At 54.2% G+C, this 141,988-nt stretch overlaps 1 protein-coding gene across 1 annotated transcript; it reads right to left on the reverse strand.

The window, feature by feature from the left end:
* Positions 1–48,774: 48,774 nt before the first annotated feature.
* LOC135329404 (scavenger receptor cysteine-rich type 1 protein M130-like) lies at positions 48,775–115,371 on the reverse strand. Its single transcript, XM_064517727.1, is given in 17 exon segments — positions 48,775–48,819; positions 48,907–49,141; positions 53,393–53,645; positions 53,813–53,965; positions 54,347–54,430; positions 54,871–54,966; positions 55,704–55,841; positions 56,131–56,156; positions 56,517–56,821; positions 56,824–57,242; positions 57,655–57,969; positions 58,052–58,369; positions 59,404–59,717; positions 59,955–60,264; positions 61,686–62,003; positions 113,535–113,591; positions 115,257–115,371. Coding segments are annotated over 17 exon segments (3,501 nt in total).
* Positions 115,372–141,988: the final 26,617 nt, after the last annotated feature.

A 141,988-nucleotide genomic window follows, 5' to 3' on the forward strand; every position in this document is an offset into this window, starting at 1 on the left:
CACAATACTGGAAAAGCCCTGCCCAAACCTCAAAATCTATTCGCTAGTAGACATGAGGGAAAAAGGCCCACAAAGTCCTTCAAAATCAAGATGCCAAGCAAGAAGTATCGTTTGAATCCAATTCACTCTAGCTGGCTATTCTGCAGATGAATAATGAGTTCACTGCCAACTTGCTGCTCTTCATGCTTTGGACACAGCAAACAGGAAAGAAGAAAAGGTTGGGGGGGGGAAGGGGGAGAAAGGAAAGAAGACAGGGAGTAGAAATGGGCATTTTGGGCTGATATTGTTAGGATACCAGAGAGTTATCAACAAGAAAATAGGCTGGGCTGTCACATTAAACATGGCTTTTGACAGCTGAGAAACAGTAGGGCCTGGATGCAGAATCAATTCCTGCCACAGACTTTTCTTCTCAGGAAGTCCTTGTCCATTCCTGCTTAACACAAGACCTGGGCACAACTCAGCCCCTTAAAGAGGCTGTAAACTGGAGCTGAAAAGTGCCCGACTCACCTTATTGTGCCAGTCTTGCTCAACCCCCTCCTAACACTTCACTTAGATGTGTGGCACTGCAGTACGTGATCATGACAATTCAGATTCCCAGAACACCTAGCTGGAGCAGGAGAGACTTCTAGTCTCTACTCTAGCATTTCTCACTGCTGAGGGCTTGCCTTTGCAACCTTGAGATTGTTTGTATTTCAAGAAATTGTATTTTAAACTGCCAAAAGTCCTTCTAAGCAAGTAACGCATAGCACGGGAGCTGTCAGGACACATCAGCTCCTTAGTCCCACTGAGCTTCCTTTCACCTGCTTGAACTACAAGAACTAACTGCAGCAACACATTATTCTTTTTTAGAAAAACCTACAGTGCAACCACCTCATGTATTTTCCCAGTGTATTTCCCAGTACCTTATAGGCAGCAGAGAGATGCTGAAGCTGGAGAATAAGGAGCTGGCTCCAGGTTTGCAGAGTGTTCTCTGGCAGTTCTCCCTCTCTCTGCTGCTGGACTCCTCAGCCCTTCTCCTCTTGGCAGAAGCTCAACCGCTTGCCCATCTCCAATAGACTTTTTTGTGCTCTTGCAGTAAAAAGGAACTCACTAGAACAGCAGAAGGTGGCACATCAACAAGAACAGCTCTACACCTCCCTACTTCCCAGCTGTTGGCTCTGAAGCAGGAAAACATCAGAATTGCTCTGCTTAACAGAGGCAAGGACAGTTCCCCCTGCCCCCACCAAATGGTTCTTCTCCCTTATCATCCAAAACAGCTGAATCCTTTAGACTGCCTCCTTCCCAGAAAAGATCTGCCCAAAATATAAGCAACTAAACCTTGTATCCAGCAACTGCTGAAGATCAAATTCAGCTATAGGCACCTGGTGCCACCAAAAGATTAAAGAACATCATAATCATAGGATGTTGCAGGAAGAGCCTCTTGAAAGGGATCTTAAACTCATGGCTGTAACTTCTCTTCCACTTTTCTGAAGCTGTCTCATGGGTCTATGTTACCACAGTCCAAAATAAGTTGTCCACAGTCCAAAAGGGGGTCCAAAAGTTGTCCAAAGTCACCACAGTCCAAAAGCCCTCCCCATTCTGCCTGAAAGTCGTTCAGAAAAGCTCAGATCCCCTCTTTCAGCCTTATTCATATGCTGTTAAGAGCATCAGCTTGTAGAAATTCTTATGCTAATGTCAGAAACTGTCAGCAGCCATGTTATGCTGAGTACCTGCCCTCTTACCTGAGCAGTTATTAGGTTTCATCTGTATCAACAAGACATAACAGTGTAGCATGCAGCTGATGGAACACTATTTCAGAAAATTTATTTAATTTTCCTCTCCTATTTCCTGCATGCTGTTGCCAATAATTCTGAAACCACGTCCTCCACAAACATCTCTTCAAATACAAGGTGGTTGCTTACAAAGTGCTTCCCAACATATTTCAGAGCAAATGAACCTCCAGAAGACAGCCAGCCACACTCCGCAAGACAGCCTGGGATGCTCTCATGCTCAGCTGAAATCTTCTCCCACATCCCGACGATCTTTGCTACAATCCAAGTACACATGCCAGCACAGACACAGCCTTCATAAACGCAGCTCTCTCCTGCCTGCCACAGCCACTCACACAAAAAGCCTCCATGGCCTGGGCAGCTTTTCCACTTGGGGGAGACACCCAAGAGTACCCGCTCCTACAGCACCTCCTTTATCCCGGCAGCACTACGACCTCTCACTGCCCTTCAAATCCAACACTCCCAAAAAGAACGACAGCTGCACCAACAGGAAAAACACGATCCCCAGGTTTCCCCAAACTAACACCTCCTGCCACCTACCTGGGAGCTGCTGCCTGAGCTCGACCAGTCCATCGGCTGGGGTGACCTGGCTGATGCCAGCCCAGCTGTCTTCACCGCCTGCAAAGCAAAAGGAGGCATTTTGAGGCAAAGGCCTGTGGAAAAAAACACCAAGAGCCACTGCCTCTTCTCTCCCGGGTCCTGCCACATGACAAGGACAGCAAACAAATTCCCAGGTCCCCCTGCAACAACGTCTCTTGCATTATGCCCCATTTGGGGCACAACCAAATGCACGCAAGGCACACATTTGTGCCCCACTGTGTGCACCACCAAAGGCACACAAGCATGGACTCACAAGAGGCTACCAAGCTCTCAATTCCAAGCCCATCTGGCAATGGCGTCTCTCTGCTCAGCGGCACACACCCTTGCCAAGTCACCCTCCCCACCTCTCCCCTAAATAACTCCTGCCACCACCTACCTGGGAGCTGCTGCCTGAGCTCGACCAGTCCATCGGCTGGGGTGACCTGGCCGATGCCAGCCCAGCTGTCTTCACCGCCTGCAAAGCAAAAGGAGGCATTTTTAGGCAAGGGCACACAGAAAGAACCATCAAGAGCCACTGCCTCTTCTCTCCCGGGTCCTGCCACATGCCAAGGACAGCAAACACATGCCCAGGCGCCCCCGCAACAACGTCTCTTGTATTATGCCCCATTTTGTGCACAACCAAAGGCACACAAGCGTGGATGCAAAACAGGCTTCCAAATTCACGCTTCCAAGACCATCTTGCAGTGGTGCCTCTCTGTGCAGCGGCACACACCCTTGCCAAGCCACCCTCCCCACCTCTCCCCAAACTAACTCCTGCCGCCACCTACCTGGGAGCTGCTGCCTGAGCTCGACCAGTCCATCGCCTGGGGTGACCCGGCTGATGCCTCCCAAGCTGTTTTCACCACCTGCAAAGCAAAAGGAGGCATTTTGAGGGAGAGGCACACTGAGAGAACCACCAAGAGCCACTGCCTCTTCTCTCCCGGGTCCTGCCACATTACAAACCCAGCAAACACATGCCCAGGTCCCCAGCAACAACGTCTCTTGCATTATGCCCCATTTTGTGCACCTCCAAAGGCACACAAGCATGGATGCACAACAGGCTTCCAAGCCCATGCTTCCAAGCCCATCTGGCAATGGTGCCTCTCTGCCCAGTGGAACACACCCTTGCCAAGCCACCCTCTCCAACTCTGCCCAAACTAACACCTCCTGCCACCCACCTGGGAGCTGCTGCCTGAGCTCGACCAGTCCATCGGCTGGGGTGACCTGGCTGATGCCAGACCAGCTGTCTTCACCGCCTGCAAAGCAAAAGGAGGCATTTTAAGGCAAAGGCCTGCGGAAAGAACCACCAAGAGCCACTGCCTCTTCTCTGTTGGGTCCTGCCACATGCCAAGGACAGCAAACGCACTTCCTGGCCAACTCGCAACAAAGTCCCCTCTACTCTAGCCCAATCTGTGCCCAAGCAAAGGCACACAAGGCACACATTAGTGTGCCCCATTTTGTGCACAACCAAAGGCACACAAGCATGGATGCACAACAGGCTTCCAAATTCACGCTTCCAAGACCATCTTGCAGTGGTGCCTCTCTGCTCAGCGGCACACACCCTTGCCAAGCCACCCTCCCCACCTCTCCCCAAAATAACTCCTGCCGCCACCTACCTGGGAGCTGCTGCCTGAGCTCGACCAGTCCATCGGCTGGGGTGACCCGGCTGATGCCTCCCAAGCTGTTTTCACCACCTGCAAAGCAAAAGGAGGCATTTTGAGGGAGAGGCACACTGAGAGAACCACCAAGAGCCACTGCCTCTTCTCTCCCGGGTCCTGCCACATTACAAACCCAGCAAACACATGCCCAGGTCCCCAGCAACAACGTCTCTTGCATTATGCCCCATTTTGTGCACCTCCAAAGGCACACAAGCATGGATGCACAACAGGCTTCCAAGCCCATGCTTCCAAGCCCATCTGGCAATGGTGCCTCTCTGCCCAGTGGAACACACCCTTGCCAAGCCACCCTCTCCAACTCTGCCCAAACTAACACCTCCTGCCACCCACCTGGGAGCTGCTGCCTGAGCTCGACCAGTCCATCGGCTGGGGTGACCTGGCTGATGCCAGCGCAGCTGTCTTCACCACCTGAAAAGCAAAAGGAGGCATTCAGACGGAGAGGCACACAGAAAGAACCACCAAGAGCCACTGCCTCTTCTCTCCTGGGTCCTGCCACATGCCAAGGACAGCAAACGCACTTCCTGGCCAACTTGCAACAAAGTCCCCTCTACTTTAGCCCAATCTTTGACCAAGCAAAGGCACACAAAGCACACATTCGTGTGCCCCATTTGGTGCACAACCAAAGGCACACAAACATGGATCTAAAACGCTTCCAAGCCCATCTCGCAGTGGCACCTACCTGGGAGCTGCTGCCTGAGCTCGACCAGTCCATGGGCTGGGGTGACCTGGCTGATGCCACCCCAGCTGTTTTAACCAGCTGCAAAGCAAAAGGAAGCATTTTGAGATAAAGGCACACAGAAAGAGCCACTGCCTCTCCTCTGTCGGGTCCTGCCACATGACAAGGACAGCAAACAAATTCCCAGGTCCCCCCGCAATACAGCTCTTGCATTATGCCCCATTTTGGGCACAACCAAAGGCAGACAAGGTACACATTTGTGCCCCACTGTGTGACAACCAAAAGCACACAAGCATGGATGCAAAACAGGCTTCCAAGCTCACGCTTCCAAGCCCATCTTGCAATGGGGCCTCTCTGCTCAGCGGCACACACCCTTGCCAAGCCAGCCTCCCCACCTCTCCCCAAACTAACTCCTGCCGCCACCTACCTGGGAGCTGCTGCCTGAGCTCGACCAGTCCATTGGCTGGGCTGACCTGGCTGTTGCCTGCCCAGCTGTCTTCACCGCCTGCAAAGCAAAAGGAAGCATTTTGAGGGAGAGGCACACTGACAGAACCACCAAGAGCCACTGCCTCTTCTCTCCTGGGTCCTGCCACATGCCAAGGAAAGGAAACCACCAAAGGCACACAAGCATGGACTCACAAGAGGCTACCAAGCTCGAACTTCCAAGCCCATCTTGCAGTGGTGCCTCTCTGCTCAGCGGCACACACCCTTGCCAAGCCACCCTCCCCACCTCTCCCCTAAATAACTCCTGCCGCCACCTACCTGGGAGCTGCTGCCTGAGCTCGACCAGTCCATCGGCTGGGGTGACCTGGCCGATGCCAGCCCAGCTGTCTTCACTGCCTGCAAAGCAAAAGGAGGCATTTTTAGGCAAGGGCACACAGAAAGAACCACCAAGAGATACTGCCTCTTCTCTCCTGGGTCCTGCCACATGCCAAGGACAGCAAACACATGCCCAGGCGCCCCCGCAACAACGTCTCTTGTATTATGCCCCATTTTGTGCACAACCAAAAGCACACAAGCATGCATGTAAAACAGGCTTCCAAATTCACGCTTCCAAGACCATCTTGCAATGGCGCCTCTCTGCGCACCGGCACACACCCTTGCCAAGCCACACTCCCCACCTCTCCCCTAAATAACTCCTGCCACCACCTACCTGGGAGCTGCTGCCTGAGCTCGACCAGTCCATGGGCTGGGGTGACCTGGCTGATGCCACCCCAGCTGTCTTCACCACCTGCAAAGCAAAAGGAGGCATTTTGAGGCTAAGGCCTGCGGAAAGAACCACCAAGAGCCACTGCCTCTTCTCTCCCGGGTCCTGCCACATGACAAGGACAGCAAACACATGCCCACGTCCCCCCGCAACAACGTCTCTTGCGTTATGCCCCATTTTGGGCACAACCAAATGCACGCAAGGCACACATTGGTGCCCCATTTTGTGCACAACCAAAGGCACACAAGCATGCATGCAAAACAGGCTTCCAAGCTCCCACTTCCAAGACCATCTTGCAATGGCGTCTCTCTGCTCAGCGGCACACACCCTTGCCAAGCCAGCCTCCCCACCTCTCCCCAAACTAACACCTGCCGCCACCTACCTGGGAGCTGCTGCCTGAGCTCGACCAGTCCATCGGCTGGGGTGACCTGGCCGATGCCAGCCTAGATTTTTTCACCACCTGCAATGCAAAAGGACACATTTTGAGGCTAAGGCACACAGAAAGAGTCACTGCCTCTTCTCTGTCAGGTCCTGCCACACGCCAAGGACAGCAAACACATTCCCATGCCTGCCCCACCAGGGTCTCTTCTACTGGCATCCCGTTTGCTCTTACTGACCGCCTTCAAGAATGGATACACAACACGTTTTCCAGCCTCATCTTGCAAGGTTAAGCATCGGGCTTAACCTGAGAAATTTTATGAGCCCTAGGCTATTCCCTAGCTCTCCCCATAAGCTCATTTTTAGTGCATATCAGCAAGATTCAATAGGGAAGCAGAAAAGCATGGTACTGCCTCTTACTTATCGCAATGCCACTAGCTATTTGTTGCGGATTATGAGATTTTCACGTATTCCCCATCTCCCTCTCAGTGCAATGGGATGCTCAGAGACATCTGTTGTCAGAATTGCTTTTCATCTGGGAATCTCCACTGTAGCGTTGGCAATGGAGAGAGGTCACCAAGCTGCTCTCACCACATGTTCAGTTATGACCTGTGTCCTCAGGTGGGCCTTCCCCTTCTGTGACTACCCTCTTGCTTTTGCTGCATTGAAATAACTTCTGTACTAGTAGCCGGAGACCCTTCTGCAAAGCTCATCCCAAGCTCTCTTTAAGGCCTCTTCTTTTCCTTATCCTGTCTGATCTTACAGACTTCCCTGCTCTCCTGACCTCTGACAAACTATCTAGGACTCCAAGGACAACTTTCCCCTTCTCTACACAGTACTCCTTGCTTTCATAGTAAACCATACAGGGGGGTTTACTGGGACCCTTAGTCTTTCACTCTTGATTGTAAGAAACAGGCTGCTCATGCTCTTCATGCAGAATTTTAGCAGCCTGCAGGCTCCTGCGGCTTTTTCCTGGGCAGTCTTCTGTAGTATTTTACTAATTGCCTCTTCCTTATGTCGCTCCCTTTCTTGAAATGATCTGTGTACATCCTGGCTCTGGTTGGCTTGCACTCTGCTATTCTCATGTTAAGCCCAGCTGCACTTCACCACCCCAGAGTGACTCTCTCCAGTACCTCCCAGACTAAATCCTGCACAAACTAAATCCAGACCAAGTCCACCACAGTGTCTTTTCTCACTGCTTCACAGACCACCTGGTGTAGGAAGCAGCCCTTTACAAGCAGGAGACACTTCAGGTCTGAAGGCATCGTCTCCTGACAGGGCCTCTGGCCTTCTAGCCAAGCATCACAAGACGTCAGTGCTGCCTCTGTGCCTCTTCCCATCTTCCCCTTTGTGTGAGGCAGCCCAGCTGGAACCTCAGCCAGCCCTTCCAGGCCTTTGGCAGGCTCTCCCCCTCCTCCTCAGCGCAGGAGGAAGGCCAGGGCACAAAAGCCTGGAGCCTGCCCTGTCTGATGGAAAAGGGCAGAGAGGCATGCCTGCCTCTGCTTCGCCCAGCACCTACCGCTGTGTCACTGTTGAGCCATGCACAAATACTCCCCTGTGTCTCTCCCCACGTAGGTGTCACTTCCCCCTTGGGGGCTTTGGACCAAGGGCAGGGCTGTTCTCTTCAGTCTTTCAAAGCACTTTGTGTTCATGTCAGCCATGGTTGTCAGCCCAGAGGCTTTGTGTCCCTTGGCCAGGGCAGTTGCAAGGAGTTCAGGATCTAATGACAAGGCTGCTTTTCCTGTAACTCCAAGAGCCCCTGCCCTAAGGACCCTCTGCCAAATGCCTGCAGACCAGGTGATCATCTGAGGCTGCAGCCTCCCTCCAAACCCCCTCTCCCAGAACATCAGGTGATGTTTCATCCTCAGGAATTTAAACGCCCACAGGCATTTCCAACAACTCCAGGGCCTCACCCAGGGACATCCACCCCGCCAGGGCTGGAGGCTCCCAGGGGCCAAGACCAGCTCCCCAGCATCAGCAGCCCCTGACTGCTCCCATCCCCTGGGGTCCAGTCGAGACTGCCCATGCCAGGCCAAGTCCTCCCTCACCTCCGCCACACACTCCCTGGGTGCGGCTCCCCAAGGCCAAGGGGAAAGTGGAACGGTTCATGGATAAATGAGCGGCCCAACCTCATCTCTTCCCCATTACCTCCATCACACCCTGCCCCGCCAGCCCCATCTCGTGGGCCTGCCTCCCCTCTCACCCACCCCGCAGGCCTCCCCCACGCCAGCACCAGACATACCTGCCCAAGCTGGCAGGCCCTGCTGCGCACTCGGCCTCTTCTCCCCAGGCCGACACGGCGAAGGCCACAGGCGACCTCCTTCCCTCCTGTGCACATGGGCATCATGAGCAGCAACACACCAACAGCCACCGACCACGGGGAGAACCGCTCTGGCACAGAAACCCCACGGCCGGAGCCCTGAGTGCATCCGTGTTCCCATGGCGATAACGGCCACTCAGAATGGAAGCAGAAGGGGGCCAGGAGGGGGCTGGGGGAGACGGCCCTGTAGCACTCGCCTCAGCACTGCCCACCACGGCTGCAGAGACCAAACCTGGGAGCAGCCAGCACTTGCTGCTTTGGACTGCGTCCCCCACTTGATGCCCAGCTGCTTTCCCAATCATGGTTTCTTCTGGGTGCAGAGGTTTGGGCCCGCCACTTGCAGCAGGACAAGAGCGCCCCAGCACTGTGCTGATGCTCAGAGAGGAGGATGTTATGCTACGATGCGACCCATCGTTCTCTGTCCCCACCAAAGCCCTCAGGCTGAGACCCCATCTGGGCATGTGCTGACACTCCCAAACCAGCCTGGATAACCAGTACTGCACACTGAACCCCAGAGGTTTAGGAGCACTGTGCAAGGGAGCTGGGCGTGTGGTGCTGCACATGCAGCACAGCCCCTCTGCGCTGCTCCCACTTTGCCTGCTGGGGAGCAGCACTGAGTCCAAGCCCAGATGTCACAAAACAAGACAGAGCCCCCAGCGCGGAGCCTGGGCTGAGCTGGCACCTCCCCTCAACCCTGGTCCTCAGGGTGTGCAGCAGCTCAGGGCTGAGCCCCAGGGTCCTGCAGGGGCTGGGGATCCCCCTGCCGTGGGCCAGGCCCAGGGTGGTGGAGCCAGCACGTGACCAGAGCTGGTCGGTGCCTCCTGGCTGGCAGACAGGGTCCCAGGGCCAGCGCAGCCATAGCCAAGGCCGAGCGAGCTCAGGAGCCCCACGCTGACTCTGGCTGGGCTGCGCAGGGAGGGACTGGGGTATGGCATGGCCCTGCACCACTGCTCCCAGCACCGGCGGCCCAGAGCTGGGCTCCCCTTGCTGCCCCGCACGGCCCCCAGGGCAGCCAGGAGCCCCGCAGCGCTCCTGCGGCAGAGCCCAGCCCCTGCGGGGCAGCGGCCGGGCCCCGGGGCCCTGCACTGCCCAGGCACATGATGCCAGGCTGCCCCGAGGCCCCACCATGCCCCGCCCTGCCGCCCACAAGGTGGTGCCTGGGCCGGGGAGGGCCGCCCACCGGGTCACGTGGCACTAAGGTTGCTATGGCATCGTCCCCCCCATGCGGCCCTCCTGTTGGCTGGCAAGAGGATGAGGGTGGGGATCCCTTGGACTGACAGTTCTGCCAGCCAATCGGAGTCTAGCATTCAGAGTCTGCAGGAGGGGAGGAAGTTGTGGGGCCTCATCTGGAGGAGAGAAGAGAGAGGAGAGAAAGAGAGAGCGAGGGGGGGAGAGAGAGAGAAAAAGAGAGAGGGAAGTGAAAGAGAAGAGGGAGAAAAGAAGGGGAGACGAGCATGGAGGAGCGAGAGAGCAGCGGGAAAGCAAGAGAGCAGGGCAGAGCTGTGCTGGCAGTGACCGCTGCTCCCTCGCCTCTCCCTGTCACACTGAGGTTACCTCTGCCTTCCCCACAGCCTCCTGCCCTCCCTGCAGAAATGCTTTCTCCCCAGCTTTGGCCAGCCAAAAGCCCTCCCGGCCTCACTGAGAAGCACGGGGCCCTGACAGCAAAACTGCCCCAACCCTGTGGGGGCTGCAGGGCCAGCGCAGACACCTGCTCTCACCAGGACCTTTAGCAAAGGGGGCCATTTGTCAAGCAATCTGGGTGGGGGGAAATGGCCAAGACTAGGCATTTCCCCCAGGGCTGGCCTACCCTGGAGCTCAGATTTAACTCTGCTCCTGCTTCTCTGAGCCTGGTGTCCTTTCCCATGGCAAGAGCATGCTCCAGCTGCTGCCTCTGCAGTGCAGCGCCTGTGCCCATTGCACAGCCCCGGAAGAAGTCCCCCACCAACCACCTTGGCCATGGGGGCCTTGCAGATGCTCCTGAGATCACTGTGCCTCCAGCAGGTTGCAAGGTATCCCCTCTGGGCCCTCCCACCCAGACACACCGGGGAAAACCCACCCTTTGGGAACAGGGGTCACAAAGCCACCTCAGGGACTAGCTTTGGTCACTCGCTGCTTTGGGGCACTTACCCAACATCTCCTGCCGTGCACGCATCCTCCCTCCCTCCCTGTATACTGGCAGGACAGTGCTCCCTGCCAGGGGCTTCTGACACTTCCTTGCAAACAGCATCACCTGTGCTGAGAAAAAAAGCCCCTCGTGGGTAAATGAGAGCAGAACTGGGACAAGACCAACATGTGTCTCTCCGGCACCCCAGGTCCCAGGTCAGGCTCCTGCCCAGAAAACTCCAGCCTAAGAAACGCTGGCTGAGGACTGGCTGCCTGCTGTGAAGAAGCCAGAGATCCTAGCTGCTCCCCAAAATGACCTGCCTGGCAGCACCCAGGAGGCAACAGCTGCAGATGCAACCAATATTTAGCACTACCCCAAGAGCACTAACAAACAGAGCCACTGTTGTGCCCCACACACAGTGTTGCCCCCCTTCCCCCCAAAAAATCCCAGGGTAGCAGCGGGTTGTCAGGGAGCCCCAGCGATGGGCACAGCAGGCCCCAGGCCCAGACATTTCTGCATATCCATGGACAAGCGCTAAAAGCTCCTTCACAGCTCCCCCCACCACAGGAGGAGAAGGCAGAAGAGCAGTCAGCACCACAACCTGGTGTAGCAGAAGCCAAAATATCCCCCCTCGTCATGGCAGGGCAGGACCGGACCCCAGCTGGACACCACTCCCTGAGCCCTTCATGGCAGAGACCTCGCTGTAGCCGTGCTACCAACAGCGGCTCTGACCCATTGCAAACAAAGAGCTGCCATCACTGGGGATTTATGGGCCACACGGAGCATCAGGGGGATGCTTGAGCCTCTTCCCAGGGAGAGGGCAGCGAGGGGCATATATAAAAATATGTGCACACAAAAACACACACAAATCACCGCACACCCTACAAATCACCGAGACCTCTACTTTTCAGATGAGCCTTTGTTACCTGATTATTTCCCTATTTCAGTTATCTTTTCACTTCAAGTATCAAGTATCTTCAAGTATTTATCCATTCCTGCAAGTATCATTGTTGCAATTGGCATTTCTCCCACAGGAAAACCCACAGGCCAGGACTGGGGAGGGCTGAGATTAGCCCCAGTCCCCTTAGCAGCTGCTTCAAGGAGAGATTTCAACTCTGGCCCAGGAAGAGGTCTGGACCCATCCTTCCAGAAGCTTCATCCCCAATAACCCCTCCAGGGACTTGGGGACTCCTGTTCCAAACCTCAATACATCCGCTGCTCGCCTCGGGACCCCCAGCAAGGGCACAGAGCACCCAAGGGGCAGGGGGGCTTTCTCCAAACGCTGCCAGCGACTCCTGCCCCACGACAGGCTGTAACACAAGAGCCCCAAAACCTCTGCTTCCCTTAGTGCTTACTCAGCCCAGAGTTGAAAACACAATTTGAGCAGGTTTGCTTTTAGACTGCCTGGAAACCTCAACACACTTTCCTTCCCCTGCGCTCCTCCTGAGCGGGCTGCTCGCACCTCCTTTCCTCTCTGTCTGCCCTGGCTGGGGAAAAGTGCCCAGGAAGTCTGCCTGCAGTGCTTCTAGTTGGGCTCTTCTCATTGCTTGTCCAAATGTGCCACAGAGCCTAGGAAGGGGATTTTCCTGCTCCAAAGATGCACAACGTGCCTGTCCTGCATGGCAGGAGCAGGGTACAAATCCAAGTGAGGAATCAGAAGGGAGCTCCATGGGCCCTCCCAGCCCTTGCTGGCTCCCTCAGGAGACTCCTTTCCTCTGAGATACCAAGGCCTTGCCTCCAGGGATCAAGACACTGAGCTTGCTAAAAGGAGCTGAGTGCCTTCATGGCAAAATTCCTGTTATCCAAGAAGAGTTGGGGTCATTTCCATGCAGGAGGTGCTGCCTCCATCATGTCAAAAACCAGATGCTCAAACGCAGAAGGAGGCACAACAGGCTCCATGGCACCCAGTCTGTCTGCTGGACCCTGCTGCTTCATTTCAGGCACCACTTTGCAAAAGGAAGGAAAATCCATGCCCCCTCCTCAACTCTTTCTCTGTCTGGCCCTGTTGCCTGCCAGGAGCCCCCAGCCAGCTCCTGCCAGGTGCAACCAAGCGGCTGCTGCCGCCCACCCCAGCTGCATCCTGCCCTCTCCCTCAGCAGTGCCACTGCTTCCTCCCTCTGACCACTCCCAGCCTTTGGGCACTTTCTGCTTCTGGGGTTTGGGAAAATGCAGCAGGCTCAGAGCAAAGCAGAACCACCGCAATTCAAACCCCAGGGAGGGGAGGTAGAGCAAGGCCATTCTTGCACAGCCCCAGGGCAGCCAGGGACCCCTGGGCAGAAGGATGGGATGGGGCAGCCCCAGGATGGACCAGAGCATGACCAGGAGCAATAAAAAATCTCCGCTCACCCTCTGGTATCCTGCTCCCCTCCAGCTCCCTCATGCCTGCGCTCTCCCCAGGCTCGTTGAGGGCAGGCAGGGGGACTACAGACCCCACACCCATCCCAGGGAGCCCAGCTGCCTCACTGACCCCAGCCCAGCTCTGGCCACGAGGCCCCACTGCCTTCCCACCACCAGAAGAGCTCAGCTCTCCAGCTCTGCCCACGCTCTGTCCCCGGACCCTCCTGCCCTCCCACTGCTCGAGAACCCCCGGTACCTGGGGGCCAGGGGGAGGCTCCCACAACCATCAATGCCCTGAGCATTGCCAGGTCCCTGCTGCATGCTGGAACCTTGGGCCGGGCCGGGCCAGGAGGGGGCTGATGTGCTGGAGCCGCCCTGGCTGGCCCTGCTCTGGCAGCACTGCTGGGACCATGCTGGAAGTACTGGGAGCAGTTCTGGACTCCAGGACAAGACAGACATGGTCGTGCTGGAGCAAGTCCAGCAATGGGCCACACGGATCATTGGGGGACTGGAGTATCTGCCACCCGAAGCGTGGCTGAGGGAGCTGGGACAGTTTAGCATAGAGGAGGGGAGACTCAGGGGGACCTTTTCAATGGGTAGAGAAAGAAATACATGATGTGGGAGGGAGAGGTTACAGAAGATGGAGCCAGACTCTTCTCAGTGGTCCACAGGGACAGGACAAGAGGCAATGGGCACACAAGGAAAGACAGAAATTCCATTTAACCATAAGAAAAGCCCATTTCACTGTGAGGGTGACTGAGTCCTTTCCTTTCCAGGGGCTCATTGTGCTGCCCTTTGGCATGGTGTGCTAGCAATGCCTGCACTCAGAATGGCTGTGGGACCTCCACCAGGATCGGCCCCTTGCTCTGCACCTTTCCCTTGAGTCATCCCGGCTCTCCTGGAGTCCTGCATGGTGACAGCGCTCAGTCCTCCCCGAGAAGACCTACACTTCACCTTGGGAGCCAGGAACTCACCTGTCAGTGTGAGCCCTGCTCCTGCGCCTCCTCCACCAAGCTGAGGACGCATAGTGCGCTGTGCCCAGGACTCCCCAGCGGAGCTGGTCGCCTCGGGGGGACCTGCTGCCGGGCCTCTCTTGGTCAGAGGAAGGCTCCCTGTGCCTGCTGCACCACCTCAGGGGCTCCTGCCATTCTTTGCCACACGCCGATGGCAGGGCATGCGCTGTGGGGGCAGAGTTGGCTGGGGCCCTGTCAGAGCTCCCTGAGGTTTCCCCAGGAGAAGCTTTGGCTGCAGGAGCCCACACAGAGCTGGTGCAGGAGGGCCCCACACCTTCCTCCTCCCCAGGGGCCTGGCCGGGCTCAGACACCTCCTCCTAGCTGGGGAGTCTCTGGCCCCGCATGTGCTGCAGCCACCTGCGGCCATCATGGTTCTGCCTCGGGCACCTGCTTCGGGCCCTCTCTGGGGCCCCAGCATGGCCACTGTCGCTGCCACGGGAGCTCCTGTGCTAGAGGGCTGCAGAATGATGCCGCCTGCTCATCGTGGAGTGGGAACAAAATCTCCCTCCTCGATGGCTGGCCGAAGAGGAGCTCTCGGAGTGCCCAGTGTGGTACTGCTGGAAGTCGTCATCCACTCGCACCGTGTGGAGGACAGAGTGAAAAGGGTGCTGGCAGAGTGGTCACTCACCTCTGGTTTCTGACCACTGCCAGATACAGGCAAAGCAGAAGCTGTGCAAGCAGAAGGCAGTGTAGTCAGTGTTGTCAAGTGTGTCCAGGCAGAAGGGGCACAGCCCATCTGGAGAGGCGTCCGGCAGCATTGCCTACTGCAGCTGGCTCATGCTGGCACCAGGGGAAGTGCCACCATCCTCTGAGAAGTTCTCCTGATGATGCCACGTCCTATGAACAAAAGAGATGTAGAGTTCATGAGCTGTCCTCGAGACTAAAAGAGGAGAAAGCAGAAAAGCTGTGGCAGTCAGGATCAAGAGAGACAACCACCAGGAGACCATCTCAGGGGACACAAGGGGCACCTTCGTCAGCTCCTCCTCAGCAGGGAAGCGTGGGCACTGACTTCCCAACACATGTGCACAGGTGTTGCAAAGGCCAGAAGGCGGTTCCCAAATTCTGGGCAATGGCAGCCCCAGCCTGGGAGTGGGGCAGGGTGGAAGCAGAGCATCCCAAGCCCTGCCAGCCTCCCCATCTGGCAGAGCCCACCCACACTCTCGCCAGACAGCCAGCAGCATGGGCGGGGGGGGAGGGAGCCTTCTCCTCCTTGACCCCCCACAGAGTGTTTGATGGAGGCACTGGCGGGGGTGGGGGAGAGCTGGCGGTCCCCAACAGGCTCCCAATGCCACACTGCCGGCCACAGTGCCTGCCTGCCTTGGATCAGCACAGCTCACCTGCGCACGTCTGTCCCTGCACAGCAGGGAACACCCCATATGCCTGAAGAGCTTCCCAGCACCCTGGCACCTCTGGGCACCCCCGGCCACGGGACACCAGCCCTGCGGGGTCCACAGCCCCCACGTCTGCCAGGCAGAGCTGCTGCTGGCCGTGGAGCAAAGCCCAAATGTGAAGCGACCCTGCTGGGCACCGGGCATCTCGCGTGCTGCCCAGCGGGGAGCCTGGGGCAAAGTGAGCAGGGCCCGACTCTGCAGCTGTCTGAAAGCAGTGATGTCATGGGAGTCCCAGGAACTCTGCAGTGACATCACCGGGGTCTCGGGGCTGCACCCAGGAGACCCCCCCAGCTTCAGACACATCCTCAGTGCTTGCAAAGTCCATTGGACAGCCCTCTTCACCCCTCTGTCTTTGCCTGGGTTTTTCCTAAGTGGGCCTATGGTGGCTTCAGACTATGTCAGAGTTTGCATTGGCTTGAATGACAGTCTAGGGCGGGATTTTGGCAGAAATCTCAGACTCGCTGAGCTTTTTTCCCTTTTCTCCTCTGTCAGCAGACTTCAAGCTGAGTGCTGCCAACCAGCAGAGTGGCCAAATTCAGCCAGAGCCATGCTTGTGAACTGGGCAATGTCTTTTGCCAAGCAGAAAAGCAACCTCTTCCCTCTGCTCCCCACCTTCCCTGGGCCATGACAACGCATGCCCTGCATGGAGGGGTTGGGTCCTTTCTGAAAAAAGCCCAACTGGACAAGAGCTTGGGAATGTATTTGACACAAGAGGCAACAAGCAAAAGCCTCCCCAGGCAATGTCAGAAGCGCCCAGGCAGAGAGGGCAGATTAGAGCTCAGATGGTGCCAGCGGCATTGCCGGGTGCAGCTGGCTTGTGCTGGCTCCAGGGAAAAAGGCGCCATCATCCGAAATTCCTCCCTCCTCTGCTGACATCACAGACTAGAAAAGAAAGAGACACTCAGCCGGTGACAGCAGCGTGGAGTGAGCCAACAGCTGGGCTGCATTGCAGGCGATCCACACCAACCTCCCATCTGCCCTGCAGGCAGCCCCGCTCCGGCCCTGGGCTCAGCGCAGATCTTGTGGGAGGGCACCGTCCCACAGCCCTGCTCCGACAAGGCGAGCGGGCAGGCCTTCGCCTGGCCCAGGCTGCCTCTCTCAGCCTCTCTTCCTATGACAGATGCTGCGGTCCCTTCATCATCTTTGTGGCCCTTCACTGCACTTGCTCTGGTAGCTCCATGTCCCTTTTGTCCTGGGGAGCCCAGGACCACACGCAGCACTCCAAGTGTAGGGGGGAGTCCGTGAAGGCTGTGTACAGAAGATGCCTGGCCTCATCTGGGGATAAATAGCACTAACCAAGCATTGGACTGACAGCAGGGCAGGGCCCATCCCCGTGGGCAGTGTGGGCAAAGAGCCTGGGTGGGCAGGGGTGAGTTGCGCCATGGGCACAGGAGCGGAGCTGGGCTGCCCCAGGGGCTCCCTGTGTGTGCCGAGCCCATGAGATGCCCTTGGCTGGGGCCAGGGCAGAGCCCAGGTGCCCTCGGCTCTTGGGAGCAGAGCGCAAAGGCAAGGCCAGAGGCCAGCTGGCCGTCCTGCGGGACGTGGTCCAGGGCCCGTGTCCCCTGCCCCTGCCCTCCGTGTGCTCCTTGGCTGCCTCAGCCCCATCTGTCCTCTGCTCCCACCTGCCCCGCACAGCTTTGGGTGCTCTGGGTCTGCCCTTCCTCACAGCCCCTGCTGTGGCCGAGTGCCCCCCAGCCCCCCAGCCATCCCCGCTGCCAGGCGCTTCTGATGCGCTCGATGGCCTCACAGCTCTGTGGCGGCAGCAACCTCACTGTCCCAGCCCTGTCCCATCCCACGGGGGCAGCAGCCACAGAGGGCTGTGTGGGGAGGCCAGGGCAGCTCCAAAGGCTGCATCCACTCCCAAGCCCTCGGCCCCAGCCCCGCCATGCTGGACGCCATGGGGCTGGCTCAGCACAGCTGGCTCTCCCTGCTCTGGGGCAGTGGCAGCCTCCTCTGCCTCTGCCCGGCTTCCTTCTGCTCCTGGCTGCCTGGGCCGCCCTGCGCAGCCAGCGCAGCATCTCTGGCCAACACTGCCAGGTAGGAAGGAGGCTCCGGGCAGCCCTTCCTGGGGAGCCTGGCCAGCCTGGCCCCATGGCGAGCGACTCCTGCCCTGCAGGAGGCCCCGGCTGGTGGGACCCACACGCACCATGGGTCGGGGCCTGGGTCCTGCGGGTTCAGCCGAGGCCACGGTCACAGTGCGGGTGATCCTGTGCCTGCAGGTCTCTCCCTGGAACTGGTGCGGGGGGAGGCACTCAGAAGACCAGGACCCAGGCGAGGCTGCACCACCCCAGTGCCGGCTCCTGCTGGGGATGGCGTGCCCACCTGGCTGGGCTCATGGCCCCAGCATGGAGCTGGGCTCCAGGAGCTGAGTTCACACCGCACACGTTGGGAGGGAGGCTGTTCCCAGGGGGCTTGCCATGGGACAAGCCCTGCTCTGGGATGCTGGGACGTGGGGGTGTCTTGTCCATCTCTGCCCTGCTGATTTGTGTGTCCCTGCTGGGGGCTCCCAGCCCTCCCCTACCTCCCGCCATCCTGGGGTCCCAGCAGCTGCCCCAGGCTGGAGTGCATCCATGCTGGGAGGAACCAGGTCCCAGGACACAGGGCTGTTTGGGGCAGACCCACTCGGCCCTGCTCAAGGTGCTGTGTCCTCCTGCTGTGTTGCAGGTGATGTGCAGCGGATGTCCAGCTGCAGGGGCTGGCTCCTCGCTGCCCACGGCAGGTTCCTGGGCCAGTTCCTCTGCTACGACCTCAGCTGCGGGCCCTGCAGCGAGGCTGCCTGGGAGAGGCAGCGAGGGCTGCGTGCAGCGCGACAAAGCCCCTGGGCCTCTAGCAGTCCAGGGTTGCCTTCCTCAGTGGGCTCCAGCCTTGGGTGGGGTGCAGTGTGTGGAGGAGACTCCTTCCCCAGCACGGGGCCTGCTCAGTCCTGCCCCAGCCCCTGACCTCGGGCTTCACAGCTGGGCCAAGGAGCTGGAAGACGCAACTCGATCACTGCCCAAGAGAGACGTCAGCTGCGAGGCTGGCTTGCCTGCCACCCCAGGGTCGTGCTCGGTGGATGGTGGTAGCAGCCAGCCTGCTGGTGCTGACCCTCACCCCATGTTGAGGCTGGAGCTGGAACAGGGTTGTGGGAAGAGGTTGCGGATGCACACCATAAGGAAGTGCGTAGAGACCCATCTGGGAAGCTTCCCCGCTGTGGTGCAGAGATCCCACGAGGTGTCCATCTGTGGGCTGGTGCCCCCCACGTCCCTTGCCCTGCTGCACTCCGGCACAGTGCCTGTCTGCTTCCACATGACGGAGGCCCTGTTCCTGCTGGAGGAGGCCCGGGAGGCCCTGGAGCTTCATGTCCGGGCAAAGAGGCTGCACCACCAATGGGACTTGTCCAGGAAGTCCCTGGGAGCGCATGCGCCCCAGGCACTGGTGTCAGCCCTCTGACAGCACTGCGCAGACACCCACATCCAGCACCTCCCTCGACATCCACCGTGCCATTCCCAGGCCACCCAGCACCACATGGAGCCACAGCCTGACCGCTTCCCTCTGGAGAAGGACCAGATCAGCAGCTGCAAAAGAAAGACATACCACGAGGTCTGGCTTGGCATGCCTCCTGGCCTGGTGCAAGAGTCCCAGAGAGCAGAGCCCAGCATGTAATCACCCACATCCCGTCCACATTCTTACTAAATCCTATTTCTAGCTCTTTTTTGCATGGCCGCATTCCCTCTTCTGCACAGCATGTGTGAGCTGCTGGCAACCCTCAAGCTGATCGAGGTAGCGAGGAGGCTGGGGTGGCTGCAGGAGGGTTTTGCTCCAGTATCACCCCACAGAGCTGGGATCAGGCTCCTGTGCTGTGGGTGTTTCTCTGGGGCACACATGGCTCTGGGGGTAAAGAAAGGCCAACAGCATCTCTGGGTTGAGTGGAAATGCCTACTGAGGCTCTGGGCTCACCATGGACTGGCGGAGCGATGCTGAGCAACTCAAGAGGCTCACAGAGGGCCTGGGGTCCTGGGGGGCCAATGCAGGACCCTGGGGGCACCAGGACTCACCCACGGCATGTGTTGTGGCATGCGGAGAACAAAGGGTCTCTCTGCAGTGGGGCACAGCCATGAACCTCCTCTCCCAGCAACTTTCCCAGTGCTAGTTACGGCCCGAATTTGTGTCCTGATTGTGCCAAGCCTCAGCTTGGATTCACAGCTGATCTGTTCACATATACCGCGGCTTCTCCACAGCTCAATTTCACCTCACTGAGTCTTGGGATGGAGCATCCTCATGACCGAGTGGCTTCCCATTGCCTCACCCCACAGATGTGACATGGAGGGATACAGGGGAGGGGGACAGAGGCAGTGGGGTGGTACCCAAGGGACCACAAGGGGCCTGAGACAGGGAGCAGGAAGCTCTCACCCCATGGGGTCCTTCCTCCCCACCCGTGCTGAGCCTGACCTGTGCTGGAGCCAGGAAGGACAAAATAAACATCAGCATCACCTAAACTGCCCTCCTGAGAGTGTAAAATCGGGAGTAAGGCAGAGGGGCCTTAATAATGTCATCCCAATCATGTGGTGGGCAAACCCACCACCATCCTCCTCCTACTGATGAAGAAACTGGCACCTTCAGCCAACTCTTACCTGCCCCACCCCAGCCTGGGCAGACTGGGGCTGAGAAGAGGTAGCCCCTGCACAAGACATGTAGGTATATTAACGAGACTTTGCCTTTAATAAGACTCTTTATTTGAGTTTTTCCACACTAATTTGAGATGGACTAATTATAATGCTCTAATTGGATGGTTACTCATGTGATGACAGCAACAGCAACTCCTTGGCTTGGCCCCTAAAGGGTGCTCCCTTGGGGTACAAGCATGTTTCCTCCTGCCCATCACAAGCCTTTGAGCATGATCAGTCAGTGCAGGATGTGGGCAGCCCCTGTTTGGGATCCTGGGGTGTTTCAGGGTCCTGTCAGCATCTGCCTTAGCAACCCCAGGTGAGATCTCCCCCCTTTCCTGAGGGCTGAGAATTCCCCTCCATCCCTTCTGCCCCTCGGCATCCCCCACACCTCTCCATCCCTGCCTGCCTGCCGGTCCCTGCCTCCAGCTCTCAGTCAAGCTCTTCTTCATCTCTCTCTCTCCCCATGTGTTCATCCCTTCCCTCTCCATCACCCACCTCCATGCCTCTTCACCTTCCTCCATCCTGCTGTCTGTGCATCCTTCCTGTCTGCCTCCATCCCTCTTTTCCTCTCTTCCACTCTCCATCGTCTGGCCCTCTATCCATCTCTTGGGCGTTCCATACGTCTGTATCTCTTTCACACCCTCTGTCCAGCTCCCCCTCCTCTATTCCTCTCTCTGTTTTTCTGTCCACACTTACATCCCTCTTTTCTACCCTTCTGCTCCCCATTTCTCTGCCCAGCCCTCTGGCCCTCTCTTTCTGACCCTCTGTCCTCCTCTCAGTCTTTCACCTTTTGCAGCCATCTCTCTGCTTCTCCATGCCTCTCTTTCCTCTTTTCTCTCTCTGTCCAACTCCCCCTCCCTCTTGTCCTCTCTCTGTTCCTCTGTCCACCTCTACATCCCTCTTTTCCTCTCTTCTGCTCCCCATTCTCTGCCCAGTCCTCCATCCCTCCTTCTGTCCCTCTGCTCAGCTCCCCATCTTTTTGTCTGGGTCTCCATCCTTCCCTTTCTTTCTCCATCTCTCCTTCCAGCTCTCTATCCCTATCTCTCTCTCCCCATCCCTCTGTCTGGCTCTGGCAGTCCCTGGCACCACGGAGCAGAGATCCTGGGGAGGGGCAGGGGGTGCTGGCTTACAGCTGGGCTGCTGATGTGTTGGAGCTGATCCTGGGGCACTTGCCCACCTGGGCGGGGTTGGAGGAAGAGTCTGGGCAGGATGATTGGGGCCAGATTGCTCTTCATCACCCACAAAGATATACCACGGCTCTTTCTTTCTCTTCCTCTTGTAAAGCAAAGAGCCAGATGTCTAATTTGGAGTAACGTTACATGAATAACACACAATCAACCTGCGCCTGTAACCAAGCAGTACCTGAGATGTCCTGCTCTAGGGCATTATTTTCAATGACATATTTACATGGTAATTTAAAACATTCAGCAGAACTACAAGTACATTTTAGAAAAGAAAGTCTCAAGTAAAATAATTTTTTTTAACTTTGTTTCACAGGAAAATCTTGAACAAAAATCTGAAGAACCACTTTTGACTGGTTTTGATGGTAATTTTAATGCTTGGATAATATATTTTGAATTTTAATGGTTAGAATTGTTTTGATGATGTTTATCTGTTGGTTTTGATGCTAAGTTGCGGGGTTTGATGGTAAGTTTAGTCTGAGCATTGAAGGCTTCTGTCGGTAAGCTCTGCATCTGAAAGACAGAGAGGAAGCGATGTCATTCCCTGTCATGATACTCAGCATAAAACTATCTGGCTGAGGGTTTGATTTCTAAACAGCAAAGGCTTGAACCTCCAAACAGCTTGATCTGCTCTGAGGCTACAGGAACAAACTCGCTCAAGAGGGAGGCTTCCAAAACCCTTACGTGAAAACTGACTGTATTCCAGTTTTCTGCTAAGAGTGGTGTACTGTACAGAGGATTAGGATAAAACTACCTGCTTTAATAGCACATGGTAGACCTTAGCTAAGTGAAATCTGGTGGAAGTCTCACCTAGAGGTTTAGCATGATGGTACCCTTGTTTTACCAGTGATTTTCCAGTCAAGCTGAAGAAAAGGAAAGACATGAGAAACACCCAATCATCATGGAAAAACTGCTGATTATGCTGTAATCCTTGCTTATTTGTAATCCTTCTCTCAATGTTTATCTTTGGACTTCTTTTCCTTCTTGGCTTTATTTTTTTTCATTTTTGATCACCTGAAAGCTCTTTCTCTATCTCTCTGTGCTTTTTTTTCTATTTTGGCTTCACTCCCCTCTGCACAGGTATGCTTTCTTTTTCTGTTTCTTTGTCAGTCATTTTTCTGGGAACAGCCCTCAGAGTTTGAATGAACCCACACAGGTGGAAGTACCTGGCTTTCATGAGAAGATTTTTCAGATTGCTGCTGAGGCACTGAACAACGATGTGAGGCTGCTCTGCGGCTGCTGGAGTGGTGCACATCCTCTCTAGAGAGTGGATGGTGAAGCCCTCTGCTTTTGTAAGAATCCTTACAAGACCCGTTGCTGTAAGTGTGACTTGATTTGTCAAAGTCCTTATCACAATCAGACAACTCTCTGCCACCTGTCATTGCAGAAGAGGAATGGTAATCACTGTAGCATCTGCACTGTTCCCATCTCCATGGTTCACCTTGACAGGATCTTTCTCTGCTCCAAGCTCACTCTCTTTTGGAATGAGTACAGCAATTCCTGTCTTGTTCTGTTCTTCTTCTCTTTCAGGATCTGAAAACAGGACATTTTCCAAAGCTTCTGCCATTATCAGGGATGTTTCTTTCGTTATCAGAAGAGCTATACATGCTTTCATTTCAATAAACCTGCTCATGGCAATTTTGCTGCTTTGTTTCCACCACGCAAGAGCACCCCTCCTGTGAGAACGACCATCTGTTCTGCTTCCATTTTGCTTGTCCTGCTCTCCAGAGACAGTGTTCTCTCTTCCTTCTGTAGTGCTCTTTGTGAGTTTTTCTACAGTGTTTTTTCTTATCTGTATAGTTATTTTGTAATTATCTACTTCTCAGATAACTAGATAGATAACTAGATAATTGAGGACTATTATGTACTTCTTATCTACGTAGCTATTAGAAATGTCCTTTGTATCTTGGCATGTATCATCTGTGGTATCCAGAGACACAAGATTTTTAGAAGTATGTTCAATGTCATAGAGGAAGTTTGCCCTAATATCTCTTCAGTCTCTGATGTACAAAAGGTTTTCTTTCAAAATAAGTCCAGGTTCTTCTGATCTTCTAGGTTTGCCTTTGTCCCCACTGCCTTCAAACTCACACTGCCCAAGCAATTCATCCTCAGTGTCCAAGGATCATTTCCTGACCTTGTGCTGACCATTGGTATCGGGATGCACGTTACCAGCTTTTATTGTAAGACTTTCAGCAACTTCTTTGTTGGTGGAAATTGTTTCAGAATCTGACTGGATAAAAAGACTCTCAAGATCACAGCTCAAGGTGGTAGGAACTCTTCTGGATTCTTCACAGACAAGCAGTGCTTCCATCACTACAGTTTCCATAAGAGCATCAGTCTCAGAATATTTTTGCGGTCCAGAGAAAATGCACAAAACAAAAATGCCTTCACATTCAGTGAAGTGAAAAAGAGGAAAGAAGAATGCAGAAAGTATAGACAGGATGACAAAATGAAGAGAAAAAAAATCTATGTAGAAGCCCAAGTTTTCAGTGAGGCATCAGCCACATGTTTTTAATATCCAATTAATACGTTGCAGTGCTGATCGCTAGTTCTGTTCATAACACTATGTGCAGTGTGGAATTCTCTCAACTGATTTAAATCTTCCCATTAAATACTGTCAGTAGAGAGATAAACCTGTGCTAACCTCATATAAAATCTTACTTTAATCAAAGCATACTTATTTTACCTTACCTTTCCTTGGACAAGCTGTTAAATAGGCTGCCTGTGAGGGATTATAAAATTCTCTCTTGAGTGACTGGAGGCAAAGGTACAGGCATCTGTAGTTAAATTATACAAGTTAACAGGTAGGAAGGTATTGTTGGGAGTAGAAAACCACTGTTTGCAAAATTTCTACATTAGGTGTTAAATACAGAAATTTACACTCCCCCTTCCCCAAACAGAGTTCATGAAGATCTCATGTATTATTATCTCAGCTAAGCTTTTCTAAAGTTGACAAGGTCTAATATATTAGCTGTGTTCTGTAAATTCTAAGTGGTTAATGACACAAAGAGCTACAGTGAAATGTGTGCTGTGTATTTTCTCAGTACTTCGCCTGGATTAGGAACATGATAATAATCCTGCATACTGAATACATCATTGGTGAGAAATTTTAGATGCAACCAACACAACTCCCTCTTCCCAGCAATCCATTTGTTTTAGAAAAGAAAATCTCAGAAGCTTTAGAAGGTTGGATGTGGCAAGTGGAATCATGAAGTTTTACTCCATTTTTTTTTTTAGATTCATTATCTAAGCTAATAGCACCATGGAGTGACTCGGTTTTGGGCTACTCAGGCTGGCATCTTTCTTCTTCAGAACTCTGACAGGAAGAGTGGGAAATCTTCAACACATGGACTACCTTCCAAATCACAATTCCATTTGAAGGTATTGCATTGCAGTTCCTTTCTGCTGAGCTCTTTGAGTCCTTCTCATTTTTTTCTGAAGATTCTGCACCATAAGGGACCATATTATAAGAAAGGAGTTTGGGATTTCCAGCCACTGCTGGCTCAACAAGAATTTCACCAGCAGCTTCTTGTTTGGAGATGTTAGTAGCAATTGACATGGTGGATGCATCTGAGCTAGACTCTGCTGCAGAAGAGTTTACAACTGTGTGTCACAGCCCAAAAGCAGTCGTTTAGGACGACTTCCCTCTCCTTGGGACCAACGACCAAGTTCGTGATGCTCTTGGACTGAACTAAGGTGAAATGATGCCAGCCAACCAATCAGTTTTATGATTTATTAATACAAAAGACAAGGCATGTGGCTAAATATGATAACTCAATGACGACTACTTTAACTAAATAAACAAGTCCCGTGCCGCACGATTTGAACAGATCTTATAAACTTTCATGAAAAGAGAGGAAGGAGAGAGACAGAAAGAAAGAGAGAAAGAAAGAGAGATCACCACCCGTGGATCCAGCAGTGTCTCGTTGGTCCTCTTCACCCTGGGTGTCTTGGAAAAGTTCAGGGCCAAATCAAGGCAAATTAAATAAATAAATTGTAATGACGCGCATGCAGTAATTGCAGCTCGAGCTGGGTGCCTCCGAAGAGGGACCACAAATAAAGAAATCCCTGGGCAATTATAACTTTCCAGTCTAAGCTCTCCACCCCTCACGCGGTAATTCAGACCAATAGTAATATTCAGGTCTGGGGTCTCCTGCTCCCTACTGGGTCTCATCACTGTCCCTAGGCAGGCTGTTTATCTTTCCTGTTGCGGTTTCTCCTGACAGATGTGTCTTCATTCCTTTGATCCCACCCTTGTCTCTCAAGGTCCTGACCACCGGGAGATAGTAATTCCAGCAATTAACACTGCCCCAGCAGTGACAGTAGGTGTTATCTCCCAAGGTCCTGATGAGGGGGAGATAGTCCAGACCCCCCCCACCCCCAGTTAACACTGTTTCAGCAGTGAGGGGAGGCTTTGTTTCCCAGGGTCCTGGCGCCCAAGCAGGCCTTATTTCAAAGCCTTGACATCCTCCCTCCCAGAGTGTGAAGCATGGGAATGCAGACTGCTTGTAACTCCCTTATCTTTCCAGCCTGCACCAGCTCTGGGGCCCTTTCTCACTGAACTAGGCGTGCGGCCTGAGGCTTCAGCAAATTTAGCTGCTCATGCTAAGCAAGTTTTATGGAAGTTGTGCTAAGCAGCAGTAATTTACACTCCAGGTCCAAAAGTCTCTGCCTGATCGTGGTCTGGTTTTTCGCAGGCTCGGTGTGTCCTGAGTGGTCGCAGGGAGACCATTTTGGGGGTTGCAGCAGCTCCGTCCTGTTTCCGCTGGGAACAGATGGCTTGTTCAGGGTTATGGTTTCCTGCAAAATCTGCAATGTGCGCAGCAAGGCTTGCACCTTATGCACCAAGAAATGTTTAAGGCAAAAATTCACTCATCTGTCCGCCACACTGTGGATGAAGGAACAGGCTTGTTTAGATCCTCATCCACCACAGCACTGCTAAAACAGTCAGGTTGAGACAGTTTGATGTGCAGGCAGTTTGTTATGAAGTGATCTTTTGTTTTTCTGAGGGATCAGCAAATAAAGGCCTGGTAATTGCCTAGTTTTGAACACAAGCTGTTGGTGGAGCCGAAGAAGGCCTTTCTAGGGTGACAGCAATGGTATTTGGATCTTCTTTTAGGGGTTCATTTCCATTTAAATGACTTGATTTCTGCATTTAAAAAGAAGAGATTGCAGGATGGATATATGCAAACACACAGCCTTTAAAATCCCCAAACAGAACACTCTCCTACTAGATATCTCTACAAACTGCCTCGACACCTAGATAGAAAAAAGCCACCCTGCTTTAATTATATATGCAAGTCCAACAAGTGTGGTTAATTTCTACATTGAGGTTTCTGCATATTGGTATCAAATGAGGACCATTCTTGAAACCCTACCCAAACAGCTCAACATGGATTAAAGCTATTCCAAAATATATATGTTTTTCTCCATTAAACATTCCCTGAAAACCCTGGAATAACTGTTCTTATGCTCAGGAAGGAGACAGTTTGGTTTCACTGTCTCAGCTAAAGTGAAACTACTAAAACTAAAACAAATAATCTTTTTTTTTAACGTTTTAAGCTTTGGTAACATCCACTTAAAATGTATCAAGAGGATATTTATCAGAGCTGTAGGAAGCTGAGCTGGAAGTATAAAATAATGGAAGTAGCACTGTTGCAAAATTTAGCATTAGCTACTATTTGAATGATTCTGGTTGCAGCATAAGGGCTGTGAAGAAAGCTGTGGTGAGGGAGAGAAAATAAAACTCAGGTGCTAAAAAAAAAATCCACTACTAATTTGGTATCATTATCTGCTGCTTTGCCCCCAAATCACCTTAACCATACAAGGAGGAAGCCATGGTCATGTAAATCTGGCCTGCTTACTACTGGCCCCCTGCTGACCAAAGAATGAATGGGGATAAGACAGTGCTGCTGATAACTAAAAAGCACATTCTCCAAGTGTGAAATCATAATGTCTTGGTAAACAATCGCGCTCTTAGCTTAGAATTGTTCTTTCAGCCCACTCTGGAGTTAAATCCCATTCAAGATAATGGTCTTACTACTATACCTATCCCCTTCAGAGCAATAACTCGCCTTTATACTATCTATGGTATTAATTGCTCCTCCTTCCTAAATTAGCCAACGACAGAGAGTAGATATGCAGCAATTCACACAAGTGTAGCAGTTGAAAGCCAAGCGATTAAAGATAATGACATGGGGAATTTCAGATAAGACAAATGAATTATTCAAATAGTAATTTTCTCCTTGGACAGGAAGAAAAATACTTAAGAGGAGGAGAAGAAGAAGAAGAAGAAGAAGAAGGAGAAGGAGAAGGAGAAGAAGAAAGTCAGTAGCAGGAAAGTAAATGTATTCTGAACACATTTTAATACTTGTTATTACCTGATATTAAAAAGTAAATAAGCTTGCTGACTGAGAACCATTTTGATTTCACAAAAGACTACAGAGGCATCATTCATCTCATATCAAAGTCTACCAGCAGCCTGCAAATAAAAGCAGCCATGTCTTCAGAGGAACTGCACACTTTCTAAATGAAAGCACAAAGAGAACTCTTCAGAACAGAGAATACACCAAAAAAGATCAAATTAAACATGAAATAAAACCTGTTTCCCTAAAAGCAGTGGTTACCAGTAAAGTTTTCATGCAAGTACCTCCTCACCAGCACAGAGCTCACCCCGTTAGAAATGAAATTGTTATTTACCTTTGTGTAGCAGAAATAACGTCCTGCATGACTACTGACACCTCTATATACCAGGACTGCATATAAGGCATAGAGGAGTGGTTCTCCAACGGATTGAGATACGTATGTTCGAAGATCCAGATACTTAGGATATTTCACATCCTAAAGAGAGACCAAGAAGACGCAACAATTATCCTGGAATACTTTATGAAATAGCCTGATAAAAACACATCAAAGAACACAGACTAGAAGTACTTAAATGTATTTACTGGTTCACTAAAAAGAGGTCCTCCCAATAAACAACATGGAGTAATTTCAGTTGCAGAGAACTGTTCTCTGCAAAATCAGCTTTCATAGCAGACTATATGTTTACCATCACATGAACTTTATTGTTGCCAGAAGAGAAAAAAGAAATACTTCTTGCAGTGATTTTCCTTTGATATCTTCAGTCTACAGTTATTGTCTGTAGATATTAACAACTTTTAGAAGACTATTCTGCTTTGGGAAATCTCCCATTCCAAGAAGACAAAGTTGCACTACAATTTTACATATATATATACACCTTGCTAATCTTCCCACCAGTGAAAGCTGCAAATCTTTTCAGAGATATTGTGAGATGTATTGTAAATCTCTTTGATGCAGGAACCATCTCTTTTACACCTTAGAAACAAGCACAACCAATTTTTTAAAGTATCTTTTTTTCCCCCAAAAAGAGTCAAACCAGTTTTGATGTCTCACACATGCCTATGCTATTTGAGTGATACTTACTTGCATTTTTCTTTTCATAAATCCATATGCTGCATTTCACATTTGCTAATTCAGAGAAGATGGCAGGATAGAACTACAAAACAAAGCATTGAGAACATTATCTTTTGACAGACCATCTATTTTTATTATGCCAGAAAGTAAGGCTTACCACCAACTCATAATGTAGCAGGAATCTCTCCCTAGAGCGGATGACCACAGTGTTACACAAGGCAGCACTTCCTGTGCTTTCAAAGAGGTGTCAAGAATGGAAGGCATGAATAGTGATGATAAAATGTGTTTTTCTCTAGGCAATAGAGCTGGATAAGTCTGTGTATTATAAGCAAATTCTGCATAATTCACAAATATCAAGGTATTGCTGAAGTCTTGACTCACAGGAATAGTTCCATGTTCTGGCCATTGCTCTTATCTGCAACAGAGGAGAAAGCTCTGGCTGACATAAGAACATCAAGAAGCATTCCAGAAAGAAAACAGCAGTAGAAATCCTGTTAATGAATTTCAGAGAAATAATTCTGAGAACTAAATAGCTCATGCAAATGATTAACACCCCCCCTCCCAAGCTAAACACACAAAGCACATTTTTCCATCAAAACTGTGTCTGTGTTACTCCCTTCTCCCAGGCTCACAGGAGCTGCAGGCAGCGGCGCGTTCAAGCCCTGGCCTGGAGAGATGCAGAAGGAGCTGTTTGGCCCCAGCTCAGAGAAATCTTGGGAAAGGAGAGCCAGAGAAGGCTTGACAACTGATTTCTTCCTGGTTTCTTCTGCCCTTCCAATAAATACTTGCTTGGATATAATTTTGGCAGCAATACTTGTGAGATTTTTCACCCATCATATTTACAACTCTCCCTCACCCTTCTCCCCACACACACACACCCCTCCCCCTCCATCAGGGATAGTCTCATCCTCTCACTTCATTTTTTTATGCACTTACAGAAGTTAATCATAAATGGATTACCAATTAACGTTGTAAGGTTGTTGATCAGTAGCTGCTTGTGTTGTGTCTTTTTGTTTGCCAGAGTGCATTGAAGTTGTGAAACAGTATGCTGGCTTATAAGTGCTCCTGATCTTTCAGTAAATCAGTGCATAACGAGATCTGAATTCCTTTGTTTGACTTTCCTTTTCCAGAACTACAGGCCAGGCAGCCTCACCTCAGTCCTTGGGAAGGTGATGGAACAGCTCATCCCGGATACCATTTCCAGGCTCATGAAGGATAAGAAGGTGATCAGTAGTAGTCAGCGTGGATTCACAAAGGGGAAATCATGCTTAACCAGCCTGAGAGCCTTCTGTGATGGGATGACTCGCTGGGTAGAGGAGGGGAGAGCAGTGGATGTTGTCTCCCTTGACTTCGACAAGGCTTTTGACACTGTCTCTCATAAGATCCTTATAGGCAAGCTGAGGAAGTGCAAGCTAGATGAGCAGACAGGGAGGTGGACTGAAAACTGGCTGAATGGCAAAGCTCAAAGGCTGTGCTCAGCAGTGCAAAGTCTAGTTGGAGGCCAGTAACTAGCGGTGTGCCCCGGGGTCAATGCTGGGTCCAATATTGTTCAACTTCTTCATCAGTGACCTGGATGAAGGGACAGAGTGCACCCTCAGCAAGTTTGCTGATGATACAAAACTGGGAGGAGTGGCTGATACACCAGAGGGCTGTGCTGCCATTCAGAGGGACCTGGACAGGCTGGAGAGATGGGCAGAGAGGAACCTCATGAAGTTCAACAAAGGCAAGTGCAGGGTCCTGCACCTAGGGAGGAATAACCTCATGTACCAGCACAGGCTGGGGGATGACCTTCTGGAAAGCAGCTCTGTGGAGAAGGTCCTGGGGGTCCTGGTGGACAAGAAGTTAACCATGAGCCAGCAATGTGCCCTTGTGGCCAAGAAGGCCAATGGTATCCCGGGGTGCATTAGGAAGAGCATTGCCGGCAGGTTGAGGGAGGTGATCCTCCCCCTCTACTCAGCCCTGGTGAGGCCGCATCCGGAGTACTGTGTCCAGTTCTGGGCCCCCCGATACAAGAGAGATATGGACGTACTGGAGCGAGTCCAGCAGAAGGCTACTAAGATGATGAAGGGACTGGAGCATCTCTCATATGTGGAAAGACTGAGAGAGTTGGGACTGTTCAGCCTGGAGTAGAGGAGGCTGAGGCGGGACCTTATCAATGTGTATAAATATCTGAAGGGAGGGTGTAGAGAGGATGGGGCCAGACTCTCTTCAGTGGTGCCCAGCGACAGGACAAGAGGCAATGGGCACAAACTGAAGCACGGGAAGTTCCATCTGAGTATGAAGAAAAACTTCTTTACCGTGAGGGTAACCAAGCACTGGAACAGGTTTTCTAGAGAGGTTGTGGAGTCTCCATCCTTGGAGATATTCAAAAGCTGTCTGGACATGATCCTGGGCAATATGCTCTAGGTGACCCTGCTTGAGCATGGGGGTTGGACTAAATGATCTCCAGAGGTCCCTTCCAACCTCAACCATTCTGTGATTCTGTGAAACACAAGAAAGCAGCTGAGGAATGAAGACAGGGACAGAAAAGGCCTCTTCTCCCACACAGGTTGCAGCCCTCGCAACACTGAGGTTTCAGCCAACCACAGCAGGCATTCTCCACACCAGGGCAGCTAAGACAGGAGCCTGAAAGGTCTTGAAGGTGGTGAGTTTCAAAGGGAACTTAGAGGACAACAAAAGGGGAAACTGAGAAGACCACACTGAACTCAGGCAATCAGAAGTCCATGCTGTGCATTTGACTAGTTGCAATATGGATGTTGGCATGCAAGTCTGCTTAAGGAATGAAAATAAGCCACGGGCCTGTTAGAATAAAATACTCTGATCGCTAATACCATCTCCTTCTTGGTTGAGGCGGGGTTAACAAAATACAAAAAACACTCTTTTTCCTCAGACTGTAGCATGACTCTGCAGGCTTTGGGAAGCCTTTGTTTTGCTAGCCCTTTCCAAGACAAATGCTACCAAGCAAGGACAGATTGTTTGACTAGCAGACAATGCAAAAAGTCTTGCTCAGGAATAAAAGTGCAAGAAGAATATTTTGTACACACAACCAGCCAACCAGCAAATTCCTCCCTTTCCAAACTCCCAACTTCCTTTTGAGGGATGGCTGCTTTCCAGCTGGGTACCCATGTGCTACCGCATCCACAGTTAAATAGAGGTAAGAAAGCCACAAAGCTGCTTTGCTTTCAACAAGCATTAAAAAGCTCAGCAAAGCTTACCTGTATAGCTCTCCAGTTGAGATTGAGACTAGTAATTCTCATTTCCATGGTTAAGCTCTTATTTCTCATCTCAGTCCTTATCACAGTTAAAAGTCAAAGAGATGCACCATGTATCTCACAAAACATGTAAGACAAGACTAAACAGATGTTTCAATTTTGTACTGTAAATCAGCTAAGCTTGTGCACTGTGGGCTTTCAAGTGTTACTCAACAGATAAGAGGGAAAGGTTTAAAACAGCATAGTGCAGAGTGCTCAGAATGGCACAGAAACAAAATAAGTGACAGCAGGAACCTCTGCAGAAGTGCTAACTGTTGAAGAATGCTGCCCCTGCCCATGCAAGAAACTACTGGTATGAGAGCATTCTTTCCTCAGCAGCATACGAGGACACGTGCAAATATTTATGGTTGAAAATACTCAGTCAACATCCCTGTAAAAGAATTAATACAAAACACATCTTACCTCTGCACTGGCTTGCTTCACTGGTTTGCCCTGGTCATGAGTGTTTTCTGCTGGTCTGTAGTGCCTGAGAGAAGAAGAGACAGAAATGGGCTCTTTCTGTGTCGTCATGTTCAGTGCTGATGAATCCACCTTCTGCTTAAGAAAGGCTTTTTGCAGAGCTGAATCTGGCTACAACCTCTGTTGCATGCATGAACAAGGGAAAACATCATGTCAGCTTCCAGCACTATTGTTTTGGAGCAAAAGAAGTGGGAGAGAAGGAAGATCCTTTCCCACTTTGTTCCGTCAAGATGTGGCAAAAGCCCTTTTCTTTCTCTGTATCAATTTCATTAGGCGGAAAACGGGGAAGCCACCAGCACCTCCTCTGTAAAGTGCTTGGTGATCTACTGAGGAATACTGCAAGTTAGGTGTTATGCTGCAAAGGAAAACATTAACATTTCCAACCATACTTGCATCCAAGCACAGTTAGTTCACTCAAACCAAAGACCAGCACACCAGTTACAAATGCACGCCTTAAAGATGTTCACATGCTTTTTAGAGGCTACTCAGGAGGGTGACTATCTGCTTTTGAAGAGAGTATCATTAAAACCACGCAGACTCTGAAGACCAAGCAAATACACAGACAGTGAACCTGTCTGTATATACATCCCTTTTCCTCCAAAAATGAGTATTTTCATTATCACTAAAGATACCTCTTTTCTGAGGGGGAGATCTACAACAGATCCTCATGGTATCCCACACTCATTGTGCTTTAAAGGCATTCAATCCAGTATGTACCTGATCAAATCATTTCTCTGAGTCCACTCTGGGCCCCAGGTATCACCACCCTTGATATCTGCACTGACAGATGGGAAAGTGTTAAGATAAAAACAACAAGTCAACTTTCAAGGATCATTAAATGTATGTGTGTCTCAGTTTAGGGGTGATAAGGCAGACAACTTCCTAATACTGACTGACTGAGTAGAAAGTCTGAACTCCGACAAACAGGCCTTTGGAATACTATGTGAAAGTTTATGAGAACTGAAGCAAGGCAGCTGCTAGGGGTTTAATTCTGAGGCTCCACATTAGACCAAATTAGACATTTTGCAAGAACAGATGCTGTTTCTGCCTCACAAGCAGAACTTCTCGTTTTGCACCACAAAGCAAGCTTTCCACAAATAAATTATAAGCAATGGAACTGGGTTCGTCCAGAACAGATGCAATTTGCTTACTTGGTTTGGAAGCTCTGCCATGATAAAAAAATGCAAACAAGCAAACAAGTTAGATAGGAATTATTTAAGAGTCTTGACTAAAGGGCACCTAAGGGTGCACGAGGAACTTACCATCCACCATTACTGCAAACAGCCAGACACTACAAAGGTCACCCCTATGAAAACACAGTTCAGCCTACACCTAAGAAAGTCACTGTCATGCTAAATGCACTCTCATGCATTTTTAACATACATTTTCCCTTTCATAAAAACTTTACAAAGCCACTGCAGCCAATAACTAGTCAGGAGGGCTTTTTCTCTATTCCCCCGTCCCCTTTTTTCCAGAGAGGGCTTGTTTTACTCTACAGCTTCCAACAGAAACTATACTAGCATAAACATTCTGGCTGATTTAGACTTCCTCGACCAAAAGATTTTAGACTTTCAGCTGAAGTGCTCTTGCTGCTGCCCATGTGTAGAGGCACACAACCAGAAGACAATGCCTGTTGGCCAAGTCTCTCTAATGTCTTGGGATCTCTCCTGCTGGCAGTAGAAATAGCATATCTTCTTATATTCATTCAGCACAGATAATAGCATACCTAGAGCTAGCCCCCACGACACCTCCTCAGACCCCTGGCCACACAGAGAGTCACAAAGGAAAAAGAATGGATGAAAAACCACACAACTTCAGTAACTGATTTAGGAGAAGAACCAGAGTTTTCCAAGGTACATGACACCTAAGAACAATAAGGCGTATTCATTACTTGAATAATGGCCAATGCCTGATTTTCTCTCCCTTGCTTGAGTCTTGTCAGGGTCCTCCACCTGTGGCTCAATGCTGAGGAAAAAACAGGCAGAACAGGGTTGAGCATCCACAGACAAGTCTCTCAGAGGCTGAGTTGCCTGCACAGAGTCCAGACTCCCAGTGCTACGATTGAGGTCCCAAAGTCCTCCCTTCCAAGCACCTCATGGACCATCTCCCACAGAAACATGGGAAGGTCTCTCAAGAGGCAGCTACTGCCACCACTGCAGCATCTCAGCAACACCGCACACAGCTCGCCCAGGCAACAGACTGCTCACACACAGATACTTCTCCATCCACAGTGTCTTTGAGCTCTTTCTCACAGGCCTTCTACTAACATCCCCATTGACCACCCAAGGTTTCTGCTGTTACTAGCAACAACATACTACCTCGGCCTAGATATAAAGCTTGCCTCCTTCCTCAAGGAAAGCAACACACTAAAGATCACTAAGCCATTTAAGGTCAGAAGCAAACATGCAAATCAAGACTTTCTGTAAGCTCCAGAAAAAGAAAAGTCCACATAGGAAAGGAAATAAAAAGCTCAAAGGCACCCGCCTAAATAACTTGCTGCTAAAGCAGGGCTCAGGACCTAGGTCTTTCAAAAATCCCCAGCTGCACACTTCCTCACCAGGAAGAAGGCAATAGTCAGGTGAAATATTTTGTCAGCTGATACAAAGATGGAGTTTTGCAAGTAGTCCTACTTCAGGAACAGAGACGGAAAACTGTTTCTAAATGTTTTTCTAGTTGCCTTCAAAAAGACTAGGCAATAATGTAAGGCTTCTGCAGTCTTTCTTCAACAAAATCTCTTCTTTTCAACTCGTTTGCTCCCAAGACCAGCTGGTATCACTGCAGGACTATATCCCTTTTGTGTCAGGTGCACAAAAACTTCCTACAACAGAACCAGTATCATTAACTGCATCTTTCACTGAACACAGGGAATATTTGCTAAAGTCAAAGCAAAAAAGTCACTAAAGTCAAGCAGAAAATATTGTGGGGTAGATGGTAAACGTAAATCAATTCCTATAAAGATAAATTTTCATTCAGCATGGTCTAGTATTTCAGAAGGTAAAACTCAAGAAAGCCAAACATTTCTGTGTCCTCCAGTTCAACTTTGGCAACACACAAGTTTCAGTCCAGCTGTTTTCTGTCACAACTTGCCAGCATCAGCTTTCCAGCAGACACAAAGTGCAATTCAAAGTTCTCAATGTGACATTCAGGGATAACTACAGTTTAAATCCCTGGCTATAGTAACTATACCTGCTCTTGAACAGAAGCACATCCTTCTCCAGTTTTAGAAGAGCACTCACCATCCTTGAGACTGTTGTTCTGTCCTTCTGTAGGAAACACTTGGGAGGTTACAAGTAGTTTGCTCACACAGGAAGATTCATTTTATCTTCACAATTCAGAAATGAATGGGGAAATCTTGGATTTGCTACCTCAGCCAGAGCTGGGGAACATGAAGGGACACAATGCAGAAGCAAGGAAAAATGACTCTACGCTTAGATACCTCTGTTTCCAACAGCAACTCACACCTCTGTCAGAGGGTTATGCTCTGTCTTTACAATTTAGGTTTAACCAAGGGCCTGGGAGAAAGGAATAAGGACCCTAGTGCTGAATAATGGAAACAAACTGAAAAAATGGGCCCTAGCCTGTAAATTGTTTGAAAATGCTCTCCATGCAAGGGGGTGTTCATGTCCTCCTCCCCGGTCTAGCAAGGACAGAGCCCATTTGTGGCCATCCTTTTACTTTCCTCCTTAGCAACTGCAGGAAAAAAAGGAAGCTATCAAAAAAGTGCTAGAACTCTACATATACTTACCTATGCTCAGGCTCTGTTCTTTTCGCAGCACTCTTTTCTCTCCATTCCTAGAAATGACATTTTGCCAAGGGTTGTAACTTAAAGCTGGAAGAAAAAAGTCAAATTTTCACAGGTTAATCAAGAAAATTGGATGCTGCACTTCCCTGGTACAGTACAGCAGCAGCTCATGCCTCTCTCCTTTCCCCACCAGTTTCCCCACCAGTTTCCCCACCCGCACCCAGAGCGCTTCATCTCCCCACTGGGGGAGAACAGCAAGGGGCAGCAGGAGCACAGAAAGCAGCTTCTCTGCTCCTCTCACTCCTCACCTGCTGCCTTGGTCTGACCAGCGATGGAGCTCTCACAGCGCAGGGCTTCTCTGCACCCACCAAGCTGCAGCGCTGGCTGAAAACACCCCTCGGTGTCCCCGGGATGCTCACGGGCAGCCCCTGCCCCAACCCGTGCAGAGGTTTCTCTCCCGTCCCCTCCGCACACTTGCCCAGGCCCCGGAGCAGAGCGGGGCCCTGCGGCAGCAGCGCCCGGCAGCAGCGTTTCCCCGCGGACGCTGCCCTGCAGCACAACTCCCGCAGCCCAGCCCCGGCCTGCCGCCACCACCCCCTCGCTTGCCTCCCTCGGCCCCGGCCAGCAGCAGCCGCCGCTGGCTCCAGGCGCACGAGCACACGCCAGGCCGCAGCGTCGCCCCGGTTCGCTGCGCAGCAGCCGCCAGCACCCACAGGCCACGGGCCAGGCAGAGCGAGTGGCTGTGCACGCAGGGCGGCCGGAGCCGCCACGGCCCGGCTGGGTGCGAGCAACTGCTGGGGAAGGCCCAGACGGCCGGGGCCGCCTCCACCCGCGCGGGAACCCCCGGCTCCTGCGTCCTTGTTCCTGGTGGCCCCGCGGCTTGGTGCCGGCTGCGGCGGCCATTTCTCAGCGCCATCCCGGCTGTTGGGCTTGTGGTGGCTCCAGGCCGAAGGTGACACCAGGCCTGATGGGGCCAGCAAAGTGCTGCTGCTGGTGCTGCCCATGGGCAGAGAGGGGTGACGGCACCATCTGAGCTTCCTCGCAGACCTGCTGGTCTCTGCGTGGGCTTTGGAGCCTGGGGCTCTTGTCCAGGCTTGGCAGCTCCTTTTCCTTCCCCCACCCCAGCAGCAGGGACCTGGAAGCAGAGGCTGGGGGAAGCTCCTGGCCTTTGGTGTCACCCCTGCCTGGAGCTTCCTCCTGAGAAGCCCCTGGGGAAGTGTCCTGGGGGCGAGCGGGAGCTGTGAGCAGCCCTGCCCCACACAGCCCCTCTGCATGGGGGATGCCCCTGCCCTGCCGGGGCCGCTCCTTTCCCCAGAGCTTCCCCAGTGTTCAGCCTGTTTGTAGTTATCCCTGGACGTCACCTGGAGAAGGCTGGGTTGTGCTTTGTGTCTGCTGGGAGACGGATGCTGGCGAGGTGTGACGGAAGGATCAGCATGAAATATGTCTCTGGCTAAAAGATGAACTGGAGGATGCAGGCATGTTTTGCTGCCTTGAGTTTTACTTTCTGAAATAGCAGCTCATGCTGACTGAGAATGTATTTTGATAGGAATGGATTTGCATTTCAGATCTACCCCCTGCAATTTTCTCTGCTCAACTTTAGTAGCATATTGACAGCCAATGTTCTCTCTATGACAGGAAAGGTGCAGTTAAGGATATCGGCTTTGTTCTGGGAGTGTTTCGTGCATCTGATACAAAAGGGAGATAGTCAAGCAGTGACAGCACCAGCTGGGTTTGGGACCATAACAGTGGAAAGGAATGATTTTGTTGAAGAAAGACCAAAGTATCCTTATAATGTTTCCTATTCTTTTTGAAAGGAAAGAGGAAAAAAACGTCAGAGACTGTTTTTGCTCTCTGTTCCTGAAGTAGAAGTTTCCACAAGACTTCCTCTTTCTCTGAGTTGATATAATACTTTGCCTCTTGCCTTCTGCTTCATGGGGAAGTGTGCAGCTGAGATTTTTTCACAGACCTAGTTGCTGACCACTGCTTTAGCAGTAAGTTATTTAAGTGGGTGTATGAGTTGCTTTTCCATCTTGTGTTTCCTCACCTATTTAGCTATTTCTGCCATAGCTTTTAGTTTGTTCAAAGCAGAGATCTGCACAACATCGCTGAGTGTCTCTTGTGTCTCACAGATGGTTCTTGTGGCACCTTATGAAATGTTGAGAACTTGCGTTCAACCTGTTGCCAAGTCCCTGCAGCTGCTCCCTCCCTCCTTCCCTCCCTCTGCAAGGGTCAGCCACCCATGTGGCTTCAGGGTTGCCATGCTGCTCCAGTTCTGCTGGTTTAAGTGTTTGTGGGCCTGGTGTGATGAGGCCAATGCCTGGTGCAGGGGTGCGAGCAGTGCAGCCAGAGCAGCCTGTGCTACCCCTGTGTGCAGTGAGCTGGCGGTGCAGTGCCCCCTGCCCTCCCTCGCAGGCAGATCTCCCGTGCGGGGCCACACCGGGTGAGCGCAGCCGCAGCACCTGGCCCAGCCGGCACCCCCGGCGGGGTTATCCCTGCTCCACGCCCCACCACCACCCCGCACCGCCCCATGCAGCCCCTGCCTGCTGCAGGGCCAGCCCTGGCCGGGGCCCTGCAGGCGAGGGAGGCCGTGCCCCCTCTGCGACATGGGCTGTGCTCCCAGGGGACATCCCGTGTCATGGCAACAGCTGCCCTCTCCTGTGCGGCCCCGGCCTCTCCCACACACCCTGGCAAGGCCAGGGGAGCCCACGCACTGGGGCTGCTCTCAGCACTGCTCTGCTGCCAGGAGCTGCTGAGCCCTGAGTGGGAGCCAGCGAGGGGAGGCCGGGGCAGTGTGGGGCTGCGGTGAAGTGTGGAGGAGGAGGAGGAGAGGAGCTGTTTCCTTGTCACCTTCTGCTGTGGGGGTGACCCAGGGCGAGGAGGATGAGGATGGAGCTCTGGGACGTTGGTCACAGGACACAGTGTGGGCAGGGGGTTCCAAGGCTCCCCTCCCAGGGTAAGGCCTTGAGGAGCTCTTTAATGGTGCTTTCAGGTTATAACCTGAAGGCAATCCCCACCTCAGCCACTGAGCCCCCTGTCAGGAATGGGGTCTGCTTGGGGAGGGCGATGCTGTTTTAATACGCTTGCACTTGTCATCTCCTTGGTTAGGCATGTGCTGAGTGGTTGGGAGCTGGCCCACCCAGCGCATGATGTGTCTTTCACTTACTTTCCAGAGACCCTTGATGTCTGGGGAGGTCTGTCTGACTACAGTGTGCAGCAGCTGCTGCTGAACCAGGTGGGTCTGCCATCCTGGGCCTGCCCAGGAAAACTTTCTTCTGCATCTTCTGTATCTGGGGGATGACTGCTCTGCTCTGACTTGTAATTTTGAGAGGGTGAAGAGGAAGGGGATGAAACATCTGGAAAGTTCTTCAGAAGAACTTCTCCAAGGCTTCTCCAAAGCTTTGCCCAGTGCTTTGTCTGTCCCCTTTGTACAGCAGGATTGAGCAGGGCACTGAGCATGATCACCATGTGCTGACAAGTCACCTGCCTGCCCACCTACCAGTCTCATAATTCTTCTCTTCCTTCCTTCCTGTTTTCAGGGAGTCCAAGTTATTCCCCTTGGGACCATCGGTGTTGTAACCGAACAAGTTGGTGTTGGGAAGCGTGGTCTTCTGAGTGTTCGCAGACCCGTGTTCCATCTTTCAAAGAATATTGCAGAGGTTCACGGCCTCACCTATGATAAGACCTATGCTCCTGGTAAGAAGAAAGGCTGAAAGTTTTGCTTCCCCTTGGGACATCTCTGGGGTGTGCATAACTGCTGTTCAGTAGTGCCTGTTAGAAATCTGGAATTCCTTCACCAAGTCCTGAGAACAGCTTCAATTTTTAGTTATCATGACATCGTCATGCACATTACAATTATACTGCCTCTCTCCCTGACTTGCTTTCACAGCTGGCTACATGCCAGATGTATTGGAGCTGCTGCTTCTCATCAGACTGAGTTAAAACCATTGGTCCATGTTTGTGCCACACTGGATCTTGTAGAAGTGAATACCAGCATTCATGCTGGCTCTTCCATTCTCCTTCAACCTTGAAGCAGGTCAAAGTCAGCTGCAGAGAGCCTTGGAATGGAGATGGGGACAATAGTTTGTATGAAAATCCATCAGAGGCCAGCTTTGCTGTGATTGCTGGTCATGCCTGTGAGCACTGCAGCTGTAGTGCACATTGGTGATACCTGTGGGGCAGCAGGAGCTCTGAGCAGTGGGTCTTTCCTTTCAAAGGACTCCATAACTTCTCTGTGGTGTCAACATCAGTCTGGCACTTCTTTGAGATGGGTCTCTGGCAGCAAATGCAGGGATGTTTGCTGTGCAGTTCTGAGAGTGCTGGGGAGGGCTGGAAGGATCTGAATGGGTGTAGTGCAATGTTTGTGTTTTCCTTCTTTCTTTCACTGTGTGGTGTGGCACAGCTAAATGTCTCCCAACCCAGAATGCACTGAGTGTGGGCACAAGTACCTGGCATCCACTCTGCCCTCTTGGGAGCTGGCCTCCTTTCTTCCCTCCTTGTCCTTCCAGCGTGTCTCATGTTCACATGAGATGGCTAGGGCCCTTTCTTTCGATCTCTGTAGGGAAGAAAGCATTGCTGTGCACTTGGCACAGCCATTTGCAGAGTGCTTTGAACTTCTCCTAGGGAAGGATGACATCAGCTTCCCACATGAGCTTTCCCAGAAGGTTAAAGAAGACAGCTCTGTAGCGGTGTCTTGCTTGAAGACCTGAATGCTGCCGACACTCTGTTTTAGCCTGCTTCTCTAGTGACTTTGTTGCTCTTTTTCTGCTTCCTAGGTCATAAGCTCTCTGAGCCCCTGAAAGATGCTTGCATAGCCTCGGACATCTTTGTTCCTCGGAAAACAGTGGAGGCTTGCGTAGAAGAGACCCTGCGTCTTTTCTCCCACTGCCTCGAGAGTGGGAAGAATGTTGCCCTTGTGCTGAAGGACATTGGCATGCTTGTTATTCAAGGAGGAGATGTGAAAATGAGACTTTATAGAGACTTTCTGAAAAGGCTGAATGGGACAGAGCAGCTGGTAGAAGCTCTTCTTGGGGTAAGTTTTCCATTTCTCCAGCGCTACCTGTCATCCTTTTGAAATCACAAGTGACTGCAATTCTGTTGGCCTGCTGTGACCTGTTTAAGGACATGGGCAGTCCTGGCCTGGAGTAATGTCGGCTCCCTGGACAGTTTGTCTTGAGCGTTCAGAGGACTTGGCAACAAAGGAGACCCTGGGAATAGCTGTTCTGGGTCCGCCCAAAGATTCATCCAGCCCAGGAGCCCATTTCCATGTGCTCAAGGGAAAAGTGCAAGAAAAGGGTAGGTCTTGTGTGTTTTTTCCCAATAGACTTCCCTTCTTCCAGAAAGCCGTGGTTTAGTGCCCTTTAGTGATCCCATATCTCCTTTGGTTGTGCCTGGGATGGTAAAGCAGAGAGTTCAGCAGTTTCCCTTTAAGCTGTGTCACAGTACTTCTGTGTGTCCCTTTGGAAGCTCAGCCCGATTCCTTCATGGGACATTCTTGCACTACAGTGCAGTGAGGACTAGTGAGTGATCCCTTCTCCCCTTGCCTGGGCCAGCAGGGATGTCCGACATCTCTGCAAATCTCTGCTGACCTCAGTCCTCTCTCTTTGCAGCTGGAGTGCCTGAGTGTATTTCATCTCTCCCATATGGAAGCTGGTCAGAATATCACCCTTGTCCTCTTGCTCTGTAGCATTTCTAGTTCTGTGTCTGTGCAGGTTTGTTTTTGCAGGAATCATTGCTCACCCCCCTCTGTGGGTAGGAAGCAGAGGCATAGGAAGAGCAAGGCCCAGATGGGACCAGACTCCTGTTGCTGCTCTTGCTGTGTTGATCTAGTTGTGCTGACCAGCTCTTGCCAGTGCCCTGGAGTCTCACGAGCATGAAGGGGGTCTTTCTGTCCTAATGTGTGCATCTGCACGCTGCTAGTGGTGGCTGCAGCATGTCACCGAGAGAATCGTTGGAGCCCAATGCCCTTCCCCAGGTCTCCAGTGCAGCCCTGTCCTTCATGCTGGTCTTTCAGGTGCAGCTGGAAAGGTGAGAGGTGAAAGCAGGCTGAGCTGAGCCCCTCGAGGGTTAAGGCAGAGATGCAAGCAGGCTGTAGCCCAGCCCGGCTTCCCAGCTCTGTCTCTTTCTTCTGTCTTAGTCCGTGGTGTCTTTTCAGTCCATTCTCTGGGCCAGAGCCTTTACTCCAGCCTTTGTTGCCGTGGGTCCTAGAGCAGGACCCTCCGCTGCCCCTTGAACACAGAGCAGAGGTTTGGTCCTCCCAGCTGTTACCCACTGTGTAAAGAGAAAGGAAGGGCTGTGTCTCTCTATTCCTCCCTGGTGCAGAGGCAGCTCTCTGAATGTTAGGAGAGACTGTGGGGTTAATCCCACGTCTGACCCCTTTGTTCTCAGCTCAGGAGGCATCAGCTCCAGCTGGCAGGGAAAACACAGCGGCCAGGAACCCCAGCTAGTGAAATGCCCTCCCCTGTGCTTGTCTCCATCGACTTCTGCATTAGGAAACAACTAGTCTCCTGACTGAGTCTCTGGATTCTCACACTTGCAAGAAGCCTGACTGTGCTCTTACCCTTTCTCATTAATTTCTCTCCAGCTCCCACACTGCATAACTGAGGGGCTGCTGTGAGGAACAGTGAAATTCAGCATTTTAGCAAGGCAGCTTCTTCTCTGAGCAGTGGAAAATTTCAATGCCCTTGTGAGCACTGAGGTAATTTTCCTGGCATCATGTCACATGTGTCTCTCACCTTTGCAGATGCCAGAGATGAGGAATTCAGTCCTCTTGGGCACAGAAACTGCTGCTTCCCAGACCCATTCTGGTCATGTCATTGTCTTTCCTGAGTGAGTATGTTTGCTTCTTAGCCCCTGGATGGCCAAGCGAGCAGCTTCTCACCACATGTTTGGTAGCAGTGTGTTGCCACTGCCTGTGAAGACTGTTCAGAAAGTCATTTGAGAGTAACTCTTTGAAATGTGCGTTGAAGTACAGGTCCCTACTAGTTGCTCTTTTGGTACATTTTCATGTCTTCTGAGAGACCTGCATGAGTCAAATGTGTCCTGAATATGTTTTCTTGGGTCAAAGGTTTTCTGTGGGAGGCCTGTCCAGGCCAAAGTGAAGCCTGTGCCCAGTGGGGTTTTGGAGAGCTTTGTCCTGGCTCCCGTCATGCTCAGTGCTTTGTTCCATTCCTTGTCTGGGAGATGGAGGTTCCTTTTCACAGATGCATGGACATGAGCTTGGGAGGGCCTGCAAGCAATTTGGAGGGTGAGATGGGAATTAGAAATGGTGCTGGAAAGCTGTAGGAAAGGAGACTAGTGTGTTCTGCCTGGACACGAACATGAACAGGAGATGAGAGATGGTCACAACAGCAGCACAGAGGATTTGGGTTAAAAAGAGCTTTCTCACAGGAAGGCTAGGGAAGCCCTCAAAGAGCTTGATGAGGAAGCTCCTGCCCCTCCAGGTGCTGGAGGTCTTCATGATGTCACTCAGCTTGTTAATATGCTCCTCCAACATCTGGCATATTCTGCATATTCTGCTTTGGGAAAAGAGGGACTTCCCAGTAGCTCCCAAATGCCCTTGTGTCCCCATTATTCATACAAGGTGCAAAGGAAGCATGGTGCCCTTCCTTTAGACTGGTGTCCTTTTCCTGTTTCCAGGTACAAGTTTGAGAGTACAGCTAAAAAATCATCTGTGGCAGCTGTGAAGTCCACCCAGGAACGGGAGATGGGAAAAGATGACTCCAGTGGCAAGAAAGGTAATGAAACAGCTGATTCGTGGCAGGGGTTTGTGCCTTCTCCTTCTGTCTTCTTTTGCAGGGCATTGGAGCCGAGGTGACAGTGTAATGGCTCCGGTAGCATGAGGCACTAGAGGTGACGCTGCTTTCCCAAAATGGGAAATCTCAAGTGACTCCTGAGGGAACAAGACCTCAGGGCAGCCCAACACTCCCACCTGCATTTGATACCTCCAAGTTAAACTTCCCCCCATTTCCATGGGACTCAGTGCCCTGGTGTGCACTGCAAACTGCTCTTCCATTTGAGGTGTTGGTGCAGAAGGGAGGCCATGTGAAGACTGTCGATGGGCAATGTGAATCCTAAACTGTGCCTGGTAATGGAGGGGCTGAGCTATTTCATGGACTCAATGTGTTGTCATCTGATCAGAAAAGCCATCTTGAATATATGGTAAAAAACTAAAAGACAGAGAGAAGCCAGTGTCCGGAAGGGTCCAAGACCACCCAGGAAACAAGGCTTGAAAGGCTTGAAAGGAATCATCTTGAGGCCGCACAGTTTTGTCACAGGCTTGAGCAGATCTGCATATCCTTTCCTGTTCAAAAGGTCTCTGCAACGCTGTCCTGAAGTGCTTTCTTGTCTCCTGCTTACAGGAAATCTTCCCGCCAAGCGCCTCCTCTTGAGAGGGAGACATCCTCCACCCAAAATAACAGCTGACAATATGAAGAATGGAAAGGGGAAGAAAGCTGAGGGAAAAGTGCCTCATGGCAGGTGAGACACTTGGAGGAATGGATGAAGGTGGCACTGCACCTTTGTGCTTGTTTGGGTGAGATGTTTCCTCTGGACGCAAGGTTCATAGCAGCTCTGAATGTCTTTTATCACATGTCAGGGTGACTCCTGATCCTTCAATGGCAGGAATGCCTTTACACCCCTGACCACTTTCTCCTTCTCTGACACTGGGTCTCCAGGAACAATCAATTCTCCATACCTAAACACATGGTAGCTGGCACCATGCATTTGCCAGGATGGGGTAACTGTGTCTCTTGGAGCCTGTCTTTGTAAAGGACCCTGCTCCTCTCTTTGCTGCATCAAGAGAGAGCCTGCATCTGGGCATGCTGCACATTCCTGCGGGCACATCCTGCAGCCATGGACGTTTTATCTGGGGGTGATCTCTGTCTCTGTTGATGTGAACACAGTCAGTCAAACCCACATCATTCTCCTGCAGAACTGCTTTCTGCTGCAGAAGCAGGTGCCCAGCTTGTGAGTACAGGACAGAGACCCAACTGCCCCTGTGCTCACAGCACCTCCCCACAATGTCTATTTTCAGTGTGCTCCCAGCCATCCAAGGGAGGTCCTCAAGGAAGGTGGAGCGAGGCAGGAGGAAGGACCATGCTGAAGCCATGCCCCCACCTGAGAAACTGGTTTTAAAAAAATCCAGAGGTGGCCAGGACAGGTACGTGCTACTGACTGAGGTCCTCCTTGTGCCATACGGACATGTGGAAAAGTGCAGTTCTATGGGCAGTGGGCATGAAAGATCCCTTCCTGCGTGTTCATTTGGCCAATTGACCAACCTTGTCTGGGCCTTGCTTTAAAAGTGCAGGTCATGCTCTAGTTTTACAATGCATTTGTCACTACTGCATTCTCAGGAAGCACATTAGAAGCCCCTCTTTGGCCCTGTTTCTAGGAGGAATGTACCTGCTGGACCTTTCAGGGATAGGGGATGGACAGTTTCTGTTTAGCTCAGTGATCATTTAGCTCATTGGTCAGATCAAAAACATGACTTTCGGACCTGCCAGTATTAGCTTAAGGGCATAAGAGTGCTGACAGGAAGGCTCAAGACAAGGGGCAGAAGAGAGGATGAGAAACGACCTTTGCGCACTGGAAAATAACAGATGCCAGTAATAAGCTTTGCTGTCTCTTTTCTGTGGCCCTCCAGATGGAATATCACTTCAGAGTCATGGGGGAGGGGATTCTTGTCTTTCCTCCAATCTGAACGCCTGGGAAGATTTCCCTCTCCTGTATATTTTGCTGAAGAGATAAACAAGGCAACTGAAGAGAGAAGAGGATTTTTGGAGAACTCATTTGAAGAAACCCCAGTATTTCCTCTGGGGATGTTTTCCAGAGACATCTGTAAGCGGCAAGGAACCATCAGGAACGGGGCCTGTGGTCCAAGTGAAGTCCCGGTGTTAATAAAGGCCCATAGTTGGGCTGTGGGGCCTTGGGGAAGCTCAAGCGAGGCCATGAGCACTGATGCTGAAAGTAAAAGCTGAGGTCATCAGGGGTGTTTAGGATCATTTGGTCTGAGCTGCCAAAGCTCACAGTAGGGTTGCATTAAAAGTTCCTGCTCTGCCCATGGCAATTTCTTCCCCTCATTTGTGATGCTATGGGAGATGTCTGACTGAGCGAGAGGGGTGAGTAGGCAGCCTGGCCCTTGCCCTCCGAAGGGCAGTGGACCTGAGAGGGAGAAAGATTGGATTTGTGGAAAAGGAGGGGATTTGTATGCCAAGAGACAAAGCAGAGTGCAGAGTGGGGGCTGTCCTTGGCGTCCCGGCCTGGCAGATGTAGAGGGACAAGTGTTGAACGTGAGTCGCAGGGAGGAGGCCGTTTAAGCAGCTGCCCATGGAGCAGAGACTTCAGCGTGAGCTGCGTCCTAAAAAATGCTGAATCCCTGGTTATGATTAATTGCCCAGAGATTTCTTGGAGCTGGTGTTTGGAATCAGAGGTGTAAAAGGGAAGGAAACAGCAGGATCTGATGTGGAGGAGAAGCACAGAGGGATCTGTCTGGGACCTCTAATGAACATCCCTCTGCATCAGCTCCTTCCTGCTGAAAGGCACAAGGCAGGGCACAAATGCAGTGACTCCCCTGGGATCTAGAAGGGAGGGTGAAACCTGACTGTAAAACCATGACTTCACAACAGCCCCAGATCAAAGACTGGCAGTCAGTTTTGCTCTCCAAATTTCCTTTTTCTTTTTTATTTATTTTTACAGCTCCTGAACATTGCACACAGGCTTTGCTTATGTGTTCTCTATCCCTTCAGTACCTGCTCACGGCACAAACGTCTCAGTTCTCCCCACTTCCCTTACCCAAACCTACTCCCCCATCAGGCTGCCATGGCCATCCCAGCTGCAGCACTTTGCAGCCCCCAGTCCCTGCTCAGAGGGAGAAGCCCTGCTCCTGCAACCCCACAAGCTGCTTTGCCCCTCTTGCCAGCTCTTGCCAGCTCTTGCTGCTGCTGAACCCTGCTCTCCCATCAGGAGCTCAGCTGTGACTGCAACCCAGGACATCCTGCTCTGCCTGCAGTCTCAGCCTCTCTCCAGCCAACATATCAGGCCAAAGATCAAACACAGACTGGACTGAGAGAGTTGTCCTCTAACCCGATGTTGTGGGTGGATGAAGGACTGACCCTGCCACGGGGGTCTCTGGCAGAGCTGTCTGCACATCAGGCAGATGTCTGAATCGCTCCCACGTCCCTACACAGTCACTGGAGTAGGGACTCAGCCATCCTCTTTCACTGCTCCATGGCACTGCAGCCTCCCTTCTCCCCGTTCAGTAATGAGATATACAGATGCGACCACCCAGCACGGACGCACACTGTTCCCTCTTCTGTCCTTCCCATCAGGCAAGGAGACAGCACAAACATCTCAGCTCAGGCTCAACAGGACACATGTGCACCCTCTGTGCTGCTCTTCAGCTTCTCTGGCCATTCCAAATAGTCCAGAAAGGACATCCCACAGCAACATGCATGTCCCAGCCACCAGCAGATGTGCTGTCCCAGAGCTGGCTCCCCAGGGATGTACCTCCGGAGAAGTTTGGCTTTTGTTGGGACTGAGCTCAAGTGAGAGGAGGGAGGAGAGGAAGGGTCTGTCCACCCAAGCAAGGTGATTATCTTGCCACCTTTGAGAATGAGCTTGAAAATGCTTGTCTGTAGGGACAGTGACTGCAGGACTGCCACTGCCCCAAAAGACTTCTTGCAGGTTGGTCTGGAGCCAGAAACAGGAGCGTCTTTGATGAGGAGGGGGTTTGAGCCCATGTGCACAGTGCAGAAGAGATGAGCAGTGCATCGCTGTAACCTCTTGGCCACCTCATCGCCATGCTGTTGTTTTCAGTTTGTGTCAACTTTGGATAAAACAAATCCAGCTATAGCATGCTCTGCTGTACTTCTGGTTTTGTTTTTGAACATCAGGGCTGAGCAGCAGGGAGAAGTCTGAACGATGTGTCCTGTGCTCTTGCAGGCAGCGCTGAATTGAACAGCCCTGCACACTCCCATCTGGTGTGGGGAGGGGAGTTTTCCCTTTTCCCTCTGGGTTTTCAAGGTCAGTTCCTGGGAGCAGAAAAGGGCACTCTCTGCAAGGAGAGGAGGTGCAGGGAGGCTCCCAGCACATCAGGGGGCTGGTGGAGACATGGCCATGAGATGCTTTGGGAAAGCTTTCGGGATCCATTTGTGGCTGTTCATGTTTCCCTTTCTTCTTTTCTTTGGAGGATGACACAGGGCAGAATGGACAGCATTCACTAAACCCTGATTTATTGTATTTTAGCCATAATAAAGTGTGTGCCTTGTGCTTGGTGGTGATACCAACATTGTTGATCCCCCTCCCCGTTCCCTCCCAGTGTAACACTCCTTGGCAACACCCATCTCTATACACACAGAGGTGTGAACAGGAAAATCAGTGGCACAACCGCAACAGTAAAGATAAGGCAGAAAAACAGCCTACCTAGAAACAACGATGAGAATCAATAAGGAGCAAGAGACCCCAGACCTAAAAATTACTATTGGTCTGAACTAGTGCGTGAGGGGTGGGAAACTTAATTTGAAAAAGTTATAATTGCCCAGGGATTTCTTTGTTTGGGGTCCCTCTTCAGAGGCACCCAGCTCGAGCTGTAATTACGGCACTGGGGTCACCATGAGTGGTGGGAGCTGATTTAGCAGCTGGGGAGGTGGAAGCGGGAGTGGGAGAGGCAGGCAAAAACATAATGGCTGGTGCATTGTTTGTGAGGTCACTTCCATTACACTTACCTGATTGGCCAGAAGAGGGCAGGCTGGCATTATGAGGTCATCAACAGCATCACAGATGCTGCCCAGCAGCAAGGAGAGCTTGGGAGGAGGTGAGAGGGAGGAGGAGGTGAAGGTGGCATTGGTGGGTTTGGTTGTGAGGTCTCTCCTTTCACAGCAGCTGATTGGCCAGCAGCAGATGGGCAGGCATGTGAGGTCATCAAGGGCATGACAAAGCCCATAAGGTAGAGGGGAGAGCCTGGAAGGAGGGAGAGGCAGGTGACTGTGGCACTGCTGGCATAGTGGTTGTGAGGTCACCTCTGTGACTGCAGCCTGGTTGGCCAGCAGCAGGTAGGTAGGCACTCTGAGGTCATCAAGGTGATGAGAAAGCCTCCCAGGGGAGAGGAGAGCTCTTGAAGATGGCCGAGGTGACATGGCTGGGACCTTTTCTTGTGAAGTCACTTCTATTGCAGCAATCTGATCGGGTGGCAGGCAGGCACTGTGAGGTCATGAAGCAGGTCAGAAAATGTTCCCCATGCAAAGGAGAGCTCAGGGGAGGGGAGAGGGACAGGCAGGTAAAGAGGAACAATGCTGGAATGATGATGTCACTTCTTTTGCACTGTGGTAAGATCTTTGGAAGTAAAGTTACAGCTGTGATACAAGGATGATGTTCAGATTTGTCCGATATGCTCCTATATCAACAGAAATGGATCATGTATGCTTTGGAGGAGTCATGTAGGACCCTGGGCCAGCTGGATTATAAGGATGCCATGAAACAATCCCATTCAAGGATTCCCACCCAATCCAGCTGAAGATGCTGTTGCAAGGACATCTGTGATAGAGACTACCATCAGCATCTGGAAAGCAACCAGCAATCCTGTCCAAGAGGTTTGGATTCCCCACATGAGCATCACCCTAAGCAAAAGATCCCAAAGAATTAGACTTTTGTTTTAGACCAACACTCTGACCATGAACGTCTCTGAAGCACATGGATCACTTTGATCCATCACCTTCTTGTTATGGCCCTGTGCTCTTGTGTTGTGCCCCTGTTGTCTGCTCTACCTGGACCTTCAGAGCAGGTGTAGAGTTTCCTACAGCCAAGGCAAGAGATTGGATTGTGGGTCTGGTCTGGAGCCTGGCAAACATCTCCTGGGGATCCCAGGGACATCATCCTGGTGATGGAACAGGGCCATGTCATCATGTTGTCACTCTTGGGCCACCTCTGGCCCAAATCTATGTGTGTCTGTGTAGTGACATTTCTGTAGCTGAGCATAGGGGTCCCCGTGGCAGCCCTCAGGGAGAGTGTGTCCTTCGGTTGAGGGCTGAGCCCGGCCCCACATCTCCCTGTAGGGCAGGGCAGGGGCTGGCGCAGCCCTGGGGCTGGCTGAGAAGGTGCTCAGCCCACAGCGGAGGGGCTGTGGGGCTGAGCAGAGCTGCATTGCTCTTCTGTACCCCGACTGCTGGAAGCCAGTGGGAGAAAAGCATTCACAGAGTGAGACCCCATGAAGGTGGGTAATGCACATGGGTGCTGAAAACACAACTCCCGTCCCCACGGGACACCCCTGCTCCTGCTGGGGCTCAGGCTTCAGCCCTGCCTCTCCCACAGGGAGAGATGGGCCAGGAGCTGGGAGGGAGGGGGCTGTCTCGGGGCAGGGGCTGCCATCAGGGAGGCTCCAGGTCCTGGGGCTGGAGGTGGTGCCTGAGCCCCGGCTCCCCTCAGAACTCCCAGAGTCACCCCAGCCCTGCCCCACTGCTTCAGGGATGTGCTGCTGACACCACCATTGTCACCATCAGTGTTAAGGAAATTATTGAACTGAAACTCTCTAGAGGTAGCTGCATAGCACAACTTATATAAAAATTGCTTAGCATGAGGAGCTAAATTTGCAGAAGCTTTAGGTCACACTCAGATAACATGAGGAACTTTCACCTAGTTCGGTAAGAAAAGGGCCCCAGAGCTGGTTCAAGCTGGGAAGGTAAGGGAGTCACAAGCAGTCTGTGTTCCTGTGTCTCACCCTCCGAAAGGGAGGATGTCAAGACTTTGAAATAAGACCAGTGCAGAGCATGAGGACCTTGAGGGACAAAGCCTCCTCTCCCTGCTGGGGCAGTGTTAATAGTTGTGGTCTGGAATTACTTCTTCCTCCTCAGGACCTTGAGAGACAACAGTGGGACCCAACAAGGAACGGAGACACATCCATCAGCAGAAATCACAACAGTAAAGATAAGGAAAGAAACATCCTGCGTAGGGACAATGATGAGACGCAATAAGGAGCATGGGACCCCAGACCTGACTATTACTATTGGTCTGAACTAGTGCATGAGGGGTGGAAAGCTTAGATGGAAAAGTTATAATTGCCCAGGGATTTCTTTGTTTGGGGTCCCTCTTCAGAGGCACCCAGCTTGAGCTGTAATTGCTGCACATGCATCATTAAAACTTATTTATTTAATTTGCTTTGATTTGGCTCCGAACTTTTCAGTGGGCACCTGGGGTCGGACCCCACTATCGTGGCCAGCAAGCCTAGCCTTCCGTAGCAATCAGCCGCACTGGAACTTTTCCCTCATGCCTACACTGGGGATCCAGTCCCCTCCCACAATTGCTTCCCTGCTCTGCACGCACAGCCCAGCTCTGCTGCAAGGTCCCCAGCACCAGCGCTCTGTCGTGGAGAGGAGCCGAGATGTCCCCAGCCCCAGGACATGCTGCTGCCCGCGGAGGGTCAGTGCAGGGCGTGGGGCTGGAGGAGCTCCCAGTGGGGCATGGGGAACCGCTGCCACTGGAGAGGGTGCTGGTGACAGCTGCTGGCTCCCTCCTCTCCTCGAGGGCAGGATCCTGCTGTTCGCACTGCTGCCGACGTGGCTGTTCCCAGCAGGGAGCCCGGCTTTGCCCTGCCCCAGCTGGGGGGTGCAGGGGGCTCACACAGCCCCACTGCCAGGCAGTGGCTTGGCTATTGGGGCCAAAGAGAGCTGCCCCTCCTGGGACCCAGAGCTGAAACCTTCCTGCGAAGCAGAGCCAGCGCTGGGCAGCACTGGGGCTGGGGGCGTTATCCTCTGCCTCCCCGAGAGGTCTGATTTTGTCTCCTGGCCTGACGGTGCCCGTTGCAGGGGGAGAGGCGAGCTGTGCTGGGGCAGCTGGGCAGGGAGAGCTGATGGCAGTCGCATGGCCCCATGCTTTCCTGTGGCTGGGAAGGCTGCAATCAGTAAACAAGTGGAGGGAGGGATGCATAAGTGGTAGGGTGAGGGGGAAGAGAAAAGGAAGGAAAGAAAAAAATGCAAAGGAAAAAGCAGGGAACATAAATAACTGCAGTGTAGGAAGGAAAAAAAGCCAGGAAAAAAAAAAAATCTTATCATGGAAATATGCCCTTGTGAGCATCCTCAGGGATGGGCCTGTCACAAGGCCAGGGGCTGAACCGTGACTTTGGGCTGGAGCCTGCGTGTTGTGGGGCTCCCTTCTCCAGCCCACTGCCCTCTCCCTCTTCTGCCTCCCACCCTGCTGAAGGAAACGTCCCCTCCTGTGGCTGCCTGCTCCCGTCCCCTGCGCCCTGCACACAGATGTTGCCCTGCACAGACCCAGCCTGGTGCCCCAGGCGAGGCAGCTCCTTCTTCTGCCCTCGCAGCCCAGCAGCGGCAGGGCAGAGGGGTGGGGGAGGATGGGAGCAGGAGGGGGGTCCCAGCACTGTCCTGGCCCTGGTGCCTCAGTCCCTGGCTGTGCCAGGAGTGCTCAGGAGTCCACGAGGGCCACAGGAGCCAGGAGCAGCCCCTGGAAATGGGAGTCCCTGCAGAGCCAGAGGAGGGGAAATCCCAGCCCCGGGCACCTAAACAAGCTGCTCTGCGCCGTGTGCGGGGGCAGTGGGAAGCAGAGCTGCCCCCAACCACTGTGGGGAGGTGATCCCCAGGCGATGAGCCCCTCTGGGGCTGCCTGGGATGTTCAGGGCCCTGCTGGCAGCTCCGGGCTCACTGCTGTGGGGCCACCGCCCATGGTTAACCCTGTCACTGCAGCTCTGCGGTGGCCTCCATGCCTGGGACCAGGGTGGCCCAGGCAGAGCCCCAGGAACAGAGCAAGCAGGGGTACTCCTGGGGTGAGGAGACTGGACCTCCCTGCCCAGAGGGGCATTACGGGACCCTGCAGAGAGACCCATTTTGGCTGGAAGCTCTGTGTGTGGTTTGCAGGATGGAAATGTCTCTGCCAGCAGGAATATCCTCCAGCTGGACTGCTCACTATTCCCGCACTGCAGGGACCAGAGGCACTTGCAGGCACACAGCCTGTCTCAGAGCCCACTGCTCCCGAGACCTGTCCCTTCCCCACTGCTGGTTCCTGGTGCTTCGCCGTCCCTGATCAGCCTCAGGGAGACACCCCGACACCTGGGCAGGGAAGCACCAGCTCTGGATCAAACCTCCAAACGGCTTTAATAACAACAAATACCAATGCATGGTGTAAAAGTAGAGGAATGAAAATAGAGGAAATGCCCAGCTCTTTCTGCTACCAGTGGGAGAAGGGAGACCAGTCTCTGGCACTCACGGCTCTCCCAGCTGCTCAGACCTCTCTTCTGTCCCAGGTGCACCCAACCACATGGCAGGGGTGGTCTCTCCTGGCCCTGGGCTCAGGGACCTTTTGGCACCAGGGTCCACTCTCACAACCTTGGTGTCTTCATGGGGATGTGCCAGAGACACCTCTTCAGCATCATCGTATCCCGTGTCCACGGGGAGCAGGGATGGGGCAGCTCTCCCAGCTCCAGGGGCCCCATCGCTTCCCCAGGAGTGCAGGCTCCCCCCTGGAAGCAGCAAGGCCGGTGCATTGTGCAAGTTTTCCCTGTGCGCGTGCCCCTCCTGGGCTGTCAATCCCCTTTCTCTCGCTCCTCTTGGGCTCTCAGTATGCAGCGACTCTCCTAGCACTGGGGACGGCACCCCAGGAGCCGGCAGCACTGCATTTGCCCCTCACCTCTCTGTGCCTCCCCGGGCCCATCTCCCTCCTCTGCTTCCCTGGGCGCTTCCCAATCTTGCTGCCCAGGAACAAGATCCTCCCCGGGGTCAGAGATGTCCCTGGCATCATCATAGCCAGCTGCTGGGTCACCTCTGGGCAGGATGAGGCCATCTGAAAGGAGAGGGGAGCTGGTGGCAATGAGAAGAGCCCTCCCGCAGAGCAGAGGAAGGAAGGACGTGCAGGAACAAGGGGCTGAGATGCTGGTGTCGGCAGGGCCACAGGAGACCCAGTGTCCTGCCCACCCACCCCAGAGTCTCAGGAGCGTGTGTGCGGCAGTGGGGATCCCTCTCGACCATGTCCCCTGTGGAGCACAGGGCTACAGGCACCCAGCTCAGACGGGTACGGCCGACCCTCGCCTGCTCCGCATGGCTCTGGAGTCACTGCTCAGGGCGATTCCTCCCCACCCCGATGGTGACACCCAGTGACTCTGCTGTTGGTCACAGAGCTATAGGGAGGAGAGACCGACCCTTCCTCTGCCTCCCCCTCCATTACTTGGGGCTGACCCAGGACCATCCTCCTCCTCACTGTCCCTGGGGTCAGGATGCAGCTTGGTCAGGGACCCCTCTGAAGTGGAGCCTGGCGAGAGGAGCAGCGGGTGTTATCGGGGTGAGCCCTGCTGACCCTGCTCATGGCCAGCGCTGCTGGGGACAGGGACCCACACAGCAGGGACTGCATAGGGAGAGGGCTTGGGGCTCGTCCTGCTCCCATGGGACAAACCCCATCTCAAAGGGCCTTTCAGAACTGCCCTGGGACAGCCCCTTCCCTCACCCCCCAGGAACAACCCTGGGGTGCAGTGGGGCAGGCAGGGAGGAGCTGTGCCCCGGACTGGGATGGGCAGAGCTGGTGGGGAGGAAGCTCCTCTCCTGAGCCCAGCACGGGGCTGCTCTCCCCACAGACTCCATGGCCCAGTGCTGTGGGGACCACTGGCCAAGGGGCTGCCAAGGTCCTGTCCTGGGTCAGGGCAGGGGGAAAGGGCCCTGAAAACGTGCTCCCACCCAGGAGGGACCCACACAGACCTGAACGACCAAACCTCGCCTGCTTCTCCCACGTCAGGCTGTAGTCGATCTCCTGGTACACGGCCTCAGAGAAGGGCTCCAGAGACCTCCTGGAGCCTGGGGACAGAGGCAGGGTCAGCACAGGGACATGGAGAATGAGCCTGATGTGGTCACCCAGCCCTTCCCCAGGGCCAGCCCAGCACTGACCCCTCAGCCCAGCCACACTGCTCTGTCCAGGTACCACTATCACATCTCCAGTGACAGCAATGTCCCTGTGGAGATGGCCTGGGGCAATGTCACCCTCACGCTGTCCCTTCAGAGACAGCTCAATGCCTCTTTTGGCCCCGACTCAGTCCCTGGTCTGACCCTGGAGCAGCTCCCGTGGCTCCTCTCCCTGGAGAGCTCCCCACTCTCTGCCAGACGGGTCCGTAACGCGGCCCTGCCCTGCCACGGGTGGGCAGGGATGGACGGAGGGAGCAGCCTGGGGACCGGACACCTGCACTGAGAGACCCCCTGCCCTGTGCTCCTCCCGGCACCACTCCTGCCCCACAGCATCCCCGCCAGCGCTGCCCACAGCATGGCCAGCAGCATCCTCAGACATCTCCCACTGCTCCTGGCTCCCCCGGCCCCTCGCTGCCATTTCTCTCCTCACCCACCACCATCTCCTCCTGCGTCTGCACTCTCTCCACCCCTGGTTGCTGGTGTCCCACAGACAGACAGTGAAGGGGCAGTGAATAGGGCAGGAGGCAGCACCCCCACCCCAGCTCCATCTGCGCCCCTCACAGACACCCCACAGCACCCGCGGGGCTGCCAAGAGGCATCGCCCACCCTGGGACCGATGGGGAAGGACCCACCTCTGCGCTGAGCCCTGGCACTTCGCACTTGCCCCACCAGGAGGGCCAGGAGCAGCAAGAGCAGGGCCCCCAGGACAATGCAGATGACGACAGGCACCGAGACTCTCCCGCTGTCCCTCGCACGGCCCTGGGAGGGATCTGCATGGGCAGGGACATGGATGAGGCAGCCCCTGGCCTGGGGGAGGGGGGCCCCGGGGACACCCCAGTCCTGACCCCCACATGTGGCAGCAGCGATGGGGGTACAGGGGTGGGTCACAGGGCAGCTCCCACACTGCTGGGTGAATCACAGCCCTCCCCAAAGCCACCCGCTCCCACCCCAGGGCCTCCTCTCTGGGGCTCTGCACCCCAGCACAGAGCCCCTTCCCTGGGGCTGCAGCTCACAGCCCGGCCCCAGGGAGACCCAGCCCCAGGGAGGAGGGGAGGTTACCTGCTCGGGGGGGTGACGTTGTCGTCCTGGGTGCAGCTGTGGAGCAGGGAGAGAGAGAGAGGGGAGTGTTTGTGTGTGTGTGTGTGCGCACGCGCAGATGTCCCCTACGAGTCCCACCTGAACTGTCCTTCTCTGGGTCCCTGTGACAGGCTCAGGGCCCTCTGCTCTGGGCCGTGGGGAGGACGGCACAGGCAGCCCAGGGGATGCACCCAGGGGGCTGCAGGATCCCACAGGCAGAGGCCTGAGGACACCCAGCCCCACAACAGCAGCTCCCCACCTGGCACCAGACACCTGACCTCCCCAGGGACATCCCTGCTCTGAGGAGCTCTGGGGCCATGTGAGGACCCAGCTGGGGAAACATGTCCTGGAGCAAGGAGACAAAGCACTGCCACTCACCGGAGCAATTCACGGCAGCATCTTCCTTGTGCTGGCAGGCACCGCTGTCCCCGGGCTGGGCCCAGCAGTCCCAGAGAGACCGCTCCGTCCCTCGGCACTCCACCTGCTCCAGCCAGATGGGACCCGTCCCCTCCCCAAACGCAGCCTCCCCCAGGGCAGACACCGCGGGGCCGCAGCCCAGCTGCCTGCACGCCACCTCAGCGTCCTTCAGGTCCCAGGAGTCGTCGCACACCGTCCCCCAGGAGCCGCGGCGCCAAACCTCCACTCTGCCCGAGCACCCGTCCTCTCCTCCCACAGCATGAAAGTAAAAGCCACTCCAAGCTCTTTCTCTGCATTGCACCTTGCTGAACAGGGAGCAAGACCTGCTGTGAACCTTTGTGCTCAGGTGGCTCCAGCATTACCATTGCAGGTGATGTGAGTCTCTTCTCGTTGGTCATCACAAGACTGCGGGTCCCAGGGAGCAGAAGGGCACTGCCAAAAGTTGCTGTTCATCTTCCCACATTGAACATAATCCAGCCATGCGGGGCCAGATACCTTGCCATACGGCAGATGTGTTTCAATGAACCCTCCATCTCCACAGCCCAGCTCTTTGCACACCAGAGACACAGTGTCAGGAGTCATTGAGTTGGAGCAAACACTCCCCCACGTCCCGTTGTAGAAAACCTGCAGGCGCCCAGAGCAGCCGTTGCTGTTCTCCAGCCTCAGGGCCGTGAACTCTAGAAGGAAAGGCACAAAGTGGGGGGAACAAGCTGGTTTTGGGATGAGGAGAGAGAAACCTAAAGCATCCATGACAATCCCCCGGGCTATTCTGCAGCAACCAAAGGCAGGAACCCTTCTGAGTACCCCTGGGCTCAGACAGGCAGAGGGCACTACCAAAAAGCCACCGTTTCACCAGGGGAGCAGAGAGAAGTCCCTGGGATGCAGCAGTGCCCTCCCCTCTAACCCCTGGAGACAGCTGTGCTCTCCCTGTAACCCCAAGGTGGTCCGATGGGGACTGTACATGGGTGTCCCCAGGACAGGGGCAGGAAGGGGGCTCGGGGCAGCCAGGGACAGTCTCACCATGCCCTGCTCTTCCCTCGTCCCTACCTCCCCGGGCACCAGGCTCCCACCACCGCTCCCTGCACAGACCTGAGCAGACGACTCCTGCGTCCTCTTTGTGCCTGCAGTTGTGCTGCCCCCAGGCCCCGGCAGGGCAGTCCCAGAGAGCAGCTTCACCCCCGGAGCAGTTCACGTCGTCCAGCCAGATCTGCCCGGAGCCTTCCCCATAACGAGCAGAGCCGGCCGCCTCCACAGCCACCCCACAGCCCAGCTGGTGGCAAACCACGGTAGCGTCAGACAGGTCCCAGGAGTCATCGCAGACGGTCCCCCAGGTGCCCCGGTAGTAGATCTCCACTCTCCCGGCACAGCGCCCTGCCCCATTCGCCAGCCGGACCCGCCGGCTCCCTGCAGACAGGAGAAACCCCGGCTGTCAGAGGTTCGCAGCCCTGGGGAGCACAGCACGTCGGGGACCGTCAGAGCGACTCACCCGAGCAAACCACCCCCACGTCCTCAGCAATTCCTGCCGGCGCTGCCTCCAGCAGGGAGGTGTTGCAGAGGGCCAGGCGAGTCTCCTCCCCTGCACACTGGACCCTTCTCAGCCCCACAGGGCCCGTCCCTCGCTCGGGCTTCGGCGGGTTGTAGGCTCGCTCTGCCTCTCCGCACTGGAGCTGCCGGCACACCACGCTGGCATCGTCCATGTCCCACTGGTCATCCAGGACTCTGCCCCACGCCCCGTGCAGGGACATCTCCACTCGCCCGTCACACCGGCTCCCTCCGTCCACCAGCCGCAGGGATTCAGAGGGTCCTGCCCGGAGAGAGGGAAATGCCCTGGACCCTCTGTGACACTGCACAGCCCTGCACCCTCCCGTGTGTCTCCCATTTCTGCTGTCCTCAGACACCCTGGGGCTCACCCAGCTGTATCCAGCTCACAGTAAGGAGCTCAAGGATGGGAGTTTTCCCAGGGATTTCTTTTTCTCCACTCACTAAACCTTGCTGAGTACAAATGTTGCTGTTTCTCAGGAAGGGACAGAGATGGGAAAGTGTGGGAGGTCAGCGCAAATCCCAGAGACACCAGATATGTCCTTAATGATGAATCTGGAGCAGCTCCAGCAGGAGGAAGCAGGGGCCTGTGCAAGGCCTGGGTGATGGACAGGACGAGCCCAAGCCTTGCTCCCCTCTCTGCTCTGGGACTGGCCCCTGCTGAGACAGCCAGGGGAGAGCCCACACGTTTCTGCCCCTCTGCATCCCTATGGATCAGGGCCTGGGAGCTGGTGTCCTTGGCAGGAAGCAGACGGCCAAGGGCCTTTCTGATAAAACAGAATGAGTTTGGGTTCATACTGACAAGAAGCAAGGGCAAATCCCAGCCCCACTCTGCAGCTCAGCCCCAGGGATTGCTCCTGCTAGGCGAACCCACGGCAGCCCCTGCCGGTGGTGGGATCAGGGTCTGCGGGGCTCTCTGCAGTCTGAGATGGGGCTGTGTGATGCAGGAGGGAGCAGAGGGGCCTTCACAGCTGCAGTGAGTGGAGCTGTGTCCCACAGCCCTGTCCTGAGCCTGAGCTGCAGGAGGGGAGCAGAGGAGCCCAGGCCTGGTGGTGGCCCCTGGGGCCTGAACCAGCTGCCCTGGGGAGGCAGAGATGTCTCCTCCGTGCTCACTCCTCATTTCTCACAAGGCAAAGAGGTCTGCCTGAACAGACAAAGCACTTTCAGTCCCTCCATGGGGAACCACAGTTTCTCCAGGAAGAAATTCAGTTTGTCATTGCCATGGGTTCCCCAGCTTCGGGTTGCCATGTGACACACAAGGGGCAAGTTCAGTTAATCCTGCATTTTCCCTGCACTCACCTGAGCAAAAAACACCAGCACTGTTGTCATGTGAGCATGGGGAGGCCCCCAGGGCAGTCACAGGGCACTGTCCCAAATGGGATTCGGTCCCGTTGCAGTGGAAGCTGTCTCTCCAGACAGGGCCGGTTCCTCTCCCAAAATGCCCTCCTCCAGGAACGGACTCAGCAAATCCACAGTTGAGTTGATGACAGAGAACGTGGGCATCGGCGACGTCCCAGTGAGAGTCACAGAGGCTTCCCCAGGTCCCCTGCACCTGGATCTCCACCCGCCCCGAACACACCGTGCTGCCATTCACCAGCCTGAAACCTGTGTACTCGGGGGAAAGAGGAGGAAAAGTGAGGATGGCTTTGAGCTCTTGCACCCTCAGGTGTTGAAGGAGACACCAAAGGCATAGCAGCCCTTCCTGCTCCTTCCACAGCATTTTAAGATTACAGACAATGACTCCAGCCCTCCTGTGCTCACACCATGCTCAGCATGGTCACTTCCCTGCTCCCCTGCCCCACGGCACACAGCTCGTGGGAGGCATTTCACACCTCCTCCCCAAATGCTCACGTGTGCAGGTGACACCAGCATCGTTCGCGTGGGTGCAGGTCTGGTTGCTGAGGGACATCCTGGGGCAGGAGGAGAGGAGGGATTCATTCCCCACACACTGCAGCTCTCCGTCCCAGGTGGGCCCGACCCCCTCTCCAAAGTGAGCTCCCCCGGGGACGGACAGGGCTGTGCCACACTGCAGCTCCCTGCAGATAACATCGGCAGCTTTGAGACCAAAGTGAGAGTCACAGACTGGTCTCCACTGGTCTCCATCTCTGATCTCCACACGTCCTGAGCAGGGGCTGTCTCCTCCAACCAGCTGGACAAATCCTGGAAAAACCACCAACGATGGGGAGTTCCCAGGGGCTTCCAGCAGTTACACACCTGCATCCCACACAATTTCCATGGCAGCCACATCCAAAATGCCCTGTGAACATCCTGGCAGCAGCTGTCAGTGGGTTTTGATGACACAAACCCTCCAGGGCCCCCTGCACCTCCTCTCACACCCACACAGCACCCCAGGGCTTGTGCCTGTCCTGGACCCACAGCCACAGGCACTGCTCAGGGAAATGCTGCTGCCCCAGAGGCCCGGCACTGCCCAGCGCAGGCCCCAGCACTGCAGCACCTGGACCAGGAGAAGCTGCCCAGGCGCTCACGGCTGCTGCAGCCTGCTCAGCCCCTGCAGAGCTCAGGGCTCAGGGCCAGGCTGGGGAGCTGCCTCAGAGCAGCCCAAAACGCGCCCTGTTCCCGGGGGTGTCCTGGGGTGTCGGGGTGTCTGTGAGGGGAGACACGTCCCAGGCACAGAAGTGGTGCAGCTGTAACCGGGTCGGTGCCTGGGCCAGCTGCCCCCTCCGACGTGTGCCCGGGGAGGGGTGTCCCCAGGCAGGGCCACAGCACGTCGCAGGCCAGCGACCGGGCAGAGGAGCAGGAGACCCGTGTGCAGCCTGGGCTGACACTGTCGCGCACTGCAAAAGCAGGCACAGACGAGGGTCAGCGAGTGCTGGCAAAGCCCTGTGGCACGGGGCAGTGTGGGGAGCCGGGGCCAGCAGGAGCGGCTGGACAGTGCTGCCTGGACGGGCCGTGTTCCCCACGGGGCGGTGACAGCCCCGGGGACCCGCAGGGCTGGCCTGAGTGTGCAGTGACACGGGAGGGAGCAGCCAGTGGCCCCGCAGCCACTAAGCCCCGAGCCCACATGGGGCTGGTCCTCGCAGGGTGGCCCTGGGCACGGGGTGCGAGGTGCTGCCTGCCGCCCTGCTCCTCTGCCCAGGCCCTGCTCTTCTCCCCTCTGAAAAGCCCCTTTGGCTCAGCCGAGGGACTTGCGTTTGAGGGGAATGAGCCGAGGGGTCCCAGCCATCTCATGCTCTATCCCAGCCAAGGGGTGCTGAGCAAGTCATCCCTGGGGTCTAGGGCACAGGAACCCCCAGCACTGCCAGCCGGGTCCTGGCAGAATGGGAGGAGATCGATGGAGACCAAGAGACCCCATGGGGCAGTGTGGGGGATTCATCTCCCAGCATGAGGCACCACCTGGGGTGGGCTGAGACCCCAGGACCCTCACGGGGTCTGTGCACCCGGGGATGGGCTCACCCGGGCTTTCCCCGGGGACAGCAGCAGCAACAGTCCCAGCTCGGCAGCGAGAGCAGCCACGTCAGGGCCTGCGCTGGTACCCACGCATTTCTCCTTCAGGGCACAGCCCGGTTAGTGCTCTGATCCCAGGCCCGACCCCAAAGGTGAGGCACTGCCTGACTCCTTACCTGAACAAACCACTGCAGCATCCCAAGCATGAATGCAGCTATAAACTTCACCCCAACCAGCATGTCTGCACTCAGACAGGGCAGTCTCGGTGCCTTGACAGTCAAGAAAGCTCAGCCAAATCGGCCCAGATCCTGGCCCAAAATATCCATACCGAGGGACTCGGAGAGCAGATCCACAGCCCAGCTGCTTACAAACTACAGCAGCATCTTTCATGTCCCAGCCACGGCCACACACCGTCCCCCACTGGTCCTGGTGTTTCACCTCCACTCTCCCAGCACAGCGCCCGCCTCCAGCCTCCAGCCTCACCTCCGCAGCACCTTCAAACACAGACACAGGGCAGGTTAGGGGAGCACCGAGCCCCAGCGCTGTGGCTGTGCGCGGTCCCCTGCCTGGGGCCGAGTCCCAGGCACCAGGGTGTGAGCCCTCTCCCCTCCACACTGTCCCAGGGCAGCGTCCGGGTCCCTCCTCTCCCCACAGGCTGCACTGGGCTGCGCTGGGGGATGCCCAGCTCCCGTCCTGCAGGGCCATTCCCACCCCAGAGCCCTCGGCACCTCCTCGCACCCCATCAGCACCCTGCACCCTGCCCATGTCCACCCGGACACCCTGCCAGGCCCTGCACAGGGCACCCGCTCCTCCCCAGCCTGGTGCCCCACGAGCAGCCCTGAACCCCCAGGCCTCCCCACACACTGCTGCCCTCCCCCCCCCTCAGGATCCCAGCCCCCTGCCCACCACCTGCCCTGGGCACCACCCAAACCCACCCACATCCCACAGGGCTTTCCGTGTCCCCAGGGAGCACCGAGATGATCCCCACAATCACTCCCAACCCACATCCCCTCCTCGCCCGTGGGGATGAGCCCAGCCCCTGCCCCTGGCCAGGGCCCCCAGGAAGGACACCTCTCTGCCGGGCTGTGGACACAGATGCCCTGGTCCCATTCTCTCTGCGGGGCACAAACTGCCCCTGCTTGGGCCAGGCTCACCCTGAAACGGGGCAGCGAGCAGCACAGAAACCCTCCTGGGCACCCGGGGGGTTGGCTGTGCCCTGGGGATTGCTGAGCTCTGCAGTCACCAGCTGACCCACCGCCAGCTCCGGGGCACAGCACTGGGGGCACAGGGGGTCCCCAAAGGGTGCCCAAGGACGAGGTGTCTACAAGCACACCCAGGCACTGACTGCCATAAGCACAGGAGCCCTGGAAGCACAAACGCCCTGCTCCCACCCAGAGCGGCACAGGGTCGATGGACTTGAGCACCTTCTGACCCTTGTCTCACTGCTTTGTGGGATGAAACCTCTTTTCCAGAGGGATCCCCATGACCCTGCTGGTGCCCAGTGGCCCCAGGGCTGTGGGACAAGGAAGCAGGCACTTACCCCTGCAGAGCTGCACCCAGAGGAGCAGCCACAGCACCCGAGGGACGAGGAGGCCCTCTGCCTCCATCTGCAGCCTCCTGCCCTGACGGCACTGCCCTGCTGCACCCCACTCCCTGACACAGCTCCTGGGGACTCGCGCAGGACAACAAAGATGGGAGGCTAATATATATCTGCAGGTGCTGGCCCAGCTGCAGGAGGAGCCAATCGAAGCAGCAGGCACCTTTTTAGACATTATCAGGCGTCATCTCCCATCTGACACAGCCCAGCCCTCCAATGAACTTCTCCAGCACCGTTCATGACCATATATGAGGCACGGCTCCACTGCGGATGTCACGGTCGCTGCTCTGGGGCATCGTCACGGGGCCCATCCCAGTGGGACAGGGCAGACCATGGGGGGAAAATGGGTCTGTCGCCCCTCATATCCCACTGTGCAGACCCGGAGCTTTGGGCATCTCGTGCGCTGTGTTTGCCCACGTGCCCAAGGTGTGAGTGTCCAGCTGTCCCCACACCATGGGAACCGTGGAGCTGGGATTGCCCCGGGACGGGCTGTGTCAGGAGGGGAAGGAAACAGAAACAGCCCCTCACCCTGCTACAGCCCTGCTGTGCCGGGAGCAGCAGCGGTGAAAGCCCTCTTTGCCATGGCCAGAGCCACATCCCATGAGCGCGGGCTTGTCAGTCCCTTCCCGGCCCGCCCCGCAGTGGGTGCCTTGGTCAGGAGCAGGGAGCTGGGGCATGTCACTGCTCTGACAGCAGACAGGGCAGCCCAGGCACTCAGAGCCCCCCACCCCCCCCCCGGTGTTCACCAAGAGCCCCTTATTCCCTCGCCGGGGCTGAGCGGGAGATCAAAGCCTCGCCTGCAGGTGCACAAACCACAGCCCACGTGACCTCGGCAGCCTGCGCCGCGCTCTCCCTGCAGCAGCGCCCGAGCCAGGAAGACGGTGGTTTCTCTCTGGGCCTGGTTCCCCAAGCAGTGTCACTGCACGTAGCCACTGTGCCTGCTCCAGCCCCAAACCTGCTCCCAGGGATGGGGCCGCAGGGGCTGCTCCTGCTGCCTTTGCAGACACAGGTGCTGGGCACAGGTCCTAGAGGGGGATTTTTCTCTGCAGGTGACCAAAACACTCCCCAGCCCCCATGCTCAGGGCTGAGCAGGGGGACGGATGTCTCCTGTGCTGCAGGGGCACAGTGCTCGCAGCTCACAGCACTACTGCAGCCCACGGCCACTGGCACCCAGCACCTCTCCATCTCTCTGTAACTCCTGTCCATCGCACACCACCATTTATGCAGAACAGCACACACATTTCATTGCAGTTTCACACAAGCGATACGGCATCTCACAGCATCCCACCATGCTGCTAGTGCACACTTTCATACATTTCAATGCCATTAGACTTTCACATATGGTTATGTATTTTACTTTTCTACTTACTCAGTGGTTTTCTATTGAGAAATGCTTGAGCATTGTATTAGGCTCTTCAAATATTATTGTGGCTGTCTTTTTTCACATTACTCTATTATGTTGCCCTTCCTGGGATGTTGTCCTTATCCTCTCAGGAGCACTTTGCATTTAACTTATTTACCTTCCCTTCCCTTCCCAGCAGGCACAGGGCTTGGATACTGACTGTGAGATCACTGATGCCTAAGTGCCTGAGAGGTCAACAGTAGGCACACGTGGCATATGACGACATGGACCTGAGGTAGGGTAGTGCAAAGATCCTTTATTGAAAACACAATGGCTGGTTATATAGCAATCAAGCCCAGCCACTCCTCCAAGTATCTCCTAAGCATTGTGGCATCTTGTGATAGGTAGGAAGACATCTCCTGATCCCTGGCAGGCAGGCAGGCCAGCAGGACAGGCCCACCGTAGCTGCTGACACATAGGCAGGAAGGCACACCGTGACTGCTGGTACACAGGGAGGAAGTCACATCATGATCACTGGCAACTCACGTGCACACATTCTGGCCACAGATCATAGTTACCACATCATCACTTTCTGTCTTAGAGATTCTCTGCTGTCTTACACAGTGCCATTCTGTTTTGGTCCCCAACAGGCACATGGGTGGGACACGTGCTTTTGGGGTCATTCCTGCTGGAGTAACTGATAGGCCAGCAGCAGGCACACGGCTTGAATGCCGACTGCCAGGTCACTGCTCCCTGAACACCTCACAGGCCAGCAGCAGACGCAGGGCTTGATTTTGATTCTGAGGTCACTTCTCCCAGAGCCCCTGATAGGCTAGCAGCAGGCACTTGGCTTGTGTGTTGATTGTGAGGTCACTGCTGCCTGAGTACCTCATAGGCCAGGAGCAGGCACATGGCTTGGATCTTGATTCTGAGGTCACTGCTGCCTCAGCATGGTGCATCAGGGACACAGAGGGGCCACGACTAGACATGGCAGCAGGCAGAGCACCCCAAAAGCCCAAAAACACAGCAAGGCCAACTCTCCATCCCTGGAAGCTGCTTTTAATCCCCTAAAGGCTTTAAAAATGGACTTTCTTGGAACATCCATTTTCAGCCCTGCTCACGTTCAGTTCCCACCTCAAGGAAGCAGATGAAGCGGTCCCAAGGGGCTTCACCTGGCCAAATCTCTTCTCTCTCTTGTGCCTATTTTCCTGCCAAAAAGAGGCCTCTGTGGACATTTTTCTCATGCCTTTCCTTGGGGGTGACATTACCTCTGCCTCCTCCAAGAGCCTTTGCACCCATTCTCCAATCAGAACATACCTGGACAGAGAATCTGTGACCTCTCACATGCTACAGTCCCAAAGGTGATATTAAAGCAGGTGTACACATGAAGAACAGAGACCCAGTACAGACCTTGCAGGAAAAGCTCACAAGCTCCCTGCTGATGGACAGGGGTAATTTCTACAGCACACAGACCCTGGAAATCAGAGATTACTAATGCTGCAGGCCTGTATGCTGCTGGGACAGGAGTGACCTCAAAGTCGATTCCCAGCCATGCGCTTGCTGCTGGCCTACCAGGGACTCAGAAAGAGATGACCTCACAGTCACTTCACAGCCGTGGGCTTGTTACTGGCCTAGAAGCCTCTGAGAAAAAAGTTACCTCACTGCAAGTTCCCCAGCCGCGAGAAAAATGCTGACCTAGCAGCTGCACGGGCAGAACTGGTCTCAAAAACATCTATCCCAGCCATGTACCTGCTGCTGCCCTGTCAACCGCTCAGGTAGAAGTGACCTCACAGTCACCGTCACCAGCCACACGGCTGCTGCTATCCAATCAGTTCAGCAGTCAGAAGTGACCTCACAATCAACAGCCAAGCCACGTGCCTCCTCCAGGCCTATCAGCTACTCACAAAGAATTCATGTGACACCGGTGATTTCCTGGCATAGCTCTCACACACAGTGGTGACCTCACTACCCACATCCTGACCACATGCCTGTTGTCGCCTGCAGCTCCCCCTGCCCCCCCCCCCCCCCCAGGGCTGAGCCAGCTCCTCAACAGCCTCCCTGAGTCACCTCGTGGCTTCGCAGTGCTCAGAGTGCAGCAAAACACCCATGACGTACCAGTTACTACCCCCCAAAAGATCAGCTTTTGCCCATGTATTACCTACACCCAGCCTATGACACTTAGGAAGTGGAGAACAGCCCGGAATTCTTGGCATCATTTTCTAATGGGAGCATTGCATGGGAGCAGCGATCACGGAGCTGAGGACAGTAGGGCCTCCTGTGCCATCAGGGTGAGAGGCCTTCCCACAACTCGGCAGTCAGCAAACGCTCTGCACAGCCAGGACAAGAAGCCTTCTCCTAGTTCAGGGTTTGACCTGCTGCAGCTCCGGCAGGAAGCAGCCCCGTCGGCAGCACCACTGCCCCGCCCCAGCGGGAGGGCACCCACCCGCATCTGAACACATCCACAGCCCCCACCAGACCCACCCCCACCCGCTCTCTCTCTCCCGCTCGCTTCTCTCCCCCAAGTCAGGCCCCACCCCTTCCTCCCCTCCCCGAGGACCCTGCATGCTGGACTCTGATTGGTTGATAGAGCTGTCAGTCCCACCCAGACCCGCCCACCTCCTCTTGCCGGCCAACAGCAGGGCCGCACCGGGGGTGTTGCCATGGCAATGCTGTGGCCACGTGACCCGGGCGGGACGGCGCCATCTTAGTGGCGGCTGCGGGGTGAGAGGCTCCTGGAGCGCTGACGAGCTGCTGCTCCAGGCTGAGGCGCATCGAAATGCGGTTCGTGCGTGGGGCGAGTCCGGACACGGGGGCAGAGGGACCGCAGCCCGCCCCGAGGAGTCCTGACGTTCCTGCGGTTCTGCCTGCAGCCTCCTTCCCGACGCGGCCCTCGGGCAGCCCAGGCTGGCGCTGTCTCCTGGGGGAGCTGCAGCGTGGGGCCGCCGCGGGGTGGCCTGTCCGACGTGTGCCGCCATGGAGCAACGCCCGCGGTTTGCACCCCAGTTAGGAACAGAGAGCCGCTGGGTCTGGGGGAGGCTGTTAGCTGCAAAGGGCTTCCTGCTGTCCTGCAGAGCAGTTCAAGTGCTGTTAACGTCTGCCATAATTTCTTTCTCATGTCTGACTATGACCTTTAGAATTTCTCTTTTTCTCCTACAAAAGTGGATTTTTCACTGTATTCGGGGGAGGGAAAATGAACCTCAGTGCAGTGTGATTGCAGAGTCTCAAGCACTTGTTCTTAAACCGCTCTGTACAAAGCAAACATTTGAACTAACTTTCTTTTAGTTTTGAAGAACCTAGCTAAGTGTAAATTTGACTCTGTCGTTATCTGCAGTCCACACTGAGATGTCCTGCTGCTTGTATGCATTGTGTCCAACCTTTTTTGTCACTTGGTTTTCTTTGCTCTTGTGTGTGCAGCTTTCTGTCAGTCCCACAGAAGCAGTATAGCAAGCCAGCGGATGATGTGAAGGTGATGGAAGATCTTGTGTTGTTTGGTGATGCAGAGAAGTTTAAACATTCATTTATCTTACCCTTTCTGTGTAAGTAGTATATTTCGCACAGCAGAGTAATGCTTCTAATGTAGCTGAAATAACTTCTTTCACAGAGTACCACGGTCTGAGAAAACTTTCATTTTTCCTCTCTAATTACAATTTACATATTGATAGGTATGACCATGCTAGAGGCATGCTCTGAGCAGGGAGGACATAGCTTCTTCCTCAGAAAATGTGAAATAACGGTGAGCAGTCAGTATATAGGCTTTATGCTGCATTCTCTGAATTGCCTTTTTGTGATTTTTGTATAGATACTCTGCTTACAAACAGCTGTTTCAGGACTTGTTTTTCCACTTTAAAACTTATCAGAAATAATGGCTGGGGTTGAAATATGCAAGAAGACTGTGTGATGCCTTCCATTGCCTAGGCACAACTAAGCTGTTAAGCTTTTGTGATTTTACTCCTCAGCTCCTGAATCTTATTGTTCCACATGCACAAAAGAATGATGTTTGCCTGGGCAGTGTGGTTAGCCTACAGGCTCAAAGGCACTGCTTAGCGTCCTGTGCTTGTCCCCGTGGCTGAGATTTGGATTCCCATTTGCCTGTTTTTCCTTGACATCTCCTCACCTCCCAAAGAATCTCCTGGCTCCTGTAGTTTAGTTGCCTGTTACAGGCAAAAGGATCCCAGAATCATTTTTATAAATTGACTTAAGCTCCTTTGTAAGAAACTCCCTTCATTGAGAGTCACTTCCAGGATTTCCTTTTTAGGGAACTGCATTTATTGGGGGCAAGTTTATGCATATTTGTTCTTGTACCAGCGTTACTTGTGAGCGTAACTGGTTCTCTGTCCCTAGAGCAACTTCTATTATATGTAACAATCATATTTCCTCTGTCTTAGTTTTGCTATGTCAAATTACATTCTCCTAGTGTGCTTTTGAATGATTGGCACTTCATTTTTGGAGCATCTTCATAGCTTGCCTTTGTCACTTTTTGTTTGAATCTCAGTTCCCTTTTTTCAAATGAGACCAGAATTGCTCACGCAATTTGTATGATATCTCTCAAGTGACAGTATGAACAGTTCTGTGGCTGCTGAGGAACTATTGCTTTTTTCATGATTCTACTGGTGGATTAGTAGTTGATGATTAGCTGATATGCTCCGTTTTGTATCTGGATAAGAATTTGCAGCAACCTCCACATTTACTGAGCCTTGGTTTAGAGCAGAAATTCGTGTGCTGCTGCATTTTTGTACTGAGGAGTTAGTCAGTAGGTGCTGCTGTCAGTGCCGGCCTGGAATTCAGAGCTCTCCTCTGGGCACTCAGTGGGAAATAATGTGGGAATGAGGGTAATTGGTGAAAGGCTCTAGCAACTTTGTTTGCTGTGAGGGAAGAAACTTGACGGCTTTCAGGAGAATGCTCTTTGTGATTAAGGGAATAAGTTCAGCATATGATCTTTAGAGCCACTTTCTGAATGGATCTGAGTGGGGTAAGGCTGTATTTGAGGACGGAAGAGGATGTTGCAGTAGTTGAGCTCATCATGCCTTGAGGAAGAGATGTAATTATGCAATAGCTTGTGAAGGCAGTACCTCACCCATGTTCCACAGCCTGTGCAAGACTTGAACAAGGGGCATAAGAATGTATAAAAAGGTTCAAGCCAAAAACTATATGCCTCGTAATTATCCTCCTGTGTGCATCATAATTAATTGAAGCTCTCTCAGGAGTGCCCTTCTTGATCTGTCCTGCTGTTTTGGTCACATCTGTGAACATGAAGTTCAGAGGAAATCAGGGGGAATAGATTCACAAATACAGTTACTTTGCAAGGCTCTGGCATACTGTGTGCCAAAGTCAAGCTGCATATAAGTACCAGGTGCTTTTCTAATCACTCTGTTATGGAAATTAGGCTTGTTGGCCACCATAACAGGGCTCGACCCTAGGTTCCCGCAAGTACAGTTCAGAGCCAATCAGAATCAAAGCAAATTAAATAATTAAATTTTAATCACGCACGTGCCGTAATTACAGCTCGAGCTGGGTGCCTCCAAAGAGGAACCCCAACAAAAAAAATCCTGGGCAATTATAGTTTTTTCAACTTAAGTTTCCCACCCCTCACGCAGTAGTTAGACCAATAGTAATTTTTAGATCTGGGGTCTCCTGCTCCTCATTGGATCTCACTGATGTTCCTAGGTAAGCTGTTTTTCTCCTTATCTTTATTTTTTGCGGTCTCTGCTGACGGTTGTACCTTTATTTTGGTTGGGTCTTACTGTTTTCTCTCAAGGTCCTGAGGAGGAGGAGGAGGAGGTGATTCTAAATCATAACAATTAACACTGCCCCAGCAGTGAGCTAAGGCTTTGCCCCTCAAGGTCCTAATGCCCTGCACTGGTCTTATTTCAAAGCCTTGACACCCTCCCTTTTGGAGTGTGAGACGCAGGAACGCAGACTGCTTGTAACTTCCTTATCTTCCCAGCTGGAACCAGCTCTGAGGCGCTTTTCTTCCTGGACTAAGTAAAAGTTCATTATTTTATCTAAGTGCGGCCTAAGGCTTCAGCAAATTCAGCTACTCATGCTAAGCAAGTTTTAGAGAAGTTGTGCTAAGCAGCTACAGTTTCAGTTTGCTATTCCTTAACAGTCCCCCCTTTGTTTTTATTAAGCATCCCTGCTAATGCTTTAAACAGAGTTCTCGAAGCCTTTTGAGGCGTACTATCACTTTCCATAATCTTATGTATAATATAATCATAAGTAATAGGCATAACGGTTAACACAACTACTACTGGGTGCAACACATGATTATAAATCCCTGTTGCAGTTGGTGACCATCCTAGAAGAATTTGCCAGCCATGATGTTCTCTGTCCTTCTTTACCCTTTCCAAGATGTGGTGTATCTCTTCCGCATCATGATGAATGGTGATGAGAGGGTTTTTTTTTTTGTCCATTGTTTCGGGCGCGTTCTAGCAGTCGACGCAGGTCATCATGTTGCAGTAGTTTCTTCACCAGTGTGAGATTCATTCCAATGGGGGTAGGTAGTAGATTTTGAATTAATGTATAATTAGATTGTAACAATTGATAAGATCTAATAGGAGCTGAATAATTAAAGTCGCCTCCCATAATTTTGGGTAAAGTTACAAATACAAATATTTGAGTAATTAATTACTTGTATCTACAACAATGTTATCTATGAATATAAGATTACAAAATGTTCTTACACATACACATCCTTTTTTAACATATACAAGTACAGTTCAACTCTAACAGCAAAATAAGGTGGTGTGGATTGGTATCATTGAGCGTTTGTTTATTTATTTATTTTAAAGATTTTCAAGCCTTTTTTGCATACTTAGAACATACTGGATTAGTCGTTCATCTCTGTCTAACAGGCTGGTCTTAGCTGGAATAGTAAGTGCCTGGTATCGCTAAATGTCTCCCCAAAAGAATGTCTGCTGGTGTTAGTCCTATGGGTTGCCGTGGGGCATTTCAAACATCCCATAGAGCTAAGTTTAATGCTTCTGGCCATTTTAGGCTAGCACGTGTGCATATTCTTGTTCTTTTTTCTTTTAATGTTCTATTCATTCTTTCTACTTGTCCTGAAGACTGTGGGTGATAAGGGGCATGTAGGTTTCTTTTTATTCCTAATGATTTATGTAATTGAGTGATGATGCTTGCCGTAAAATGGGAGCCCCTGTCTGAATCAATGGCTTCTGGGACCCCACACCTGAGTATGATTTCTTTCAGTAAGGCTTTCACTGCTCCCCTTGCGTTGGCCTTTCTTGTTGGGAAAGCTTCTATCCAGCCTGACAACTGATCTACTCTCACTAACAAGTGTTTATACCCATTGGCGGATGGCATACCCGCGTAATCTATTTGTAGCCTTTGGAAAGGGAAGTAGGCCCATGGTCGTCCCCCTAACTCTGAGCTTGGTTTGCTACTTAAAGTCTTCTGGCAGGTCAGGCAGCTATTCATTATTCTTTTAGCAGCCGCATAAATTCCTGGAGCAGCCCATACTTTCTGTACCTGCTTAGCTATTGCCTCGGCTCCCCCATGAGCTGTATTGTGAAACCACCTAGCTATAGTAATTAAATATTTTTTTGGTAGAATTGGTTTTCCTCCAATTGTCCATATTCCATCATCATTTTGTTTTGCTTCCCACTGTTCCCATTGTTTTTTCTTTTCCATGGAGCAGTCCTTTTCATACATGGTTTTGGGCTCTATTAAATTTGGCCACTCACTTTGGTTCATCCTTGGAACTGCCCCCATACATTCTCTCAGAGGTTGTCGAGCTGCAGCCTTCGCAGCAGCGTCAGTTAATGTATTTCCTCTACTAATTTCTGTAGTGTCTTTAGTATGGGCTGGGCAGTGTATTACAGCAGTTTCTTTGGGGCAGTTGAACTGCTTCCAGCAAATCACGTATTTCTTCTCCACTAGCTGATTTCTTTCCTGATGACAAAAAAATCCTTGTTCTTTCCATAACATCCCTGTTGCATCAAATACTCCAAATGCATATTTAGAATCAGTATAGATATTTACCTGCAGCTTCTTACCAATTCTTGCTGCTTGGGTCAATGCTATTAATTCTGCTCCTTGAGCACTTACAGACGGAGACAAAGGATTGGCCTCAAGTACCTCAAAGATGTTAGTGACAGGATAACCTGAGTGGCGCCTTCTGTCCAAATAATAGGATCATCCATCTGTAAACAGAACTAAGTCCGGGTTCTCCAAAGGTTCATCTTTAAGGTCCTCCCGGGGCTTGCTCGAGCCGACGATCACCTGCTCACAGGAATGATGCGGCTCTCCATCCTCCAGCAGAGGCAATAGCATTGCTGGATTTAAGATATTGCATCTCTTTAAAGTCACATTATCTGCATGCAGTATTATCAGTGCATAGCGGTGAGCTCTCTGTGGGGATAGTGCTGGAGTTGCGTATTGTTTCATTAACAGTTCTACTTCATGTGGCACATACACAGTCAGTGAGTGACCCAAAACTTCAGGTCGTGTTTTTTCAAGAAGAGCTGCAGTAGCTGCTATTGCTCTGATGCATCCTGGAGTGCCTTTAGCTACCACGTCTAGCTGCGTGGAGTAATAGGCCACTGGTCTACGGTGAGGACCTAGTTTTGGGGTCAGTACCCCACTTGCTACTCCCTGTCGTTCATGGACAATTAATTCAAATGGTTTGCTATAATCTGGCAACCCTAGAGCAGGGGCTGAAACCAACGCCTTTTTTACAGATGTAAAAGCTTTCTCCCTTTCTGGGCCCCAGGCCAAAGGCTCTATCTCCTCTTTTTTTGTTGCCTGCACTAAAGGCTTAGTAAGTTCTCCTAACCCAGGAATCCATGGTCGGCAAAATCCTACAGCTCCTAAAAATCCCCTAAGCTGTTTTTTTGTTACAGGACGAGGCATATCAAGAATTGTCTTTACTCGTTCCGGATAAACTAACCTGTGTCCTTCCTTTAAAATAAAACCCAAATATTTTACCTCTCGTCGACACAGCTGAAGCTTAGACAGAGATGCTTGATGCCCTTTTTCTGCAAGAGCATTACATAGAGAAATAGTGTCTTTTAAACATGTCTCATAATCTTTACCTGCTAATAACAAATCATCCACATATTGTATTAACACTGAATGTCCTGGAAGTTCGATATCTGAGGGATCATTTTTGAGTATACGCGAAAAAATAGTTGGAGACCCAGTAAATCCCTGCGGTAGTCTCATCCAAGTTAATTGTCGTCCCTTCCAAGTGAAAGCAAAGAGATCTTGGCTATCTTCAGCTATCGGTATGCTAGAAAAAGGCTGCCGTTAGGTCAATCACGGTAAAATAAGTTGCCCAATGAGGTATTTGTAATAACACGGTTGATGGGTCAGGAACTACTGGGTGTGGAGTAATTACATGTTGGTTTATAGCCCTTTAGTCTTGTACAAACTGATACTCTGGATCACCATCAGAATCTTGCCTGTTCTTTTTAACTGGCAGAATTGGGGTGTTGTACAGGGATTCACAGACTCTAAGAATACCTAGTTTCAAATAATGATCAATTTGTTTTTGGATACTCTTCTCTGCTTCCTTTGGGATAGGGTATTGTTTAACTGCGGGAGGCAATCCCCCCTTTGTTTTTATCGAGACTGGACTAGCTGATTTCTGTAGTCCCACATCCATTCCTGAAGAGCTCCATAACTTTTTAGGAACTGATTCTAAACCTGTTGGAATCTGCAGATTAGTTGACTCTGGTTCTGGTGTCTTAGCCAGAACACATGAACCCATAATTATTAATTTTATCCCTTCCGGCTGTAAACAGATCTGAGTATCCGAGGCTTGCAGGAGATCTCTCCCTAAGAGGCAAGAGGGCGAGTCTGTGGAAATTATAAAACAGCCCCACACTCTTTTACCTCCAATAGTGGGCAATAAAGGCTTAGATAACATTCGTTCGCCTTTTCCCATTACTCCTCGCATCACTATTTTATCTGGTGACTTGCATCCTTTAGGCTCCAAATTTAAAAGGGAAAGGGTGGCTCCAGTATCCACTAGAAAGGGAACTTCTAAACCTTCTGTATTTGCCATTACATGGCCCTTCAAATCCAAACCTATATCCCATAAATTTACCCCAATTTCCACAGTATTTTCTGAGTCTCCTATCTCCTGTCATTGTGGACTGACTGGGAATCGCCTGATCTCCTTCTTAGTGTTTGATTGTCTCATGCTGGCCCCTCTATTCCTAAATACACGGGGCCTCACTGGGCATTGCTGCTTCCAGTGTCCTTGTTCCCTGCAATAATGACAAACATCATTAACTCTTGATTGTACAGCACGTTCACTTTGATTCCATCTATCTCCCCTGGTTCTGCCGTGCCCCCTCCCCTTGCCAGCCTGGCATATGCTCTTTAAAATACTTAAAAGTGTGTCTTGTTGAGCCAGTCAGCTCTTATTGTCCCTCCTGGTTTGTGTTAGGTTATGGGACTAAAGGCTAATCTCCACACACACAGAGGAGCAGAGGAACAATGACAGGCTGAGGAACCCTCCGTAACCTCATCAGAACCAACAGGGCTCCCTAACATGGCTCCTCAGCCCATGATCCTGGTGTGACACCCACCACATGAGTCAATGGTCTCCCTGGACCACCTTGCAGATCCCCTTGGAGGGGTTACTGCTTGCAGGGCTATGGGACTCAATACAGGATGCCAGGAAGAACATCTTGCAATTGAGACTCATTATGGGCTGTTTAGAGGAAAGACCCAAGGCAGTGAAAGAGAGGGATCAAGCTAGTTTTGGGGAGGAACCAATGTGGAAAAGCAGAAGAAAAAGGGGATAAAAGGTGCAGATTGCTTGTGAAAAGGTGCTTGGCCAGTAAGCTGCTCTGGCCCTGTGCCTGATAACTGCAGCCTGTCCTGTCCTCTTCTTAACTCCCTTGTGAACTATTCTCTGGGGTGAGGGGACCCTCTCCTTTCTGTTTGTGCAAGTGCTGTTTTCTGTGTTGAGCTGTGTGATTGGTGATAAATATATGCAGTGTGTGCAGGTGTGCTTGTCTGACTACTGGTAAAACAGGTTCAGCCTTGCTATTGCCTGGACCTGGGGACATGGAGCTGTGGCAGCCTGGCTTCTGTTGGGCTATCGGATTTGGCATCTCCTACCTGAGTGCACATACAAGGCTGAGTGGAGGCAGTCTCGTGTGGGAGCTCCCACTGCTGCTGTCAGTGCTGGCCCCTCTGTACCACTGGTGTTGTTAAAAAGCACGTGTGTGGTGGCATACTTTCCCAGCTGCTCAAAACTACCTATGAATGCAAAAGAAAGATGGTTTTGTGCTGCTTCCCAGCAGAAGCGACCAGCCTGTGCCTTGCAATGGATTTCCCTACAGGAAAGGGGAGCTGCTCAACCTCATGCACTATCCCACAGGCCACTGTAGCATAAAGAGCTCTGTCTGTTTGCCTCTCCTTTCAGCTAGGAAGCTCAGGAGCAAGCAGTGCAAGCCAGACCCTGGACTGGGGAATCAGGGTGTCTGGGTGCTGTAGGGGCCTTCCTCCAGGGACACCCCCCTCCCCCCGAAGGTAAGCACTGCCCCAGAGCTGACACTGGACAGCCCAGGGACTGGCTGAGGCACAGAGGAGAGAAATGGCATTCCCCAGACTTGGCTGCCAGCAGTGCACTGGAGCTGGGAGGGAACCCAGGTGTCTGGGCTCCCAGTCAGCCTCTCCCCTGCTCTCCCCAGTAGACCCCTGCCTTTCACCTTCCCACCCAAACCAGAGGGGAGGGAGGCAGTCTTTGTGCACCAGCCCTGCACCACCCCCATGCCCAGCCCCGCTGCCCCAGGGCTGTGGGTGCAGCAGGTGCAGGTGTGCTGGACACTGTGCTGTGTGCACGCAGCACTGTGTTTGGGCAGGTGTGTGGAAAAGGGGCATGTGCAGTGTCCACGGCGTGCACAGGTCTCTTATCCCCATTCGGAACCACAGATATTAAGGGGGATCTTTGGCCACAGCATGCTGCGTACTTCTGTAATATGCCCATTTAACGGTAAATTCTCTTGCTCCAGACCAACTGCAGGAGGTATCTTGGGGATGAAGGCACTCGCACCAGCTCCATGAATTCTGAGTCCATTGAACCACATCAGTGTGTCACAAGATGTGCAACTCGGGAAGGCGAGAGAAGAAAGAGGGAAAAAGAAGAATCAGAGACTCTAAATGCAGCAACTTAGGAAATTATTGTTGGTCTCTCTCATCTACTGACATAAACAAGCACAAAGTGCAATGGACTTTAGCAGCATTATTATGTTTTGGGAAGTCCAGTAAACTGGTGCTGCTTGGAAGATATACTGCAGAGGGAAATACAAGTTATCCCCGTACTTACCCTGAGATCTGCCTTGTGATAAGCTTATATCACTGCTGCAATACCTTTGCTGAGGCAGCCTGGAAAAATGCAAAAAGACAGAGTGCCCATACCCTCTATTAGAACAGGTTTGGCTTTCAGGAACAAGGTGCTCTGAAAGACAGGAAATAAACTCTCCTGCATCATCTAGGAAAAACATTTTCACAGACAATGGACAAGCTGCATCAATCTCCTGGCAAACATCAACAAGCCATATAGTCTATGATGGCTTCCTTTCCCCTAAATGCCTGGCCTGTGGTTTATTTTAGCTGTGCTGACAGCAGATCGGCCCCTCTCCAGCAACTCAGTTGACAGTATGAGAAAGACAGGAGTGCAGCTCCCATCACCTTGCTCAGTGTGCTCTCAAGAGGACCAGAAAGAGAAGGACCAGGGTAATGTTTCACCCCGGTCTCCTGTGGGACCTTGCAATGAACTGCCACAGGCTCTTGCTTCCTTCCACAAGGGGCACTAAACCCACCCACAGACAGCCTTGCTCATCAGGCCTTTTTCAAGGTACGCCGAGCAACCTTGAGGGCAGCTGCAAACAAGCAACTGTCCCCACAACCCAGTCCCCACAAAAATTGCGTTTAATTTACTGAGGGAAGAAGTCATTCACTGGCAACTTTCACACAGCATCTGCTCTAAAACTGACTGCTGGCACTCTAGTTCCTGAGGTCTGACAAGGCTTTGTCACCATAACTTGAGGGGAGTTCCCCCCAGAAGGTAACACAGTACCTGCTGACATTCTTCCCACCAAGATCAGGCTCTTGCTGAGAAGCACATCCACCCTTCAGAGATGCCGAAACACAACGCCTCCAAACGTCTAAGTGCGACTCCGCAGTGACTGACCAAACATGTCGCAGGTTGCCTACATGGAGCAGAGAGAGAGCACAGGTGACTTTGCTGAGTAGCATCATCCTCAACTCCAGCAGAAAATGAGAAAGCCTCTTTCCCTTACAGAGCGTAACATCCTAGGTAAATCTCACCCACTGTCCCTGGTTTACTGAAAACAGACAAAAAATCATGGGAAGGACAAACCACCTTGGAACAGAAAGGTCACAAATGTTGCGCTTTTTTCTGTTTTTCCCCCTCTGATTAGAGGCCTCCATGAACATTTTTGCTAGCTCTCCAGATAGGCAGGAGGACACAACTGCATGCTGTTCGTTGCTTGCTTCCACCCAGGGGTCTCACAGGGAACATGCTCAGACCTGCTTCCCTGCAGGAAGCTTACATAGAAAATCCACCCACGAGGAGGGCTCTGATGGCTTTCCAGACTGTCTGTATTGTCAGGAAAAAAAGACAGTCTGCACTGCAGTCAGCGTACAAAGGAACAGGAATAACGCTGGGTTCTGGATTCAAAGAGGGAGAGAAGGGAGAGCAGTTCAAAAAGAAGAAGGAATCTCCTTGCTTTGAGAGAAGCCTGTACTCCAGGACTGTCATGCAGACACCGCAGACAGACACGATAGGAAGAGAAGGGTCTTGTACAAACGTACTAGGGCCTGATACATTCCTTTAGGGAACGGGTGCTGTAAACATGAGAGGGTATTTTTCTGGTTCCAGTGTGGACTGTGTGGAAACAACTGCGGGGCGGGGGGGTGGGGGGGAGGAGAAGAATACCCTAGTTTCTACCTCTCATCTAATATCTGAAAAAGAGTGATGAGAGACCTCCCTTATACTGCCAGGAGGAATGAGTGATAATTACCCTAAGAAGATAAAACTGTCACTCAAGGGAAACGCCAGGACTGGCCTTCAGGAATCAGAGGTAGCTGGAGATGCCATGTTCTGAAATGTCTTTCAAGCCCTGCCCTGCAGCATATTGGAATCACATTAAGAGAAATAACCTGATAGCCGCTCTGTGACGTACTAAGTTGATCTTACTTCGGGAAGATTATGAATGAAGGAGCAGGGGGGGAGAGAAGGAAGGAAGGGAGGGAAGATTGGGTCTCTTTGGACACCACTGCATTTGCCCAGCCACAGTATTTCTCGCCACAGTATTTCTCACTTCGGAATGATTTCTGAGGAGGGAACTAGAACATGTAGTTAAGTGTGTCATTAAATACTTAGGAAGCAAAATTGTTAGTGGAATTCTGTTTTTCCTTCCTATAGATATGTTCCTCAACAAAAAAAGAAAGACAATCCAATAACATTCAGAATCAGAGCTGGAAGGTGGCTGGCAACACCATTGCTCCACTTACATTTCTTCATCATTTACAGTATTTTCAAAGTACAATTTGCTGTATGAGTGCCTCAGCTCTAGACACATTCTTTGAATTTAAATACGTTTTCAATGGCTGGTGACATCCACTGTACCCAAACTGCAACAAGATCAGTTTGCACTTGTAGCTCTTTGTTAGCTGGTGATTTGAGACCCAATTCTGCCAAAGCGTGCCTGTAGATAGAATTTTAAATGTTCATGGTTTCAGAAATTTCTTCTTGAGCAGCATCCCCTCCTTCACTGAGCTCAGGATGCCTATGCCACACCTGTGTGGAGTATAAAATAATGAGGACTGAAAGCTTAAGTGTGTCTGCAACAAGGTGGAAGAGATGCTTATGGCTGCAACTCAGTATGAGAGGGAAAGCAGGAAAAAGCAGGAAAAGCAAAGAAGCGTTTTCAGAAAGGGCTAAAGAACCCAACAGAGGAGAAGATTTAATACTGCAGCTGGGTGTTTTTTTCTTCCCCAACTCTCAAATCAACTATTGATCAGCAAATTCAAACATTAACCAAGATTTGTTTTTTTATCCCTCTCAGTTCTGCCAAACGTCAGTGTAATACATGCTAGGCCTTTTGTTTCAGCTGGTGCATCCTGACGGCATGGCAAAGCCAAGGCATTGTAGGTCCCCTGCTTACACCTGTCCATAACTTTGTTGTGCTGGTCAGGATTCCCTGAGAGTTGTCATTAGGTGCAATTCATTTACCCAAGAACGTAAGACACTAGCTCCTCTTTAATATTAGCTGACAGGTTATGTTATATAGCATCCTTTCCCAGAAGCAGTGGAGAAGAAGTCACAGTTCAACAGATAATGGGTTATTTTCCAAAATTCCTGGAAAGGACAATACCAATTGTAATTTGGCTCCACAATTTATAGTACACTGTTAAACACTGTGGAGAATGGCAAGAGGCCAGAAGGAGGCAGAATTGAGTAAAATTGCATCTCAGCTGTAAAACAGGTCATTTTGAATGCATGCAGTCCAGAGGCGCCTTAATTTTACAGACCTCCATACTACGAGCTCCAATTGAAACAAAATGCTTCTGTACATTGCTGCTTCATAATTTCATCTGTTAGATGCAGTTCCAACTCTTAGTCCTTTGGGTTCTGTAAAACAATCACTTCCATTGCAAAAATGAATGGTATTGAGAAAAAGCCTACTAAAAATGGGGGGGAGTAGCTGAATTTCACCCTACACGGGATTTTTACAGCAGCCCAAGTCACATATGGCAGCAATGGCTTCTGCAGAGAGGCCCAAAGCTGCCTTCTCCACAGAACTGACAAGGAAAAAAACCTTCATCCTGTTTGGCTGATCTCAAATATACAGGCCCAGAGCATCCAGGCTGTTAACAAGACTGCTTTAGAGTACCAGTCTGAAAGATTCAGCACCACTTTGTCCTGTGGTCACAATACTGGAAAAGCCCTGCCCAAACCTCAAAATCTATTCGCTAGTAGACATGAGGGAAAAAGGCCCACAAAGTCCTTCAAAATCAAGATGCCAAGCAAGAAGTATCGTTTGAATCCAATTCACTCTAGCTGGCTATTCTGCAGATGAATAATGAGTTCACTGCCAACTTGCTGCTCTTCATGCTTTGGACACAGCAAACAGGAAAGAAGAAAAGGTTGGGGGGGGGAAGGGGGAGAAAGGAAAGAAGACAGGGAGTAGAAATGGGCATTTTGGGCTGATATTGTTAGGATACCAGAGAGTTATCAACAAGAAAATAGGCTGGGCTGTCACATTAAACATGGCTTTTGACAGCTGAGAAACAGTAGGGCCTGGATGCAGAATCAATTCCTGCCACAGACTTTTCTTCTCAGGAAGTCCTTGTCCATTCCTGCTTAACACAAGACCTGGGCACAACTCAGCCCCTTAAAGAGGCTGTAAACTGGAGCTGAAAAGTGCCCGACTCACCTTATTGTGCCAGTCTTGCTCAACCCCCTCCTAACACTTCACTTAGATGTGTGGCACTGCAGTACGTGATCATGACAATTCAGATTCCCAGAACACCTAGCTGGAGCAGGAGAGACTTCTAGTCTCTACTCTAGCATTTCTCACTGCTGAGGGCTTGCCTTTGCAACCTTGAGATTGTTTGTATTTCAAGAAATTGTATTTTAAACTGCCAAAAGTCCTTCTAAGCAAGTAACGCATAGCACGGGAGCTGTCAGGACACATCAGCTCCTTAGTCCCACTGAGCTTCCTTTCACCTGCTTGAACTACAAGAACTAACTGCAGCAACACATTATTCTTTTTTAGAAAAACCTACAGTGCAACCACCTCATGTATTTTCCCAGTGTATTTCCCAGTACCTTATAGGCAGCAGAGAGATGCTGAAGCTGGAGAATAAGGAGCTGGCTCCAGGTTTGCAGAGTGTTCTCTGGCAGTTCTCCCTCTCTCTGCTGCTGGACTCCTCAGCCCTTCTCCTCTTGGCAGAAGCTCAACCGCTTGCCCATCTCCAATAGACTTTTTTGTGCTCTTGCAGTAAAAAGGAACTCACTAGAACAGCAGAAGGTGGCACATCAACAAGAACAGCTCTACACCTCCCTACTTCCCAGCTGTTGGCTCTGAAGCAGGAAAACATCAGAATTGCTCTGCTTAACAGAGGCAAGGACAGTTCCCCCTGCCCCCACCAAATGGTTCTTCTCCCTTATCATCCAAAACAGCTGAATCCTTTAGACTGCCTCCTTCCCAGAAAAGATCTGCCCAAAATATAAGCAACTAAACCTTGTATCCAGCAACTGCTGAAGATCAAATTCAGCTATAGGCACCTGGTGCCACCAAAAGATTAAAGAACATCATAATCATAGGATGTTGCAGGAAGAGCCTCTTGAAAGGGATCTTAAACTCATGGCTGTAACTTTTCTTCCACTTTTCTGAAGCTGTCTCATGGGTCTATGTTACCACAGTCCAAAATAAGTTGTCCACAGTCCAAAAGGGGGTCCAAAAGTTGTCCAAAGTCACCACAGTCCAAAAGCCCTCCCTATTCTGCCTGAAAGTCGTTCAGAAAAGCTCAGATCCCCTCTTTCAGCCTTATTCATATGCTGTTAAGAGCATCAGCTTGTAGAAATTCTTATGCTAATGTCAGAAACTGTCAGCAGCCATGTTATGCTGAGTACCTGCCCTCTTACCTGAGCAGTTATTAGGTTTCATCTGTATCAACAAGACATAACAGTGTAGCATGCAGCTGATGGAACACTATTTCAGAAAATTTATTTAATTTTCCTCTCCTATTTCCTGCATGCTGTTGCCAATAATTCTGAAACCACGTCCTCCACAAACATCTCTTCAAATACAAGGTGGTTGCTTACAAAGTGCTTCCCAACATATTTCAGAGCAAATGAACCTCCAAAAGACAGCCAGCCACACTCCGCAAGACAGCCTGGGATGCTCTCATGCTCAGCTGAAATCTTCTCCCACATCCCGACGATCTTTGCTACAATCCAAGTACACATGCCAGCACAGACACAGCCTTCCTAAACGCAGCTCTCTCCTGCCTGCCACAGCCACTCACACAAAAAGCCTCCATGGCCTGGGCAGCTTTTCCACTTGGGGGAGACACCCAAGAGTACCCGCTCCTACAGCACCTCCTTTATCCCGGCAGCACTACGACCTCTCACTGCCCTTCAAATCCAACACTCCCAAAAAGAACGACAGCTGCACCAACAGGAAAAACACGATCCCCAGGTCTCCCCAAAGTAACACCTCCTGCCACCTACCTGGGAGCTGCTGCCTGAGCTCGACCAGTCCATCGGCTGGGGTGACCTGGCTGATGCCACCCCAGCTGTCTTCACCACCTGCAAAGCAAAAGGAGGCATTTTGAGATAAAGGCACACAGAAAGAGCCACTGCCTCTCCTCTGTCGGGTCCTGCCACATGACAAGGACAGCAAACACATGCCCAGGTCCCCCTGCAACAACGTCTCTTGTATTATGCCCCATTTTGTGCACAGCCAAAGGAACACAAGGCGCACATTTGTGACCCATTTTGTACACCACCAAAGGCACACAAGCGTGGATGCAAAACAGGCTTCCAAGCTCATGCTTCCAAGCCCATCCTACAATGGCACCTCTCTGCTCAGCGGCACACACCCTTGCCAAGCCACCCTCCCCACCTCTCCCCTAAATAACTCCTGCCACCACCTACCTGGGAGCTGCTGCCTGAGCTCGACCAGTCCATTGGCTGGGCTGACCTGGCTGTTGCCTGCCCAGCTCTCTTCACCGCCTGCAAAGCAAAAGGAGGCATTTTGAGGGAGAGGCACACAGAAAGAACCACCAAGAGCCACTGCCTCTTCTCTCCTGGGTCCTGCCACATGCCAAGGACAGCAAACACATGCCCAGGCGCCCCCGCAATAACGTCTCTTGCATTATGCCCCATTTTGTGCACAACCAAAGGCACACAAGCACGCATGCAAAACAGGCTTCCAAATTCACGCTTCCAAGACCATCTTGCAGTGGTGCCTCTCTGCTCAGCGGCACACACCCTTGCCAAGACACCCTCCCCACCTCTCCCCAAACTAACTCCTGCCGCCTACCTGGGAGCTGCTGCCTGAGCTCGACCAGTCCATGGGCTGGGCTGACCTGGCCGATGCCACCCAAGCTGTCTTCACCACCTGAAAAGCAAAAGGAGGCATTTTGAGGGAAAGGCACACAGAAAGAACCACCAAGAGCCACTGCCTCTTCTCTGTTGGGTCCTGCCACATGCCAAGGACAGCAAACGCACTTCCTGGCCAACTCGCAACAAAGTCCCCTCTACTTTAGCCCAATCTTTGCCCAAGCAAAGGCACACAAAGCACACATTCGTGTGCCCCATTTGGTGCACAACCAAAGGCACACAAGCATGGATGCACAACAGGCTTCCAAGCTCACGCTTCCAAGACCATCTTGCAGTGGTGTCTCTCTGCTCAGCAGCACACACCCTTGCCAAGCCACCCTCCCCACCTCTCCCCAAACTAACTCCTGTCACCACCTACCTGGGAGCTGCTGCCTGAGCTCGACCAGTCCATCGGCTGGGGTGACCTGGCTGATGCCACCCCAGCTGTCTTCACCGCCTGAAAACCAAAGGACAGCATTTGAAGGCAAGGGCACACTGAGAGAAGCACCAAGAGCCACTGCCTCTTCTCTGTTGGGTTCTGCCACATGCCAAGGACAGCAAACACATGCCCAGGTCCCCCCGCAATAACGTCTCTTGCATTATGCCCCATTTCGTGCACAACCAAAGGCACACAAGCGTGGATGCACAAGAGGCTTCCAAGCCCATGCTTCCAAGCACATCTAGCAATGGTGCCCCTCTGCCCAGCAGAACACACGCTTGCCAAGCCACCCTCTCCAACTCTGCCCAAACTAACACCTCCTGCCACCCACCTGGGAGCTGCTGCCTGAGCTCGACCAGTCCATGGGCTGGGCTGACCTGGCTGATGCCAGCCCAGCTGTCTTTACCGCCTGCAAAGCAAAAGGAGGCATTTTGAGGCAAAGGCCTGTGGAAAGAACCATCAAGAGCCACTGCCTCTTCTCTGTTGGGTCCTGCCACATGCCAAGGACAGCAAACGCACTTCCTGGCCAACTCGCAACAAAGTCCCCTCTACTCTAGCCCAATCTGTGCCCAAGCAAAGGCACACAAGGCACACATTCCTGTGCCCCATTTTGTGCACAACCAAAGGCACACAAGCATGGATGCACAACAGGCTTCCAAATTCACGCTTCCAAGCCCATCTTGCAGTGGTGCCTCTCTGTGCAGCGGCACACACCCTTGCCAAGCCACCCTCCCCACTTCTCCCCAAACTAACTCCTGCCACCACCTACCTGGGAGCTGCTGCCTGAGCTCGACCAGTCCATTGGCTGGGCTGACCTGGCTGATGCCACCCCAGCTGTCTTCACCGCCTGCAAAGCAAAAGGAGGCATTTCGAGGCTAAGGCCTGCGGAAAGAACCACCAAGAGCTACTGCCTCTTCTCTGTTGGGTCCTGCCACATGACAAGGACAGCAAACACATGCCCAGGTCCCCCCCGCAACAATGTCTCTTGTATTATGCCCCATTTTGGGCACAGCCAAAGGAACACAAGGCGCACATTCGTGTGCCCCATTTTGTGCACCTCCAAAGGCACACATGCATGGATGCAAAACAGCCTTCCAAGTTCACGCTTCCAAGCCCATCTCGCAATGGCGCCTCTCTGCTCAGCAGCACACACCCTTGCCAAGCCACCCTCCCCACCTCTCCCCAAACTAACACCTGCCGCCACCTACCTGGGAGCTGCTGCCTGAGCTCGACCAGTCCATGGGCTGGGGTGACCTGGCCGATACCACCCCAGCTGTCTTCACCACCTGAAAAGCAAAAGGAGGCATTTAGACGGAGAGGCACACAGAAAGAATCACCAAGAGCCACTGCCTCTTCTCTCCTGGGTCCTGCCGCATGCCAAGGACAGCAAACACATTCCAAGGTCCCCCTGCATTATACCCCATTTTGTGCACAACCAAAGGCACACAAGCATGGATGCAAAACAGGCTTCCAAGCTCACGCTTCCAAGCCCATCTCGCAGTGGCACCTACCTGGGAGCTGCTGCCTGAGCTCGACCAGTCCATTGGCTGGGCTGACCTGGCTGCTGCCTGCCCAGCTCTCTTCACCACCTGCAAAGCAAAGGGAGGCATTTTGAGGGAGAGGCACACTGAGAGAACCACCAAGAGCCACTGCCTCTTCTCTGTTGGGTCCTGCCACATGACAAACCCAGCAAACACATGCCCAGGTCCCCAGCAACAACGTCTCTTGCATTATGCCCCATTTTGGGCACAATGAAAGGCACACAAGCATGGATGCAAAACAGGCTTCCAAGCTCACGCTTCCAAGACCATCTTGCAGTGGTGCCTCTCTGTGCAGCGGCACACACCCTTGCCAAGCCACCCTCCCCACCTCTCCCCAAACTAACTCCTGCCGCCTACCTGGGAGCTGCTGCCTGAGCTCGACCAGTCCATCGGCTGGGCTGACCTGGCTGATGCCAGCCCAGCTGTCTTCACCACCTGAAAAGCAAAAGGAGGCATTTTGAGGGAAAGGCACACTGAGACAACCACCAAGAGCCACTGCCTCTTCTCTCCTGGGTCCTGCCGCATGCCAAGGACAGCAAACGCACTTCCTGGCCAACTCGCAACAAAGTCCCCTCTACTTTAGCCCAATCTTTGCCCAAGCAAAGGCACACAAAGCACACATTCGTGTGCCCCATTTTGTGCACAACCAAAGGAACACCAGCATGGATGCAAAACAGGCTTCCAAATTCACGCTTCCAAGCCCATCTTGCAGTGGTGTCTCTCTGCTCAGCGGCACACACCCTTGCCAAGCCAGCCTCCCCACCTCTCCCCAAACTAACACCTGCCGCCACCTACCTGGGAGCTGCTGCCTGAGCTCGACCAGTCCATCAGCTGGGCTGACCTGGCTGATGCCACCCCAGCTGTTTTCACCAGCTGCAAAGCAAAAGGAAGCATTTTGAGATAAAGGCACACAGAAAGAGCCACTGCCTCTCCTCTGTCGGGTCCTGCCACATGACAAGGACAGCAAACAAATTCCAGGTCCCCCCGCAATACATCTCTTGCATTATGCCCCATTTTGGGCACAACCAAAGGCAGACAAGGTACACATTTGTGCCCCACTGTGTGAACAACCAAAAGCACACATGCATGGATGCAAAACAGGCTTCCAAGCTCACGCTTCCAAGCCCATCTTGCAATGGCGCCTCTCTGCTCAGCGGCACACACCCTTGCCAAGCCACCCTCCCCACCACTCCCCAAACTAACACCTGCCGCCACCTACCTGGGAGCTGCTGCCTGAGCTCGACCAGTCCATCAGCTGGGCTGACCTGGCTGATGCCACCCCAGCTGTTTTCACCAGCTGCAAAGCAAAAGGAAGCATTTTGAGATAAAGGCACACAGAAAGAGCCACTGCCTCTCCTCTGTCGGGTCCTGCCACATGACAAGGACAGCAAAGAAATTCCCAGGTCCCCCCGCAATACATCTCTTGCATTATGCCCCATTTTGGGCACAACCAAAGGCAGACAAGGTACACATTTGTGCCCCACTGTGTGAACAACCAAAAGCACACATGCATGGATGCACAACAGGCTTCCAAGCTCACGCTTCCAAGACCATCTTGCAATGGCGCCTCTCTGCTCAGCGGCACACACCCTTGCCAAGACACCCTCCCCACCTCTCCCCAAACTAACTCCTGCCGCCACCTACCTGGGAGCTGCTGCCTGAGCTCGACCAGTCCATGGGCTGGGCTGACCTGGCCGATGCCAGCCCAGCTGTCTTCACCGCCTGCAAAGCAAAAGGAGACATTTTTAGGCAAGGGCACACAGAAAGAACCACCAAGAGCCACTGCCTCTTCTCTCCCAGGTCCTGCCACATGCCAAGGACAGCAAACACATGCCCAGGCGCCCCTGCAACAACGTCTCTTGTATTATGCCCCATTTTGTGCACAACCAAAGGCACAAACGCGTGGATGCAAAACAGGCTTCCAAATTCACGCTTCCAAGACCATCTTGCAGTGGTGCCTCTCTGCTCAGCGGCACACACCCTTGCCAAGCCAGCCTCCCCACCTCTACCCAAACTAACTCCTGCCACCACCTACCTGGGAGCTGCTGCCTGAGCTCAACCAGTCCATCGGCTGGGGTGACCTAGCTGATGCCACCCCAGCTGTCTTCACCGTCTGAAAACCAAAGGGCAGAATTTTAAGGCAAGGGCACACAGAAAGAACCACCAAGAGCCACTGCTTCTTCTCTCCCGGGTCCTGCCACATGCCAAGGACAGTAAACAAATTCCCAGGTCCCCCTGCAATAACGTCTCTTGTATTATGCCCCATTTTGTGCACAGCCAAAGGAACACAAGGCGCACATTCGTGTGCCCCATTTGGTGCACCACCAAAGGCACACAAGCATGGATGCAAAACAGGCTTCCATGCTCACGCTTCCAAGCCCATCTTGCAATGGCACCTCTCTGCTCAGCAGCACACACCCTTGCCAAGCCACCCTCCCCACCTCTCCCCAAACTAACACCTGCCGCCACCTACCTGGGAGCTGCTGCCTGAGCTCGACCAGTCCATCGGCTGGGCTGACCTGGCCGATGCCAGCCTAGCTTTTTTCACCACCTGCAATGCAAAAGGAAGCATTTTGAGATAAAGGCACACAGAAAGAGTCACTGCCTCTTCTCTGTCAGGTCCTGCCACACGCCAAGGACAGCAAACACATTCCCATGCCTGCCCCACCAGGGTCTCTTCTACTGGCATCCCATTTGCTCTTACTGACCGCCTACAAGAATGGATACACAACACGTTTTCCAGCCTCATCTTGCAAGGTTAAGCATCGGGCTTAACCTGAGAAATTTTATGAGCCCTAGGCTATTCCCTAGCTCTCCCCATAAGCTCATTTTTAGTGCATATCAGCAAGATTCAATAGGGAAGCAGAAAAGCATGGTACTGCCTCTTACTTATCGCAATGCCACTAGCTATTTGTTGCGGATTATGAGATTTTCATGTATTCCCCATCTCCCTCTCAGTGCAATGGGATGCTCAGAGACATCTGTTGTCAGAATTGCTTTTCATCTGGGAATCTCCACTGTAGCGTTGGCAATGGAGAGAGGTCACCAAGCTGCTCTCACCACATGTTCAGTTATGACCTGTGTCCTCAGGTGGGCCTTCCCCTTCTGTGACTACCCTCTTGCTTTTGCTGCATTGAAATAACTTCTGTACTAGTAGCCGGAGACCCTTCTGCAAAGCTCATCCCAAGCTCTCTTTAAGGCCTCTTCTTTTCCTTATCCTGTCTGATCTTACAGACTTCCCTGCTCTCCTGACCTCTGACAAACTATCTAGGACTCCAAGGACAACTTTCCCCTTCTCTACACAGTACTCCTTGCTTTCATAGTAAACCATACAGGGGGGTTTACTGGGACCCTTAGTCTTTCACTCTTGATTGTAAGAAACAGGCTGCTCATGCTCTTCATGCAGAATTTTAGCAGCCTGCAGGCTCCTGCGGCTTTTTCCTGGGCAGTCTTCTGTAGTATTTTACTAATTGCCTCTTCCTTATGTCGCTCCCTTTCTTGAAATGATCTGTGTACATCCTGGCTCTGGTTGGCTTGCACTCTGCTATTCTCATGTTAAGCCCAGCTGCACTTCACCACCCCAGAGTGACTCTCTCCAGTACCTCCCAGACTAAATCCTGCACAAACTAAATCCAGACCAAGTCCACCACAGTGTCTTTTCTCACTGCTTCACAGACCACCTGGTGTAGGAAGCAGCCCTTTACAAGCAGGAGACACTTCAGGTCTGAAGGCATCGTCTCCTGACAGGGCCTCTGGCCTTCTAGCCAAGCATCACAAGACGTCAGTGCTGCCTCTGTGCCTCTTCCCATCTTCCCCTTTGTGTGAGGCAGCCCAGCTGGAACCTCAGCCAGCCCTTCCAGGCCTTTGGCAGGCTCTCCCCCTCCTCCTCAGCGCAGGAGGAAGGCCAGGGCACAAAAGCCTGGAGCCTGCCCTGTCTGATGGAAAAGGGCAGAGAGGCATGCCTGCCTCTGCTTCGCCCAGCACCTACCGCTGTGTCACTGTTGAGCCATGCACAAATACTCCCCTGTGTCTCTCCCCACGTAGGTGTCACTTCCCCCTTGGGGGCTTTGGACCAAGGGCAGGGCTGTTCTCTTCACTCTTTCAAAGCACTTTGTGTTCATGTCAGCCATGGTTGTCAGCCCAGAGGCTTTGTGTCCCTTGGCCAGGGCAGTTGCAAGGAGTTCAGGATCTAATGACAAGGCTGCTTTTCCTGTAACTCCAAGAGCCCCTGCCCTAAGGACCCTCTGCCAAATGCCTGCAGACCAGGTGATCATCTGAGGCTGCAGCCTCCCTCCAAACCCCCTCTCCCAGAACATCAGGTGATGTTTCATCCTCAGGAATTTAAATGCCCACAGGCATTTCCAACAACTCCAGGGCCTCACCCAGGGACATCCCCCCCGCCAGGGCTGGAGGCTCCCAGGGGCCAAGACCAGCTCCCCAGCATCAGCAGCCCCTGACTGCTCCCATCCCCTGGGGTCCAGTCGAGACTGCCCATGCCAGGCCAAGTCCTCCCTCACCTCCGCCACACACTCCCTGGGTGCGGCTCCCCAAGGCCAAGGGGAAAGTGGAACGGTTCATGGATAAATGAGCGGCCCAACCTCATCTCTTCCCCATTACCTCCATCACACCCTGTCCTGCCAGCCCCTTCTCGTGGGCCTGCCTCCCCTCTCACCCACCCCGCAGGCCTCCCCCATGCCAGCACCAGACATACCTGCCCAAGCTGGCAGGCCCTGCTGCGCACCCGGCCTCTTCTCCCCAGGCTGACACGGCGAAGGCCACAGGCGACCTCCTTCCCTCCTGTGCACATGGGCATCATGAGCAGCAACACACCAACAGCCACCGACCACGGGGAGAACCGCTCTGGCACAGAAACCCCACGGCTGGAGCCCTGAGTGCATCCGTGTTCCCATGGCGATAACGGCCACTCAGAATGGAAGCAGAAGGGGGCCAGGAGGGGGCTGGGGGAGACGGCCCTGTAGCACTCGCCTCAGCACTGCCCACCACGGCTGCAGAGACCAAACCTGGGAGCAGCCAGCACTTGCTGCTTTGGACTGCGTCCCCCACTTGTTGCCCAGCTGCTTTCCCAGTCATGGTTTCTTCTGGGTGCAGAGGTTTGGGCCCGCCACTTGCAGCAGGACAAGAGCGCCCCAGCACCGTGCTGATGCTCAGAGAGGAGGATGTTATGCTACGATGCGACCCATCGTTCTCTGTCCCCACCAAAGCCCTCAGGCTGAGACCCCATCTGGGCATGTGCTGACACTCCCAAACCAGCCTGGATAACCGGTACTGCACACTGAACCCCAGAGGTTTAGGAGCACTGTGCAAGGGAGCTGGGCGTGTGGTGCTGCACATGCAGCACAGCCCCTCTGCGCTGCTCCCACTTTGCCTGCTGGGGAGCAGCGCTGAGTCCAAGCCCAGATGTCACAAAACAAGACAGAGCCCCCAGCGCTGAGCCTGGGCCGAGCTGGCACCTCCCCTCAACCCTGGTCCTCAGGGTGTGCAGCAGCTCAGGGCTGAGCCCCAGGGTCCTGCAGGGGCTGGGGATCCCCCTGCCGTGGGCCAGGCCCAGGGTGGTGGAGCCAGCACGTGACCAGAGCTGGTCGGTGCCTCCTGGCTGGCAGACAGGGTCCCAGGGCCAGCGCAGCCATAGCCAAGGCCGAGCGAGCTCAGGAGCCCCACGCTGACTCTGGCTGGGCTGCGCAGGGAGGGACTGGGGTATGGCATGGCCCTGCACCACTGCTCCCAGCACCGGCGGCCCAGAGCTGGGCTCCCCTTGCTGCCCCGCACGGCCCCCAGGGCAGCCAGGAGCCCCGCAGCGCTCCTGCGGCAGAGCCCAGCCCCTGCGGGGCAGCGGCCGGGCCCCGGGGCCCTGCACTGCCCAGGCACATGATGCCAGGCTGCCCCGAGGCCCCACCATGCCCCACCCTGCCGCCCACAAGGTGGTGCCCGGGCTGGGGAGGGCCGCCCACTGGGTCACGTGGCACTAAGGTTGCTATGGCATCGTCCCCCCCATGCGGCCCTCCTGTTGGCTGGCAAGAGGATGAGGGTGGGGATCCCTTGGACTGACAGTTCTGCCAGCCAATCGGAGTCTAGCATTCAGAGTCTGCAGGAGGGGAGGAAGTTGTGGGGCCTCATCTGGAGGAGAGAAGAGAGAGGAGAGAAAGAGAGAGCGAGGGGGGGAGAGAGAGAGAAAAAGAGAGAGGGAAGTGAAAGAGAAGAGGGAGAAAAGAAGGGGAGACAAGCATGGAGGAGCGAGAGAGCAGCGGGAAAGCAAGAGAGCAGGGCAGAGCTGTGCTGGCAGTGACCGCTGCTCCCTCGCCTCTCCCTGTCACACTGAGGTTACCTCTGCCTTCCCCACAGCCTCCTGCCCTCCCTGCAGAAATGCTTTCTCCCCAGCTTTGGCCAGCCAAAAGCCCTCCCGGCCTCACTGAGAAGCACGGGGCCCTGACAGCAAAACTGCCCCAACCCTGTGGGGGCTGCAGGGCCAGCGCAGACACCTGCTCTCACCAGGACCTTTAGCAAAGGGGGCCATTTGTCAAGCAATCTGGGTGGGGGGAAATGGCCAAGACTAGGCATTTCCCCCAGGGCTGGCCTACCCTGGAGCTCAGATTTAACTCTGCTCCTGCTTCTCTGAGCCTGGTGTCCTTTCCCATGGCAAGAGCATGCTCCAGCTGCTGCCTCTGCAGTGCAGCGCCTGTGCCCATTGCACAGCCCCGGAAGAAGTCCCCCACCAACCACCTTGGCCATGGGGGCCTTGCAGATGCTCCTGAGATCACTGTGCCTCCAGCAGGTTGCAAGGTATCCCCTCTGGGCCCTCCCACCCAGACACACCGGGGAAAACCCACCCTTTGGGAACAGGGGTCACAAAGCCACCTCAGGGACTAGCTTTGGTCACTCGCTGCTTTGGGGCACTTACCCAACATCTCCTGCCGTGCACGCATCCTCCCTCCCTCCCTGTATACTGGCAGGACAGTGCTCCCTGCCAGGGGCTTCTGACACTTCCTTGCAAACAGCATCACCTGTGCTGAGAAAAAAAGCCCCTCGTGGGTAAATGAGAGCAGAACTGGGACAAGACCAACATGTGTCTCTCCGGCACCCCAGGTCCCAGGTCAGGCTCCTGCCCAGAAAACTCCAGCCTAACAAACGCTGGCTGAGGACTGGCTGCCTGCTGTGAAGAAGCCAGAGATCCTAGCTGCTCCCCAAAATGACCTGCCTGGCAGCACCCAGGAGGCAACAGCTGCAGATGCAACCAATATTTAGCACTACCCCAAGAGCACTAACAAACAGAGCCACTGTTGTGCCCCACACACAGTGTTGCCCCCCTTCCCCCCAAAAAATCCCAGGGTAGCAGCGGGTTGTCAGGGAGCCCCAGCGATGGGCACAGCAGGCCCCAGGCCCAGACATTTCTGCATATCCATGGACAAGCGCTAAAAGCTCCTTCACAGCTCCCCCCACCACAGGAGGAGAAGGCAGAAGAGCAGTCAGCACCACAACCTGGTGTAGCAGAAGCCAAAATATCCCCCCTCGTCATGGCAGGGCAGGACCGGACCCCAGCTGGACACCACTCCCTGAGCCCTTCATGGCAGAGACCTCGCTGTAGCCGTGCTACCAACAGCGGCTCTGACCCATTGCAAACAAAGAGCTGCCATCACTGGGGATTTATGGGCCACACGGAGCATCAGGGGGATGCTTGAGCCTGTTCCCAGGGAGAGGGCAGCGAGGGGCATATATAAAAATATGTGCACACAAAAACACACACAAATCACCGCACACCCTACAAATCACCAAGAGACCTCTACTTTTCAGATGAGCCTTTGTTACCTGATTATTTCCCTATTTCAGTTATCTTTTCACTTCAAGTATCAAGTATCTTCAAGTATTTAGCCATTCCTGCAAGTATCATTGTTGCAATTGGCATTTCTCCCACAGGAAAACCCACAGGCCAGGACTGGGGAGGGCTGAGATTAGCCCCAGTCCCCTTAGCAGCTGCTTCAAGGAGAGATTTCAACTCTGGCCCAGGAAGAGGTCTGGACCCATCCTTCCAGAAGCTTCATCCCCAATAACCCCTCCAGGGACTTGGGGACTCCTGTTCCAAACCTCAATACATCCGCTGCTCGCCTCGGGACCCCCAGCAAGGGCACAGAGCACCCAAGGGGCAGGGGGGCTTTCTCCAAACACTGCCAGCGACTCCTGCCCCACGACAGGCTGTAACACAAGAGCCCCAAAATCTCTGCTTCCCTTAGTGCTTACTCAGCCCAGAGTTGAAAACAATTTGAGCAGGTTTGCTTTTAGACTGCCTGGAAACCTCAACACACTTTCCTTCCCCTGCGCTCCTCCTGAGCGGGCTGCTCGCATCTCCTTTCCTCTCTGTCTGCCCTGGCTGGGGAAAAGTGCCCAGGAAGTCTGCCTGCAGTGCTTCTAGTTGGGCTCTTCTCATTGCTTGTCCAAATGTGCCACAGAGCCTAGGAAGGGGATTTTCCTGCTCCAAAGATGCACAACGTGCCTGTCCTGCATGGCAGGAGCAGGGTACAAATCCAAGTGAGGAATCAGAAGGGAGCTCCATGGGCCCTCCCAGCCCTTGCTGGCTCCCTCAGGAGACTCCTTTCCTCTGAGATACCAAGGCCTTGCCTCCAGGGATCAAGACACTGAGCTTGCTAAAAGGAGCTGAGTGCCTTCATGGCAAAATTCCTGTTATCCAAGAAGAGTTGGGGTCATTTCCATGCAGGAGGCGCTGCCTCCATCATGTCAAAAACCAGATGCTCAAACACAGAAGGAGGCACAACAGGCTCCATGGCACCCAGTCTGTCTGCTGGACCCTGCTGCTTCATTTCAGGCACCTCTTTGCAAAAGGAAGGAAAATCCATGCCCCCTCCTCACCTCTTTCCCTGTCTGGCCCTGTTGCCTGCCAGGAGCCCCCAGCCAGCTCCTGCCAGGTGCAACCAAGCGGCTGCTGCCACCCACCCCAGCTGCATCCTGCCCTCTCCCTCAGCAGTGCCACTGCTTCCTCCCTCTGACCACTCCCAGCCTTTGGGCACTTTCTGCTTCTGGGGTTTGGGAAAATGCAGCAGGCTCAGAGCAAAGCAGAAGCACCGCAATTCAAACCCCAGGGAGGGGAGGTAGAGCAAGGCCATTCTTGCACAGCCCCAGGGCAGCCAGGGACCCCTGGGCAGAAGGATGGGATGGGGCAGCCCCAGGATGGACCAGAGCATGACCAGGAGCAATAAAAAATCTCCGCTCACCCTCTGGTCCTTTCCAGTCCTCAGCCTTGGTATCCTGTTCCCCTCCAGCTCCCTCATGCCTGCGCTCTCCCCAGGCTCGTTGAGGGCAGGCAGGGGGACTACAGACCCCACACCCATCCCAGGGAGCCCAGCTGCCTCACTGACCCCAGCCCAGCTCTGGCCACGAGGCCCCACTGCCTTCCCACCACCAGAAGAGCTCAGCTCTCCAGCTCTGCCCATGCTCTGTCCCCGGACCCTCCTGCCCTCCCACTGCTCGAGAACCCCCGGTACCTGGGGGCCAGGGGGAGGCTCCCACAACCATCAATGCCCTGAGCATTGCCAGGTCCCTGCTGCATGCTGGAACCTTGGGCCGGGCCAGGCCAGGAGGGGGCTGATGTGCTGGAGCCCCCCTGGCTGGCCCTGCTCTGGCAGCACTGCTGGGACCATGCTGGAAGTACTGGGAGCAGTTCTGGACTCCCAGGACAAGACAGACATGGTCGTGCTGGAGCAAGTCCAGCAATGGGCCACACGGATCATTGGGGGACTGGAGTATCTGCCACCCGAAGCGTGGCTGAGGGAGCTGGGACAGTTTAGCATAGAGGAGGGGAGACTCAGGGGGACCTTTTCAATGGGTATAGAAAGAAATACATGATGTGGGAGGGAGAGGTTACAGAAGATGGAGCCAGACTCTTCTCAGTGGTCCACAGGGACAGGACAAGAGGCAATGGGCACACAAGGAAAGACAGAAATTCCATTTAACCATAAGAAAAGCCCATTTCACTGTGAGGGTGACTGAGTCCTTTCCTTTCCAGGGGCTCACTGTGCTGCCCTTTGGCATGGTGTGCTAGCAATGCCTGCACTCAGAATGGCTGTGGGACCTCCACCAGGATCGGCCCCTTGCTCTGCACCTTTCCCTTGAGTCATCCTGGCTCTCCTGGAGTCCTGCATGGTGACAGCGCTCAGTCCTCCCCGAGAAGACCTACACTTCACCTTGGGAGCCAGGAACTCACCTGTCAGTGTGAGCCCTGCTCCTGCGCCTCCTCCACCAAGCTGAGGACGCATAGTGCGCTGTGCCCAGGACTCCCCAGCGGAGCTGGTCGCCTCGGGGGGACCTGCTGCCGGGCCTCTCTTGGTCAGGGGAAGGCTCCCTGTGCCTGCTGCACCACCTCAGGGGCTCCTGCCATTCTTTGCCCCACGCCGATGGCAGGGCGTGCGCTGTGGGGGCAGAGTTGGATGGGGCCCTGTCAGAGCTCTCTGAGGTTTCCCCAGGAGAAGCTTTGGCTGCAGGAGCCCACACAGAGCTGGTGCAGGAGGGCCTCACACCTTCCTCCTCCCCAGGGGCCTGGCCGGGCTCAGACACCTCCTCCTAGCTGGGGAGTCTCTGGCCCCGCATGTGCTGCAGCCACCTGCGGCCATCATGGTTCTGCCTCGGGCACCTGCTTCGGGCCCTCTCTGGGGCCCCAGCATGGCCACTGTCGCTGCCACGGGAGCTCCTGTGCTAGAGGGCTGCAGAATGATGCCGCCTGCTCGTCGTGGAGTGGGAACAAAATCTCCCTCCTCGATGGCTGGCCGAAGAGGAGCTCTCGGAGTGCCCAGTGTGGTACTGCTGGAAGTCGTCATCCACTTGCACCGTGTGGAGGACAGAGTGAAAAGGGTGCTGGCAGAGTGGTCACTCACCTCTGGTTTCTGACCACTGCCGGATACAGGCAAAGCAGAAGCTGTGCAAGCAGAAGGCAGTGTAGTCAGCGTTGTCAAGTGTGTCCAGGCAGAAGGGGCACAGCCCATCTGGAGAGGCGTCCGGCAGCATTGCCTACTGCAGCTGGCTCATGCTGGCACCAGGGGAAGTGCCACCATCCTCTGAGAAGTTCTCCTGATGATGCCACGTCCTATGAACAAAAGAGATGTAGAGTTCATGAGCTGTCCTCGAGACTAAAAGAGGAGAAAGCAGAAAAGCTGTGGCAGTCAGGATCAAGAGAGACAACCACCAGGAGACCATCTCAGGGGACACAAGGGGCACCTTCGTCAGCTCCTCCTCAGCAGGGAAGCGTGGGCACTGACTTCCCAACACATGTGCACAGGTGTTGCAAAGGCCAGAAGGCGGTTCCCAAATTCTGGGCAATGGCAGCCCCAGCCTGGGAGTGGGGCAGGGTGGAAGCAGAGCATCCCAAGCCCTGCCAGCCTCCCCATCTGGCAGAGCCCACCCACACTCTCGCCAGACAGCCAGCAGCATTGGCGGGGGCGGGGGGAGGGAGCCTTCTCCTCCCTGACCCCCCACAGAGTGTTTGATGGAGGCACTGGCGGGGGTGGGGGAGAGCTGGCAGTCCCCAACAGGCTCCCAATGCCACACTGCCGGCCACAGTGCCTGCCTGCCTTGGATCAGCACAGCTCACCTGCACACGTCTGTCCCTGCACAGCAGGGAACACCCCATATGCCTGAAGAGCTTCCCAGTGCCCTGGCACCTCCGGGCACCCCCGGCCACGGGACACCAGCCCTGCGGGGTCCACAGCCCCCACGTCTGCCAGGCAGAGCTGCTGCTGGCCGTGGAGCAAAGCCCAAATGTGAAGCGACCCTGCTGGGCACCGGGCACCTCGCGTGCTGCCCAGCGGGGAGCCTGGGGCAAAGTGAGCAGGGCCCGACTCTGCAGCTGTCTGAAAGCAGTGATGTCATGGGAGTCCCAGCAACTCTGCAGTGACATCATCGGTGTCTCGGGGCTGAACCCAGGAGACCCCCCAGCTTCAGACACATCCTCAGTGCTTGCAAAGTCCATTGGACAGCCCTCTTCACCCCTCTGTGTTTGCCTGGGTTTTTCCGAAGTGGGCCTGTGGTTGCTTCAGACTATGTCAGAGTTTGCATTGGCTTGAATGGCAGTCTAGGGCGGGATTTTGGCAGAAATCTCAGACTTGCTGAGCTTTTTTCCCTTTTCTCCTCTGTCAGAAGACTTCAAGCTGAGTGCTGCCAACCAGCAGAGTGGCCAAATTCAGCCAGAGCCATGCTTGTGAACTGGGCAATGTCTTCTGCCAAGCAGAAAAGCAACCTCTTCCCTCTGCTCCCCACCTTCCCTGGGCCATGACAACGCATGCCCTGCATGGAGGGGTTGGGTCCTTTCTGAAAAAAGCCCAACTGGACAAGAGCTTGGGGATGTATTTGACACAAGGGGCAACAAGCAAAAGCCTCCCCAGGCAATGTCAGAAGCGCCCAGGCAGAGAGGGCAGATTAGAGCTCAGATGGCGCCAGCGGCATTGCCAGGTGCAGCTGGCTTGTGCTGGCTCCAGGGAAAAAGGCGCCATCGTCTGAAATTCCTCCCTCCTCTGCCAACATCACAGACTGGAAAAGAAAGAGACACTCAGCTGGTGACAGCAGCGTGGAGTGAGCCAACAGCTGGGCTGCATTGCAGGCTGTCCTGATCCAATATCGGGGGGGTTTCGTTACGATCCCAAGGACGAGATTAAGACGCTAAAACCAGTCAAATATCGTACAACCTTTTAACTTTATTTTCCACAAAGTGGGGAGAAAAGGTGGGGAAAGGCGAAGGGGAGACAAAGGGAAGAAGGGAACAAGGGTAAGGGGAAAGATAAAGTTGGAAAAGGAGAGGAGAAGCTAGCTACCACCACTCCGAGTCCGATGATGTTCTGCCGACTCCGTTCGAATTACAGCTCAGGCTGGGTGCCTCCGAAGAGGGACCCCGAACAAAGAAATCCCTGGGCAATTATACTTTCCAATCTAAGCTCTCCGCCCTTCACGCAGTAGTTTGGACCAATAGTAATATTTAGGTCTGGGGTCTCCTGCTCCTTATTGGGTCCCTAGGTAGGTTGTTTACCGTTGTGGTTTCTGCTGACAGATGTGTTTTCATTCTTCGGGTCTTGCCCTTATCTCTCAAAGCCCTGACAATTTATTACTTCCCCAGCAGTGACGGTAGGTGTTATTTCCCAAGGTCCAGACAAAGGGAATATGGTCTGGACCCCAAGATAGCCCAGACCCCCCCAATCAGCATTGTTTCCGCAGCAAGAGGAGGCCCTGCTCCCCAGGGTCCCGGTGCCCAAGCAGGCCTCACTTCAATGCCTTGACATCCTCCCTCCCGGAGCGTGAAGCATGGGAATGCAAACTGCTGGTAACCCCCTTGTCTTTGCTGCCTGCACCAGCTCTGGGGCCCTTTCTCACTGAACTAGGGAGTGCGGCCTAAGGCTTCAGCAAATTTAGCTACTCATGCTAAGCAAGTTTTATAGAAGTTGTGCTAAGCAGCAGTAATTTATAGTCCAGGTCCCAAAGTCTCTGCCCGATCGTGGTCTGGTTCGGCGCAGGCTCGGTGTGTCCTGAATGGTTGCAGGGAGACCATTTCGGGGGTCACAGCAGCTCAGTCCTGTTCCCGCCGGGAACAGATGGCTTGTTTGGGGTTATGGTTTGCTTGCACCTTATGTACCAAGAAATGTTTAAGGCAAAAGTTCACTCATCTGTCCGCCACACAGGCGATCCACACCAACCTCCCATCTGCCCTGCAGGCAGCCCCGCTCCAGCCCTGGGCTCAGCGCAGATCTCGTGGGAGGGCACCATCCCACAGCCCTGCTCCGACAAGGCGAGCGGGCAGGGCTTCGCCTGGCCCAGGCTGCCTCTCTCAGCCTCTCTTCCTATGACAGATGCTCCGGTCCCTTCATCATCTTTGTGGCCCTTCACTGCACTTGCTCTGGTAGCTCCATGTCCCTTTTGTCCTGGGGAGCCCAGGACCACACGCAGCACTCCAAGTGTAGAGGGGAGTCTGTGAAGGCTGTGTACAGAAGATGCCCGGCCTCATCTGGGGATAAATAACACTAATCAAGCATTGGACTGACAGCAGGGCAGGGCCCATCCCTGTGGGAAGTGTGGGCAAAGAGCCTGGGTGGGCAGGGGTGAGTTGCGCCATGGGCACAGGAGCGGAGCTGGGGTGCCCCAGGGGCTCCCTGTGTGTGCCGAGCCCATGAGATGCCCTTGGCTGGGGCCAGGGCAGAGCCCAGGTGCCCTCGGCTCTTGGGAGCAGAGCGCAAAGGCAAGGCCAGAGGCCAGCTGGCCATCCTGCGGGACGTGGTCCAGGGCTCGTGTCCCCTGCCCCTGCCCTCCGTGTGCTCCTTGGCTGCCTCAGCCCCATCTATCCTCTGCTCCCACCTGCCCCGCACAGCTTTGGGTGCTCTGGGTCTGCCCTTCCTCACAGCCCCTGCTGTGGCCAAGTGCCCCCCAGCCCCCCAGCCATCCCCACTGCCAGGCGCTTCTGATGCGCTTGATGGCCTCACAGCTCTGTGGCGGCAGCAACCTCACTGTCCCAGCCCTGTCCCATCCCACGGGGGCAGCAGCCACAGAGGGCTGTGTGGGGAGGCCAGGGCAGCTCCAAAGGCTGCATCCACTCCCAAGCCCTCGGCCCCAGCCCCGCCATGCTGGACGCCATAGGGCTGGCTCAGCACAGCTGGCTCTCCCTGCTCTGGGGCAGTGGCAGCCTCCTCTGCCTCTGCCCCAGCTTCCTTCTGCTCCTGGCTGCCTGGGCCGCCCTGCGCAGCCAGCGCAGCATCTCTGGCCAACACTGCCAGGTAGGAAGGAGGCTCCGGGCAGCCCTTCCTGGGGAGCCTGGCCAGCCTGGCCCCATGGCGAGTGACTCCTGCCCTGCAGGAGGCCCCAGTTGGTGGGACCCACACACACCATGGGTCGGGGCCTGGGTCCTGCGGGTTCAGCTGAGGCCACGGTCACAATGCGGGTGATCCTGTGCCTGCAGGTCTCTCCCTGGAACTGGTGCGGGGGGAGGCACTCAGAAGCCCAGGACCCAGGCGAGGCTGCGCCACCCCAGTGCCGGCTCCTGCTGGGGATGGTGTGCCCACCTGGCTGGGCTCATGGCCCCAGCATGGAGCTGGGCTCCAGGAGCTGAGTTCACACCACACATGTTGGGAGGGAGGCTGTTCCCAGGGGGCTTGCCATGGGACAAGCCCTGCTCTGGGATGCTGGGACGTGGGGGTGTCTTGTCCATCTCTGCCCTGCTGATTTGTGTGTCCCTGCTGGGGGCTCCCAGCCCTCCCCTACCTCCAGCCATCCTGGGGTCCCAGCAGCTGCCCCAGGCTGGAGTGCATCCATGCTGGGAGGAACCAGGTCCCAGGACACAGGGCTGTTTGGGGCAGACCCACTCGGCCCTGCTCAAGGTGCTGTGTCCTCCTGCTGTGTTGCAGGTGATGTGCAGTGGATGTCCAGCTGCAGGGGCCAGCTCCTCGCTGCCCACGGCGGGTCCTTGGGCCAGTTCCTCTGCTACGACCTCAGCTGCGGGCCCTGCAGCGAGGCTGCCCGGGAGAGGCAGCGGGGGCTGTGCGCAGCGCGACAAAGCCCCTGGGCCTCTAGCAGTCCAGGGTTGCCTTCCTCAGTGGGCTCCAGCCTTGAGCTGGGGTGCAGTGTGCCAAGGACACTCCTTCCCCAGCACAGGGCCTGCTCAGTCCTGCCCCAGCCCCCCCGACCTCAGGCTTCACAGCTGGGCCAAGGAGCTGGAAGACGCAACTCGATCACTGCCCAAGAGAGACGTCAGCTGCGAGGCTGGCTTGCCTGCCACCCCAGGGTCGCGCTCGGTGGATGGTGGTAGCAGCCAGCCTGCTGGTGCTGACCCTCACCCCATGTTGAGGCTGGAGCTGGAACAGGGTTGTGGGAGGAGGTTGCGGATGCACACCATAAGGAAGTGCGTAGAGACCCATCTGGGAAGCTTCCCCGCTGTGGTGCAGAGATCCCATGATGTGTCCATCTGCGGGCTGGTGCCCCCCACGCCCCTTGCCCTGCTGCACTCCGGCATAGTGCCTGTCTGCTTCCACATGACGGAGGCCCTGTTCCTGCTGGAGGAGGCCCGGGAGGCCCTGGAGCTTTATGTCCGGGCAAAGAGGCTGCACCACCAATGGGACTTGTCCAGGAAGTCCCTGGGAGCGCATGCGCCCCAGGCACTGGTGTCAGCCCCCTGACAGCACTGCGCAGACACCCACATCCAGCACCTCCCTCGACATCCACCGTGCCATTCCCAGGCCACCCAGCACCACATGGAGCCACAGCCTGACTGCTTCCCTCTGGAGAAGGACCAGATCAGCAGCTGCAAAAGAAAGACATACCACGAGGTCTGGCTTGGCATGCCTCCTGGCCTGGTGCAAGAGTCCCAGAGAGCAGAGCCCAGCATGTGATCACCCACATCCCATCCACATTCTTACTAAATCCTATTTCTAGCTCTTTTTTGCATGGCCGCATTCCCTCTTCTGCACAGCATGTGTGAGCTGCTGGCAACCCTCAAGCTGATCGAGGTAGCGAGGAGGCTGGGGTGGCTGCAGGAGGGTTTTGCTCCAGTATCACCCCACAGAGCTGGGATCAGGCTCCTGTGCTGTGGGTGTTTCTCTGGGGCACACATGGCTCTGGGGGTAAAGAAAGGCCAACAGCATCTCTGGGTTGAGTGGAAATGCCTACTGAGGCTCTGGGCTCACCATGGACTGGTGGAGCGATGCTGAGCAACTCAAGAGGCTCACAGAGGGCCTGGGGTCCTGGGGGGCCAATGCAGGACCCTGGGGGCACCAGGACTCACCCACGGCATGTGTTGTGGCATGCGGAGAACAAAGGGTCTCTCTGCAGTGGGGCACAGCCATGAACCTCCTCTCCCAGCAACTTTCCCAGTGCTAGTTACGGCCCGAATTTGTGTCCTGATTGTGCCAAGCCTCAGCTTGGATTCACAGCTGATCTGTTCACATATACCGCAGCTTCTCCACAGCTCAATTTCACCTCACTGAGTCTTGGGATGGAGCATCGTTATGACCGAGTGGCTTCCCATTGCCTCACCCCACAGATGTGACATGGAGGGATACAGGGGAGGGGGACAGAGGCAGTGGGGTGGTACCCAAGGGACCACAAGGGCCTGAGACAGGGAGCAGGAAGCTCTCACCCCACGGAGTCCTTCCTCCCCACCCGTGCTGAGCCTGACCTGTGCTGGAGCCAGGAAGGACAAAATAAACATCAGCATCACCTAAACTGCCCTCCTGAGAGTGTAAAATCGGGAGTAAGGCAGAGGGGCCTTAATAATGTCATCCCAATCATGTGGTGGGCAAACCCACCACCATCCTCCTCCTACTGATGAAGAAACTGGGACCGTCAACCAACTCTTACCCGCCCCACCCCAGCCTGGGCAGACTGGGGCTGAGAAGAGGTAGCCCCTGCACAAGACATGTAGGTGTATTAATGAGACTTTGCCTTTAATAAGACTCTTTATTTGAGTTTTTCCACACTAATTTGAGATGGACTAATTATAATGCTCTAATTGGATGGTTACTCATGTGATGACAGCAACAGCAACTCCTTGGCTTGGCCCCTAAAGGGTGCTCCCCTGGGGTACAAGCATGTCTCCTCCTGCCCATCACAAGCCTTTGAGCATGATCAGTCAGTGCAGGAAGTGGGCAGCCCCTGTTTGGGATCCTGGGGTGTTTCAGGGTCCTGTCAGCATCTGCCTTAGCAACCCCAGGTGAGATCTCCCCCCTTTCCTGAGGGCTGAGAATTCCCCTCCATCCCTTCTGCCCCTCTGCATCCCCCACACCTCTCCATCCCTGCCTGCCTGCCAGTCCCTGCCTCCAGCTCTCAGTCAAGCTCTTCTTCATCTCTCTCTCTCTCCCCATGTGTTCATCCCTTCCCCCTCCATCACCCACCTCCATGCCTCTTCACCTTCCTCCATCCTGCTGTCTGTGCATCCTTCCTGTCTGCCCTCCATCCCTCTTTTCCTCCCTTCCACTCTCCATCCCTCTGTCTGGCCCTCCATCCACCTCTTGGGTGTTCCATACTTCTATATCTCTTTCACACCCTCTGTCCAGCTCCCCCTCCTCTATTCCTCTCTCTGTTTTTCTGTCCACACTTACATCCCTCTTTTCTACCCTTCTGCTCCCCATTTCTCTGCCCAGCCCTCTGGCCCTCTCTTTCTGACCCTCTGTCCTCCTCTCAGTCTTTCACCTTTTGCAGCCATCTGTCTGCTTCTCCATGCCTCTCTTTACTCTTTTCTCTCTCTGTCCAACTCCCCCTCCCTCTTGTCCTCTCTCTGTTCCTCTGTCCACCTCTACATCCCTCTTTTCCTCTCTTCTGCTCCCCATTCTCTGCCCAGTCCTCTGTCCCTCCTTCTATCCCTCTGCTCAGCTCCCTGTCTTTTTGTCTGGGTCTCCATCCTTCCCTTTCTTTCTCCATCTCTCCTTCCAGCTCTCTATCCCTATCGCTCTCTCCCCATCCCTCTGTCTGGCTCTGGCAGTCCCTGGCACCACGGAGCAGAGATCCTGGGGAGGGGCTGGGGGTGCTGGCTTACAGCTGGGCTGCTGGTGTGATGGAGCTGATCCTGGGGCACTTGCCCACCTGGGCGGGGTTGGAGGAAGAGTCTGGGCAGGATGATTGGGGCCAGATTGCTCTTCATCACCCACAAAGATATACCACGGCTCTTTCTTTCTCTTCCTCTTGTAAAGCAAAGAGCCAGTTGTCTAATTTGGAGTAATGTTACATGAATAACACACAATCAACCTGCGCCTGTAACCAAGCAGTACCTGAGATGTCCTGCTCTAGGGCATTATTTTCAATGACATATTTACATGGTAATTTAAAACATTCAGCAGAACTACAAGCACATTTTAGAAAAGAAAGTCTCAAGTAAAAAAAAAAATTTTTAACTTTGTTTCACAGGAAAATCTTGAACAAAAATCTGAAGAACCACTTTTGACTGGTTTTGATGGTAATTTTAATGCTTGGATAATATATTTTGAATTTTAATGGTTAGAATTGTTTTGATGATGTTTATCTGTTGGTTTTGATGCTAAGTTGTGGGGTTTGATGGTAAGTTTAGTCTGAGCATTGCAGGCTTCTGTCAGTAAGCTCTGCATCTGAAAGACAGAGAGGAAGTGATGTCATTCCCTGTCATGATACTCAGCATAAAACTATCTGGCTGAGGGTTTGATTTCTAAACAGCAAAGGCTTGAACCTCCAAACAGCTTGATCTGCTCTGAGGCTACAGGAACAAACTCGCTCGAGAGGGAGGCTTCCAAAACCCTTACGTGAAAACTGACTGTATTCCAGTTTTCTGCTAAGAGTGGTGTACTGTACAGAGGATTAGGATAAAACTACCTGCTTTAATAGCACATGGTAGACCTTAGCTAAGTGAAATCTGGTGGAAGTCTCACCTAGAGGTTTAGCATGATGGTTTACCAATGATTTTCCAGTCAAGCTGAAAAAAAGGAAAGACATGAGAAACACCCAGTAATCATGGAAAACCTGCTGATTATGCTGTAATCCTTGCTTATTTGTAATCCTTCTCTCAGTGTTTATCTTTGGACTTCTTTTCCTTCTTGACTTTATTTTTTTTTCATTTTTGATCACCTGAAAGCTCTTTCTCTATCTCTCTGTGATTTTTTCCCCTATTTTGGCTTCACTCCCCTCTGCACAGGTATGCTTTCTTTTTCTGTTTCTTTGTCAGTCATTTTTCTGGGAACAGCCCTCAGAGTTTGAATGAACCTGTTGTCCGAAAAGCGGATTCGTTACCCGGTGTGCAATAAGCCAATAATTACACAGTCAGGAGAGACATTTGTTTATTTATTTCAGAGTTGCGCAAGCCTGGGTGCTCGGTGGTTTTCCACAAATCGAACACACACACCCCCCCCCAAATTTTCAGGTAGCATTTATACAATCAAATTTGCCATATTTGTGACTTCCTTCCTCTTATTTGCCATATTTGTGACTTCCTTCCTCTTTTACACTGATTGGTTAATGATTTCCTCACATTTCCCTGGGTCCCACCCCTGCTTCTCAAGGTCCTGGTCAATTAATTAACACTGCCCCAGCTGGGTCAGTAGGTGTTATCTTCCAAGGCCCTGAGGAAGAAGACATAATCCAGACCCCTTAATCATCACTGTTTTAACAGTGAGAGGAAGCTTTTTACTTCCCAAGGTCTTGGCGCCCAAACAGGCCTTATTTCTCAGCCTTGGCATCCTCCCTTTCGGAGAGTGGGGCACAGGAATGCAGACTGCTTGTAACTCCCTTATCTTTCCAGCCTGCACCAGCTCTGAGGCCTTTTCTTAACGAACTAGGAGCGCAGCCTAAGGCTTCAGCAAATTTAGCTACTTATGCTAAGCAAGTGTGCGGCTACTCATGCTGAGCAAATTCTATCTAAGATAGAAGTTATCCAAATCTACCTACTTCGAACATTCTTTCTGAGCTTCTCAGGGTTGTCTTGTAACAAACCCAAACAGGTGGAAGTACCTGGCTTTCATGAGAAGATTTTTCAGATTGCTGCTGAGGCACCGAACAACGATGTGAGGCTGCTCTGCGGCTGCTGGAGTGGTGCACATCTTCTCTAGAGAGTGGATGGTGAAGCCCTCTGCTTTTGTAAGAATCCTTACAAGACCTGTTGCTGTAAGTGTGACTTGATTTGTCAAAGTCCTTATCACAATCAGACAACTCTCTGCCACCTGTCATTGCAGAAGAGGAATGGTGATCACTGTAGCATCTGCACTGTTCCCATCTCCATGGTTCACCTTGACAGGATCTTTCTCTGCTCCAAGCTCGCTCTCTTTTGGAATGAGTACAGCAATTCCTGTCTTGTTCTGTTCTTCTTCTCTTTCAGGATCTGAAAACAGGACATTTTCCAAAGCTTCTGCCATTATCAGGGATGTTTCTTTCGTTATCAGAAGAGCTATACATGCTTTCATTTCAATAAACCTGCTCATGGCAATTTTGCTGCTTTGTTTCCACCACGCAAAAGCACCCCTCCTGTGAGAACGACCATCTGTTCTGCTTCCATTTTGCTTGTCCTGCTCTCCAGAGACAGTGTTCTCTCTTCCTTCTGTAGTGCTCTTTGTGAGTTTTTCTACAGTGTTTTTTCTTATCTGTATAGTTATTTTGTAATTATCTACTTCTCAGATAACTAGATAGATAACTAGATAATTGAGGACTATTATGTACTTCTTATCTACGTAGCTATTAGAAATGTCCTTTGTATCTTGGCATGTATCATCTGTGGTATCCAGAGACACAAGATTTTTAGAAGTATGTTCAATGTCACAGAGGAAGTTTGCCCTAATATCTCTTCAGTCTCTGATGTACAAAAGGTTTTCTTTCAAAATAAGTCCAGTTTCTTCTGATCTTCTAGGTTTGCCTTTGTCCCCACTGCCTTCAAACTCACACTGCCCAAGCAATTCATCCTCAGTGTCCAAGGATCATTTCCTGACCTTGTGCTGACCTTTGGTATCGGGATGCACATTACCAGCTTTTATTATAAGACTTCTTTGTTGGTGGAAATTGTTTCAGAATCTGACTGGATAAAAAGACTCTCAAGATCACAGATCAAGGTGGTAGGAACTCTTCTGGATTCTTCACAGACAAGCGGTGCTTCCATCACTACAGTTTCCATAAGAGCATCAGTCTCAGAATATTTTTGCGGTCCAGAGAAAATGCACAAAACAAAAATGCCTTCACATTCAGTGAAGTGAAAAAGAGGAAAGAAGAATGCAGAAAGTATAGACAGGATGACAAAATGAAGAGAAAAAAAATCTATGTAGAAGCCCAAGTTTTCAGTGAGGCATCAGCCACATGTTTTTAATATCCAATTAATAGGTTGCAGTGCTGATCGCTAGTTCTGTTCATAACACTACGTGCAGTGTGGAATTCTCTCAACTGATTTAAATCTTCCCATTAAATAGTGTCAGTAGAGAGATAAACCCGTGCTAACCTCATATAAAATCTTACTTTAATCAAAGCATGCTTATTTTACCTTATTTCCTTGGACAAGCTGTTAAATAGGCTGCCTGTGAGGGATTATAAGATTCTCTCTTGAGCGACTGGAGGCAAAGCTATAGGCATCTGTAATTAAATTATACAAGGTAACAGGTAGGAAGGTACTGTTGGGAGTAGAAAACCACTGTTTGCAAAATTTCTACATTAGGTGTTAAATACGGAAATTTACACTCCCCCTTCCCAAAACAGAGTTCATGAAGATCTCATGTATTATTATCTCAGCTAAGCTTTTCTAAAGTTGATAAGTTCTAATATATCAGCTGTGTTCTGTAAATTCTAATTGGTTAATGACACAAAGAGCTACAGTGAAATGTGTGCTGTGTATTTTCTCAGTACTTCGCCTGGATTAGGAACATGATAATAATCCTGAATACTGAATACATCATTGGTGAGAAATTTTAGATGCAACCAACACAACTCCCTCTTCCCAGCAATCCATTTGTTTTAGAAAAGAAAATCTCAGAAGCTTTAGAAGGTTGGATGTGGCAAGTGGAATCATGAAGTTTTACTCCATTTTTTTTTAGATTCATTACCTAAGCTAATAGCACCATGGAGTGACTCAGTTTTGGGTTACTCAGGCTGGCATCTTTCTTCTTCAGAACTCTGACAGGAAGAATGGGAAATCTTCAACACATGGACTACCTTCCAAATCACAATTCCATTTGAAGGTATTGCATTGCAGTTCCTTTCTGCTGAGCTCTTTGAGTCCTTCTCATTTTTTTCTGAAGATTCTGCACCATAAGGGACCATATTATAAGAAAGGAGTTTGGGATTTCCAGCCACTGCTGGCTCAACAAGAATTTCACCAGCAGCTTCTTGTTTGGAGATGTTAGTAGCAATTGACATGGTGGATGCATTTGAGGCAGACTCTGCTGCAGAAGAGCTTGCAACTGTGTGTCACAGCCCAAAAGCAGTCGTTTAGGACGACTTCCCTCTCCTTGGGACCAACGACCAAGTTCGTGATGCTCTTGGACTGAATTAAGGTGAAATGACGCCAGCCAACCAGTTTTATGATTTATTAATACAAAAGACAAGGCATGTGGCTAAATATGATAACTCGATGACGACTACTTTAACTAAATAAACAAGTCCCGTGCCACACGATTTGAACAGATCTTATAAACTTTCATCAAAAGAGAGGAAGGAGAGAGACAGAGAGAAAGAAAGAAAGAGAGATCACCACCCGTGGATCCCGCGGCGTCCCGTTGGTCCTCTTCACCCTGGGTGTCTTGAAAAAGTTTGGGGCCAAATCAAGGCAAATTAAATAAATAAATTGTAATGACGCGCGTGCAGTAATTGCAGCTCGAGCCGGGTGCCTCCGAAGAGGGACCACAAACAAAGAAATCCCTGGGCAATTATACTTTCCAGTCTAAGCTCTCCACCCCTCACACGGTAATTCAGACCAATAGTAATATTCAGGTCTGGGGTCTCCAGCTCCCTATTGGGTCTCATCACTGTCCCTAGGCAGGCTGTTTACTGTTGCGGTTTCTCCTGACAGATGTGTCTTCATTCCTCAGGTCCCACCCTTGTCTCTCAAGCAGAGAGTGTCTCCCTAGCAGTGACAGTAGGTGTTATCTCCCAAGGTCCTGACAAGGGGGAGATAGTCCAGACCCCCCCCCCCCCGCCCCCCAATTAACACTGTTTCAGCAGTGAGAGGAGGCTTTGTTTCCCAGGGTCCCGGCACCCAAGCAGGCCTCACTTCAAAGCCTTGATGTCCTCCCTCCTGGAGTGTGGGGCACAGGAATGCAGACTGCTTGCAACTCCCTTATCTTTCCAGCCTGCACCAGCTCTGGGGCCCTTTCTTACCGAACTAGGAGTGCGGCCTAAGGCTTCAGAAAATTTAACTACTCATGCTAAGCAAGTTTTATCCAAGTGGCTACCTCTAGACAGCTTCAGTTCAATAATTTACAGTTCAAGTCCCAAGGTCTTCAGTTAAGGATACATGGACCTGCAATTCTTTTGCCAGATTGGCATTACATACCTAGAAATAAAACATTTGGATTTAATGTTTCTTTCAGGGCTTTAGCAGTTCTAGGATGCCCTTCATTAAAGAATGCTTCTTTTTAGAAAATAGAGATAGAAGTTATCCTAATCTACCTAGTTCAAACATTCTTTCTGAGCTTCCCAGGGCTGTCTTGGAACATTACCACCAAGCTCACACTTTCCAGAGGGCACCTCAGGGGGCTCCGATGATTATTTTGCTCTTTCTTGCTCCGGCAGACATTGCGCTCAGTGCCCATGGAGAGGGAGGACTTGGTGGGGGCGAGAGCTCCCTCCGTGGCTCTTCGGGTGACACCCCACCGCCTCCCTCCCTCCCTCCCTCAGCAGCAGGTCCACAGGGGGAGGCAATGGGAAACCACCCTGTCACAGGGATGCTCCATCCCGGTGCTCAGGGAGGTGATGTGGAGCTGCAGAGAGGCCTCAGGACGTGCAGACAGGTTGGCTGTGAGATCGAGCTGAGGCCTGGCAGAATTGGGACATGAACTGGGGCCAAAACCGGCACTGGGGAAGAGGGAGGTGCTGGGTGACGAGCAACATGGCTGCGCCTGACTGTGGCAAGGCGCTTCGTGCTCCACGCACCACAAAACACATGCTGGGGGAGCCATGGTCTCCCCACACCACCTTGGCGGGTCCGTCGGTGCCCCCAGCACCCTCCCGGTGCCCTTTGGAGAAGCCCAGATCCCGGCATGCACCACCACAGCACGGCCAGCCCCAGCCCAGCCCCAGCCCGCGGCGGGCACTGTGCCATGCTGGCCCCGCACCTGGCCAGCAGGCACAGCCCCCACCAGGGCACGCCATTGGGCAGCCCGTATGTCGCTCAGGAAACAACCCGCCCCTCACAGGCACGCCTTGGCTCGCCACCTCCCCTCGCTCTCTGACTGGGCAGCCAGCACAGGGGGCGGGGCAGCAGGAGGTGCTGTTGCCAGGCGACAGCGGTGGTGCGGGTGGGGCCGGCGCTTCTCCCCGTGACAGGAACCAGGGACCTCCCGGCTGGAGCCGCCCCCGCCCTGGGGCGCCCTCCGGCCGGAGCGGCAACTGCCCCGCGGGGCCGCTGGCACTGCCTGGGGAGGGGGCGGGAGCCGTGTGCCTGGGGCCGGGGACACTGCCCGGGGCAGAGCTGCCTTCCCTGCCCTGGCGCTGAGTCCTGGGAGCTGCAGGACGGAGGGGCTGGAAGCGGGTGTCGGTCTCTCTCACAGTACACTGGCTTTTCTGTACATCTCCTGGGATTTCCCCAGTTCCAGCTTATTCCCGTTTCCCCGTTCCTTCCAACTGACGCCTCTGACAGAGCTGGGCTCTGTCTTCTCAGCCCCTCCCACCGGGGGGCTGTAGGCAGCGGCGGGATCTCCCTGAGCCTTCCCTTCTCCAGGCTGGACGGAGACGCGCACGGAGGGCAGCCCTCGACCAGAGAGACCTGGGGATCCTTCCTGAGAGCTCGTCAGTGGCTTGTGTGACCACCGTCTGCCACGTACGGCAAAAACTGTGATCGCCTAGCCAGTGTGCTGGTGCTAGAGTTCCTACGACGCACTCAGAAATCAGCTGTTTTTGCTGTGCTCTTGGGTTCAGAGGCCCTGGGCAGGGAGCGCTGTGTGACCTGGGAGCTCCCCGAACCCTGCAGGGTCCCTCTTCCAGCATCGCCAAACTCACACCCAACCCCAAAATGCGAGACGCCAACAGTCCCCTGAGGAGAAGCAGCCTGGTCGTGCAGTGAACGTGGACCAGGCAGCACTCACGTGTGTTACAGGTAACGGGCTGGAGAGGGCTGTGGGCAAGGAGGTGCAAAGGGCTGAGGGGTAAATGCAGACCTGTGGGTTTATGCAGGCGCTGTGCAGGGCTGGTGTGCCCCCATCAGCAGAGCTGCTCAACCAAGAGAGCTGCAGGCACGAGCCCCTTTTTGCAGGTTGTAGGGGCAGAAGGGATTGCTTGCTGGAGTGTATCACAAGGTAACTGCAGGCACCGCTTCTGTGCCGACAGCTCCTGCCGGCCCTTTTCGGGAAGGCAGGTACTGAGATGCCCGGCACAGACGCTCACGGCGAGCTGGCTGGGAAATGTGAGCACTCCCTCAAATGATCACCAGAGGAGGAAGCCAGCTTTTCACCAGCAGCATGGTAGTGAGAGCACTCTGCATGCAATTTTGGAGACCTTAGTGCAATTTAAAAACAGAAGCTGCCCCCAACCCCCCGTCTGGTCTGCTGAGCCCTGCCTGCTCCCTTTGGAGCTGCCTTCAAGGTTCAAACTAAAGGGCAGCCAGGAGAGTAAATACAATGCAGGCAAAAAAGAGATGGTAAAGGCCACCAGTTTCTCTGTGTATCTTATGATCACTTCAGTGAGCTTTAATTCTAGAGGTATTTGATAAGGAGACATTTTAAATTGTCCTACTAACTTATGGAAATCTCACTTTTTAAGACCAAGAAGCTAACTGACCCTCATTTCTCTCTTATTCAGATCATCATTGAGCTTCATTTAAAAGGGTACTTATTTTTTAGAGTAGAATATGCTCTTTTGGGGCCCCCATTTTTTTGTTCTTTAACCTCCTCATGGCTTAGGTACTAGATTTTTTCGTTGATGATTAACAATCACAGAGAAGTTTTCAATGCCCAGTTGCCTAGTAAGGCAAGCAAAACAAAAGTTTTGAGGACTTTCTTTGAACTACAGCTGCCAAGCCTCTGGCATGCAAGCAGAAAGCAGGTGAAGATATTCTGCAATTCCAAATTTGCTCACTGCATTTTTAAACCCAAAGGTGCTCCCTGGGAAGCACAAACCCGTGAGAAGCCTGTAAGAGCCCCCATCCCCACAGGGGAACAGGCCGGGCAGCATCTCCCCACGTGGGCTGAGGTGGGGGTCGAGCAGGGCGGCAGCGCCCCCCACCACGGGGTCCCCAGCCTCCCCCCGCAGAGCTGTCCCGCAGGGACACGGCAGCAGGGCGGAGGCCGGGTGCCATCGGGGAGGGGGCTGTGCCCGCTTTTGAGGCTGGGAGCCCTCATCCTGCCCCCGAGGGGACGCACTGGATCCCCTTCGGCCCCGTGGTGCAGCCCGGCCCCGATTCCATCGCCATGGGGCAGTTATCGCCGTGGGAACGCAGATGCGCTGGGCTCCAGGCTCAGTCCCCGGTGCAGTGGGGCAGCAGGAGGGTCCCAGGTCCCCCTGGAGCGGTGCAGGGTCCCACCACCCCCCAGCACCCACCATGGAGAGGCGAGTTGGGCCGCAGCCCCAGCTGGTAGGAGGTGCCGGGTATGGGGGGTGGGACGGGAGGCAGGCCAGGGCCATGGGACTGGGGCACGGAGTCGGTCCTCCCAGCATCCCCAGACCCCCCAGGGGGGTGGTAGGTGGGGACCAAAGCGGCATCTTGGGCGCTGTTGCCACAACAGCCGTCCCGTCCTGGGTCTCCACAGCTCTTCAGAGCTGACAGCTGCAGACATCCCCTCCCAGTCCCCATCCCCATCCCCATCCCGGGAGAGCCCTCGGGGGGTTTATACTCCTGCTGGTCCAGGTCCCTGGGGCACACACATGGCTGATGCTCTCCTTTCAAATCCAGACAATCCCTTTGGGTCCAGGCCCGTGGCAAGAGTACACTTAGGGCAGCTGCATCAAAAGGGAAAGGGCTTTTCCTTCGGTCCAAAAATCCCCGAAACTGCCCGGCCCAGGCACACAAAGGCTCTGGGTGATGACGAGGCCGACACGAAGGTGAAAGGCGGCCACGACCACTGCAAAGAGCCCAGCACAGGGTACAGCCCCAAGGCTGGGACACTTCGGGGGCTGGAGCCCCGGGGATGTGGTCCCTCGCACCGCGCCAGCCCCATGGGGGGCTGGGGGCTGCAGGACGGGCTCCCCTCCCTGGCGGCCGCATGCCCCGGACTGGCACCTCCATTCCCCACGGGGCTTTGCCCTGCTCCCTGGATAAGCGCCTCCCCTGCCCTGTCCTTGAGCGAGGCCACAGCAAGGGCATGCAGACACTCAGCTGTGCCCCTTCCCTTCTCCCAGCAGGGCATCGTAAGGTGGTTTCTCACCTTCCTGGGGACCGTCCTCTGGGACCTGTGGCTGCGGTGTCTCGGCCAGCTGAAGGCCTAGGGGACAGGCAAGTAGACACCCAGCAGAGGGACAGCGAAGCTCCAGCGCATCCAGCTGGGTAAGAGCCTCGTGGCCAGAAGCACCTCTGGCTCCAGGCACCGGAGGCAACAGGGAAGGTGCCCCCAAGTTCCCGGGACAAGATCTGGGGTCAGACTGTGGCGCGGCCCTTGGGGACATGGGCCTGTTTCATTGTCTCCAACACGGCCATGCTCCTCCCATGAGGACAAGCCTTGCTGGGGAACACCAGCTGTGACAGCTGGGGGCATGGCAGCCCCATCATGCACCACCCTGTTGTGTCTTGCAGGAGCCACATCCAACCGCCATGTGCAGCCCCATATCATGAGACCAAGAGCTGCTCTCCTGTGTAAGAAGATGAACGGTTCCTTCGTGGCTCAAATTATCTCCGCCTTGGTGAGTCACAGCCTGGCGTGGGCTCTGGTGCCCCACAGTGCCCCGTCACTGATGCCCGCTCCCTTGGTTTCCCTCAGGCTTCGGCTCCTGCCTCTGCCCAGAGGCGAAAGAAAACACAGGCTTTGGGCATCCTGTGGTGGAGACCACCAGATACACATGTTCCTTGTGAGGTAGCAGAAAAGGCTATTTTGTGCCCTTGTTCCTCTATCTTTGTACCTTCACCATCCCTGCCTCAGTTTCCCCATCTTGGATATAGCCCTGGCCCACCAGCAGCTTGCGGGCTAGGTCAGAGGAGAGCCAAGCTCAGAGGAGAGCTGAGCTCGAGATTCTCCAGCAAGCATGGTTTGTGATAAAGGTGCTGGTCAAAGCCCAGGCAGAGCAGGGTTCCTCGGGGTGTCTCCAGGGAGGACATTTCAACGCAGTGGTGGTATCAGACAGGAATGGGACTGTGTGGAGTAACAGCTTAAAAGCCGGCTGGGAAAAGTCTCATTCTGGAGCCGTCATGGGCAGAAAAAAGCAGGCTCTGCCCAGGCATGTGTGAGATGAGGGCAGCACAGCAGGATGGGGACCAGGCGTGGGGTGGGGACCAGGATCAAGATGGGGACCAGGATGGAGACTGGGGTGGGGTGTTCAGGGCAGCCTGACAGCAGCAGTCGGGGCAATTCCCCACTGGTGCAGCCGGGGAGACTGGGCGAGCGCAGCCCCCGGGGGCAGGACAAGCTGCTTGTCCGTGGAGTTGGGAAGGAGAGCCCAGGGGCACACAGTGCCATGGGGGCATGAATGCAAAACTGGAAGTGCTGGGAATATGTGGCTATTCATCAAAAGTCCCGATTGCCCACAAAGGAACCTGTGGGTGGCTCAACACCTCTGCATTTAGAGTGCAAATAATGTGGGTGCTACAACTGGAACAGAAAAAGGGACACAGGGAGCAGCTGCCTGGCTCTGTGGGAAGCGCTGGGGCTGCCGTGGGGCAGTATGCAGGGTGACGAGGCCTCTTGTGAGGCACCTTGTGGGGTGACAGGGGCGCCATGGGGCAGTATGCAGGGCAACCGGGCTCTCATGGGGCAGTGTGCAGCATAACAGGGCTGCCATGGGGCAGCACATGGGGCGCGAGAGCCGTGAGGTGCCACATGGGGAATGGCAGGGTTGCTGGCAGTGCCAGGGCCACCAGCTGCCCCTGAGGCAGCATGTCGTGTGACCCCAGGTGTGGGGCCCTGCTCAGAGGGACCCCTGCCCCCCCTCCTCCCCACATCCCCCTTTGCTCAACATGGGGAACCGCATGTCATTGCAGTCCCTGATGGCGAGCTGCCAGAAGCCAAAGCCGACCAGGACGACAGGCCGATGGGGAAACCTGGGAGGCACCATGATGGCAACCACCAAAACGTTGCCTCATCCCATCTGTGTAAGAGGAGCACGCTGGGGCCAGGCACAGCGCCAGCATGTCCCACTGTGCTGAGGAAGGGCTGGGGAGTGGGGAGATGGGCAGCTTTGGGGGCATGGCAGAGCCCTGAGGGGCGAGTGGGGAACCCATGCTACCTAGCCACATGGGGCAGGAGCCACAGTGCCGGGCGCTGCAGAAAATGGGAGTAACTAGTGGGTCTCTACGCACTTCTGGAGCTAAGGGGAGGATTAAGTCAGAATGTTCTACGTCTGGAGCAAAGGAGTGGGCTAAATCAGAATGTTTTAGGGTAAACCCTGCCCAGTGCTTTGGGGCAGTGAGCAGGTTTATTTCCAGCCTTCCCCATGTGCCGAGACTGTAATTCTCTTTCTTCTCTGAAAGCGCCATAAAAGGCTCTTCTGAGCCACTGATGTGACAATTTCTAATTTTGCAGACTCTGGAGCCATGCAGGATGCGGCTGCCAGCCCACAAACCCAGCGTGAAGAACATAAGCGCTGCTTGTGGGCCCCACGTCCTCACATCTGGCCTGCTCTCCTCCCAGGCAGAGCTTGGCCAGAGCTTGAGCTTGTCTCTGCAGTGATGGTGGCCCTAGGGGCCCCTGTGGGGCACCGAGCTGCCGCTCCCCAAAGCAACATCCTGTCTGCGTAAGAGGAGCGGGCTGGGGCAAGGCATCGGGACAGCAGGTCCCCGCTGCAACTCCAAAAGGGCTCAGGGAGTGGAGGGAAGGGAGGCACTGGGGGCCCCACAACCCCTGGGGGGAGTCATGGAGCTGTGAGCCCCAGCCATGTGGGGTGGGAGCCACGGTCCTGGGTGTTGCTGGAGGACGGGGGGTTGCTGATAGGTCTGGACCCACTCCTGGAGCAAAGGGTTGGGCTGGAGCAGGGTATTTTCGGGGTGGTCCTCAACCCCACTGCCTTGGTTGGTGAGCAGATTTTTGTCCAGCCTTCCCTATGGGCAGAGGTCAATAGCCAATACAAAAGGAGGGTTTCACTCCCTTCTCCCCCACCCACAAGCAGCACATCAGCACCCCAAGGATGACTGTCCCCATGCAAGTAGTTAGGAAAGCCAGGAGTAGAGGAGGTCCCCCCAGATGCTGTTGGGAAGGTGGATGTTCCGTGCAAGGTGCTGGTCCCCTGCCTCGTGCCCATGCAGAGCAGGAGTAGGTAAAAGCCTTAATTTTGATGGGGCCTGCCAGAGAGACACCAGGAAGACGAGGGACATGACCATGCACCCCAGGCCAGCTGCTGTGCCAAGTCCTGCCAGGAGCCCACCGCCCGTGCTGGAGGGGGCAAGGAGCCCTGAGCCACAGACCCGCTTGCCCCTGCCCATCGCCATCAACACCACACCACTGACAGCGCCCGCTTTGGACACCGTTGGCTGCTGGACCCAGGACATCACCCAGAGCCCGGAGGAGCCTTCAGCCTCGCGGCGGGTAAAGGGGGTTCCCTACCTCCATCGGGCAGGTGGGCAGGTGGCAATGCATGGAGGGGACTGGGACACAGTGGAACAGCCAGGCCGCAGCACCCCGAACCAGCAGAGCAAGCGGGGAGAGGAATGGGAGCAGTTTGGGGTGAGTCCTCACGGACTAGGGGGGTCTTGGGGCTGTTTGCTTGGGATTATTCCCTCGGGGTTTTACTCCCTTGGAGTTATTCCCTTCACGTGGGATAGGCATGTTGCCCCGGGAGCTCACTGCCAAGCTCCAAAACAGCCAAAGAAGGCTCCTTCTGACTCACTCTACTAAATATTTCTTCTTTTCCAGACCCTGCAGAGGATCACAAACCTCATCCCAGCCCCCAAAGCAAGCAACAACAATGTAAGCACCACTCAGAGCCCCCCACATCCTCACTCTTGTGCTGCTCGCTCTCTCTCCACGCGTAGCCTGGCCAGCCTCTGCAGACGAGTTGCTTTGTGCAGGTTTCCTAGCAGAACTGAAAAAACAGGCACATTCAAAACAGTGAGAAAAATCTGGGCTCTGCACGTGGTCTCCCTGTTAGACAGCAGGCAAGAGCCAACACTCCAGCCCACACTGGCAGAGTGTCCATACACGTGGGGAAGGGCTCTCTTTTGGGGTGATGTGGCCAGGCCCTTCCTGATAAGGGGGCTCAACCCTTTTCAGCGTCCAGCTAGAAGGGTGCAGCTGACAGTAGAGCCCTCTTGTGCTGGGTGCCCCCAAACCCGACCAGGAGCAATGCATGCTCCGCACAACTGAGTTTTCGAGGGGATACAGCAAGACAAGGTTTCCTGCCAGTTCCTCCCACACCTCCTCTATGCCCAGAGAGCTGGGCATCCTGCTGAGCATACCAGGGCCGCTCCATTGCGTGGCCATGCTGGGACCCCACAGCATGACTAGCATCAGGTTTGGAGGGGACACACGTGCCCCCTGAGCAGGACCTGCATGTGCAGAACGTCCATCCCCTCTGCAGGCCTTGTCCTGTCCCCCCCACCCCATGCTGTTGGGGACACACCAGCACCTTCCCCTCGCTCCGCTGGTGATGCTCCATGACAATCTGCCCCTCCTGACTTTGCAGGCAGCGCACAGACAACCTGCCACCAGGGCGAGGGAGACCCCATGGAGGCTCCCCACAAAGCGGCGATGTGGATCGCCTTCTGCAGAGGACACACCAGAGCCAGTGAGGCCTTGGGACAGGGCAGCACAGGCCCCATGTGGCCCTGGGCATCCCCACAGGCAGAAAGTGCCCTGTGCCCCAGGGAGAGGGGATTCCTGGCAGAAGTTAAAGGGGGATGCTTGGAAGCACAAAACCTCGTTGCAGCTGGTGACCATCCTAGAAGAGTTTCCCAGCCATGATGTTCTCCATCCCTTTTTACCCTTTCCAAGACGTGGTGTATCTCTTCTGCGTCATGATGAATGGTGATTAGAGTTTTCTGTCCACTGCTTCGGGTGCGTTCTAGCAGGCAACACAAATCATCACATTGTAGTAGTTTCTTTACTAGTGTAAGATTCATTCTAATGGGGGTAGGTAGTAAATTTTGGCTCAATGTCTACTTAGATTGTAACAATTGATAAGACCTAATAGGAGCTGAATAATTACAGTCGCATCACATAATTTTGGTAAAGTTACAAACACAGATATTTGAGTAATTACTTGTATCTCCAACAATGTTATCTCTGAATATAAGATTACAAAGTGTTCTCACACATACACATCCTTTTTCAATATATACAAGTACAGTTCAACCTTCACAGCAAAATAAGAACATAGTATGACAGTATATGGCCTGTTCCATACAGGTTTTAACTTGGATTTTCCTAAAAATCCTTTAACTAAAACTCCATCCCCAGGCTGTATATCAGGCACTTGTATTTCAGGTGGTGTGGATTGATATCATTGAGCATGGGGTTTTTTTTAAGATTTTTCAAAACTTTTTCGCATACTTAGAACATACTGGGTTAGTCGTTCATCTCTGTCTAATAGGCTGGTCTTAGCTGGAATAATAAGTCCCTGGTACAGCTAAATGTCTCCCAAAGAGAATTTCTGCTGGTGTTAGTCCTAGGGGTTGCTGTGGGGCATTTCAGACATCCCATAGAGCTAAGTTTAATGCTTCTGGCCATTTTAGGCTAGCATGTGTGCATATTCTTGCTCTTTTTTCTTTTAATGTTCTATTCATTCTTTCTACTTGTCCTGAAGATTGTGGGTGATAAGGGGTTTCTTTTTATTCCGAATGATTTATGTAATTGAGTGATGATGCTTGCCGTAAAATGGGAGCCCCTGTCTGAATCAATGGCTTCTGGGACCCCACACCTGAGTATGATTTCTTTCAGTAAGGCTTTTACTACCCGTCCTGTGTCGGCCTTTCTTGTTGGGAAAGCTTCTACCCAGCCTGACAACTGATCTACTCTCACTAACAAGTGTTTGTACCCATTGGCAGATGGCATACCCGTGTAATCTGTTTGTAGCCTTTGGAAAGGGAAGTAGGCCCATGGTCGTCCCCCTAACTCTGAGCTTGGTTTGCTACTTGAAAACTTTTGGCAGGTCGGGCAGCTGTTCGTTATTCTTTTTGCAGCCATATAAATTCCTGGAGCGGCCCATACTTTCTGTACCTGGTTAACTATTGCCTCGGCTCCCCCATGAGCTTTATCATGAAACCAGCTAGCTATAGTAATTAAATATTTTTTGGGGGGGTAGAATTGGTTTTCCTCCACTTGTCCATATTCCATCATCATTTTGTTTTGCTTCCCACTGTTCCCATTGTTTTTTCTTTTCCATGGAGCAGTCCTTTTCAAATATGGTTTTGGGATCTATTAAATTTGGCCACTCACTTTGGTTCATCCTTGGAACTGCCACCATACATTCTCTCAGAGGTTGTCGAGCTGCACCCTTCGCAGCAGTGTCAGCTAAAGCATTTCCTTTACTGATTTCCGTAGTGTCTTCAGTATGGGCTGGGCAGTTGTGGCGGACTGATGAATGAATTTTTTGCCTTAAACATTTCTTGGTGCATGGGGTGCAGGCAGGCCACAACGACTGAGCTGCTGCGACCCCTGAAAAGGTCTCCCTGCGACCACCCGGGACACACCGAGCCTGCACTGAACGAGACCGCAATCGGGCAGAGACTTTGGGATCTGGACTGTAAATTATTGTCCGTTTTTAGAACAACTTCTATAAAACCTGCTTGGCATGAGTGGCTAAATTTGCTGAAGCCTTAGGCCGCACTCCCTAGTACAGTGAGAAAGGGCCCAGAGCTGCTGCAGGCGGGAATGATAAGGGCGTTACCAGCAATTTGCATTCCTGTGCACTGCTGAAACAGTGCTAATTGCTGAAGTTATCACCTTCTTTGTCAGGACCTTGAGAGCTAATGGCTGGACCTAAGAATGGAGACACACCTGTCAGCAGAAACGGCAAGAGTAAACGGCCTACCTAGGGACAGTGATGAGACCCAATAAGGAGCAGGAGACCCCAGACCCAAATATTACTATTGGTCTGAACTACCACGTGAGGGGTGGGAAAACTTAATTTGAAAAAGCTATAATTGCCGAGGGATTTCTTTGTCCCCCCCCCCCCATCTCTTTCTCACTCCCTCTCTCATCCCTCGCTCCTCGTCCCTCGTCGGAGGCCCCCAGCTTGAGCTGTGATTCGAGCGGAGTCAGCGGAACATCATCGGCCTCGGAGTGGTGGTAGCTAGCTTCCTCTCTCCTTTTCCAATTTTTCTTTATCTTTTCCCCTTACCCTTGTTCCCTTTTTCCCTTCGCCTCCCCTTCGCCTTCCCCCCCACACACACGCCTTTTCTCCCCACTTCGTGGAAAATAAAGGTAAAAGGTTGTACGATATTTGACCGGTTTTAGCGTCTTAATCTCGTCCTTGGGATCGTAACGAAACCCTCCCGATATTGGATCGGGACAGCAGTGTATTACAGCAATTTCTTTGGGCAGTTGGACTGCTTCCAGCAAATTACGTATTTCTTCTCCATTAGCTATTTTCTTTCCTGATGATGTAAAACAATCCTCCTTCTTTCCATAACATCCCTGTTGCATGACATACTCCAAAGGCATATCGAGAGTTAGTGTAGATGTTAACTCGCTTTCCTTTCCCTAGGTGCGCTCCACTTGTCAAGGCTACTAGTTCTGTTCCTTGCACATTCATTCGTGTGGGAAGCAGTTCGGCCTCTATGACTCATTTTTGGCTGATTACAGCACACCGAGTTCGTCGCTGTCCCTGCAGGTAGTAGGATGAGCTGTCTACAAATAGAATTAGATCTGGGTTTTGCAAGGGAACATCAATAAAATCGGTCCTTGGCTTACTTGAAATGTGCATTACTGGCTCACATTGGTGATGTTTTTCTCCATCATCAGGCAGAGGTATTAGGGTTGCTGGATTCAAGGTAGTGCATCTTTTTAGGATTACATTATCTGCCATTAGGAGGATCAGTTTGTAGCTGTGTGCCCGTTGTGGCGATAATGCTTGGACTGCATATTGTTTTAGCAGAATCTCCACTTCATGCGGGACATAGACTCTTACAGGGTGTCCCAGAATGAGAGGGTGGCTTCTCTCTACTATTGCCACTGCTGCCGCCACAGATTTAATGCAGGCTGGTGCCCCTGCTGCAATCGAATTTAGTTGAGCAGCATAATATGCTCCTGGTTTCTGATGGGGTCCTAATTGTTGCGGTATTACCCCTCTGGCAATCCCCTTACATTTGTACATACAAATCGAAGGGCTTTGTATCATCTGGGAGCCCGAGAGTAGGTGCAGATGCCAAAGCTCCTTTTATAGTTCTAAAAGCTTGCTCTCTTTCAGGGCCCCATGCAATGGGTTCTGTTCTTTCATTTCTAGTTGCCTCTGTCAGGGGTTTTGTTAATTCTTCCAATCCAGGAATTCATGGTCTGCACAGTCCCACAGCTCCAAGGAATCCTCGTAACCGCTTCTGCATTACTGGATGGGGGAGTTTTATTATAGTATCTACTCTTTCTGGATCTACTAGCTGTTACCCTTCTCTTAGAATGAACCCCAAGTATTTTACCTCTTTTTGACACAGCTGGCGTTTAGATGGAGATGCCCGGTGACACTTTTTCTGCTAAAGTAGTACCTAGATGTACAGAGTCTATTATACAGGTATCTTCATTTTTACTTGCTATCAGTAAATCATCTACATATTGCATGAGAGTTGACCCACCCAGTAATTCTACCTCTTTTAAATCATTCCTTAGTATTTGTGAGAAAATTGCGGGAGACCCTGCGAACCTTTGTGGGAGGCGTGTTCACATCCTCCACTGCCTCTCCAGGGTCGCCGGGGTTCCCTTCTTCTTGTTATTCTGAGGGATTGTTTCCACGGGTTAACTCTTCACGCTTGTAATTCCCCCCCCCCCCCCCCAGCTATCCCTTGCAGCTGAAAAGAACATGCTCACCACACATGTCCTAAGTTTTTACAGTAATAACATTCTCTCCCTTCACTTCCCCCCAGTCTCCTTTCTTTTCTGCTCTGAGTGGGCTTCTTCCCACCTGCAGCCCATTTTCCAGCAAAGGCCAGTTCTGCTGTGGAGATGGTGTGGGGAACCACAAAAGCCTTCCACGTCTTTCTGCTGTCCCCCCCCCCCCCGCCCCCACACAAGATGCCTGTCCAAACAGTTATGTAGCAATCAGCTCTGACTCTGGTGTGGCTTCCAGTGGAACTGGACCATCCCTCCTCAGCCATCCCTCAGCCCCACAACACCCCTGGATCCTCCCCCTGAGCATCACTCGGACCCCGGTGCTGGCAGCTCCCACTACATCCCTGGCCTCTCCTCTCTGTGGCCAGCACTGGAACCATGGTGGGACTAAGCTCAGGAAGCATCCGTGATCCTGTGGTGCCGGCAGCCCCATGGTGATGTGAATGGGGGGGCGCAGAGGACAGGGTGAGGAGGGCTGGAAGAGGAGGCAGTGTTGGATTTAGCCCAGCCCTGGTGACCACGCCTGCAGAGGCAAACCCTTAGGGCGGGCCCTGGCTGAGTGGGAATGGCATCTCCAGGAGGTGTCTGGGCTACTCTCCCAAAGCTGCTTTCAATGGGAAGCGAGGTCTGAGCCCCAGGTGTGAAGGAAGCTGGGTGTCTCCCCAGAGGGCTGTGCTGGGGCTTGGATGGGAGGGACCAAGAAAGAGCGTGGAGAGGGGACAGTCGAAGGTCCTGGAAACTACACAAACAGGGGAACTGCAGCTGGCCCAGGAGCCCTTTGCAGGGGCAGTGCCAAATGCTCCCCAGAGGGGCATCCCGCTCACTGTCACCTGCCTTCCCACCTGCGCGCAGCTCCACATGGCCACCCCATCTTGCCAGCCATCCCTCGCACACCTCCCTGCAGCACCCCGTGCCCCTGGCCAGGCTTGTATCTTCCAGGGCATTTTCCCTGCATCTCCCCATGGGAACGACAGAGAAAGGCAGAGAGGAGCAGAGCAGGAAACGTCTTCCAATGGTGCCCTGCAACAGGACTGAGATGTTCCGTGCCCTTCCCCAGCCGCAGAGGGGACATGGCCACCCAGCCCTTTGCGAAACAGGGTCCTGCGTCCCTCTGAGCAATTGTGCCAGTGCCTACATTATGGAAAAAACCCTGAATACTGCCTAGGATTGTACTGCATTCCGCAAGTTCCCAGCCAGACCAGAAGTTTTTTTAGGCTGCCAAGTACAAGTCTGCTTTGGATCATTTGGAAAAAGAGAAGGACTCTTAATTTGTTCAGTTGATTCAGAAAGAGGTTCAGGCTCTGGGAGTTTTCGTATCCCTCTTCAGTTAAGTCTTCCTTATGCCTACCCCTGGCTGTCCCAGGCCACCTGAGCGGCCTTTTAGTCTGTGTTGGAGGTTGCCTTTTGGGCTCCCAGAACCTGTTCTTGAGTGAATTTGCTCCACGGCCTTGGGAGCTCAGCTGGTTTAGCACTCTATTCTGTTGCAAACTGCTGATTGACTTCCTTAAACACAAGCTTCCAGTAATTGGCAGCCTCAGTGCCAGCCCCTGGCTGGATGTGCCTCACCTGCTTGGCGAAGGGCTGGGTGGCCACGTCCCCTGTGTGGGAGGGGAGGGTCAGGGAAGCTCTCAGTCCCTTTGGAGCCTTTGGCGAGGAGGAGGGCCAGCTTTGCCCCAGGGAACGAGGAAGCATGGGCAGCCCCAAGGGGCTCTTACTGCCACTTCTTGCAGCCTCCAGAGACTGAAGGGCCCAGAAAGGCCACCCAAGGTTGCCCCACTGGTGAGGTGGAGGAGGAAGTCATGGCCGCGTGCTGGGTGATGTGAGACAAGGAGGTGGCCAGCAAGGTGCTGGAGAGGCCTCCATTCTCCTTTTGGTGCACCCTAGGGCCCTGTTTCCTTCCCCTGCATGCCAGGGCACACCGTGGGCCTTTTGGGCCCCTCACGACTGCCTCCTGTGCCCGTATGTCAGCCCCTGCGTTGTGCCTGTGGTGCCCTCAGGAGCTCTGCATGTGCCTGTCGGTGCTGCCGGCAGGCTCTGCTGCGCCAAGAGGGGCCGGGAGGGCTCTGAAGTGGTGCCGAGAGCAAGCGGAGGGGCTCGGGGCCGCCCGGAGGGGCCCCGGACACGGGGCTCTGGGACAGCCCGAGGGCAAAAGGATGGGTGTGGAGGGGCCGCGAGGGCAGCCGGGGCCGCGAGGCAGCCCAGGGGCAACCAGAGGCTGCCCGGGCAAGGCGGCCCTGTGCCGCCTGAGGGGCCGCGTCCTGCCCTCCCCGGGCGGCGGGGGACAGCAGGGCCCTTTGTGACCTCCCTCCTGTGACACCAGCGGCGCTGCCTGGCACTGGCGCAGCCGCTGCCCCACAGTGTGCGGGAGCACGGCGACGGGACAAGGCAGGAGCACGCGGGGCTGGCACAGGAGCCCCCCGAGTGCTGCCGTGTGTGTCCCTGCTGCCCCGGGCAGCCCCACGGGGCCCAGGCCTTTCCCCGAGGCCTCCCTGGCTCGGAGCTGCGTAAGAGGGATGGGGCTGGGGCTGGGGGGGGGGAAACGGGCCCTCGGCCCAGTGGGGAGCAGCCCGGCCCACGCTCATCCCGGGGGCCCCTGCGCTGGCACCCTTTGAAAGGCCTTTCCCTTCAGAAAGAAGTCCCAGCCAAACCGCTGGGCATTCACCAGGGAGCCTTTCCACCTGGAAAAGTCAGCCACCTGCTCTGAGCTTGCCAGCACAATCCTCTGCCCTGTCTGCCTGCATGTGGAGGATGTTTCCAGCCAGTCCCCGACCTGCCTTTCCCAGGCGCTTCCTGCTGGCTGGAAAACTGTTGCCCATGTTGTTGCCTGCCTGCAGCGCTGCGCAGGCTCCCCAGCCCCGCTGCCTCCCCGCTCGGCACCGCAGGCTGGGGCCAGGCCTGCCAGTGGCTGCCCCAGCCCACGACGCCTTTTGTCCTTGCCACAGGATGGCGCAGAGACCCCCCAGCCGCCCCAGGGTGGCCTGGGTGGAGGCCGGGGCTCCCCAGGAGAGCAGCTCTCCCCCGAAGCCCGCCGAAGTGTGCGTGCCCCAGGCGCTGCCGGCGGGTGAGTGAGCAGTGCCACGGTGGGGAGGGCTGGGCACGGGGAGCCCGCCCGGCCCTCCAGCACTCCCTGCTCCCTTTCAGCCTCAGATCCCGCTTCTTTGGCCTCCGGCTGCCTGGAGCTGCAGCGAGAGGAGAAGGAAGCGCTGAGCTGCATCCAAGGCTTCCTCACGGGCAAAGCAAAGGTAACTGCAGGCACTGCCGCCCGGCTGGGGCCCTCGCTGTCTGCTGCGAGCTGCCGGGCTCTCCAAGGGCTGCTGGCTGTGCCGAGCAGTGCCCTGCCGGTGCCCCGCAGGCGGCTGCATCCCCGCGATGCTCCGGTCATGCCAGCCGTGCCTTGCCTCTGTTCACGCGCTTTGGTCTCTCTCCTCCCCACCTGGTAGGACAAGGCCCAGAAGCTGAGCTTTCTGGCCTCCATCTGCATGCTCTGCCGAGCTGCCCGCAGCGAGGCCGCGGCATGGGCCCTGGCTCTTTTCTGCAGCACCTGGGAGCTGGCAGAGGAGATCGAGGTGAGGGGCACCCAGCGGGGCTGAGGAAGGCCGTAGGGCCAGGCAGGCAGTGGCACCGCTCTGGGGAGAGGCCTTGGGTGCCTGGGCACAAGGAGGGACGGCACAGGCACTCGTGGCCCCAGACCTCCCCGCCATGGGGCCGCAGGGCCACTGGGAAGCCCTGGGAGCTGAGGCCTGGGCAGCTGCTCAGGGTGCCGCTGTTGGGATGGGGGCCCCAGGGCTCTGCCAGCCCTGCCGACTGCTTGCTGGCTGCTGGCAGCTCCCACCTCCCGGCGGGGTTTTGCTCCCCAGGTGCTGCTGCAAGAGGAGCCCTCTGACCGCCTGGGCACTTTGGTGCGGCAGCAAGCCATGCTCACCATCGCCGCCATGAGGTACCTGCCCCAGCCCCTGGCACGGCTGGGGTCGCCCAGCACGAGCCCGATGGTGCTGGTGCCGGCCGGAGGCATTGCCCATGCTGGGAGCAGTCCAACGGAGCTGTCTGCTGGGCCTCTGCTCTGTCCTGCTCTGGGCGCGTCAGTGGGGCAGGTGGGAGGGCAGAGGGACCCTCGGGGCTGCCCAGGGCCTCTGAGCTTTTCCCCCAAGAGGAGGCAGGATTTGGAGATGGTGTCAGGCCCCACCAGCTAGGACTGTCGTCTGTCCCTGGCCTGGCATCACAGGGAGAAGAGGTGCCTCCCCAGCGTTCCCCCACCCACTCTCCATAGCACTGCAGGGTCTCCTGGCCCTGGGATCTGCATCCACGTGCCTGGGGCATTACAGGACCATTGCCGAGCCCAGCACCCAACAGGCCCCTCTGCCTTTGCAGCAGAGCCAAGCTGATTGTGGAGGGTGAAGGAAAGAACAGACTCCTGCAGGCCTGCTTCCGCAGCGTCTTCTTGCTGCCCCCACAAGAGCACATGCAGAGCCGGGACACTTCCCTCTACTTGAAGGTAAGTGCTGGGGGAGCCCTGAGGCGGCAGGCTCTCTGTCCCCATGGGCTTGCTGCTGGGCTTCCCTGTGCTGAGAGATGCCTGCGAGAGCCCAGGCAGGGCAGGATCTCAGCTGCGCTTCCCCACCCTCCTGCCTTCTTCCCCTTCCCCTGCTCTGGGCCATGGGCAGCGCCCACGGGCTGGTCCACACACAGCAGAGCAGCTCTGCTGCCCTGAGGCCTCTGCCGGGGCACTGCAGGGTGGTGGGTGTCCTGCCCCGGCAGCAGCAGTTCGGTCCACTCTCCTGCGGGGGAGAGGGACCACTGAGGGAGTGCCACCACCCTCTCTGTCTCCTTGCAGACCCTGGATGCCATGGACAACATGCTGCAGGTGTTGGTGCTCAGCTCTGCCACCTCCAGGCTCCTGGAGCTGCAGAACATCCTGCAGGTCTGGCACTGGCAAAGAGCGGGGTTCCCGGGGGCTGCTCCTTGCTGCGCGGGGAAGTGACCCCGTCCATGCGACAATGCCTGCTGCAAGGGAAGCCCAGCCCAGAAGCTTTGTTGCTCTGGCTTCCCCCTGGGCCATAGGCCAGCTTGCCCATGGCAGGCCCCAGGGAGGTTCCTGCGGCAAACCCTGCCCCCGGCCAGGGCACAGCGGGCTCTGTTCTGGAGTGGGTGCGGAGAGGGGCAGAAGCTGCAGTGGGGACGGGCTCCAGCTGCCTGCCTGGACACAGCTGGCCAGTCTGGGGCATTTGTCCCTGGGGCTGGGGAGGGACTCTAGGACCCCACAGGCTTTGCGCCTGCTCCGAGGAAGCCTTGCTGCACTGTGCAAAGCCAGCCGGGCGCTCAGCAGAGCTTGCTCTCCTGGAGCAGGCGTCAGAGTGCCGGGCAGAGCAGCAGCTTTTCCCCTCCCAGGTCCTGCTGCCCTTCACGGAGTCCCGGAGGGGGGCTGTGCGTGAGCGGGCCGTGGGGAGGATTGCGAGGCTCAGTGCTTTCCTGAGCAGCTACTCCTCGCTGGAGGTAAGGAGTCCCTGGGCCACACCGGCTGGGGCCACATCCAGCCACCCCATCAGCCCCGGGGTGCCAGAGCCCCCTGCAGCTCCGGGCTGCCTCGGGGGGAAGCCTGGGCAGAGGGGAGGGGCTCAGAGGGGAGGGGCTTTTCCCCTCTTTCCGTGGGCTTCCCTCTGCAGGCCCTTTTCCTTTGGGGAGCCAGCTGTGCCCCCAGCCCTTGGCAGGCAGCACTGCCCAGGCATCCTGATGGGAGCCCAGGTGTGGCAGAGCCTGCCCTGTGCTGCTACCCAGCTGCTCTGGGAGCCAGGCCCTGCAGGGCCCGGCACAGCTTGGGCTCTGCCGCGACCCAGCCGGGGCAGGACTCTTGGGCTGAGGGCTTTGGCCTCCACTGCCTGCCCTCTGCCTTGCTACCCCAGGCACTGCCTCCCTCCCCCAGGTCTGCACCCCTGCTGCAGAAGCCCAAGCCAGCCCTGCCCCCTGCAGAAGGACACATTTCCCAATCCTGGGACGTCTGGTGGGGCACCTCATCCTGTGCTGCGCTGATTGGGACCAGGGCAGCAGACGTGGGGCTGTGGAGGCTCTTCGTGGCCTCTACTGCTTCATCCTGCAGCAAAAGAGTAAGAGAAGCTGCACGGGGCTGGCTCCCTCCACACAGAGACATTCAGGCAACCCCCTTGCTCTGCCCTCGACTTTTCTGTCCTGTTTGCTCTGTGGGACGTAGGCATCTCCCAGGCCTCCTCCAGGGCTCTGACATCCCTTGCAGCAGCGCTTTAATGGCCATCCTGGCCCGCTCATGCACACTGTCCTGGAAAACCTTCAGCAGCCTCTGCTCAATGCTAGGGTTTCTGCTCTGCTTCTGAGCAGAGAGTGCAAGCAAAGGCCTCTGCCTTCCTATAGTTCTACAAGTGATTTCCCCCTCTGCCCCTGGGGGAAGGCCCAGAGCCTCCCTGGGAATCCTGCTCCCCATGCCTGACTGGCAGGCCCTTGTCCTCCGCCAGCCACAGGTGTTTTTTCCCAATGCCCTCACCTGCCCTCTCCAGCTCCCCCTAACTCTTGCTGACTGCTCTGGGGTTGCCCTTGTGTCCAGGCAGGGAGCTGTTGAAGGACAGTCCAGAGCGTCTGCAGCTGCAGAGGGCCTGGGAAGCCGGGCACACCCTCTGGTCCAGCACCATCGCAGAGATCACCATGGTAAGCAGCGCCTTCCTGGCTGGGACTCTTGGCCAGCGGGCCAGCAGGGCATGTGGGTGAACAAAGGGATCCATTGCCCATGGGGCTGAGGGGCCCATGGTCATCAGGGAGAGGACTCCCATCATCCCTGAGGAAGGACTCGCCGAGGCTTCGCTCCGGGGCACAGTGGCTCCAGCCTGCCCAGCCACCGGCGAGCTTGGGTTCCCTGCGGGGCCAGCGCACTGCGACACTGACCCCAACCGTCCGCTCTCACCCCAGGGCCCTCTGTCCACACGCCCCACAGTGCCATCCCCAGCCCTGCACCTGCTCCCGGCTCTGCTGGGGCCGCTCTGCCATCACTGCCCCGTGCCTCTCGCCAGAGCTCGCTGCTCAGCTGAGCACTACGGTCACGACACACTTTGCAGCACTGCTTCTCTCCCCTTTTTGCTCCTGTAGATGTTTGTAAGATACCTCCAGCCCTCCGAGCGGACAGATGTCGGCCTCGCAGCCATCATGGGCATGAGATCCTCCAGTGCCTGTGACGCAGCGGCAGCTGCCCGCATGCTGGACGTGCTCGTGACAGAGCCTGCCTCCATGCTGGAGCATGTAAGCAGCCTGCAGCTGGCATGCCTGGGGCTCAGGGCCTCCAAGGGGCCTTTCCCTGCAGCTGCTGGGCTCCCCAGCACCGACACCCTTTGAGGCCAGGAAGGAGCAGTGGGAAGGGAAGCAGGTCTCAGGGCAGCGGGGGCTGTGGCTGCTGTTGGGTAGCAGCCCATCCTCAGCCATGTCCCCTGCAGGTGCCTCAGCTCGTGAGGTGCATCTACAGAAACATGAACTTCATCCGAGAGGTGTCTGCGCGGCGCAGCCTGGACAGGGCCCTTTCCCAGCTGGCCTGCTCCTACCCTGATGAGGTGGTGGAGAGCCTGCTGCGCTGCTCCCCGGCATGCGACAGGTACGGGGTGCCTGCACCCCACGGACTGGTGCTGGCTGGGGAGAGAGGCCTGCAGAGCCTGTGCTGCCAGCCGTGGAGCGGGCAGCAGGCAGGGGCAGGGCTGCCACACAACCTGGCGGCCCCGGGGCTGGCTAGGCCCCGCGCTGCTGCTGCGGAGGCCCAGCTGACCGAGTGCTCGTGGCTGCAGGGCCGCCTCAGCCCTGTGGAAGGGGATGGTGTCAGAGCCGTGGACAGCAGAGAAGGTGCTGCGGGAGCTGCTCAACATGCTGCAGGAGCCCCCCCTGCACCAGCCATCCAGCTTCAGCAGCGACAACCCCTGCCTCCTGCCCCTGGCCGTGAGTGACCGCACGAGGCCCCTCACTTGCCCCAGTGCTGCGCTCACCTCCCCGGCGCAAGAGGCAGGGTCTTCCCTCTCGCCTCCCTGGCCAACCCCAGACAGTGACCCCCCCGGTGGTGGCACACACACACGGCCCCAGCGGCTCCCCATCCAGCCCTGGCCCCACATCCCCCTGCCTCGCTCAGCAGGCTGGAAACCTGGGCCAGGGGCAGGGGCAGAGGCTGGAGCGGGGCCACTGCATGGCCCGAGATGGCTGCCAGGCCTGGGCCAGGGAGCCCAGCAGGGCCTGTGGGATACCTGCGGGCTTTCAGGGCCATGCTGACCCAGGACGGTCGTGGTGCACCAAGAGGAGCTGAGCCCAAAGAGCCTGTGGGACTTGGCCCTGGCCGGGCAGCCAGGCTGGGCGCTCCTTGTCCCTCTCCCGTGGGCCAAGGCAGTGCCTGATCTTCAACACCCACATTCACCCCATGGGCTCGGGCAGTGTGGCAGGGACATGTCGGCAGTGAGAGCTCTCTCTGGGTGTTTCCTGCAGGCAACCAGGGCCCTGCACAAGATCCTCTGGCAGCCCACCTGCCCGCAGGAGGTGAAGGCATTTTTCCCCCCACTCTTCCTGGCGCTGCTCTTCCAGATTTCCTTCACTGCAGAGCTCATGCCCCAGGACGATCCTGTCTTCTGGAGGGAATGCCAATGGGATCACCCCAGTCCCACCAGCCCCGCCAGGTGCTTCATCCCAGTCCCTCTGCTTCTCCCATGTGCCTGAAGCCAAGGCCAGGCTCCAGCTCTGACCTGCGCTTTGCTCTGCATGCAGGTCTGCAGCACAGGCCATGCGAGAGCTGCTCTGCTGCGCGGGCTATGAGAGGCACATGCTGGCTTTTGAGAGAAAGGGCGGCTGGGACCTGCTGCTCAGTGCAGAGACTCACCACAGGGGAGTGGGTTTGCTGGCCAGGTGAGACCCCCCCCTTTGCTCTGTTTTTCCTCAGCATCGCTTCCCTGGAGACAGGGCGCACCACACAGTGCTTGCTCTTCCTGGTGGGTCACAGGGGGGTCCCCCGTTCTCCCCAAAAGGGGCTGCAGCCTCAGCACTTGTGCAAGGGACTGCACGAAGGAACCGCACTGGGAGCTGCCTGCTCCCTCGCTGCCGTATTACCATGCGTAGCGGAGCACCGCTCGCTGGAGTGGGCGCCTCGCAAAGCCCTGCAGTCCTGTGCCATGGGCCTGCGCTGAGCCTACAGAGAGCCCCGGGGCTCTGTCTGCTCACAGCCCCTCCGAGGGCAGACCACCAGGACAGGCACAAGATGCAGAGGAACATGGGCCCCAGGGCACAGGCATCCAAAAGGGGTAGGAGGTGGGATGTGCTGGATGGCCACGACTTCGGGGTTGCAAGGGTGTTTTTTCCCAGTCTCCCACCAAAATGAACCGAGCAATGCTCGGCACTGGCTTTCTCCTGGTGAGGGGTGACAGAGAAAGAGCAGCCCTCCACAAGCAAATGCCGCTGGCTGCTGTAGCTGCGTGCCAGCGCTACCTTTCCCTGCCTTGCCCTGGCCTGTTGGCTCACGGCTAGCCTGGGCAGTGCCAAGCCAGCAGGGGGTTGCCCGCTCAGCTCAGGACCAACAGTGCCTGTTTGCCCCCTCCAGGCAGATGAGGAAGAGCCCGAGTCCCCTGCCTTCCTGGCTCTTCCACCAGCTCACAGTGCTGCTCAGCAGGGAGGAGCCCTTTCGGGAGATCCCGGCCATGGCTTTCTTCATCGAGGTGGGCATGATAGCGAGCAGTGTCCCTGCACGGTGCCTGTAAACGCTGTGCTCTCTTGTGCCCGTGGCTGTGGGGTGGGGTGCCTGTCAATGCAGCTGGGGCAGTGGGTGCACTCCTCTAAGTAGCCTTGGCTTTGGCCCATTTCTGCCAGGGTAACTGTCCCAGCCAGCGGTGTCTTGTGCCTCCTTTGAGCCAGCTCTCTCTCTCCACTTGCTCCTCCAAGGGAGCAGAAGCAGAGGCCGCAGCTGGCTCAGCAGCCGGGAGGAGCAGGCAAGCACTCTGTGCAGTGTGCTGTGAGGCAGAGGCCTGGGAGCAGGGCCAGGGGTGTCTCCACAGTCACAGCTGCCTCCAGGTGGGGCTGTGTCTGGGCCCGGGGCCCTTGCCCTGTGCTGTCAGAGGGATCCAGCCCTGCACAGTGTAGGGAGTCCTGCAGGCTCTGCTGGGCTCTCACTGCTGGGTGCATTTCAGCTCCTGGTCTGCCCTGATCTTACCGGAGCGGACGACCATGCCCTGAAGCTCTTGCCAAGATACATCAGCAGACAGTCCCTGGAGATGCGCAGCCTGGTGCTCAGAGGCCTCATCACACTCTCGGAGAGACCCGAGACGGTAAGCAGTGGGCAGGCGGGCAAAGTGGTGCTGGCAGCCTGGGGCAGGCCAGGAGCCTTGGACTTGCAGGGAATCCACTGGGAGCTGTGGGAGCTGCAGCCAGCTTCCTCCACGGCCCCGTTCCCCTGGCCCGAGTCCTTCCTGCCAGGCCCTTGGCTCTGCTGCACAAGGAGAAAGGTGCCAGGGCCTGCCTGGAAGAGTTCCCACTGCTGGTGTGTGCTGGCTCTGCCAGGCAGAGATCCCAGCCCAGCACCCAGCAAGTCAGCTCCAAACAGCCCCTGTCGTGGGAGCGCTGTGCCCAGAGGAATGGTCCTGCTGCGAGAGGGACGACAAGCCACGTCCCAGGCCGAGGCTAGTGCAGCCAGGTGCTTGTGGGTGCCGAGGCAGCAGTGCTCGGCCCCCAAGAGGCTGCAGAGTGCTCAGGGCCACCTCAGAGAGCTCTGCCTTGCACAAGCTGTGGGTGCTGCAGAGCCCTGGCCCTGCACACGGAGCCCCCAGAGGAAAGGAACCTGCCTGAGCAGGGACTGCTTGCTGCCCTGGGAGCTTTCCCCGCCCAGGGGGCTGCAGCAGTTCCTGTGCCAGCTGCTGGGAAGCCGTGGGGAGGCTGGTGTTTAACCAGAGTATTTTTGCCAGGGTGCTGTGTCTCTGCTTCAGCACAAGGAAGTTGTGTCTTTCTCGCAGGCACAGAAAATGCAGAGCCTGCTGCCAGACATCATGCAGCAGCTGCAGGACGCTCACAGGGACATCAGTGTGAAAACCCTGGTGGTGCTGAGAAACATCCTGTGCTACATGGACGGGCAGAAGGCCAAGCACATCGCTGTGCAGCTGGCTGAGGAGCTCCTGCCACGCTTTGATGATGTAAGGCTGGAGGGAGGGCTGGGGGCTCTGTCAGTGTGCCTGTGGGTCCGTGTGTGTGGCCACGGGCACGTCCCTCACCACGGAAATCCAGAAGGTCCCCTCTGGAGGGAGAGGGAGGCAGAGCCCAGGAAGGCTGTCCTGCTGCTGCCAGACAGCCCTCAGTCTCCAGCAGCCTCAGCACAGGCCTGTCCCCAGCTCCAAACTCCTCCCGAGGTGGGGCACGGTCGTGCCAGAAGAGGACCAGGCCTCGCAGTGGAAGCCCCCTTCTCGTGCCTGGTTCCTGGAGCCGATGCTGAGGCCTCCCCTCCCCTCTTTGCTCCCCTAGGAGGCCAGCCGGGTGCGAGAGCTCTCCATCCTCCTCTTTAAAGACATCTTGGGGATTGTGGCAGGCAAGAGCGACCAGCAGATGAAGCAGCGAGTGCAGAGGAGCCTGCTCCCACTCTTCTTCCGCATGAGCGACCACATCCGGAGCGTGGCCCAGGTGCGGATTTCAAACTGGACTGATGGTTTGGGGAGGGCAAGGCTGACAGTGCTTGGCTGGGCCTGAGCTCCAGGGGCAAGGGCTGTTCCCAGCACTCCCTTTGAAGGGGTGTCACCCTGAGGCCCCACATCCTGAGTCCCAGGGGACAGTGCAGCGGTGCCCTACCTGTCTGTCCCAGGCCCACCAGTGCCATCAGCTAGGGACAGACCTGATCCCCACTGCATCTTCCCCTGATGGGCTGGGAAAGGCTCTGAGCCTTGCCCAGATGAGGGGGATGCAGGGCGTCCTGCCCCGCCTGTGGCGACATCTCCCCGTCTCTGCTGCTCTGCAGGCCTCTCGGGAAGCCCTGCTTAGAGCAGCACAGCTCCTCAACTGGGAGCAGCTCAGGCACCTCACCAAAACCGTGCAGCTGTGGAAGATTGGCGAGTGCCTGGTAAGGACAGCCCCAAAGCCCCCGGGCCCAGGCTGCACAAGGCCTGCTCCCCGTGCCCAGGGCCTGCAGCTCTGCCCTTCACCCCCTGCTCCAGCCCAGAGCTCACAGCCTGGAGCTGCACACAGGCTCACTCTCCTCCAGCCCCCAGCCCCAACGAGCTCTGCTCCAGCCCCACTGCCCTCGCTGCCCCTGGGATGCTGAAGGGACCCCAGGCCCAGCAGGGCCTTGGCAGCAGCTTGTGGGGGGGGGTGGGGGGTGGGAGGGCGGTGGTGTCTCAGCACCCCCAAGCCATGCTCTGCCCTCTGCTCCCTCCCAACCTTGGCACTATACAGCTCCTGCCTGGGAGTTGAGAGCATCCTGGTACGAGAAGGAAGGGGAGGGCAGCCCTCAGAGGGGGACGGGCCTGGCTCACGGGGAAGGGAAGGCTCAGTCCCAACCCTGGGCCCTTGTCCTCGCTCCAGCTGCAGGGGGACAGGAGGCGAGTGGAGCAATACCTGTGCCAGAGCCTGCCCTACTTGGAGGACCCTCAGCCATCTGTGCGAGAGACAGCCGTGAGGTTCATCGGTGAGCTGCAGACCCTGGGGGCCCGCTTGGTCCCGGCACAACATGATGCCAGTCCTGGCTGCTGTGCCTGCAGCAAAAACCAGCCCAGCAGCTGCCAGAGCCCCGCTGCCCTGGGCAGGGCCTGGGCTTCCAGGGGCTCTGTGTCTCCCTGCCCCATCCCTGCCCACACAGGCAGGCTGACAGGAGGCTCGAGCAGTGCTTCACGCCCTCCCGGGGTGCTGCACCCCAAGGGCTGTGCTGGGCTCAGCCCTGCCCAAGGCAGGAGGGTGCACGGCCAGGCCGGCAAGGCCAGGTGGGAGCTGTGCTGCTGGCAGCATGCTGGGCTGCGTGAGGGGTGACGAGCGGTGTGTGCTTAGGGCTCGCCGGGAGGCAAGTGAAGACCTGGGGGAAGGAGAAGCTGCAGGACATCTGCAATGGTGAGCGCGCGTAGTGCTGCCTCAGCTGGGGCTGGCAGGGAGGGGGAAGGAGCCTGGGCAGAGAGCTCCAATTCCCATCCTGCCCACAGCAAGGAAGGCTCAATCCCCCTGGGTGGAGGGGATGGGGGCATTTGGGGCACTCCTGATCAGCAACCTCCAGCTGATCCATTTGTGCCACCTGCTCCCTCCTCCCCATGGGAAGAGCTGCCTGGGGCTCACCCTGTCTGCAGGGCATGCCTGGGAGCTCTGCAGATACAGGCAGCTGATCTCTGCTCGGTGGCTTTCTCTCTCAGTCCTCCAGCCCCTCGAGAATGACCTCCAACCCACGATCCGTTCCCTGACAACGCAGACCATCCTGATCCTGACATCTTCAGGGAAAAGGTCCCCATCAGGATCCAAGCTCCAAGCACTGCGCTCCTGGCTCCACAGAGTGCAGCAGAGGTGGCACCATCCTCCGGCAGATGGCTCTACCTGAGCAGAGCCAGAGCAACGCTCCTCATCCCCTCATGCTGCCCGCTGGGGCACACTGGCTCCTGCCTGCCATCTCCCCCTGCCCGCAGGACAGTGGCCCTCCACGGGCACATCCCGCCCCATTAATGAGCTCCCCAGGCACCCCTTGCTGTGCTTGCCACGAAGAAGCAGCCCTGTTTCTTCACCACGTCTGCGTGTCATTTCTTTAGGGAGACAAAGGCAAGTGGCAAAACGCAGTCCCACAAGCAACTAGGATCACCCTGAGAGGGGCAGGACCTGTCCACTCTTCCCCGCAGCCTGGGACAGCCCAGAACATCCTGACAAACTTGGTCTCTGCTGCAAAGCAGCAGCTGCTCTGGCAGGCCACAAAACCTGCCTCTTTCCAGTTGCTGGCATTTACACCTCACACATACACATATGCCCTGGTCCCACTCCTCTTGTGCACACTGCTCCCTCCAGCTGGTGACACATCAGCCTAGGGGCCCTGCAACCTGCGGTCCCTTCTCCACTTGCTGGCACTTAGACCTTGCAGCACTCACACATGGGAGAGAGAGTGAGGTTACACGGGAAAAAACACTTCCAAAAAGAGTTTAAGAACAGAGGATAGACTACAGTCATCAGGTACAGGGCTCAGTTGGGCAAGAGTAACGACCAACAGCTGCTCACACACCACTGGCCCCTTTCATCCCCCTCTCTTTTCCCACACCTGGTTCTCCCAGACCCACCCTGGTCCTCCCCTTTCCCTGCCTTTGGCCCTTCCCCTGAACTGCCCAGAGTAACTTCCGCACAGTCTCACAAGCCCCTTCTGCAGTCCCAGCAGCAGGTTTGCACAGGCCCCCTCAGATATCCCAGAATACTCCCATCAGTCTCCTTTCCCCTTCTGATCAGTCACCAGGTTCAGGCCCCCTCTCTTCAGGGACAAGCCTGAGGTGTTTCTGCAATGGCCCAGCCAGCAGAGCTGCAGGGTTCTGCTCTTCCTCCCTGTCTCCCTCAGGAGGGCTCTGGAGCTGTGTGTTTAGCACTTCCCTCTCCCTGGGGCTTTCCTCTACGCTGACCAGTCCTTAAGCAGATCGCTGAAGAAACCAGGGGCTCACACATGCCACATTCCCTTACACATACCAAACACCAGGCTAAAACCAACCTGTAGTCTACCAACCTGTAGTCTACCACCCATGCCTGGGACCCATCCTTCAGGCTGCTCAGGCAGGTAATCATGCTTTATGTGACTTGGGAGGAGCCTTGCAGGTGCATTATCCCTCTTCCTACTGACAGGCACTTTTCCAGCATGCTCATAGCCTTTAACACAGATGTTTCAGGAAGCATTTACATCACTCTCCCTGCCCTCTTCTTGAGAGGATAAGCAAGTGTGTCATCAGGAGGTGCAGGGCAGCTTATCTGAAGTAAGGGAAGCTAGTTCAAAACAGCGAGCAGATTTCCGAAGCAGATCGCTGTGTTTCTCCCGAGCCCTCAGACCTCTGCAGCAGCTCAGCCTGCAAGACGGGGATGCTGCAGCGGGGGGACCCTGCCTGCCAGAGGGGCTCCTGCAGGCACCAGCCCTGCTCCAGCACCTCCGCTCCCAGCTGCTCCACAGCCATTCCCCATGCCAGGCCTGCCTGTGGGCCAGCTGGCTGCCTGTGCCTGGCAGGGCCCAGCCAGGCAGAGGCTGCAGCACCAGCTTTGCTCCCAGCACAGCACCTCCAGGCAGGCCAGCAGCAGTGCAGGACACCTGAGTCAGCCTGAGCTAGCACAGGTCTGTCTGGGCCTCAGGGAAGCCCCTTCCCCAAAAGACCACCCTTCCTCCTCTCCTGCCTCTCGGGCTTGCAGGATATTGCGGGCCGAGTTCAGTGCTCTTGCTTTTGCTCTGTAGCTCTCACTGTGCACAGCAACAGCAGCACTGCTGCAGGTGGCACTTGATTCTCAGCAGCCAAACAGAGGGGAAAAAAACACCACCACCACCACACCTTTCCTTATGTGGGGAGTGAGACAAAATGCCCTGGGTCCCTTCCAGCTCTCTGCTGCAGCCCTCACCTGAAATATGCAGGCTGGGGAGAAATGACAGAGGGGAATAACTGGTTGGAAGGAGGAGTGCCAAGCATTAACCGCTCCCCCCACCCCCATGCTCCCACCTCCAAAACCCCACGACCACCAAAGTCCAAAGGCCCAGCTAAGGAGCACAGCTCTTGTCTCTTTCCAAGGCAGCAGAGCTTTGACCCACAAAAGCATTGTGCATGTTTTCTCCCTTTGGCACAGGACTAGATGTTCTTGCCTTTCTCTTGGATGCGAACCAGCAATCTTTCTGACTGACTTGCTGCCACTTGGAGGTGACTCAGGACATCGGTTACTTAGCCCTTCTCGCATCGTCCCCTGCCTGCGGGGTCTTGGATGCCTGGGTTCTGCCAGCTTCCCCGGATGTTCAGAGCCAAAGCTTCACTGTCAAGTCTGTGGTAGCCCTCTGGCACAGATGTACCAAATTTGTCAGCAATTGGTAAAGCGAGGCTTTTGGCACTTTCAGATGTGCACTTGTGCACTTTCAGATGGGATCATGACACACGAACTACTGCAATGTGGCAAGCAGAGAAGGGGTAGAGGGAAGCAAGTTAGCCCTAGGTAGAGAAGGGGTATCAGGGGACAGGGAAGCGCTAGGAGTTCCAGGATCATAAATGCAGAGTTCCATCACGAGTCCCAAATATGTATTTCGTCTTCTTGCATCAGGACACGCTCAAAGAGTCTCTGATGTGCGAAGCGCACTTTCAGGGACCAGAGTGCCAAGCAGCGTAAAGCAGGGGAGTTGCCTCCTTGCAGTTCATGGAGCTGTGTCAGATTTGACCACTGGGGAGACGACCTTGATTTCTTAAGAGCTTGTAAAGCAGGAGGTGGCATTAAAAATGTGTGCAAAAGCTAAAAGGAGAAAAAGACGCCCATGTTTCCCTCATGTCTCTTTTTTGATGCATTCAGCTGTGCCCATCCAATTCGCTTTCTCTTTTTAGGCCACAGTGGTTCTTTCCATTGTTGATCCTGGAAGTGCTGGGATATTCAGTACTGGCTGAACAGCAGGCTTGTTTCCCAGCTGCCCCCAGAGCGAGGAGGCCTAAGAGATCCTGCATCCCTATGGCTTTCCTCCTCGCTGCCTGCAGACCTGACAGCCTGTAACTCATGCTAGTTTCCTCTCCTGCACTGCCGACTCATCAGCTCCAAAACTGTTGCCACACATCTTGAATGAAAGAGGAAATCCAGAGTGTCTAATGCAGCAACGATGAGGAAATGCTGTAAAAAGAGGCCAAATCTACCATCTGTGAGGAGGTGCTGTGGCAGAGAAGGGGGAAAAGTCATTTGCCACTGTGCTGTTAATCTCGGACTGAATTTTCAAGAGCAGCAAGTGGTGGCCCTGGCGATTGTGTCAGCTGAAATTGTCTGTCTGCAGCAGTGTTGTGTCATCATATTCCTGCACAGGGCAGAGCTACATGACGGTTCAGGAGATTCAAGCTCTTGGGAGAGACGTGAAGCAAAGTTCCTGTTGTTTGCGCTTTGTCAAGGCTCCTCAGAAGATGTCTTAGGAAGGCCGAGAGGAACCACACACTTGCAGCAGTCCCTTTGCATTAAGCATTCTCCTGTACCTAAATGCTGGTGTTGGACACGTATATGGTGAAACTTTGGAATCGCATGTCACTGAGAAATACATGTCATAGTCCTGCCGCTTTTCTGCAGAGAGAAAGAGTATGGTTTGGGGGGCCTGCCCTACAACCAGCTGCACACAGACGCACTCTTGTCTCTACTCATAGCCCAGCTGACTTAGCCAGCTGACCTGGGACCGCAGGCATGTGTGCGTGTTATGGTCATTTGTGGCTCCCCTGGCGCCTCTGTGCTAAAGGTCTTGTGAAAGGAGACACTTTGTGAAGGTCTAGCCCATGTTAGTCCCTCCCTTCCTCTGGGTCCCTGTATCACTAGGGATACAAAGACACTAACTACATCCTAAGAATCTCTGGAGGAGCACCGCTGTAACTGCCTGAAGGCTCCTGTAACTCACTCTAACTACCTACCCACTCAGCTTCCTGGAACCACTCGGAGCTAACTATCCTAATACTGCACTATACCATTAACTACCCTCCCCTAAGAATACTCTAGAATACCCTACCTGAGGAATGCTATGAGAATACTGTAACTAACGTTAGGGAAATTAGGCTCGCCGGCCACCGTAACAGGGTCTGACCCTAAGTTCCCGCAGAAAAGTTCAGAGCCAAATCAAAGCAAATTAAATAATTAAATTTTAACGATGCGCGTGCAGTAATTACAGCTCAAGCCAGGTGCCTCCGAAGAGGACCTCAAACAAAGAAATCCCTGGGCAATTATAACTTTTCAAATTAAGTTTCCCACCCCGCATGCGGTCGTTCAGACCAATAGTAATTTTTAGGTCTGGAGTCTCCTGCTCCTTATTGGGTCTCATCATTGTTCCTAGGCAGGCTGTTTTTCTCCCTTATCTTTACTGTTGTGGTTTCTGCTGACAGTTGTACCTTTGCCTCTTGTTGGGTCCTACCATTGTCTCTCAAAGTCCTGAGAAGGAGGAGGAGGAGGAGGAGGAGGAGGCGGAAGAGGAGGAGGAGGTGGTGATTCCAAACCATGGCAATTAACACTGCCCCAGCAGTGAGGGGAGGCTTTGTTCCCCAAGGTCCTGACGCTCTGCACTGGTCTTATTTCAAAGCCTTGACATCCTACCTATCCGAGTGTGAGACACAGGAATGCAGACTGCTTGTCACTTCCTTATCTTCTCAGCTTGAACCAGCTCTGAGGCCCTTTTCTTACTGAACTAGGTAAAAGTTCATTATTTTATCTAAGTGCGGCCTAAGGCTTCAGCAAATTTAGCGCCTCATGCTAAGCAAGTTTTATAGAAGCTGTGCTAAGCGGCTACCTCCAGACAGTTTCAGTACAATATTCTTTAACAGTCCCGCCTTTGTTTTTTTTTTTAAGCATCCCTGCTAATATTTTAAAAACACAGAGTTCTCGAAGTCTTTTGAGGCGTACTATCACTTCTCATAACTTTATGCGTAATAGCATCGTAAGTAATAGGCATAATACAGTTAACACAACTACTACTGGGTGTAACACGTGATTACAAATCCCTGTTGCAGTTGGTGACCATCCTAGAAGAGTTTCCCAACCATGATGTTCTCCATCCCTTTTTACCCTTTCCAAGACGTGGGGTATCTCTTCTGCATCTGATGAACAGTGCTTAGAGTTTTCTGTCCATCGTTTGGGATGCATTCTAGCAGTCGACGCAGATCATCACATTGTAGTGGTTTCTTTACTAGTGTAAGATTCATTCTAATGGGGGTAGGTAGTAAATTTTGGCTCAATGTCTACTTAGATTGTAACAATTGATAAGATCTAATAGGAGCTGAATAATTAAAGTTGTATCCCATAATTTTGGTAAAGTTACAAATAAAAATATTTGAGGGATTACTTGTATCTACAACAATGTTATCTATGAATATAAGATTACAAAGTGTTCTCACACATACACATCCTTTTTCAATATATACAAGTACAGTTCAACCTTCACAGCAAAATAAGAACATAGTATGACAGTATATGGCCTGTTCCATACAGGTTTTAACTTGGATTTTCCTAAAAATCCTTTAACTAAAACTTCATCCCCAGGCTGTATATCAGGCACTTGTATTTCAGGTGGTGTGGATTCATATCATTGAGCATATTTATTCAAGATTTTCAAGCCTTTTTTGCAAACTTAGAACATACTGGGTTAGTTGTTCATCTCCGTTTAATAGGCTGGTTTTAGCTGGAATAAGAAGTCCCTAGTATAGCTAAATGTCTCCCAAAGAGAATTTCTGCTGGTGTTAGTCCTAGGGGTTGCCGTGGGGCATTTCAGACATCCCATAGAGCTAAGTGTAATGCTTCTGGCCATTTTAGGCTAGCATGTGTACATATTCTTGCTCTTTTTTCTTTTAATGTTCTATTCATTCTTTCTACTTGTCCTGAAGACTGTGGGTGATAAGGGGCATGTAGGTTTCTTTTTATTCCGAATGATTTATGTAATTGAGTGATGATGCTTGCCGTAAAATGGGAGCCCCTGTCTGAATCAATGGCTTCTGGGACCCCACACCTGAGTATGATTTCTTTCAGTAAGGCTTTCACTGCTCCCCTTGCGTTGGCCTTTCTTGTTGGGAAAGCTTCTA

The sequence above is a fragment of the Dromaius novaehollandiae genome, chromosome 10, assembly GCF_036370855.1.
Source record: "Dromaius novaehollandiae isolate bDroNov1 chromosome 10, bDroNov1.hap1, whole genome shotgun sequence".
In the NCBI taxonomy this organism is placed as follows: domain Eukaryota; kingdom Metazoa; phylum Chordata; class Aves; order Casuariiformes; family Dromaiidae; genus Dromaius; species Dromaius novaehollandiae.